Source organism: Pleurodeles waltl, chromosome 6 (genome assembly GCF_031143425.1).
Source record: "Pleurodeles waltl isolate 20211129_DDA chromosome 6, aPleWal1.hap1.20221129, whole genome shotgun sequence".
NCBI classification, from domain to species: Eukaryota; Metazoa; Chordata; class Amphibia; order Caudata; family Salamandridae; genus Pleurodeles; species Pleurodeles waltl.
Genome location: NC_090445.1, coordinates 1,594,430,442 through 1,594,574,620, shown reverse-complemented (window position 1 = coordinate 1,594,574,620; position 144,179 = coordinate 1,594,430,442). Strand labels below are relative to the sequence as shown.

At 45.5% G+C, this 144,179-nt stretch overlaps 1 protein-coding gene across 1 annotated transcript; it reads left to right on the top strand.

Moving 5' to 3' along the window:
* The first annotated feature begins 86,265 nt into the window (after window positions 1-86,265).
* LOC138301191 (lipocalin-like) lies at window positions 86,266-132,746 on the top strand. Its single transcript, XM_069241419.1, has 7 exons — window positions 86,266-86,586; window positions 93,673-93,812; window positions 94,872-94,948; window positions 105,435-105,548; window positions 106,001-106,102; window positions 111,063-111,089; window positions 132,559-132,746. The coding sequence occupies exons 1-6, from the start codon at window positions 86,491-86,493 to the stop codon at window positions 111,083-111,085; spliced, it is 552 nt and encodes a 183-aa protein (XP_069097520.1). The 5' UTR covers window positions 86,266-86,490; the 3' UTR covers window positions 111,086-111,089; window positions 132,559-132,746.
* Window positions 132,747-144,179: the final 11,433 nt, after the last annotated feature.

Sequence of the window (144,179 nt, the reverse complement as noted above, 5' to 3'; positions counted from 1 at the left end):
GACAGAGAAGTAAAGATGTACCAACATATTGGCTAACTTTGTTGACGCAATAGCTAGACTGACTTTAGAATCACTACATGATGCAGAAAATGAGTGCTGCCTTCACGTCAATTGATAATAGCAAAGTGGCTCAGACATATGTCTCATGTGAGTCTGGTGAGTGTGGAAGGAAAGCATTCACGGAAGTACTATGAATGTTTGGGATTATTGTGTTCCTTGATCTTTTTGGATACATGTCAGATATGGATTTGAAAACATTGTGAAAAGGTGTAAGGTGCCCTCAGCTAACATCTTAGAATGTTTGTTGGAGTTAGTTGTGCCACATTCCAAATATGGATGGCAGTCCAAGTGTATGCACATGGCTTCACATCTCCATGGTTGGTGCAAATCACCATAGCTGGGCCACATCAATTGAATCAAATGTAACAACAGGAGGGCTTACAAAGGTCCCTGCCCCTCCCTCTGTACATTGTACCTATGTGTAATAAATGTGTCATGGCCACAAGGCATGTTTGACTGGTAATGCAGTCCTCAAGTAACCAGGCTTTGGATGTCTCTCTTGGATGCACATTATGAGACGATTACACTCCATATTTTTTTTCAGGTCACCAATTACGGGGCATGTTTGCAACCACATGATAATTAGGGCCAATGTATGTGTGCAGATATGTGTGTAACTGTCACAGGAGACCCATGCTATGTACAAGTTGGCCGTGATATATCAGATGCAGTATCATCATGTCTGAATGGCTGCCATTTCCTTATTCAGCCTACACATTGTATATGTTTATGAAATTGTTGCTCTGTGCACAGATTTTGAGCACATTTCTTCCTTCCATGCCTTACAGGTGGACCGGCACCCTACACTGTGGGAGAGGTGGCGACATTTGAGGACCCCGACCACTCCAGTAAGTGTTGATATGTCTGTTATGTGTTGTGTTTGCTGTTTATGGACTCCTGTGTGTTGAACGCATAGCAAGTTGTGATGCGCTGGGCAATCATTTCTCTTGTTCCATGAGTGGGATTTCAGTTTCTCACATGTTTTGAGTTGGCCAAAGCGTATCCAATGGTATTATGTAGGGATTGTAGGCCATTCCTGTAGGCCCCACTGTGAGTACTGGCGTTAGTCATGTGGATGACACTTGTATCAACAAGAGTCGCACTGGAAGTCAGCTCCGATTTAGTCAGCCTGTCAGACCCACATTCTCCAAGATTGGTACAACAAATTGCTTTCCAATAGACTTCTGCTTCCCTATTTACCAACGTAATTATGAAACTGTAGGTAGAACCTCCTAGCAGCATGTTCTTCCACATGTAGTGCTACAAGTATTTGAAACTTGAGTGCAATGGCCTAGGTGTGCATGCAAATCATGATCATGAGTGTTTTTGCAACTCTGTGTCTGATGTAAGTCAGGCCTTACTGGAAGTATATGTTGTGTACCAAGTTCTGCATTTCCTGACATGTGTGGCCCTATGATTGCTCTAGGGTTTGCTGACTCCTAATTGTTGATAGACCTTACCTGTGGTGTGTGTGTAGAGCCAAACATGTGGAGTTTTCTATACACTCCTCTGTGTACATGTTGTTGGAAATTGATAATGGTTATCCACCCCCCCACCCTCAAACACGGGCATGGGTTTGTGAATGGGGTACCTAGTACTGATGCTACCAGTATGTTACACATACATGTGAATAAGTGACTGTTTGGTTGGAACCTAGTATACACACTTGGTACTATACTGGCAAGTCCAGTTACAACTTGCAGACCATGTGGCTTTAGTTTTGCATTCCGTACACTGACATTTGTAGGCCAGGTCTTGGCGGAGCATATGCAGCATGATTTTTAGCTGATAACTGGCAGAACTCAGATGGCAAGTCAAAGCCAGTTGTTACCCATCTTGTAGATTATGGATGTGCTATGTGTGATGTGACCTTTGTAGGCTGGCCTGCCATGTACTTCCTCAGGGACATTCAATGATCTGTATTGTGATATGAGCTGTTACAAGTACTGTAGATGTATTGTCTGATTAACTTCTTGTGCCATTTCACACAATGCAGTTACTAATGTAGAATATTTGCATTTGTCTTCACAGCTGCAAACATGACTCCAGACCAGGTCCGTGAATTCCAGCGCCGGGCCATGAGATACTAGCACATCCTGCTGGTGGAGTCGGGGTTCAGGAGGATGGCCCGGCGTTATCGGCATGAACGGGCCTCCGGGGCATGGAGAGCCTTCCCACAGGGTGGGCCTACTTTGCCCACCACAGCCACCCCCAGCACAACCACCACTTCAAGCCAGGTGGCCCCACCCACAGCTGGGACTGTTGTGCCTACATCTGCTGGACTTCCAGGCCCCAGCATTGCTACAGGTGCAGGACAGCCCACTGGGCCTGGCACCACACACACACAGACCTCCTCCACCTGTACCCAGACTGCCACAGCTCCATCTGCTGACCCTGCAGCCTTCCACAACATGGAACGGAAGATGGACTGTGTGCTGCGCAAGTTAAGTCACCTGAGCCGGGATGTGCGCCACATTAACCGGCGTGTTAAGTCAATCAAGAGGACCCTCCGCAGGGCCAACCTCTAGACTGTAGTTGATATGGACATGATTCCCTCCCCTCCCTCCTCTTTCCTTGTTCTTATAGTTAGTGGGTTTAGGGGTCTTAGTGTTAGGTTAGTATAGGTGTTAGTTTAGTTAGTGTTAGTGGGTGGGGGTGGGGGGGTCCTGATTCTTTCTATTTTTACTTATTAAGTGTGTTGGCTATGTTGGGGTTCTTGTGTGTTTAAAAAAAAAATATATATATATATATATGTTTAGAATAGTATAGTATGTGTTTAGGTTAGTATGTGTTGTCCTCCATGTGTCCCGTCCCATAAGGGGGTGGGGGGTAGATGTTTAGAACGTTTTGTTACATGTGGTAAGTAAGTGTAGCTTAGGTTAGTTAGGGACAGTTGTGGGTAATGAGTAGTCAGGGTAGATTAGGGTAGGTAAGATTTTTCCCTCAGTTTCCTCTTCTGTGATTAGCATTTAATAAATATTTGGTTAACCCTTAACAGTATGTGTTAAATGGTACTTGATCCTGGGTTTGGATTCAGTGTACATAAATTTTGTACTATTACATTTGTGTCCTATGCTACAAACAAATCCCAACTGAGCTGTACAATTGTCAGCTAGCCCAGAGCTACCTTGCAAAGTGTCCACCCTTCGTTGCAACCACCAATCACAGTTAATATGAATGACAATGTGTTTCTGTTGATAAGTGTGTTTTCAAAGTCACAAACAGTGCTTCCAGACTTGGTATTAGGGGAACAGTTTTAGGTCTGACTGCAGTGTGATGATCAAGGACACCCTTATGAGATGAGTTCTCATTGGCACTCTTGTATTCTTGTCTTCATCACTCTCATACGTCATTTGTGACACAGTTCACCATGATTACCTATTTGTATGTAAACTCAGACACCTTCATTTATGCAGTTTTTGTAGTGTTTGCTTAGATTAGTATGCACTGTTATATGTGTTATTATTGCATGTTGACAACATTTTACGGCCACTATTTGATGACTTAGATATCCCTTGAGGAAGCATTATTCTGTCCAACACAGCATGATGGTGTACGGTTTCTCACTTCATCAGATCTTACCCTCAGGAATGGCAGAGTATGATGCAATCATGGGCACTGTGCTGATTTATCTGACTACATAATATCAGGACAGTTGTATTGACAAGCTACGTAATTTGACAGTAGGCACATTTCAGTTATCTATTGCACAGTTGAGATGTCAAATTACCCAGAGACAGATTTGTTGTGTAAGTGCTATTTATTGAAAAGTGCTGTAGTGCTATCTGTACATTGTCCATGATTGTGAGTCCATTATAGTGACATCTTACATTGTGATCCTACACAAGGGTTTACCGAAATGCTTTTGACATGCTGGGGTTGATGTTTCAGACAGTGTAGAGGGACAGAATTTGCCAATGAGTAGGAGAGAGACAATCACTGGGCTGGGTGACAAGATATACAGTGGTTTGCAGAACAGTGCTTGAGTACAGTTGTTGCAAGACTGGCAAGTTACAAAGCGCAGGACCTTGGTAATAGTTGGCCATGTGGCAGGGACTAGTGCTTCCGGGTCATTTTCCTTGTGAATGTGATCTGTTCCATGTCTTCTTCTTCTGATGTGTGTGTTGCCTCCTCTGTCCTTGTTGTTGGTTGTGAAGGGACAACACACACCTCAGTGTTAGAAGACGTGGAGTCAGACATCCCGGTCGCTGCTCCCTGTGAAGGTCTTAAGGGCAGTACTGCAGCAAGGAGTATCTACTGGTTCTTGAGAATAGTAGCCACATCACGATGGTAGGCAGCCAGGTCGGCCCTGAGGGGTTCAATGTTGCATTTGTGCACTCGTTGACAGGATTGTTGTTGTAGGTGTTGGGTCAACTGTATTACAGCTGTGCTGATTTCCTTCTGGGTTTTCTGCAGTTCCTGCTTGCATAGCTGCTGCCTGATCTGCAGATGACATCATGCACGAACGCACCCCCTCTATGCTGGCTGCCATAGTTTGCATCCCCACCCGCACCTCCTTGGCCAGCTCCAGCTGTACTCCAACTACAGTTTTCTCAAAGCTGCTGCCAGTGTCGTCTGAGTCCTCAGCTGTATTGGAGCTGGCAGGTGTTACAATTGGGGTGGTGGGTGGATCCTCTGTGATGGCTGCTTATTCTGTGCTCATCCTTGTGACTGAAGGTGGGGTCTGGAGGGTTTCAAGGACCTTTAGGATAGTCTCCTGGGGAATGTTTATCGGCTCGTCATCCATGTCATCAGGGTAATCTGGGACAGGCAAATCCGCAGGAGATCCATCTTCCTCTGAAATGAAACAGGGTGCAATTAGTGTGTCTGTGTTGTGGCAATTTTGATGTGACATGTCTGCCTTCTGATGAGTTCACTTTGTGATCTTGTTTCGTGTTCATTGCTCCAGTCCTTCAAATGGGCATTCTTCCAGGCCTATGGCCCACCTGCATGTCACATGTATGTTATTGAGTTATTAGACTTGTCAGCATCATCGCCTCTAGGTGTTGGTTTAGGCCAAATAGAGAATTGCCACCTTCTTGTCCTACTCAAGCCTCCGTCTACATCCATTCTCATGGTGAGACCTTTCACTGGCTGTGGGTGTTCTGATGGCCCTGGCAGCACACTTAACAATCTGGACCTGCCCCAATCTCTGATCTTTCACATCCACTTAAATGTATTTGACATGTGGCACATCCTATGCATAGCAATGTTATGACATGATACGGATGTTGGCATTGGTAATGTGTACTGCTGATGTTGGAGAATGTGTGTTACATTGGATTGCCCTGATAATCGTATCAGTGTCCTATTTCCTCCTCTGACTGTGCAGGTGTATTTCAGTGACCAGTTACATGTGTCCCCCCCTCAATGCTGTTGTCTGAGCAGTATGACATTTGGGATGTTGCATTGTTACCCAGGCACAGGATGGACCCTGACATATGCAGCAAGGGTGTGTCCTTAGTGCTGTGTAGCTCCTATTGATGTTTACATTGGCTGATGTTTGCGACAACTATGGGCATTGACATTTGACAGTACTGGGGCCTTTGTCTTGTTTCTGGGGATTGTTGAAATTGTCATCCTCACCCCTGTGTATGATCTATGGGGAGGTTACTGCCTTTGGCTACTTGAGCTGCACACAGAGCGGAGGTGGTAGTGGCAACTGTTGTCGCAGTTACATTCCAGTTGTCGGTATGGCTAGAGGTTGTTAATAGGGCCCTAGTTAATGTAGGGGGTATGGTGGCTGACGTGTGCCGGGATGTAAGTGTGACGTTGTGCCCTTCCCTCCTGGCGTGGCTTTCCCTTTGCTCCATCGTTGGCATGACAGCATGCCCCCATGGGACTGTTGTTGATGTAGTGTAATGGTGTGCCCCAGCTTCTGTTTGTGCAGGCCATGCCCCCATGCCGTGCCCCTTTACCCATGCTACTCCATGTATATGATGACGTCCATGCATTTTGTGGTAGGTATCCCCCCCTGCTCACAGTTGACATTATTGCATTATAATTCCCCATGCGACTTACCCTGCATGTGCGTTGTCTCCTGGTAGTCTGCGCTGTCCTGTCCTTGAATCCCTGTGACGATCTCCTCAGGGATGACGTCTGCGACCATCTCCTCCATATGGTCCCGGGTCTCCTGGTGTGCTGGACTCCCACCTCCAGTCTGCAGTGCTGCCTTCCTGTTCCTGGCCACCTTTTCCTTGGTCCTACGCTTGCTGTAATGCCAGCGTTTCTTGCACTCGATGAATGTTCTGCGTACTTCTGCCACACTATTTATCTTGTCAACAATTTGTTGCCATATAGCCTCTATCCTACTAAATGGCAACTTTGAGGTGACAAACAGTTGGTGCTGGTGTTCCGTCACCTCTTTAACCAGAATTTCCTGCTCCTCTGCACTGAAGCGACACTTTCTTTTCTTCTTATAAGTGTCCTGGTTTTTGTGTGGGTCCTCCTGGCTGGTTCCTGGTCTGTTGTCATCTTCCTGGGGTCTGTAGTGGCATCTGGGATCCACTTTGGCTCTCCTCCGGTGAAATGGCAGTGTTTGCAGGTTTTTTTGACGCTATTGCGCCCAAAAACGGCACATATCCGGTTTGCGGGGTCGTAAATCGACCCACAGTCATTTCCGCCGTGTTAACGTCGTTTTGCTTTACGACTTGACGCTGCGGTGTGCGCTAAAAATAATGACTCCCACCTGTGGTTTGCGCCGCTGTGCGTCAAAGTATAAATTTGACGCCCGCACGGCGCACAAAAATGGCGTTAGCCGGTGGTAATATTTTTGACGCAATACTGCGCCGGCGCAGTTTTGCGTCAAAAAGTATAAATATGGCCCTAAGTTCGTCAGTCATTTGTCACTGTCCACGTCACCCCTAATAGCCTGCCTAACCAAGATTAGCATTAGCTTGGGGGTCTTCATGCGAAAAAAGTTTATGGAAAAACATTAATTTGGAAAAAATCTACCTAAGAGTGAATCTCTGTAAAACAGCTCAGCTGGTACCTAAAAGAAAAGGCACAAAATCGTAAGTCACATTTCATAGCTACCTATCCAGGATGGATCAGCAACAAGTCAGTCTTCATCTTTAGGTCATCAATAGTCAGCTACACATCAGGCTCACAGAGTATGAGTCCAATATCAGCACCTCGGACAGCGTCTCCTGACGTTCTGAATCTTCACCCTTTGTCATGACTTTTTATTAGGGTCTCCCAGTACATCCCACTAATTGCTAATTGGTCAGTCTATCGGTAGTTATGACTCTAACCTATAGTTTTTGTTTACCAAATCTTTAAGTTTGCATATGTCTTGTGTCCCATAAAACTGATTGGTTCTTCTTGTGATGAGAACATCATCCAGCTCTTCAGGTAATTAAATTGTTTCATACAAGTCTTCAGTCAGTGCCTCTATTGTTCAAGTCCTGGGAAAGTACATTTAGCCTACACTACACATAATTGTATCAAATTGTCTTCCTCATCTCCTGTCCGTTGGTACATTTGCAGAATGTTCTAGCTGAGCGGCCTGAATTTCTGACTGGTTCAAGGTTGTAATCCCCGGTTACCAGTCCTTAGCAAGGCATTCAAATTCTCCATGTTCAGAGCAAGCGAGGCCCAGTGAAATCAGGCCCTTAGTCCGGCTAATTTAAGAATATTAATTAACATAAAACATAGGTTATACATTTTGTTATGACATATTAGTGCATTTTTCTTATATGTTTTTCATTATTTTGCATCTTTTAGTTCTTTTAGTACACATCGTGATCACTCTCCAAGGGCACATTTTCAAATGTGCACATTATTTTTCTACAATTAATTTCTCTATGCATTTTTCTCATTAATGAACACACACATAAGTCATTAGAAATTTCTTAATTAACATATCAGCTCCATCAGTCCCTCCTCTGATGACTAAATTTGTCATCACACCTTTCTTTTCAACACTTTACAAATTTGTCTCAGATGTATTTTGCCTTCTTCTTCAATTTTCCCTATAAATTTGTCTCCTAGGTGGTTCTTCCCTCCTCTGATCATTCTTAGATTTCCTTAATTTTATCTTTTGCCATAATTTACATGTACCCCATAATCCTAATATGGAAACAATCACAATTAATATTCCCTGGACGATTTTCCATAATACCCCATTCCAAATTTGACTAAACCAATTTCCCACAGAGGCAAATCCATTTCCAACTTTCTCCCAAACCCCTGGTTCCTTTAAATCCTTCAAATCTTTGCTTGAATTAGTTAAGTTAATAAGTAAGTCTCTTATCTCCTTATCATTCTCTAGAATGTAGGAGCAACAGTGCCTGGCATTAATCACTTTACAGACTCCGCCCTCTTTCGCTAAAATTATGTCTAAAGCAAGCCTATTTTGAAGCATCATAGCTCTATCCACAGCCAATTCAGTATTTAACAGGAGTATTGCCCCTGTAAAGGTTGTCAGCATGTTATCCACAATAGTAGACAACTTTTGTATCTTGATTGCATTCAGAATAACCCCTACAGAAGGAATTATTGCACCAAAAATATCTCCCACAATTGCAGAAGAGGTTTCCCTCCTCTGTCACTCATGATGTAATTCAGTCACTTTTGGAATTTTCTTTAAATCATCTATCTGATAAATCATAGGGAAAACTATCCCTAAATAGCATGTCCCATACCGTCATCTAGGAAGACTGTAATAAGCATTAAGTCCACAAATATAGTAGATCCCAGGAATCACAGGGTCCTGACCATTCAACATAAAAGTCCATTTACTCTGAAACAAAAACACATGCCTACATTCACTCTTTCCCACAAATAAAGTGTCAGTGCGTGATTTTCACCTATTTATACAAAGTTTCCCTACCTGTAATGCATCTAAAGCTAATTTTCCTTGTGTTTTAATAGCAGTGTAAGCATAATCATTCTTTTCTCCAGTTCTTTATCTAACTTCTCCTTCAATGCCTTCCTTCTGTCATCAGTATGCCCTCTAAAGCTCTTTTCTAATGGGGTTAATAAACAAGTTAGGTTGTTACGGTGTGCATAAGCAGTTCCAAATGTTAGTGTTGGTTCAAAGAATCCCCTAACTAATACTATATCATGCTCCTTAGCTACTTTACTGAAATATCTAATAATAGGTACAAAAGAAAACACTAAGGGGGTCACTCTGACCCTGGCGGTCCGAGACTGCCAGGGCCATAATGAGTGAAAGCACCGCCAACAGGCTGGCGGTGCTTTCTCACCCATTCTGACCGCGGCGGTAAAGCCGCGGTCACCCCGCCGGGGCCGGCGGTTTTCCGCCGTTTTTGCCCCGGCTGGGAGAATCCGCCAGGGCAGCGCTGCAAGCAGCGCTGCCCTGGGGATTCTGACCCCCTTACCGCCAGCCTGTTTCTGGCGGCTTTCACCGCCAGGAAGAGGCTGGCGGTAAGGGGTGTCCAGGGGCCCCTGGGGGCCCCTGCATTGCCCATGCCACTGACATGGGCAGTGCAGGGGTCCCCTAACAGGGCCCCGGCCGGCTTTTCACTGTCTGTCTAGCAGACAGTGAAAAGCGCGACGGGTGCAACTGCACCCGTCGCACGGCCGCAACACCGCCGGCTCCATTCAGAGCCGGCTCCTGTGTTGCGGCCTCATTCCCGCTGGGCTGGCGAGCGCTAACTTGGTTAGCGCCCGCCGGCCCAGCGGGAATGTTGGAATGGGGTCCGCCTAAATTCGGCCGAATGGCGGTTTCTGCCTGGCGGGCGGCGGTAGCATCCATTACCTCCACATACTCACTCAACAACCAATAGAACATGTTATAAGAAAGCTCTCCTAGAGCAGTAATGTAGTCATGAAAATATTTTTCATCTAGCTTGAACCTCCCCGAGGCTATTGGTGTAGTAGTCTCAAGAACGGGAGCAATAGCAGCTTCTCACATCTCATGAATAGACATACCCACAATTATTGTTATAAACATTATTCCATACATAATTGCCATTCAAACACTCAAATACCTACAATATCTAATATTTTTAACTCGATTATTTAATTCAGCCACGAGCTGTTAAGAATCAGAAAGTAGAAATAGCTCTTGGTTAAAGTGCAACAAGAAAACATTTTTTTTTTTTTAAATCAAAAATGCTTCTTTTCTCACAATTCAAATTCACACGCAGGAACTCTTTTCTCTCTTGTCAAAAATTGGTTAGCAGCTTGTCACATCCAGGTTTTCAAATGTCATATCAGGTTATCAATGTCTTTTCTGGTATTTATTTCAACAGTCTCTCTTTAGATTTTTCTTCAGATTATTCAACTTAGTCTATTGGTTGCATCAAAGTACTGATTCGGAATGTCTCTGTCAAAGCAAAAGGACATGAACTTGTTTTGCCATTCACTTGTTGCTGCATATGCCCACTCAGGACCTGCGTATCTTCGACTTGCTACTCTCTTTCTTTTCAACCTTCGTTCTCCACCTGATTCTCCTTCACTTAGTTTGTCTTTTCTTGTAGCATCTACTTCTTCCTCTATTGGCTCATTTATGACCAATTCTTTCTTCTTTCCAATTTGCAATTCAGGCCAATTGTCTCCTTTCCTTGATCCCTCTGTCAATATTCTTTTCAAGATTGGACTCTTCTCTTTTCCTCTCTCTATGGTGTTTTCTCTTGATGGACCTGCAATGGGTTGAGGAGGAGTTGGATCACTTAGGCTTTGATCTGTCCCAACTCTTTCCCCCTCTTGATTTGGCACTTGCTCTGGTTGTGCTTTGGCACCGTCTGCTTCCGGGAGAACTCTTCCTGTGCCCGGGTTCTCCTGCTGCCTCTGTTGAGTTAGACTCTCACTCACCCTCCTGTATTTCTGCACTTTCATTTCTTACTGGGGTGATTGACCCGTCTTCCACCAGCTCTGGGTCAATTTCAGCTTCAATCTGTTCTTGGTCCGGTTCAAGTACAGCCACTTCTTTCGCTGCTGTTGGTGCTCTCAACAACACTTCTTCATGCTCTTGCGGACTCACCACTCTCTTTGTGTGGCTTGCGTGTATCCAATTCGGCAGTCCTGCACACTTCACAGCTGTCGTAGTTGTCAGCACCACCTGGTATGGACCTTTCCAATGCGGCTGTAGGCAAGTCTTTTGAACATGCTTTTTGATGACGACCCAATCTCCACCTCTCAAATTGTGACCTGGGTCATGGATGTGTGGCAGGGTAACAGCCTGCACCTGCTGAGAGAAAGATCGAACCATATAAGCCAGACCTTTGCAGTAGTCCTATACCATATCATCTGTAATATTGACAAGAGCATTTGCTGGAATTGCTGGTAACCTCATTGCTCTGCCCATGAGAATCTCATGTTTTTCTGTCAGGTATATTTCTCATTGACATCAACACCAAAGGTAATACATCTGGCCATTTCAGATTTGTTGTGGCACACATTTTGGCAATTCTTGATTTCAGTGCACCATTAATTTGCTCTACAAGTCCTGAAGCTTCAGGGCGGTAACTGCAATGCAACTTCTGCTCAATGTTTAATGCTGCACATAAGAGTTTGATCACTTTGTTATTGAAGTGTGTTCCCCTATCTGATTCTAAAGAGATAGGAAATCCGAACCGTGGTATTAACTCTCTGAGCAACACCTTTGCAACCGTGAGACCATCATTCCCACGTGTGGGGTATGCTTCAATCCAATGACTAAACACACACACAATCACCAGCACCTACTTCAATCCACTACATGCGGGCATTTCAATGAAATCTAACTGCATTCTGCTGAATGGTCCTCCTGCTCTTCCAATTTGGCTCAAATTTACCACTGTCCCTTTCCCGGCATTTAGTTGCTGACAGATTACACATCGATGATACACTGCCTCTGCTGCTTGTCTGAATTTTGGATTAAACCAATCAACCTTGAACAATCTAACCATGGCATCTCTTCCAATATGTGTTTGGCAGTGATAATACCTGGCCATCTGAGTTAACAAACTGTTTGGCAGCACCATCTGACCCTTCTCGGAAACCCAAATCTCATCTGATCTCTGAAAGTATTTAAACTTTACCCAAAGCTTTTTTTTCTTCTTTGTCTGCATTTTCCTGCAATGTTTTCAATTCCTCTAGTGTGTCAATTATTTTCAAAGCAAAACTTGCACAGTTATTTTCTTCTTCAGGCATTAATTCCCATTTGTCTTTGAACAATATACAGATCAATGCGCAAAATTTTGCGACTTGATCCGCATATTCATTTCCCAAAGAAATGTAATCCTGTGTCTTCTGAGGTGCACTACGTTTTACCACAGCAATTTCTACAGGTAACTGAATTGCGTACAACAAATCTTTTATTCGGTCGCCATTTCTCACTGGAGTTCCAGTAGAGGTCATAAAACCTTGTTGCGACTACAACTGGCCAAAATCATGAACAATTCCAAATCCATATTGACTGTCAGTGTAAATTGTGACTTTTAATCTTGCAGAAACATAGCCTGCTCTTGTAAGAGCTACTAATTCTGCTACTTGTGCAGAATATACACCTGGAAGCCATGAAGCTTCTAATGTGCCTGTAATTGTGCACACAGCATATCCTGCTCTCAGTGTGCCTGCTCCATCTCTGAGACACGAATCATCAACAAAGACAATTTGGTCATTTTCTTCTAAAACGGGTCTCTAATATCAGGCCTCGGTTTTGTACACAGCTCAGTCACCTCAAGACAATCATGCTCAATATCGTCCTCTTTTTCAATTTCAGCTGTGTCACTTGGAAGCAAAGTCACTGGATTCAACACTGTACATCTTTTCAATGTTACATTTGGAGCACCCAATATGCTTGTCTCATACCTTGTCAGTCTTGCACACGTCAAATATTGAGTTTTCGTCCTTGTCAGTAATATCCCAACAGAGTGCGGTACAATTACCGTCAAAGGGTATCCCATGACTACCCCCTCACATTGGGAAAGACTTTGACCAACTGCGGCTACTGCGCGCAGACAACCTGGTAAAGCTGCTGCAACTGGGTCCAAGGTAGCTGAAAAACTAGGCTACTGGGCGATAAGCACCTCCATGGTCCTGTGTCAAAACAGACAAAGAACAAGCATCACGTTCCTGACAAAGCAATGTGAAAGGCTTTGTGTGATCAGGCATTCCCAACGCTGGAGCTCTGCACAAACTCGCTCTCAATTCAGTGAATGCCCTCATCTGGTACTCATCTAGGGTAATGGGATCTGTAACTTCCTTGTGTGTCAATTGCTGCAAGGGTTTGGCAATTTCAGCATATTTGGAATCCACTGTCTACAGTACCCTACTATTCCCAGAAACATTCTGACATCTCTCTGTGAAGTCGGGGAGCTCCTTTGCAGAATCATGGTAATTCTTTCTCTGGAGATTCTCCTCAATCCCTTTTCAATCTGATGTCCCTAAAATTTCACTGACCTTAGGCAATACTGTAATTTCACAGGGGAAACCTTATGTCCAAATTCTCCTAAATGATTCAACAGGGCAATCAAGTCATGTTTACACTCGTCCCTTGTTCTGGATGCGATTAGCAAATCATCAATGTATTGCACAAGAGTCGATTGGCATGTAATTCCAATTACTCTACGTGCTTTTTCAAGATCTGATTAAACAGTGATGGTGACTCCGTATACCCTTGTGGAAGCCTGCACCAGCTGTAGAATTTGAAACTAAAAAGAAACTGACTATCCTCATGAAGAGGCACAGAAAAGAAGGCTTGTGACAGATCTACTACTGCGAACCACTCTGCATCACAAGGAATCTGAAACAGTATCACTGCTGGATTGGTCACAACCGGACAACATTTAACCACCATGTCATTCACTTTTCAGACGTCTTGTACTACACGCACTTTCCCACATGCCTTTTTCAAAACCATTATCAGTGAATTACATGGGCTGCTCAGCACTTCTTTCAACACTCCTTGTTTTAAAAAGTCTCCAATTATTTGTGCCACCTTCATTAAAACATCTTGTGCCATGTTATACTGTGGAAGCTGCGGGAACACTGCATTTGACTTCAAAGTAATTTTAATCGGCTCCACTCCCTTATTCAGACCTACTTCCTTCCCTGTCAAATCCCAGACCTCTTCCTTTACTGCCCCAGCAAGTATGCATGCAATTCTTTCACAGTAAACATTGGGAAAATTTCAATGAATGGGTATTCTCCATAGGCATTGTTAGTCATTGTTTCAGTCACTTATTCTTCTTCATCATCACTATTCGTCTGGACCTCTATACCCAGTATCTGAACAATTAAAGGAACATTTTGTCTTACACAGTGAGGGCCATATGTACGAACACATTTTCCCATAGACACAAAATGGGTAAAACCCTTTGCTACATCTGGCCCTACATCTCTTCCCAATATGGATACAGGACTTGAATCGCACACCACAAATCTATGCAATCCTTGATCATTTCCAATTTCAACCTGCACTGGTTCTGTGATTGGATTGGTCAACTGTCTGTTCTCCACACCCACAACTTGAACTGTCTTGCCTGAAAGAAGTAAATTTGGGACTTCTATGCTTCTTACTGTAGAGTGCGTAGCTCCTGTATCGACCAAGAATGAGACCTTGTAACCCATCACTTTCTCCTTCACAAAAGGCCCCCTCTGATCTACTTCTAGGGAAGCGGCAAGCATACAGGCTCCTTCATCTGAACTGTCACTCATCCATTCTTCGTTTATTTCATCCTCACTGTAAAATGGAAACTGATGAACTGTGTTATTACTACTGTCTTGTCTTTGACCTGTGACCTGCTGAGTAAGCATTACCTGTTGCTGCTCCATCGGGGCTTGAGGTATCTGCATTTGCTGTCAAGGTACCATAGGGACCTCCTGCTGCACTGGTTGTAATTGGGTAAATTGTGCGCGTGGCACCTGCATTTGCTGCACCGGTAAGAAATTCTGTCCTTGATTCTGAACATTAGGAATGAATCATTTCATTCTTGGGACTTTCACACTTTGAAATGTACCTACGTCACCTTGCTGAACAACACCATCCTGCGCCATCAACGGACACTCCTGCATCAAGTGTCACACGTTTCCGCACAAATGAGATGGTAACATCTTTTTCATTCTCTGCATGTCATTCTGAACAACCACAGTCCCTAAATCCGGACCATGCATCATGTCAATTCCACCTCCTCTACCTCTCATTTGAGGCTGAAACATAACAGTTCTCTGTTGTGCCGGCATAGGTGGTACTATAGCCCCTTGCACTCCTGGCTGGGCTGCTTTTATTTGCAACACCATTGCTTTTTCCTTCAACTTTTTCTGCTTCAATTCAATCTCATCGCTACAGTATTTTGCATACTGCAACACCTCAGCAATTGGTTTCGCCTGCCAGCAAATCAAATGATTCTTAATCATCTGCCCTACTTCTGGTCTCAAACCTTCGACAAATCTGAACACAAAATGCAACATGTCCTTTGGCTCAATTGCTTCCTTACCACTGTACTCCTTAAATGCTTTCAACAATCTTTCATAGTAGGTATGTATTGACTCTTTAGACTCTTGGACCGTTCTATCAATCTGCTGCCAATCATTGTTTCAGGAGAAATCCTTGTCTTCAGAAACTCAATCACCTTGTAATAATTTTTCATTACCTCAGGTGATGGTGCACCTGTTACTTTATCCCTTAACGGTTCACTTGTCGGCCAGTCTACTGCTCACTTACACTCAACCCACAAGTCAGCTGGCACCACTATCTCCAATAGCGTGTTCAGGTCTTCCCACAAACATTTGGAAAGCTTCACAAATCTCTCTGACGATACTTTTTCAACCCCTTCTTGTGAATCCCATTTTCATTTATCTTTTTTCTTTGTCCAGCTACCTTCCCACTTTTCTAATGCGCCCCAAATCTGTGCACTCTGCAGCAATTCTCTCAAGTGTGCCTTCATTCCGGCGGATCTCATATGTTCGAAATCCTTCGCCTCGAAATCTAGTCTATAGCTGTGTTTCAAATGCTTTGTTTTCTTAATGTTAATGTCATGTTTTTCTGCTAGCTCTGCCAATTTCTGATGTATTTTACTCACTTCTCTCGTAATCTTTGGGCATAAGTACCTCAGCTCTTCTTCTGTGTAGGATTCTAATCTGTTCATGGCCATTGTTCCCTCTAATAATTCGGTGGCTTCTATATTTAACCTTACACGATTTATCTGATCTTCGCCCCTGGATGCATTCAGAGGTGTGTTTAGACTATCTAACCACTCAGTCAATTGCTGAGCTGACAATCCCTGTAATGAAATGTTGCTCGCATTTGGCACCGGTAGCTGTTGCACCACTGCACCTGAAGCTTGTGGGGTCAAAGGTTTCAAACTCTGACTCACATTCTGGCCATTCATTGCATATGGAAGCGCTACAAGTGGAATAAGATCCTTAAAGGTCTAGATCCATTGAAAGTTTGTCCTGCAGACAACATCATCTTCACAGGATCACTCACTCCCCTCCTCACGAGACTCTGTGACAGTTCATTCTATTCCCACGCATCTGATTTCTTCTGCACAAATAAGGGTACCGCTGGACCAACAGTAATTGGTAGCGGTATTGCATCTGGAGCTGCCCTAATACTTGCATCTGGTGGGAATTTTACTCCCATTGCCTGATTCATGACTGGTGTATTATCTGATTGCGTTCCTGTCAGTGGTGTAAACTTCGGCAAACCTTGTTCTTGTGCCGAAGGCAATAACATTGGTGTCGGGTCTGTCTGAACCAGCATTGGCTTCGGAAGCACTTGCTCCCTTGGCACCATTATGCCACTCTAAACTGTCTCAAGAACTGGCACATCTGGATAAATTCTCTGTACGAAAGGTGGATGTATATGCGCTTGAACTACAGTAGTAGTTCCTGCATTAGGTGTACTCTGTACTACCCCTGGTATTTGTCCGCCTTCTGCTTGTACAACTCCCCCAGCTCCCTGGGCTTGTGCCGGAGCAGCTGTAGTGGCAGCAGCACTAGTGCCTGGACACCCGAAATAGTTTGTTAAAGGTGGAGGTCGGTCTCTTAACAGCTGCGTAATGAGATCCTCAACATCAGAATCGTCATCATCCACATAAGACTTTCTCTTTTCCTTCCTTCCTCCACTCTCATCCTCCTTAGCACTATCTTCCTTCTCTGCCTCGTCTCCCTCTGTAATTGCAGGAAACAATTTGACATCCTGTAATGTCACTGCTCTCCATCTCTTTTGTTCCCAATTCCATCTAGCTTCAGCTAATGATTTTTCTACTCGCTTCATCCTCTTTTTGAACTTCATCTCTTGTTGCTGTCTGGCCACTAGTTCCCAAACCGCTACAGCTTCAAACTGTGCTGGTCTCGGTAATGGCTTCATGTCGTACAATGACATTCGCAATTGATACAAAAAATTCTCAAATTAAACGTTCCATTCTCCGGACACGCTAAAGACCCTTGGTTTTTAGTTAACTTACACCATTTCTTCAACCACAAACACAGTGGTACACCTCGCTCCTCCATCACAATGTAAGCCGGAGTATTTTCCGGTGGGGTCGACTTCCCCACTGATGCCTTAATGTAAGTATCACCCTTCATCGCACTCTTAAATGCCTTGAAAAACCTCAATTTTCCTGCTTTGTTTACTTTTGATTTAATAATTAAATGACTTTTACTCCCAAAATGCCCTTCACCCGCTTAATTAACCAATTGCCTCTTACAGACGTCTGCCAATCCACTTGCGGCTCTTCTCACTAACCGACCTATCCCAGCTCGGCACACTCTGATGTCACACTCACACACAGCGGCTGACAAAGTCTTGCGGCATATCCTCCTCAACTCGATTCACACAACTAATGCAAATTATTGTGAACACTTAACAAAAACCAATAGCTTAAACAAACCTGCTGGTTTACTACAGAAAGGGACACAATCGCTTCAGGGACCTTACGGATTTTCACTAATGGCTCTCTTGGCTCATTTAGCTAACCATCTTTCTTAGCCTCCCACATTCGCCAGCAAAATTCAACCCGCAAATTTTTACTCTCAACTAATCAAAGGGTCTGTCCTGGTGCACATAGAATCGCCAAATCTCAGTCGAATTTTTCTTTTACTCAATTCTCACACACACCGATTTGTTGACCACGCCCGATCAACCTACTAAACCAGACAGATTACAACATATAACCAAGTGTCTCCTACACTAGTCAATTTACTCTGGAGTCTTAGACCACGCAGGGTCCGTACATCACCAACAACCACCTGGATAATTTTTTAGCACAAAGCGGCACACATATATATGAAGTTCGACGACTTCTCTACTCTCATACCACAGAGTACGCACACCCCACTAACCTCACCTGGAGCACGCAGACTCCCTACTTACCTCACATACATCACACTTCACCTGCGATTTGCTTAAGCCTGTGTAAGCACAACCTACCACTTTCACACTATCTCAAAACACCGAGAACATACCCAACTTTACTAGTGGGATCCAGGATCTGGGAAAGTCATTTCTGGGCTTAAGAAGACACCATCTTTGCTACAATTGCCATTTCAGAAAAACAAAATTCAAATCTCATAAAAATACGAACAACTAACCTTAACTTAGACTAGTTTCATAACCAGTAATCACCATATAACTAGTTCTCCAAGGAAACTAACCATCAAGCTGCTACCAAAAACTACTAGCGCGCCCGGTCCTTAGTAAGTAAACTTACAAGGGAACGTGTATAGGTCGATGAACCTTTTGAATCGCATGGAGTATCCTAGTCATGCAGTGAACACTGAACCAATAATCAACATCAATCAACAGAAGAAACACTTTATGAAGCCACAATAATAATCATACTAATAAGAAATAACCACTACTCATAAAAGGGTTAACAAGGTTTATTCCCTATTGCTTACAATTCTAAGTCACCTGTTAGTTCAAAGTTTATTCAAATCAACTATTAATTCATCAGTTAAAAGACATTGGCCCTCATTACAACCCTGGCGGTAAATCCCCTTTCGGCCATGCAGGAGACCGCCAACATACCGTTGCAGCAGTGGAATTCCGCTACAGGTATTACAACTCACAGCTCGGAATCCGCCACAATACAGACACCCACACAAGTCCGCCACACCAAAGGTCAGTGATAAACTGGCAATATCAAAACCTACACCGTCACGCCAACAGGAATATGCCCACACTATCATGACCCACGAATCAACGCAGCGGTCTTTCAACCGCAGTATTCTATTGGCAGTACACACCGCCGCGCTCAAAATACACACACATTTACAAAACACAACTACATTGGACAATTCAAAATACACATACCTGATACACATACACACACCACACCTACACACCCAATCCAATATAAAACACACACCCACATCACCCACAAACCTTACAACCAAAATTCAAAAAGAAGGCCAGGGAGAGAGACTACCTAACACAACACCAGTATCCACAAACACACAACACCATCACTCATACAACATCCATGCACCTCAAACAACACACACCAACACATCCCCTCACACATCACAAGAGACACCACCTCACACATCACCCACACCACATCATGGCACCTTAAAGACACCCCAGGTTCTCTGAGGAGGACCTCAGGGTCATGGTGGAGGAAATCGTCTGGGTAGAGCCACAGCTATTCGGATCACAGGTGCAGCAGACATCCATTGCAAGGAAGATTGAGCTATGGAGCAGAATTGTCGTCAGGGTTAACACAGTGGGACAGCATCCAAGAAAACGGGATGACATCAGGAAGAGGTGGAACGAACTACGGAGGAAGGTACGTTCCGTGGTATCCAGACACCAGATTGCTGTACAGAGGACACACCTAACAACATGGGAGGAGCAAGTCTTGGCGATCATGCATCCTGAGGGCCTCGCAGGAGTAGCAGGAGGACTGGACTCTGGTAAGGCAAATCTTTACTACTTTATACCCCCACCTGCATGCCATCACATACTCCCACCCTCACCCTCACACCCATCACCCCAACAACCCACAGATACCCCACTAACACAACCCACATATCCCGAAATCAAGCCCTGCATGTAACACCAATGCATGGACACCCATCACCAAAGCATGTCCAGTAGAGAGACTCACTCATGCTCCAAAATCACCAATCACACAAGGGCCACGGCAATAATGCAAGTACAGGAGTAGAGGTTAACTCACCCATTGCACAAGATGGCACACACAGATACAGCAACTATGCATTTACACCCCACACATTTACATGACAGCAGCTCTGCACGCCTGGATCAAGATGACCAGCCCGGCCCATCAGGGACCTCGGAACAGTTGGTTCCCCTGACACAGTCACAAACCACCACTGAACTTCCCCCCTCAGGAAACACCGCCACAGCACCCACCCAGCGGGCCCATCCCTCTGTCCCTAAGACACGTCAATCAGCAGTGTGTCCACCAAGCCAGGGAACCCAGGCAACCCCACTAACACAGGACGATCAGGGACCTGGGGGCAGTGGCAGTGGGCACACGGTTCAGGGGACAGAGGCACAGGATAACAGGGAAGCTGGGAGGACTGCTGTGCGACGGGGAGGACAGGCCCAGGGAACCCACTCTTCACAAGGCACTCTCCAACATCATGGGAGCTTACCACCCTTCCCAGGAGACCATGGGCACAGTACTGGCCAAGTTTCAGGAGACCCAGCAGCTGCAGGAGGAACACTACCTGGGGATCAGGGAGGACTTGAAAGTCCATCAACACCACCCTGGTCACCATTGCAGGGGTACTGGAAGACCTTCTCAACACCAGGAGGGACACAGTGGCACACCAACGGGCCCCTGACACTAGCCTGGACGATGAACAGCCCTCCACCTCCACCGGCGCTAGTGGACAGGAGGCACCGCCACAGAAACAACAGGCCACCAGCACCCCACCCCCTGCAGATGGAGAACCACCCCGCAAACGGTCCCTGAGATCCAGGAACAAGACAGAGAACATTGCCAAGACTCCCACCATGAAATAAGACCCCCCTGAATGTCACCTTCTGTCCTACTTTGTCACCCTGTCCACCTTAAACTGCCATTGCTCCACTTCCTAAGCCCCATTGCACAATGCACCTGTGAAACAAATAGACTGGACTCTGCCATGAACATTCCTCCACCATCACCCCAGCCCATTTACCTCCACTTCTGTGCACAGAAATAAACACACTTCAATCGCAAAACAATCTGGAGTCTGTCTGTGCTTTCACAAATTTGTAATTGCAAAACCTCCGGAATATAGCAATGTTGATGTACTTGTTCACATACCAATATAACACAGCTGTAGGCCAGCAGTAAACATAGCAGAGGGCACAAAGTGGGACCCAGATCTGTGAAATGGAAAGGCAAAGTAACAAGTCAGGGTCCACACACTGAGTGAAAATGACAGACTTATGCTAGCTCCAACAATAATATGAGATGTGGGAAGCAGTTACATCTTCTTACATGAGTCTCACTGGCAGTATTGCATGATGATGTTGTTTCGGTTGACAAAATCTTCTTCTTCTGCCTCCTCTTCTTCACTGTCCATGGGCTCCACAGCTGCCACAAGACCACCATCTGGCCCATCCTCCTGCACAAAAGGCATCTGGCATCGCAAAGCCAGGTTGTGCAGCATACAGCAGGCCACGATTATCTGGCACACCTTCTTCAGTGAGTAGTATAGGGAGCCACCTGTTAGATGGAGGTACTGGAATCTGGCCTTCAGGAGGCCGAAGGTGCGTTCTAAAATCCTCCTAGTATGCCCATGTGCCTCGTTGTAGCGTTCCTCTGCCCTTGTCCTGGGATTCCTCATTGGGGTCAGTAGCCATGACAGGTTGGGGTAGCCAGAGTCACCTGCAAATGCAGAGGAACAACTGTTAGACACACACTAACCCTTAGGGACAGCCCCATACCCAGACACCTATGTCAACTGTGTTGGGACTTTGGCCTCATCTATTAGCCACACACGGTGCCTCAGGAGTTGCCCCATCACATAAGGGATGCTGCTATTCCTCAAAATGTAAGCGTCATGCACTGAGCCAGGATACTTGGCATTCACATGGGAGATGTACTGGTCTGCCAAACACACCATCTGCACATTCATCGAATGGTAGCTTTTCCAGTTTCTGTACACCTGTTCATTCCTGCGGGGGGGGACAAATGCCACATGTGTATCATCAATGGCACCAATGATGATGGGGATATGTCCAAGGGCATAGAAGTCACCTTTCACTGTGGGCAAATCCTCCACTTGAGGGAAAACGATGTTGCTGCGCATGTGTTTCAGCAGGGCAGATAACACTCTGGACAACACGTTAGAAAACCTTGGCTGGGACATCTCTGATGCCATGGCCACTGTTGTTTAAAAAGACCCACTGGCCAGGAAATGGAGTACCGACAGAACCTGCACTAGAGGGGGGATACTTGTGGGATGGCGGATAGCTGAAATCAGGTCTGGCTCTAACTGGGCACACAGTTCCATGATTGTTGCACGATCAAGTCTGTATGTGATTATGAAGTGTCTCTCTTCCATTGTCGACAGGTCCACCAGGAGTCTGTACACCGGAGGATGCTGCCATCTCATCACCTGCCCCAGCAGACGTGCCCTATGCAGGAGAACAGCGAGCAGAGGGTCATCCAACACTGAGGTATCACAATGTGTTATTTGCTGAAATGTTGGTAAATCGCAATGAGCCGGTATCTGTCTGTATTCCCGGCCTAGATAGATGTGATGCAGTTTTTATCCATCCCATGTGGCCCCCTGAAATGGCGGCTGCCTGACCTGTAAGGTGGGACAAGGGGAAATGAGGTAACTGCGCTGGCGTTGTACACCATCGCGGTGGGCGGTCGAAGACCGCAGCGCAATTCAGCATTGGTTAACATTGGGTCCTATGGGTCCCAGGAGCCATTGATGATGTACGCTGGCGGTGATGGTACGCACCGCCGCGGACATGACCGCCATTTCCCTACTGTTCACTCACTTGATACCTGACCTTCAGCAGGAGAGGACCTACACTGCAAGTGCTGCTGTGACCTGTGTCTGGAAGTGACGATGGCTACAGTGTCTGGGGAAAGGGCACCTGCCTTCACTTCGGAGGAGTTGGATGGGGTCCTTCCCGCGTACATGCAACTGTACGGTCCTCCAGACAAACAGGTGAGTACACTGTGAGCATGCTGCGTGGGCAATGCCTGTTTTGAGTGGTGTGGATGTAAGATACATGTGGGGGGGGCTGACGCCTGCATGTGAGGAAGGTGAGTGTATGTGCGTCAGGGCATGGGTGGGAACTGGTGGGCAATGAGTATGACGGTCTGGACGGGTGATGTAGGAAGTTGGCTCTGTATGCACTTTTTCAAAGTAAGGAATAGTATGCACAGAGTCCAAGGGCTCCCCTTAGAGGTAAGATAGTGGCAAAAAGAGATAATACTAATGCTTTATTTTGTGGTAGTGTGGTCGAGCAGTAGGCTTATCAAAGGAGTAGTGATAAGCATTTGTTGTACATACACAAGCAATAAATGAGGAACACACACTCAAAGACAATTCCAGGCCAATAGGTTTTTGTATAGAAAAATATCTTTTCTTGGTTCAAATTTTACATGTAATACTTTGAATGAAAGGTATTGCAGGTAAGTACTTTAGGAACTTTGAATAATCAAAATAGCATATACAGTCTTCACATAAATCACATATAGCTATTTTAAAACTAGTGCAATTTTCAACAGTTCCTGGGGGAGTAAGAGTTTGTTAGTTTTTGCAGGTAAGTAAACCACCTACGGGGTTCAAGTTTGGGTCCAAGGTAGCCCACCGTTGGGGGTTCAGAGCAACCCCAAAGTTACCACACCAGCAGCTCAGGGTCGGTCAGGTGCAGAGGTCAAAGTGGTGCCCAAAACGCATAGGCTTTAATGGAGAAGGGGGTGCCCTGGTTCCAGTCTGCCAGCAGGTAAGTACCCGCGTCTTCGGAGGGCAGACCAGGGGGGTTTTGTAGGGCACCGGGAGGGACACAAGTCAACACAGAAAGTACACCCTCAGCAGCACAGGGGCGGCCGGGTGCAGTGTGCAAACACGCGTCGGGTTTCCAATAGAAATTATTGGGAGACCAAGGGGTCTCTTCAGCGATGCAGGCAGGCAAGGGGGGGGCTCCTCGGGGTAGCCACCACCTGGGCAAGGGAGAGGGTCTCCTGGGGGTCACTCCTGCACTGGAGTTCCGATCTCTCAGGTCCTGGGGGTTGCGGGTGCAGAGTCTTTACCAGGCGTCGGGATCTGGGAAGCAGGCATTCGCGGTCAGGGGGAGCCTCGGAATTCCCTCTGCAGGAGTCGCTGTGGGGGCTCAGGAGGGGGCAACTCTGGCTACTTACGGTCTCGCAGTCGCCGGGGAGTCCTCCCTGAAGTGTTGTTTCTCCAGAAGTCGAGCCGGGGGCATCGGGTGCAGAGTAGCAAGTCTCACGCTTTCGGCGGGAAACGCAGTTGTTTTAAAGTTGCTCCTTTGAAACAAAGTTGCAGTCTTGGGTGAACAGGGCCGCTGTCCTCTGGAGTTTCTTGGTCCTTCTAGAGCAGGGCAGTCCTCTGAGGATTCAGAGGTCGCTGGTCCTGGGGAAGAAGTCGCTGGAGCAGTGTCTTGTAGAAGTGGGGAGACAGGCCGGTAGAGCTGGGGCCAAAGCAGTTGGTGTCTCCGTCTTCTCTGCAGGGTTTTTCAGCTCAGCAGTCCTCTTCTTCTTAGGTTGCAGGAATCTGAGTTTCTAGGTTCTGGGGAGCCCTTAAATACTATATTTAAGGGCGTGTTTAGGTCCGGGGGTTAGTAGCCAATGGCTACTAGCCCTGAGGGTGGCTACACCCTCTTTGTGCCTCCGCCCTGAGTGGAGGGGGGCACATCCCTAATCCTATTGGGGGAATCCTCCATCTGCAAGATGGAGGATTTCTAAAAGTCAGAGTCACCTCAGCTCAGGACACCTTAGGGGCTGTCCTGACTGGCCAGTGACTCCTCCTTGTTTTTCTCATTATCTCTCATAGACTGGCTGCCAAAAGTGGGGGCTGTGTCCAGGGGGCGGGCATCTCCACTAGCTGGAGTGCCCTGGGGCATTGTAACACGAAGCCTGAGCCTTTGAGGCTCAATGCTAGGTCCACCCAGAGCAGGCTTTGTTTCTGTCCTCAGAGAGCACAAAGGCTCTCACCACATGGGGTCAGAAACTTGTCTCTCAGCAGCAGGCTGGCACAGACCAGTCAGTCCTGCACTGAACAATTGGGTAAAATACAGGGGGCATCTCTAAGATGCCCTCTGTGTGCATTTTTTTATAAATCCAACACTGGCATCAGTGTGGGTTTATTATTCTGAGAAGTTTGGTACCAAACTCCCCAGTATTCAGTGTAGCCATTATGGAGCTGTGGAGTTTGTTTTTGACAGACTCCCAGACCATAAACTCTTATGGCTACCCTGCACTTACAATGTCTAAGGTTTTGCTTAGACACTGTAGGGGCATAGTGCTCATGCACCTATGCCCTCACCTGTGGTATAGTGCACCCTGCCTTAGGGCTGTAAGGCCTGCTAGAGGGGTGACTTACCTATGCCACAGGCAGTGTGAGGTTGGCATGGCACCCTGAGGGGAGTGCCATGTCGACTTAGTCATTTTATCTCCACTAGCACATACAAGCTGGCAAGCAGTGTGTCTGTGCTGAGTGAGGGGTCTCCAGGGTGGCATAAGATATGCTGCAGCCCTTAGAGACCTTCCCTGGCATCAGGGCCCTTGGTACCAGGGGTACCAGTTACAAGGGACTTACCTGGATGCCAGGGTGTGCCAATTGTAGAAACAATGGTACATTTTAGGTGAAAGAACACTGGTGCTGGGGCCTGGTTAGCAGGGTCCCAGCACACTTCTCAGTCAAGTCAGCATCAGTATCAGGCAAAAAGTGGGGGGGGGTAACTGCAACAGGGAGCCATTTCCTTACAGGTGAGTAATCTCCTTTCCTCCTGTACCTTTCCTCTAGGTCAGTGCCCACCAGAAGAAGGGTATTTTGCGTGCCATCGCCAAGGACGTCCGGACCCTGGGGGTCTACCATAGACGGAGCACCCACTGCCGTAAAAGATGGGAGGACCTGTGCCGCTGGAGCAAGAAGACTGCGGAGGCCCAGCTGGGGATTGCCTCCCTACGTGGAAGGGGTGCCCGTCGCACCATGACCCCCCTGATGTACTGGATCGTGGCGGTGGCCTATCCAGAGTTGGATGGGTGCTTGAGGGCATCACAGCAGCCACAAGGGGGTGCGTACACTCTCATTCAGCTGACTCTGCGCGCATTACAAGGTGTCTTGGTGGGGGAGGTGGGCTGTGGGTTCCCCTAGGCCAGGGCGAACTTGGTAGGCAAGGTCCCTTGTTAGGCAGGCTCTGCGGCACCCAACCCCACTAGTGGTAATAGCCATCTACACCTAGTCATGCTCCTGTGACTTCCAGGTGTGCAGCAATTGGGCTTAGGCCTCGTATGGGCATGTGAATTTGCTAGGAACTGTTAGTGCATGGCTTAGTGCAGAGGGCTGCTCCCTGTGTGTTGTGTCCGCCAACGGTAGTGGTGTTGCATGCACTGAACATGTTTTTCTTCTGTCTTTCCCCCCCTTTTTGTTTTGTCTCCCTGTTCTTGTATGCAATAGCATAATCTGGCAAAAGAGCAGTGGCACCGGAGCAGGAGGGAGCTGCAACCCACTTGGCCCTGGAGGGTGAAGCAACGGAGTCTGAAGCCACCAGTGGGACGGAGGGTGAGGGGAGCTCCACGATGGGGACAGGAGCATACACCAGTGACAGCGACTCCTCCTCTGATGGGAGCTCCCTTGCAGTGGCGGGCACCTCTGTGCCCACCGCATCAACAGGTACAGCCGCCACCCTCCCTACCAGCACCGCCCTCCCAGCAGCCCATCAGCGTGTGTCCCGTGCCTGCTCACCCAGGAGGGTGGGCATCTCCTTCGCCCCAGGCACCTCAGCCCCTGCCCCAGTCAGCCCTGCTACCCTCAGTGAGGAGGCTATTGACCTCCTGAGATCACTCACTGTTGGGCAATCTACCATTTTGAATGCCATCCAGGGTTTGAGAGGCATTTGCAATAAACAAATGCATACCTGGAGGGCATTAATTCTGGGCAGGTGGCCCAACAGAGAGCACTTAAGGCTCTGGCCTCAGCACTGATGGCAGCCATTGTCCCTGTGTCCAGCCTCCCCCCTCCAACTTCCTCTACCCAGACCCAATCCCCTGTACCTCAGCCTATCCCAAGCACACCATCAGACCAGAATGCACACTCATCAACACACAAGAGTGGACATGGCAAACATAAGCTCCACACATCCCACAAGCACTCACACAAGCACCATACCCATGCAGACACAGCAACATCCACTGCCTCCACAGTGTCCTCCTCCTCCACGTCCTCCTCCTCCCTCCCTGTCTTGTCTCCACTCACACCTGCATGCACTACATCCTCAGCCACTACCTCCATCACCAGCACGCCCATCACCACACACCGCTCACGTGCAATCACCACCCCCACTACCATGCACACATCCCCAATGTCCTCTCCCAGTGTGTCTGTGAGCCCTCCTCCCAAAGTACACAAACGCAGGCACACACCCACCCAACAGCCATCCACCTCGCAACAGCCTCCGGCCCATGAACCTTCAACCAAATTCAGCAAACGTACACCTCCTACAACCACTACTTCTTCCTCCACTCCCAAACCCCCTCCATCTTCCCGTCCCAGAGTGTCTGAAAAACTTTTCCTGGCAAACTTTGACCTCTTCCTTCCCCTAGGGCCTAGAGATCATCTGTTTGAGTCACTTCTTTCTTGGATATTACATTTTCTTGTGACTCATTGCATCCTTTGGGATCCAGATTTTTGCCCTGGCTGGCTGTTGTTTTCTTGTGATCCTTCCTCTTCTAGTGTGTATATATATATATATATATATATAAGTATATATATATATAGAGAGAGAGAGAGAGAGAGAAAGAGAGAGATAGAGATATATAGACATATATAGATACGGATATAGATATATTTATATAAATATAGATATACTTTGGTGTGGTTTGATTAATCTGCTCCGGGCAGATCGGTCAATCTAGGCCCAAGAAGAAACCGTAATTCACTATTATATTTACCATTGGCTGTTTTGTTGTTTGCCACAGAAAAAACACTTGAAAGGAATTTAGCAAAATTTTGCTTGTAGATAGAAATGTACTTAATCGTGAAGGGATTACATTTTAGAAGAAGATACCTTCTTCTAAAATGTAACCATTTCATGCACTTGAACATTTAAGGAACTGTGGGGCTCTGGGGAGCCAAGAATTCAGAGATCCCATTGGAAGACTGAGCTTTTTCTCCATTGGAAGAAAATGTGTCAACCATTACAGGACATTTGAAAAGAAAAGAGGTAGGATAAGTACTGTGGATTCTCAAATCAAACCGAGGCCCTCCCGTGTGGATTTGAAGACCATCTTCAGATTTAAGGATCAGTCGAGGATTCCTAGAGAATCCTCAAATCTGACACCAGTCAGGGAAACTTTCAAAGGTGCGCGGCACCAGGACTGTGAAGCTTGCCCTGGATCCCGATATCTCATTTTGGATCCACAGATTAAAAAAATGTAGATTCTGCATCCAATGATATTGCACAGGCCGTCCACAGTGGGCTGAGTGCAGGGCCTGGCCAGATGTACGGCACTGTGTCCATTGGCCTTGGTACATTTGTTGTTGTTGAGTATTTCAAGGGGCCCCATGCGTATTTGTTTAAAGAAAAAGTACTTAAATAAAATTAATTGTTTGTATAATAGAGGCTGACATTTATTTACACAAAATATCAGGTTTGTAATATCGGCACACAGAAATATCAGAAACAAATATTGTGACTCAAAAATATTGTGATGCAGAAATTGTTTTGTCAAAATATTATTTTTCAGGTAAGTAATATTATTAAGAATATCACTCTTGTCATTATTGTTTTCAATAATATAGTTGTAAACAATAATGTTTTTTAATTATTTGAATGTTTTTTATTTCATATATTATTTTATGTGTTAGTTAATATTGTTTGTTTAATTGTTATTATTTTTGTAAATATAGTTTGTAATTTTAAGGGCTTTGGAATTTATTAATTCATTAATAATTTTTAAGTAGGTTTTTGATAGATATTTTTTGGGTTGCTATGTTTTGTAGGGACATAGGAGTGCAAGTTAATTAGGTATTAATTCACACTTATTTTTTATTTATTTATTATGAATTATTTGTATGATTATTAATTATTTAAATTATGTAATAATCATTTATCATAGTTGCATTTCAGGTGAGGGTTCTGGGTTTGTGAGGTACAGGGTGGGAAAAGAATTAAGTAATTATTAATTAATACATTATTAATGTATTATTCATTATTGGAGTGATTCTCAATTATGTACATTATGAAATACTAAATTATGTTAGTTATATTTTAGTTGCAGGTTCTTAGGTTTGTACAGATATAGGGTGGGAAGTTAATTAAGTAATATTTAATAAATAATACTTATTGCATAATTAAATATTTAATTGATTAATATTTATGTCAATTGAGTAATAATTATATATATTTGTTATATTTTAGGTTTGGGCTGCTGGGTCTGTAGGGTGGGAACTTAAGTAGTTATTAATTAATAAGTAATTAATCATTGTTAATTCGTTTTTAAATGATTAGCAATTATGTAAAGTGTATTTTACTTAATTATTTGAGTCATTGATTGATGGGGTCATAGGGGTACAGACTGTCTAGTTATTAAATCATAACTAAATTACCATTATGTGTTAATTGAAAATTAATTATTACATTGTTTACAAATTTTGTAAATCTTTTAATTGCTTTTCATTTTTTGTAATACATAAATATTAAGTAATAATGTTTATATTAAGAGTTTTATATTTTTTTCTGAAATAATATGGTTATGCAAATATGTAATGTGTTTGATGTGAAGTAGTTTACCTACTGTTGCTTAGATTAGAGTGGGAATACTAAGGGCATCATTATGGGTTTGGCGGTCCCACCACGGGACTGCCAAACTCACGGGGAGTTTTGGGACTTTGCACAGACATAAAGAATTGACACCAATGTGGCCAACGCCCATCAATACTCACCTTTTCTTTTCATAATCCCATGTTCCACTCACTCTGATTCACTCTTCAGCACCTTGATGCACTGCAGATAGCATGTTTTTGTAAGCCCACATGCTATTCATAATTTTGTGGGCCCATGAAATCAATGTCCTAAAATTGGTCAGCCCAGTCCACCCAGGTGGAGTTTATGGTGTGCAAGGCTTCATGCCTGCACATGGCAATGCAATAGAGTCATAAGTTGGTCCTTAGATCAGACAAGCTACTATAACTAAAAGTGACAATCAACTCACATGTGCCAACACAACCCCCATCCACAGAGGATACCCAAGTCAACACTTGGAGGGGCAACTAAGAGTCTATGAAATAGCTCAAAGGGAAACCAAGGTGTAATCTTTTGCTGAGATCCTCTGTACAAGAATACCCTTTAGGACCCTGGTTGTTGTGCTAAAATTACCCTGAACACTCACAATACCGAATGCAATGAAAACATGACATTGTTACTTAAGTTACCTTTTACATTTTATTGTGGAATTATTGTACTTTACAAAAGAAAATTTAACTGCACCCCATATTCCAAATGGGTTATTCAGATAAGAGTCTGTGTCTTAAAGCCTACCTCGTTCCAGATCATTGGAGTAACATGCGCCCTTTGAACAGGCTTGAGTACTCCAAAGTTGGAAACTCTAAAACCTTATGTGTTCAATGAGCAAAGACCGCCTGGAAAAAAGATATCTGGGGCAGACTGTGTCTGAGAAAATAAGTTCAAACCTTGCCCCAGATTTAAGAGGGCCTAGCGTCTCTTTGCGCCACATTAGCGTTTTTTTTTACACTAATGTGGCCCAACGAGGCCAAAATCGAGCTGCCAGATTTACAAAGTGGCACAATAAATGAATTGCGCCACTTTGCAACGCCTCGCGCCACATTATGCCTGAGAAAAAATCTGAAAGGTTTCTTTGCACTATTTTTTTTTTCATTTTTAACACCTCCTCAGAACAGGCATTAAAATGGGGCACACCATTGGTAATGTTGGGCACCTTTGTGTTAGTTCCAAAATTTTGGCACTAACCCTGAGCAGTACATCAATAACATCAAAAATAATGATGCTATTGCCCACTACCTTGGGCTATGGTGTGCTGTACTTTAGATACAGCGCACACATGGTGGCAGTAGAGGGGAGCTAAGGGGTGCAAGGAAAGTGGTGCTGCACTGGGTGCAGTGCCACTTTTCTTAAATATGCCCCCTAGTGTTTCAAGGCCCAGAAGCAGTAGGGATTGTTAGCCGTCATCAAAGAGAAAGAGAATGTGTGTGTCCAAGACAGAAGCTGGATAGTGAAGAATGGGAAATAGGGGAGTGTGATCCCCACTTTAAGAACCAGACCAAGAATGAATGGACCCTTCCAATGCTCCGCTAGCCTCTGTAAACCTGAGCATCATTTTATGAAAATAGTGCATTTTTCAAGATATGCAAAGTATGCAGTATAACATTCTGAACCAGTAATGACCGGGTTCAACAATGCATATACTCCCTAATTCTGGCATTAAGTAAAACATGGAATCTGGTGGGGAGCTATCCCCACCTTCACCAGAAATCCTGCTTCACTCAATTTGAAATGAGACCCTTAATGGGCAATTATTTGGCCACCACTGACCCATGTGTGCAGCAATACTTTTTTCCTGCACTAGTGTGTTTCTTAGTAGCCTGGACCAGCATCCCTTGCATTCCTGCAGCCATCTGCATATCCATGCACATTGAGTGCTTAAACACAGTTCATGAGGGGCCTGTGACATACATGCTTTTTGGAGCATGTGGGTATTCCAGCTGATAGTCTAAGGCAAAAGAAGACTTGTCAGCTACTCCTTGACAAAAGTTGGTAATGGATTTTCTTGCTCCGGTTGGCATGATACAACATGAGAGGAACAAACTGAATTTTTATAGGTTACTACATTCAACGGGCTCAAATTAGGTTTGTCGGGGAGCCAGGATACATGTTTCAGGTATTTTTTCCCCAGAGATTTTTACCAAATTATCTTCTGGTAACAGGGTTTAATTCTGCGGAAAGAATGTTGTTTGTGGAGTGGATTGTTAAAATGTACCATACCAGTGGTTTTGCAGTCACTTCTGAGGACCTATAGAACAACATCTAACGTCATGAACAGAGAGATGCTTTATGGCTGCTAAGGACAGGCAGGCCTGTGTCATTTTGGGTCCAACATGGATGAAGAGTTAAGTATGTTCTTGTGAAGAATACACGTTGGTTGCAGATATTCTCCCTGGAACACCCATCGCTATACATCTAGATATATCTTACAACTAAGAAAGCTCCGCATGCAATGCATAATTTCAGCCTTTGCAGATGACACCTCTCCATGTGGAATCTTTTACTTTCTCTACTCAGGAGTCACACTTGAGCGTGGAAAGCTTTGTGAATCAGGCACAAAGAACTCAGGGGTCAATTTACCATTGGCCCACAGGTAAACAGGAGTGATGGACAGGGTCATATAAGGGCACAACATAAAAATTATGGAAATCTCTAAATACATAAAGGCACATTTCAAATAACTCAATGTGTAAAAGTATAGTTTCTGACTTTAGTGGTTAGAAGTTCTAGGAAGGACAACAATGATGTTAAGCTCCCCAGGGTAGAAATGGATCCTTGTTGTCCAACCAATGGGTACAATTTGTGAGGTTCCACCTGTGAATTCCAAGCATTGATTACACATGGGATCGTGCCCACCTCTTTATGCATCTGTCATTCATGCATCTGCGAAAGAAAAACAGCAAACATGAATAGTCAGTATGCTTGCTTAACACTGTATGGTTCCATAAAACAGACATGCATGCATTCAATGTTTTTCTAAAGATCTAATGGATAATTCAGACCTCTTAAGTGGAGAATCCATGTTTCATGCTTTCAGCCTCCTAGAGCCATTAGCATTAGGTGTCACTAGTGAAAGGAAGCATGCAGTGAATGATGTATACGGCAGACTCAAATGCCAACCCACCATCATCAGTCATCGAAGGAATACTCTTGAATCAATATTTTTATGCATAACTTCCAGAAGAAGTCATAAATAAGAACACAGTTTAGAACCCTAGTTATTCTCTACTCGGATGTCAGAGCCATGAAGCTCAAGGCCCCAAGGCCCATGCTCTTACTTGGTGTGATCCACTGACTTCCTTGGTTTTCAGATCCATGAAGGGGACGGGAGGATGCAAGTGGCACTCATTTTGTTCATTCATTCATTAACTTTATGTGGTTAGTAAAAAACTAAAAAACAAAATCAAAACTGTGTTTTAAAAAGTAATTAATATTTGGTTACATATGGTGGCCTTATTAAAAAGCTATAACAATTTCATTAGTCACACAGGCATGGCCTGGACAGTTGGACTGAAAGCAATCTATATCAACATAAATTAAAATCATCTACAAACCATAACAAAAAAACCTTGTATCATAAGACTGTGTCTAAGTCGGTAAAAACTGCAGAAGTAAAACCATAGTTACAAACTTGGAATCACAATAAACACTAAACATGGTCCAGTCAATCATGCAGGAATGTAATAATTGCAAGACTGGAGGATAATCATGAAGTCATTTTAGTACCCGTTCCATCACATTCATGCATGTTGTGGATCCTTCATTACATCTTCTAATTCCTTTACTGTTGAACAGTGTGTTGTGGGCATGAGTTTACTATCATGGTCGGCTTAGAGTTCTACGCATAAAGGCATGTGAAGATGGTTCTCGAGGCTACAAGAGTTTTACAGGTTGCAGTTGGACCACAAAATACACCAGACTGGTTGTTAATTTTCTGAAAGATGAATTTGCAAGTGAAGGGATACCTAGGTGTTTGGTAACAGGCAATGGGGTGCAACGTGTGTCCCAAGAAATGCAATGTTTTTTGACGGATGTGGGAATCAGTCACTTGAAAACTGCTTTATATTCAACACAAGCTAATCAGCTTCTAGAAAGGATGAACCGGGTGGTGAACTCCTCTGTTCCAGTGGTGCTGGATTCTAGGTTATCTCTGAAGGATATTCTTAGGGAGACTTGGTGGACATTTTGCACTATTCCTAACTATGTAACATTTAAGTCGCTTTTTAAAATCTTGAAGGGAAGAGTGGCTAAATCGAAGTTCAATCCAGTTTGGTATTTGTTTTGGCAGAAATGTGAATAATGTCACTACAGAGATGAGAAGTTCCCAGCGTATGAGTTATCAATGCATCTATAAAGTAAGTTATGATTGGAAATACTCAGTTGAAAACCAGAAATGGAATGTAGGTGTATAATGTAATGTATGGGTGAAGAAATCAGGTTGGGAAGATAAAGTGCTGACTCAATTTCTGGGTCTCTTTTCCTTTGTGTCCATTCGGCAAAATGTGTCACTGTAGTTCTGGTGACACTTGGAGTATGTCAAGATAGATGAAATGCTTTGACACTAATGTTTCACAAAGTAGAAATGACTCTGTGCTTCAGAAAGAAAAACTAGATGGCATGCTGCAACCGATGAGTGGGTGTGGTATTCCAGTCTGCACAAAGGACATCTCTCATGTGAGAAAAGGACCTGCACATTATGAAGATTATATAATGTATTGATCCCTTTAAGCATAGAGCTCTAAGCTGGCCATCATAGTTAACTCATGTCCACACTCAGAGCTTTCAAGCAACAGTATCTCTGAGACCAGTACTAAAGTAAAACAGACAATGCGTTCAAGCTATTCTAGCTTATATTCACATCATATACAGCTTTGCCTCCCTTCGTTGTCTTTCTTGCTTGCCTGTAATTCTGGTAGGAAGAAGAGCCAAAACATTCAATGTGCAACGCGATGTTTTAAATGATAGGGTAGTTGAAAAAGAAGAAATGGTTGGAACGTAAACTTCGAATAAGTAGCTGCAATCATCTACAAAAATGCTGGTTAACATTGATCTTACGTAAATTGAATTTATGGGAGACAGGTTTAGACTTAGTAGTCACTAACTAATTTAATTTATACAACATACATGATTCTTATTTTAATCAGCAAGTTGGGCGAGGCTTCGCTTAGGTATTAGCTTAGGTATTTAATCTTCGGCTTGCTTGGACACAAGTTCTAATTACAGGTTTTCAATGGTTCTAACCAAATCAATAATGTCAAGGTCCCTGCGAGTAATACTTTAAATTTAAAATGAGTTTTAAGAAAGATAGCTTTATAAGTCTGTACTGTTCTACTCAATTTAAATTCTAATCGAGATGGGCCTGGGCCTGAGATGTGGAATCAGAGAAGCCAAGGAGCAAATGGCTTTTCTGCACCTCCAATCTCAATCTCCCCTGTTAGCAGTGGGTCTCTGCAGACTTGCACTGATAGGGAACTGAAGGGGAAACAGACAAGCTGCGCTCACAGATCCGGTGTTAGGGCTGACCCAGCTTTCTGACCACAATCTGCATATAGAGAGAGCAGCTTCGGGTTAGCAGGGGAGTTGAAATGTGTATTGGGTGGTGCAGGATGGTGGCATAGGACCAATTAGACCTTCAATTTGTTTTTAATATTGAGACTGGGTGGGCAGGAGCTTTGCTGGAGGTGATGGGGGACAATCGCAGACGCTGGGTATTTGTGTTTTTTTGCATAGTAGGGTGGGGGGGTCACAGGAAGGCAGGTATTTTTAACCAAGGGGAGGCCTAGTGCCTCCCCTTTCAGTTTTTTTGCAGTATTTGCTTGGAAAGGTTATAGCCCGAGAACGATGGAGTGAGTGATAGGAGACCAGGCAAGTATTCATTTTAAAGTACTGCTAGGGGAAGGAGGCCTCAGGGATGTGAAGTCATGTGCATGACTACACATGACTGCTCCATACTGCTCCATACTTGTGCCATGGTAGCAAAATGGGAAAGAGGACTTCTTTTGGGCGGGAGACATACTTAGCACAGCAGTGTACATGAGTAGCTGTTGAAAAGGGTAGATTTGTCACCACGGGGGAATTACAAGTTATATCATACAACTTGAGCTTTGCTATTGTTGCCTCCACAATGTCACTTTGGAACCCCTCACTACAAACTACCCTGTTATTGACAGCTGCACATCTATAAATCTACATGTCTTTGGGGACACCAGGTTTCCTACAACATAATTATGGGGTTGCCTTCAAAATGCATATGTCAAATTATTTTAGATCTAAAATATGGTTTTCTTATGTACGACCATCCAGGTCTTCCTTCACAACAACTGAAAGATTCTGCACCTTTAGTGCAAACTGATGGCTATTTTTCATGATACAACTACTTGTGTGGATGGCCCATCACTTTCTTCTTTCCTTCCCACCATCCCCTGCTCCTGCCCAGGAGAAGGAGGTACATTGATACTGGGCAGCAAACTACAAGGTTTGATGAATGTTTAAAACTCTAACAAAAACATGAGTTAACAAATATCCAAATACCTTTGGAAATCGCAATGTCCAACTGTGGTCCCGTACTTTCAATGACAGTGGGTTTCATTTTAATATTTAACAGTTATTTTTTATTTATTTATTAAGAATTATTTTTCTGATTATTAATTACATAAATTATGTCATAATCATTTATTATAGTTACATTTCAGGTGAGGGTTCTGGGTTTGTGGGGTACAGGGTGAGAAAATAATTAACTAATTATAATACATTATTAATGTATTATTCATTATCGTAGTGATTCTTAATTATGTACATTATGAAATACTATATTATATTAGTTATATATTAGTTGCAGGTTCTTAGGTTTGTACAGATATAGGATGGGAAGTTAATTAAGTAATAGTTAGTAAATAATTCTTATTGTATAATTAAATATTTAATTGATTAATAATGATGTAAATCGATTAATAATTAGATATATTTGTTATAATTTAGGTGTGGGCTGCTGGGTTTGTAGGGTGGGAACTTAATTAAGTAGTTATTAATTAATAAGTAATTAATAATTGTTAATTCGTTTTTTAATTGGTTAGCAATTACGTAAAGTGTATTTTACTGAATTATTTTAGTCATGGATTGATGGGGCTATAGGGGTATAGATTGGCTAGTTATTAAATCATAACTAAATAACCATTATTTTTAAATTGAAAATTAATTATTACATTGTTTACGAATTTTCTAAACAATTTTATTGTTTTTTTTAGTTTTTTTAAATATATATATTAAGTAATAATTTTTATATTAAGAGTTTTATATTTTCTCTAAAATATTATGATTATGCAAATATGTAATGTGTTTGATGTGAAGTAGTTTACCTACTGTTGCTTAGATTAGAGTGGGAATACTAAGGGCATCATTATGAGTTTGGCGGTCCCACCATGAGACTGCCAAACTCACGGGGAGGACGCCACCGTCATGGTGGTGACGTTCCTCCCCCAGTGTATTACAATGTTCCTGCCAGGCTGACTAGTGGAAACATTGTAATATACAATGTTGCTGCCTGGCTGCCCAGTGGGAATGGTGTTAGGATATTGGTCTTGAGCTCCTTTTAACACTCCAGTTCCCTCAGAACGAGCACTTTCTGCACAGCAGACAGTGCGCATTCCATAAGTGTTGGGCAGGGGAGCTCCTGTGGCCCCCAGCACTGGCTTTCCACCAGCCTTTTCATGGCGAGTTCCCCGCCATGAAGAGGCTGGCGGAAATAGCGCTTGTAATCAGCCAGGTGCCGCTGAGTTCAGCGCCGCCATGGCTGGTTACAAGCCCAACCACTGTCACTTCATCAGGATCTTTGATCCTGGCATGGGTGGTGGGCTTTAGGCGGGTCTGCAACGAATCTTGTGATGTGGTGGTCGGACCGCCACGGAGGTCTGACTGCCACCACGGGGCTGGTGGCTAGGACCGCCAGCCTCGAAATGTGGTCATTAATCTTACCCATGCAAAGTCCCATACTTTCCCACTTGTTGCTTAGACTGGATTGAGAATAGTAATTTTAACCACTCCAAAGTCCAACACTTTCCCTACTGATGTACAGAATGGAGAGGGACTAGTTACCTGTCCGAAGTCCAATGCTTCCCTCACTGTTGCTCTGATTGGAGTGGAAATAGTATTTTGATCCCCTCTGAAGTCCAATGCTTTCCCTACTGTTGCACAGACTGGCTTGGGAATACTACATTTTACAACTCCAAATTCCAATGCTTCTATACTGTGGCACAAACTGGAGTGGGAATAGTAAATCTTACCCCTCCGAAGTCCACTGCTTTCCCCACTGTTGTTTAGACTGGAGTTGGAATAGTAATTTTAACCCCTCCGAAGTCCAACAGTTTCCCTACTGTTGCACAGACTGGAGTGGGAATAGTAAATAATACCCCTCCAAAAATCAATTCTTTCCCTAATGTTGCACAGATGGGCATGGGAATAGTAGTTTTAACCCCTATGAAAACCTATGCTTTCCCTACTTTTAAATAGACTGGAGTGAGAATTGTAATTTGAACCCCTCCAAAGTTCAATGGTTTCCTCATTGCTGCACAGACTGGAGTGGAATAGTAAATTTTAGTCCCCCCAAGTCCATCGCTTACCCTACTGTTGCACAGAATAATATATTTAACCCCTCTGAAGTTATACACTTTCTCTACTGTTGCATAAACTTAAGTGGGAATAGTGCATGTATTATTCTCATCCTTATACATTTACTGATATTGGCCCTCAATACAACCCTGGCGGTCGGTGATAAAGTGGTGGTAATACTGCCAACAGGCTGGCTGTAACTACCGCCAAATTATGAGCATGGCGGTGAGAAATCAGGTAGACAGCCACTTTACCACACCGACTGCCAGGGCGGAAACAACAGCCTCCACGGCGGTGGCCGCCTGCAGCCGGGCAGAAGTCAATGTTCCGCCCACCATATTAAGACACACAAATCCACCACCTTTTCTGGGGCGGTACCAACAACATCAAAAGCCTGGCGGAAACAGATCTCAGAAGGGAAAGGACTCACCTTTGGAGACACAGGGAAGAACCACGCCGCCATGGAGCCCAAACTTCATATATTCCCTATGATATTCTACGTCCTGCTCCACCCCGAACACCAATGACGGCAAAGACAACCACGGTGAGTACAGCCGCCTAGCACACAGGGGAGGGAGGGAGGAAAAAGAGAGTGACACCCAAACACGCACCACACACCCCCAACACCATACACACAATCAGCTGCAGTAATAAAACATATTTACCCCGTACACCTTATGAATTTTACAAGGACAACAGGAATGTGATAAAGTGAGTGTAATAATATAAATACAGTAGAAATACAAAAATTCAATCTAATGGTATATACACATGTACAGTTCAAGGGACACTGCCCAGTCCTCACTGTGCGTGGGCCACAGGCCAAAGTTCAAGGCTCCACTTGTCACCTGCAGCAACATGGAGCGAACATTACAGGGACATCAGTTGGAAAATAGGCAGGCACCTCAGGGGGACGGGGAACCTCAGCCGGCAGATGGAACAAGACCACTGGTCCTGGAGGGGGCAACATGCCCTGTGCTTGGTCCTGGGGAGTGCAAGGCCACAGTCTCTAGAGCGGGTGACTTGCCCACTGGTTCTGGAGGGGGCAACATGCCCTGTGCTTGGTCCTGGGGAGTGCAAAGCCACAGTCTCTCGAGTGGGTGACTTGCCCACTGGTTCTGGAGGGGGCAACATGCCCATTGCTTTGGGAGTGCAAGGACACAGTCTCTGGAGTAGGTGACTTCCCACTGGTTCTGAAGGGGGCAAATTGTCCACTGCTTTGACCTGGGGAGTGCAAGACCACAGTCTCTCAAGTGGGTGACTTGCCCACTGGTTCTGTTGGGGGCAACATGCCCATTGCTTTGTCCTGGGGAGTGCAAGGCCACAGTCTCTGGAGTGGGTGACTTGCCCACTGGTTCTGGAGGGGGCATCGTGCCCTGTGCTTGGTCCTAGGGAGTGCAAGGCTACAGTCTCTGGAGTGGGTGACTTGCCCACTGGTTCTGGAGGGGGCCACATGCCTTGTGCTTGGTCCTAAGGAGTGCAAGGCCACAGTCTCTGGAGTGGGTGACTTACCCACTGGGTCTGGAGGGGGCAACATGCCCTGTGCTTGGTCCTGGAGAGTACAAGGTCACAGTCTCTCAGGTGGGTGTCATACCCACTGGTGCTGGAGTGGACAGGCCGCACAGCAGACCATGGAGGCAGGATTACACACCATCCGCTGGCGGTGATGGCTGCTCCGTGGAGGTGGTGGTGCTGCTGGTGGGGGGAGGCTCCTGCCCATCCCCTGCAACCTTGGAAGGCTGCTCAGTGGAGGTGATGGTGCTGCTGGGGGGGGGCTCCTGCCCATTTCCTGCAACCTTGGATGGCTGCTCAGTGGAGGTGGTGGTGCTGCTGGGGAGGGGGGAAGGGCTCCTGCCCATCCCCTGCAAACTCGGATGGCTGCACAACCATGGTTGGTGGTGGGGGCTCCGTCACAGTTCCTGCCCCAAGCCCCTTGGTCTTCCTGCCTGCTAGTGCAGGCTCCTTGTTCTTCCTGGCAGCAGAGGGCAGGCTCCTTTCCCTTCTTGTCTGCTGGAGCAGGCTCCTTGGTCTTCCTGGCAGCTGGGGCAGGCTCCTTTGCCTTCTTGCCTGCTGGTGCAGGCTCCTTGGTCTTCCTGGCAGCTGGGGCAGGCTCCTTTCCCTTGAGGTTGCCTGGTGCAGGCTCTTCACCATCAGGACATGTGGCCTGGATCCTTTTCCACCACAACTGGGTGTGGTGACGACTGGGCCCGTGGACTGGGTGGCTGAGGTGCTTGGCTGGGTTCTCCAAACCTGCCCATACATGCAGGACAGGAGGGGGGTAGGGAAGAGGTCAATAGTGGATAGGAACAGTTTTTTAGGTACATTGGGCGGGAAAAGGAAGAAGGAATGGGAGTGGAGGAGAGGGAGTGGTTTTTGGAGGTGTCTGTCTGCTGCTTATGGGTGCAGGTGCATGGGCTGTATGCTGTTGTGAGGTGGATGGCTGTTGGGTGTCTGAGTGCTTGCGTTTGTGTACCTTAGGAGGGAGGGACAGACATAGTGGGAGAGGACACAGGAGACATGTGCATGGCTGTTGTGGAGGTGTCTGCCAGTGAGGTGTGTGTTTTGCTTGGTGTGGTGATGATGCTGGTAGTGGATGATGATATAGTGCATGCAGGTGTGAGTGTAGACGAAACTGGGAGGGAGGTGGAGGAGGAGGAGGGTGAGGCAGTGGAAATAGTGGATGATGGTGTGTCTGCATCTGGATGGTGTTTGTGTGAGTGCCTGTGGGATGAAGTGTGTGCTTGTGCTTGCCTTTACCACTCTTGTGTGTTGTCTTGTGTGCATGCTCGTCTGTCTGTGTGCTTTGGATGGGTTGGGGTTGAGGAGAATGGGACTGAGCAGTGAAAGCTCGAGGGGGGAGGCTGGAAACAGGGACAATGGCTGCCATCAGAGAGGAGGCCAGAGCCTGGATCGATCTCTGTTGGGCCTCCAGTCCAGTGTGAATGCCCTCCAGGAATGCATTAGTCTGTTGCCCCAGGGCTGCCAGCCCCTGGATGACATTCACAGTGGTTGACTGCCCTACAGGGATGTATCTCAGGAGGTCAATAGCCTCCTCTCTCAGGGCAGCAGGGCTCACTGGTGCAGGGCCTGAGGTGCCTGGGACGAAGGAGATGCCCACCCTCCTGGGTGAGCGGGCACAGGCAACTCGCTGAGGGGCTGCTAGGAGGGCAGTGCTGGTATAGGGGTGGCGGCTATACCTGTAGCTGGGGTGGTCACAGAAGTGTCCACCACCACCAGGGAGCTTCCATCGGAGGAGGTATCTGTGTCAGAACTGTCCCCTCTAGTCTCCGCTGTGGTGCTCCCCTCGCCCTCTGTCCCACTGGTGCCCTCACCTTCTGTAGACTCTGTCTCCTGGGTCCTGTGAGATGCAGCTCCCTCCGTCGCCTGTGCTACTGCTCCTCCGCCTGTCGATGCTAATGCACATAAGGACAGGATGACAAAATAAAAAGTGGGGAGGAAAGAAACATAGGATACACTGGATCATTGGCTATACCAACACCACCGTTGAAGTACACAGAACCCTCAAACACTGGGAACAAGCCTTTTCAATATGCCATAGCACTAGCAGAGAAATAGCTTGCCACCAAGGCATGGGGAGGGGAACACACCACCAAATGCTGCACACCTGGGACCCAAGCAGCCCTGACCAGTAGTGGATGCCTACGAGCTAGGTAGCAGGATTATCCTTTCAGAACCCTAGCCACCAGGGTACCTACGCTGCAATGTCAGGAAAATATAATTAGACAAGCAGTCCTGCCTGTTTCACTTATGGCCCACCAGACCCCTTCACATCACCATTTACACAAAAAATATGGCTCAGTACACAACCTATATGCTGCCCAGAGGACATTCACCCACCCCTCTTACATGAGGCACCCACTCCATGCATTCCTGCCACATGCATCGTGCCCACAGTGTACTAACCTGTTGGTCTGGAGGCCCATAGAGCAGTCCCTACTGTGGTAGTATCCCATCCACCAGTTTTTCCAACTCCTCCAAAGTGAAGGCTGGGGCCCTTTCCCCGGTCACATGGGCCATGGTAGGTTCCAGACACAGGTCACAGCAGCACATGCAGTGTAGGTCCTCTCCTATGGAAGGTCAGGTAACAAGTGAGGAATCAGATAGAAAATAGTGGTTACGTCTGCGGCGTAGATCACCATTGGCCGCTGTAACCGATAGAGCCCAACGTTAACCAGTGAGGAGTTGCACAGCGGTTCCCGACCGCCTCCTGCAATGGCGCACAATGTTAGCGGAATTACCTCACTTCCACCTGGCCCTCCACACAGGACAGGCGGATGCCATTTCGGTGGGGGGCAGGCCCTGGAAAATAGCTGCGTCACTGGTAAAATTAGGAGTTAATGGACAAATCATACTGACCCTTTACAAGTTAACAGCATGCAAAGTTCTGTTGTAGCTCCATTGTTCAGTTTGTGACCGGCTCCTCACTCTTTTTCCCCATAGATACCTACCACTGTGGATGAATAGGAGATGGAGACATACCCTCATGTACAGACCCCTGGTGGACACGCTCATAATAGTCACCTATAGACTTGACAGGGCTTCAATCACAGAGCTGTGTGCCCAATTGGAGCCTGACCTGATATCTGCTATCCGTCACCCTACTGGGATCCCCCCTCTTGTGCAAGTTCTATCAGTGCTCCATTTCCTGGCAACTGGTTCTTTCCAAGTGACAGTGGGCTTGGCAGCAGGAATGTCACAGACAATGTTCTCAATAGTGCTGACAAGAGTGTTGTCTGCCCTGATTAAACACATGTGCAGCTACATCATTTTCCCCCAGGTAGAAGATTTGGCCACAGTGAAGGCCGAGTTCTATGCAATGGGACATATCCCCAACATAATTGGGGCGATTGATGGAACACATATTGTATTTGTCCCTCCCACCAGAATGAACAGGTGTTCAGAAATCAGAAGAGTTTCCACTCTATGAATGTACAGATGGTGTGCTTGGCAGACCAGTACATTTCCCACGTCAATGCTAAGTATCCTGGGTTGGTGCATGATGCCTTTGTCCTGAGGAATAGCAGCATCCCAAATGTGATGGGGCAACTACAGAGGCACAGGGTGTGGGTAATAGGTGAGCCCTGATTCCCACCCAGTCCATGTTGGTGTATGGGTAGGGTGTGGACCATATGGGATAGTGTGTGGCTAAATGTTGTTCCTCAGTAATTGCAGGTGACTCTGGTTACCCAAACCTATCATAGCTTCTGACCCCTGTGAGGAATGCCAGGACAAGGGCAGAAGAACGTTATAATGAGGCACATGGGTGAACCAGAAGGATCATTGAGAGAACCGTTGGCCTCCTGAAGGCCAGGTTCCGGTGCCTCCATTTGACAAGTGGATCCATGTGCTACTCACCAAAGAAGGTCTGCCAGATATTGGTGGCATGCTGCATGTTGCATAACCTGGCCCTCAGACGCCATGTCCCCTTCCTGCAGGAGGAGGAGGCTGGAGATGCCCGTGTGCCAGCAGTGGACCCTGTAGACGGTGAGGATGAGGAGGCAGAGGATGAGGACGAGGACAACAGGACATCAGTGATCAGACAATGCTTTCAATGACACACAGGTAGGACAGTGTTACTTCACATTTCAGTGACATTTGTTTGCATTTCTGTGGCACTGGCATGCTGATATTTCCCACTTCTATGCCCACTTACTGTTCGGTCAAGCAATTCATTTTGCAGATGTTGGTGACCTCACATACAGTCCTGGTGTGATCACTGCAGCCAGCTACAGGTCATTAATCTATGCTAATTTTTTGTACAATTGTATTGCAATGTTTGTACCTGTTTCAATGCATACATAATTGAAAAACATCACATACTCCAAACTTCTTTTTTTTCCAAGGGTGTTTATTGAAGTGCTAAAATATTGAGGGGCAAGTGAAAGGGGATGGGGTGATGATGGAGGAAAGTCCAGGGTATTGTTCCAGTCTGTTTGTAGCACAGGTGCGTTGTCCAAGGGGACATAGGAAGGGGAGCAAGGGCAGTTCAAGGTGGACAGGGTGACTGAGTGGGACACAAGGATGACAATCAGGAGAGTCTAATTTCCTGGCGGGAGTCTTGGCAAGTGTCTCGGGCTTCTGTCTGGATCTCAGGGAACGTTTGCAGTGTGGTTCTCCTTCTGCAGGGGGGGTGCTGGTGGCCTGTGAGTCCTGTGGCTGAGCCTCCTGGCCACTAACGGCAGTGGAGGTGGAAGGCTGTTCAGATGCCTAGCTAGTGGCAGGGGCCCGCTGTTGTGTGACTGCCTCCCTCATAATGTTGGCCACGTCTGCCAGCACCCCTGCTATGGAGATCAGGGTGTTGTTGATGGCCTGCAAGTCCTCCCTGATCCCCTGGTACTGTCCCTCCTGCAGCCGCCTGTTCTCCTGCACATTGTCCAGGATCTGGCCCATTGTGTCCTGGGAATGTTGATAGGCTCCCAGGATGTCTGCAAGTGTCTCCTGGAGAGATGGTTCCCTGAGCCTGTCCTCCCCCTGGCGCACAGCAGTCCTCCCAGTTTCCCTGTTGGCCTGTGCCTCTGTCCCCTGAACCGTGTGCCCACTGCCACTGATCCCAGGTCCCTGATTGTCTTGGGTATGAGGTGTGGCCTGGGGTCCCTGTAGAGGTGGACCGACTGCTGATTGACGTGTCCTGGGGATAGAGGTGTGGGTACGGTGAGTGGGTGCTGTGGTGGTGTTTCCTGATGGGGAAGACTCTGTGGTGGTGTGTGACTGGGCAACCGGCTGTCCAAAGGTACCTGATGGGCCAGGTTGGTCATCCAGATCCTGAAGACCAGAGTTGCTGTCATCACTATGGGCCTCGATATTGCTGGCACCTCTTCTCCACTGACATTGCTGGGACACCTGTGGGGATGTAAATGGTGTGTTATGGTTTCTGTTTCTGACATATTGTGCTTCCGTGGCTTGCCCTCTTTGGTTGTATTTTCCCTGGCAGCTTTCACTTGTGTATATTGGTGTATGGTGGGATTGTTAGTTCTCTGTGGTGTGCATACTTTAGTGATGAGTGTCCATGCAGGGCTGTGAGTGGTGTCCTTGCATTGGTTGAGCATGCAAGGCTTAGCATTGGGATAAGTGAGATGTGATGGTGGGGTGTGTGGGAAGATGTGGAGTGATGGAAGTGAGGGTAACCGTGGGGGTATGTGCTGGCTTGCAGGTAGGGGGTTGTTTGAAATAGAGAGTTGACTTACCAGACTACAGTCCTCCTCCTACTCCGGCCAGGCCCTCAGGATTCAGGATTGCCAAGACTTGCTCCTCCCATGCTGTTAGTTGTGGGGGAGGAGGTGGAGGTCCACCACCAGTCCTCTGTACAGCGGGTGTCTTGCTGCTATGGAACATACCTTCCCCCATAGGTCGTTCCACCTCTTCCTGATGTCATCCCTGGTTCTTGGGTGCTGTCCCACAGCATTGACACTGTCCACGATTCTCCGCCAAAGCTCCATCTTCCTAGCTATCGATATCTGCTGCACCTGTGCTCCAAACAGCTGTGGCTCTACCCTGATGATTTCCTCCACCATGACCCTTAACTCCTCTTCTGTGTCTTTGTGGTGCCATGGGTGTTGTGCGAGGTGTGTAAGTGAGGGTGTGTTGGGTAATGTGTTGGGGTGTGTGATGTGGAGTGCGTGAGTGCTGTATAGGTGTGAATAGTGTGTGGCTCTGGTTGTGCCTGTGGTCTTGATGTCTCTCTATTGGCATTGGTTTGGAATGGTAAAGTGCTGTGGGTACTGTGGGTGTGTGTTTTATAGTGGTGTGTGTGTGTGGTGTGTGTATGGGTTTCAGGTGTGTGTTGTTTGAATTGTCCAATGTGGTGTTGTTTTGAATGTGTGTGTCCATTTTGAGCGTGGTGGTATGTACCGCCAATGGTTTACTGCCGTTGAATGTCCGCCGTGGTGATTCATGGGTCATAATGTGGTGGGCGTAGTTCTGTTGGTGTAATGATGTCGGTTTTGATACTGCCAGTTTATCACTGAGCTTTGGTGTGGCGGATTTGTGTGTGTGACTGAATACTGACGGATTGGTGTGTGTGTGTCATAATATGGTGAACGGATATCCGCCGCAGCGGCGGTAAGTTGGCGCCAGTCAGCGTGGTGGTAAGTGGGATTTACGGCCAATGTCATAATGAGGGCCATAATGTTTTGGAAATTAGTTTTTTATATTTTTTATGTTTTATGAAAAAAACAATATATAACTGACATATTTACATTGATAAATGTGCTTTTTATGGTAGTACATTTATAGAATTAAACAAAAAAAGTAATATATGGTAAGTTCTATATTTTTAACAATTTGTGCACTCATTACGGAAGGAGAATGCATCCTTCCTATCAGAAGGGGGTGAGTCAGGAAACACCCTTTTTGATCCTGCTAATTGAGAGCTAATGGAGAATTGATAGAGTAATGGTTTGGGTGCACCAAGATGCAGGTCTATACCTGTGGGTGTTCAGTTCCCACTACAGACTAGGTTCCAGTTTTAGATCAATATGTTTGTGGCATAAGATGTTTTCATCTTTCTATTCTAGATGGTAAAATGTTTGCATATTTTGTTTATAAAGAGGTCGAGATTATGAGAAACACAACCAAATGTTAATGACATTTGTTATAGAGCAAGGCCAAGATTCTGCAAGGTGTCACACAGCGCAGTAGACAAAAATGCTGCACTGTGTGATGAGAGAGCAGGAGAGCTCCATATTCACATAGAAATGGCACTCACCTCACCTATCCTTAGCGCAGGAGCTGTTTTCAGCAGCCGTGAGCCACAAACACACCTTATCGCCTTAGTGCTAGGGTGTGCATGAGTCTAGCATAGGTTTTGTACAAGAGGCATACCTTCCCTTTACAAAATACTTTGTTAGACAAGTGGAATGCTTTTCCTACATGTATGTGTGCTGTACAATTAAGCACACATGCAAAGTCGGAAAAGCCGGGAGAAATAAAAACATTTCTCAGTTTGACGTCTGCTTTTCAGTGGCCTTAATATTTGGTGCTAAACCCTTTCTTCTGATATTTTGGCATAGGGTTTAGCGCCCAAAATCATGGGTGGTAGCATGAGTACACCCACGCCCCTCCCATGTAACGCCCCCCTTGATGCAAAGCAATGCAAAGCTGTGTTTGTGCTGCTTTTGCATTACTTTGCCACACAAACCAGTAGAAATACCAATTTGTGCTCGTTTGTGACTCACAAAAAAGTTTTCGTATCAGTTTAGTGTTACAAAAGTAACGGTAACCTGATGCTAAACCTTTGAGAATCTGGGCCCAAGTGGCAATGTAAATGGGATGGCCATGTTTTGTGGGGGTCTCGAAAGTGACTCCGTTTTGGGGTTTGGGACACCTACTCAGTTTGAATTTGGCCAAATAGGCTCTGAGTGGCGGTTGGGTCTTGGTTAAGACCAGTATTTAAAAGGACGGATGGTGTAGAAATGGTGGTATCTGGTGGTCAGTACGGGAGATTGGCAGCGTAAATAAATATGGCACGTCTGGATCATTAGTAAGGAGTGGGAGATGCTATGTGGAAATGAATTGGTTATATTGTATGTAATTCTTCCTGGTGGTGTATTCATTATAGAATGCGATTTTCATAGATCTTGAAGAACTTACATTAACACTGAAAGTAATTGCCCTTTAATGGAGGGTTAGAGGAAGCAAAGAGTGTCGAACGATAGGTGCAACGACGGAGGAGGGAATGGTATAAGTCTTAAGAGTGGAGATTAGTGCTAATGGTATGGCTGTCAGTAAGACTGAGACATGGGTGGTAGGAGATTAATAGCCCTCATGGAATAGGGGTTTGTCAAATTTTAGATGAATTCTGCTTTTATGGTGAAGATGAAGGTAGGGCGATTGTAGAATTGCGCCTGGCGGGAGACCTTTGTGTATAAAATGTTGCGTTCTTATGGGTGGTGATAGCACTTTGACAAAGGAAGAGCAGATATCCCAGCAGACATTGTGGGGATTCACAAACCAAACTACTTTTCCACAACATTAATTTTAGAAGAGTAGGGTCATCACTGGCAAAGTGGACATTAGAACAACTAGTAGGTTAATTTGGCCCTCCCTGCCCAGTAGCATTGCAATATTCACTGTCGGCTTTGCAGACAGTAAACATTGCGATAGTGCTGGTGCACCCTGCGGCCTACAGCATTGCAGCTGGCTCAATTACGACCTGGTGACAATGCTGTAGCCTCTTTCCCGCTAGGCTGGTGGATGGAAACCGAGGTTTCCGCCCACCAGCCTAGCAGGAAACTCTTAAAGGGGAAGCGGGGAGGTAGCCTGTGTGGGGGCATTTCTGCCTTGGGGATTCCAACCTTGTTCTCCACGTGCCTTTTCATGGAGGTAGCACAGCCATGAGAAGGCTGGCGGAGAACAGGTCCAGGGGGCCCCCCTGCCCTGCACCTTCGCAATGTTGGACATTGAGAGGGTGCTGGTGCACCCTACGGGATACAGCATTGCCGATTATAAGCCGGTGACAATGCTGTAGCCTCTTTCCTGTTAGGATGGCAGCCATAAACCAAGGTTTCTGCTAGCCAACTCAGCGGGAAACTCTTAATGGAGCAGGCGGGGAGGTAGCCTGCATGGCAGCAACCTCCCCGTCGGAAGTTCAGCGCATAGTGAAAACCATCCGTCAAACTCGTAATGACCCCCATAGTAACTCGCTGTCTAGGAACTGGGTGTATGACTTCAACTAATTAGTGGGTCTGAGTAACACCAATGTGGGTATCCTTAGGGAAATAAGAAATGTAACAATGCTTTCTCCTTTGTTATAGGGGGACAGGTTTTGTATTTTTGTATGCATAGATGGATTGACCCTAATATTATTTTTGTTTTTGTAGCCCTGAAGAAGTGGTATCTATTGCCGTAAAACCCAAGTTGGCTGGAATTAATTGATCCATCTAGGAATAAATCTTAAATTATTTATCAAGTGTATGAATTTCCTTATGTTTGGCTTTATGTTTACAAAGTATTAGAGGAACAATTAATCTATTACTGATGTCAGTGCTGAAAAATAAACGGTTATTGGAATACAACACGTTATTGCCCACCTTTGCAATAAATGTGATGAGAAACTAAAGAAACTGTGTTTATGTGCTCCCTAGGAAACATTTAATTGTTTGCATGTATCGACTTGGCTGGGCACCTGTCTAGTAGGTGAGCTTGTGCAGAGCCAGAATTATCTTTGCCCATGATTTGATGTCCACATATATGTCTCATAAATTAAACCTGCCTTGAGATAATTTGCAAAATATTCAGATTATTTGCAGATGCACACCTGAGCAAAATGCTGCATCCTTCAAGTGGGTTCAGTAGTTTATTGTGAGAATTATCCATACTTTGCAAGTAAAAAATATGAAACGTCACACACTTCTAGTGGAAATGTAGAGACAGCAGAGTAGCTGATTGGTTCAAGTGAATACTGGCTTAATCCTTTCCTAGCAAAGTGCATGTTTATATAGAAGAAGAAGGAATTAAATTAGTGTAAGATATTTGTTTTTCTGAGGTAGTTTTATATTGTAAATCTGTTGGAAACTGGGTTATGGGTTGGGGGGCAGGGGGTTGATACCCTTCCCAAGGAGCTAACACAATTTCTGGCAGTGTAAGCACAAGCAAACCCCAAATTAACCTGTGCTTAAACCTCTGGCAGCTTGGCACAAACCAGCCAGGCTTAAGTTAGAGGTAATGTGTAAAGTAGTTATGCAGCATTTCAAACAGTAACAAAGTGAAAACACAACCCAAAATCACACACCAATTTAGAAAAATGGAGTAAAATGTAATAAACAAAAATCTGAACAGTAGAACCGGGGATATACAATTTCAAAGTTTTAAGTAAAAACAGTGCCTAAAAGTCCTAAGTGCCAACTGTGGTTATCTGGTCCGGCCAAACTGGAAGAAAGTGAGAAGTTTAGGCTGGCCACGATTGAGCCTGGGCGAAATACTGGGCCCCAGGTAGGCCTGTTGAACAAGAGTACCTTAAATCCTAGTGGCGGAGCATTGAAAGATCCTGCATCAAGGATGTGCTGTGACGCAGTGGGGATTCAAAGTCCTGGTGTGGAAATGCAACATGGAGTGATGGATCCTGGAAGCTGCAATGCGAGGTCCTGAGTCAACATAGAGGATGCCATCTTTGAGAGGCTTGCGATGCAAAGTCCTATGTTGAAGTTGTGTTGCACACCGGCTGGTTCCAAAGAAGGCTTGCGATATGGAGTCTGGCATCGCTGAGGATGCCATGAATGAGAGTGCTTGTGATGTGAAGGCCTGTGTCGAGGCTGCGTCATGCAGCATCGGTTCTGATGAAGCTGCACATTGTGATGCAAATTCCTGTGTCCAAGATGTATTGGGCAATGATTTCGAACTGGAGTCTTGTGAGTTGATACATCATGCTACTTAGGCTCTGCTGAGACCACAGCTACGCTAGCTGTGCAATTTCAGGCCTACTTCCAAGGGTCCAGGACTGGGGTGGCACCACTTGGGAGGGTAGGACTCACAGTAGACAGAGTTCAGGTTCTGGGTTCAAGGTGGTTGGAGCCTTCTGTCCCTGAGGCTCTGGTGAGGAGGCCTGCCAACTAACCTTTGGAGTCACTATGGTGGTCCTGGATTCAAGCTGGAGGTCCAGTCCTTCACTCAGGCAGCAGGACAGCAGAGCGGCAGAGCAATAGAGTAGAAGTCCTTCAGACAGAGCAGCACAGCAGTCCTTCTGAGTCTTACACAGGTTCAGACTGTACTGAAGAGTTGGGTCTGACAGTCCAATATGTATACCTGGTACTCACTTTGAAGTAAGAGAAGGCTCTGGACGTCTCCACCCCCAGGGCTATTTGGAATTTACTGCCTCCCTGCCCAGGCCCCAGATTGTCTGGGTCACAATAGACAAGTGTAAAACCCTTTGTGATGTGTTAGTATGGTAGGTGACAGCTCCTCCCACCTATTGCTCTTTGTTTCAATGTCTGGGAGCAATACACAAAGACCAGCTGCTAGCTACATCTAGTCATGTGACCCTGGATACCATCTTCAGACATCAAATGGTTGGGACAAGAAAATGCCTACTTTCTAAAAGTGACATTTTCAGTGTTATGACGTAAAACCTGACGTTACCACTAAGGGATGCTTTCAATTACAATATTTTAGATGCCAAATTTGAGATACTTACCTTCTCCCAATTATTAAATGTAATAATTTAGAGCAATGTTATCCTATGGCACAGACAGGCCTTGCAGTAGTGAAAAAGTAATTTAAGAACTTTTCACTACCAGAACATGTAAAAGTTAAAAGCACATGTCCAACCTTAAAAATACACTACACCCTGCCCTCTGGGATGTGTTAGGGGCTATGCTAGAGATGACTTATATGTATTAAAAGGAAGGTTTAGGCCTGGTGAAAGGCTTATTTTGCCAGGTCGAACTGGCAATTTCAACTGCACACATAGGCTGCAATGGCTATTTAAGAAGGTGGCACAATCAGTGCTGCAGGCTCACTAGTAGCATTTAATTGACAGGCCCTTGATACCTGTAGTACCATTTTATTAGGGACTTAGAAGTGCCAATTGGTTGTAAGCAAATTTTAAAGTGTTTAAAGGAGCGAGAAATTGCAATTTAGGGCTGTTTAGCAGTGTTAAGGTGAACAGAGTGCTAAGGCCCACAAAAACAAAATTAGCACAAATAGATGAGGAAGGCAAAACGTTTTGGAGACGACCAGCCGAATTCTGGCAGCCATAACAACATCTTATTGTTAGTGCCAGTATGCTAAGAAAGAGATGATTTATGTACATTTGATGACTGCTAGTTAATATATTGCACAGAGATGGCTACTGACCATAAGTGACTCTGTGGTCAACTACCTTGCACACTTATTTCTACTTCATTTTTCTAATATTGTACATTTATTTGCCCTTTATTTCCCTTGTTAATGAAATGTTAATAAAATGTTATGAGAGAGTATGTTGGTAATGGTTTCTCCTATTTTTTCTATGTATTATAAATGTTTGGGTAAAAATATGTTATAATGTTTGTGTAAGAAATTGGGTTGTTGGTTGACTGGGGTATGATTCCGGGTCAAGCAACAACCACAGTCCTGGTCAGGGAAGAAGCCAACCCTAAATTAACCCATGCTCAATCCTCTGGTAGCTTGGCACAGAGCTGTCATGCATAGCTTAGAGGCAATGTGTAAAATATGTGTGCAACACTTCAAACAGTAGAACAGTGAAGACAACCCTCAAAAAAAGAATCTCACACAAAGTAAGGCCCATAGAGTAAAGTATAATAAATAAAACAAGACCAAAAAGACTAAAATCCAATCAGTAGAACCAGAGATATGCAATTTTAAAGATATTAGTGAAAAAGAGGGCCGAAATGCACAAAGCAGCAACTGTGGCTATCTGGCTGTGCTGGACTAGGTCGAAGTCATACGTTCAGGCCAATTGTGATGGGGACCGGACAGCGTACAGGGTACCCGCTAGGCCCGCTGAACAAAGTACCTTAAAACCTGGTTTGTGGAGCATTACGAGGATACATTGATGGGTCGGTTCTGAGATGAGTGGAGGATGCAATGTGAGGGCCAGCATCATTGTCGGGATTCCGTCGATGGGACTTGCGATGTGAAGTCCAGCATCAGGGATGCTGCACATAGTCAGGGCGATGCATTAGTTCGGAAGAGCTGTTGGGCTGCGATGAGGAGTCCGGCATCATAGAGGCTGTCATCAACAAGTTATGCGAGGGCCTGCGCTGAGGATACCTTGTCAGGGTCACACAACGGTTCCCAAGAGCTGCAATGAAATGTGGGTCTTTGTGATGGGTCCAATCCATGCAGCAGCAGCAATGCGTCGGTTCTGCTCTGGTTTGCATCTCCCAGCAGAGTAGATGTGTCGGTTCTGCTGGATGTTCTGAGGCTGCTAAGCACCTTACGCCCACTTCTAAGAGTCCAGGACTGGGATGGAACCACTTGGCAGAGTAGAATCACAAACAGTAGAGTTCAGGTATGCCTATTAGGTTGTTGGAAGCCTGTTATGTCTCTGAGGGTTCAGATCAAAAGGCCAGCCAACTGACCCCTGGAGTCACTCTGGGTTCTTGGGTTCAAGAGAGGTTCTACTCCTTCTCACCTAGTCAAGATGGCATATTGTCAGCACAGCAGGACAGCAGTTCCTTCAGAGCAGCTCTCCATAAGAGTGGCAGTCCTTGTATCAGCACAGAAGTCTTTCTTCTTGGAAAAGAGTATTCCCATATGTGTACTGAAGTGGTGGTGTCTGAGGTCCAGTATCTATACCCGGTTGTGCCTTTGAAGTGGGACGAAGCTTCTAGAGGCATGCCTTTGAAGTGCACAGGTGCCCCCTGCCTTCCTGGCCCTGGCTCCAGACAAACTATAGGGGGTATGTAGCCCTTTGTGTGGAGCCGGGACACAGCCAATTCAGGTGCAAGTGGGGCTGGGCCCAGCTCTTCCCTCCCATCTTGCCTGTGACACCCTATCCAGTCACACCTAAGCTTGTAATTGTGTGTGGCTGTCTAAGAGGAAGATACAAAGCTGAACTATCAACTACACCCAGTCATGTGACCCAGAGACAGGCTGCAGGCACTAATTGGCTAAATCAAGAAAATTCCAAATTTCTAAATGTGGCATTTTCAGAACTGTAACTTTATATCCAACTTCACCATAAGTTAGGATTTAAATTGTGATTCCAGAAACACCAAACATGAACTGATACCTATTCCTAATTGCAAATGACACTTATTGCATGTAATAAGGTAATTCCACTGTTATCCTATGGAGAGGTAGGTCCTGCAGTAGCGAAAAATTAATTTAAGAGTTTTTCACTACCAGGACATGTAAAACCTAAAAGTACATGTTCATCTTTTAGAATGCAAAGCACCCGCTCCCTGGGCTGTCCAGAGCCCACCCTAGAGATGACGTATATGTATTAAAAAGGGAGGTTTGGGCCTGCCATGAGGTTTATTTTGGCAAGTCGAAATGGCACTTTAAAACTCCACACACAGGCTCTGCAATGGCAGGCCTGAGACATGTTTTACGTACTACAGAAGTGGATGGCAAAAGTAGTGTCTCAGGCCCACTAATACCATTTCATTTACATTTACAGACCCTGGCCACAGGGACTTACAAGTAAATGAAATATGCCAGTTGGGTATAAGTTAATCTAACATTTTTTAAGGAGAGGGCACAAGCACTTTAGCACTGGTTAGCAGTGGTAAAGTTCACAGAGTCCGCAGGCCAACAAAAATTGTTTCAGCAAAAATGGAGGCGTGAAGGCAAAAATATAGGGAACGACCCTGCAGAAAAGGACAAGTCCAACAGTATGTTTAATGGAAACAATAATTAAATATTTTTTGATTGGTTAACATGACAAAGTCAAACAAGAGTATCAGTCTGAATTTTAATGGTATTGTCAGTTTTTAGTTTAGCCTTTGTGTATGGAGTTGAAGGATCTCTAAAAGTGCTTCTTCAAATCATACCATGTGCACTTTAAACACAGCTCCACTGAATACTCAACTATATAAAGACTATGCACAAGAAACTTAACATTGTGCAGGTGCGAGGCAATTTTATGAATTGGTACACATTCTTGAGCAGAGACATACTGGCAGTGCTTAATTTGTGATTGTTGTTTCCGGTGCTGAGCACTGGCACTTATTTTTAAGGGGCGGGGCTTATTTGTCTTCCTCAAGCATTTACTGCCAGCAAAAGACGTATATGGGAAAGAAGGAGGAAGAGAAAAACGAAAAAGCCTCACAATGGGAGAAAGCAGAAAGCTGCAAGAGTGAGCTGAAGGGTCAGGGAGTGGCTGTAAATGGATTGAAGAGGCCGGAGATTACTTCAGGATTACGCTGCCTCAGTATTGAGCGTTTGCACGTTTAATTGCAACAGCCGCATGTTTAAGAGGAGAGCTTTGGACACCTTTTTATTTACAAATTAAGCACTGCATACTGGGTATTGCTCTCCAAGGGATTGTGTTTTGATTTAGTTTTACTTATCAGAGTCTCTCACCTGGAAGTCACTTTACAACATGCTTTGCACAACAGCACCATAGCGTGCCCTAATCATGAACGTAAATGTAAAGGTACTTTTTAAAAATCTCTTCAAGTGTTCACAAACAGTGGGAGTGATTATTTAAGAAAAACAACTCTATTTTTAGCATCAACTTTAAAGTGTTGATACTTTGGATAGACAAAACCATAGAATTGATTGTGAATCCCGTATTTGGGAACATCTATGAGGGGTGTGGGCACCCTGAATATATTTATGCTGATTACACTCTGTAGGTATTGATGTTCTTAACTGTCATGGGTTATTAATGCTCACTACAGCATGGGGTTACTGATGCTCATTAACATCTAGACCCTTTCTTGGTCATTACAGTCTGGGGACACTGGTCTTTGTTATTGCCATTGGTCAATAATGTTCTGTAATGCTGAGGTCAATGATGCTCCTTAATGCTGCTCTCATTAGCACTTGTTACTAGTAGCCAGTGATGCTGCTGCCATTGGCACTCATTTCTTGTAGTCAGTGATGCTTATTACTGATTTAGCCCATTAATATAATGGCTGGGACCATTGGCCCTTATTAATGAGTGGAAAGATATTCATCGCTACGACCCATATTAATGTTTCATGTTGGCACATCCCATGCTTAGGCATTGCTTATGCATGCATGAGCACATTATGGATCATTCCTATGGGGTTGTTAAATTAGCACAGTGGGGTTCTCTTTTTAGGCACAAAAAAACAACACAATTAACTGGAAATTCTTTAGTAAAGGTTAATTTAAGTTTGATAGAAGGTAATTAATGCCTACAGGACATACCCTCAAAATAAAGGTGGTAAATTGACTTTAATCCTCACTAAAGCTGTTAAATCTGAAACATAGAAAGCAAGTGGCAATACATATCTGAGCGGGCATTTAAGTTTTAGAAATTAGCCTGCATATGTACCCGATTGGCAGTGTCTGTGACCGTCAACCCCTATTGAAGGACTTCTTGCTACGTCTAGAGTTCTGTGCATGCCTTGAAGGATTTTCTGTTCTGAAGATTAATTGCAATCCAGGCATGACAGATATGATTCTGGGGTGCTGCCATAATCAGGGCAAATGCTCTAATGCATAAAAGATGGTGACTCTGTGGCAGATGGGTCATCACCTTTGATTGGCAGTGGCTCCAGCAGTAGTCAATCGGTGGTTACCATGCTCTAAAGGAGGGGTGGTTGGGAACCGTGAATTTGATGGGCTGGCAGAGCTGCTGATTTACTCCTGATTTGCTCCTTTAGTAATTGATTCATGAAATTGGTGGAATCACAAATTAACCAAATTGGTAACTACACAGTTGCATGCCTGTGGTGGGTACAAATGTCATTTTCCAAAAATATCTCATATTGACAAAATGATTCACATGTTTCTTGGTTTGCTCTTGAAATCTCATCATTTGTTTTAATTACTTTTTATAGATGTTGGTATGCCTTTATTTTGGGTACTGCAGGCTTGTCTTCAACGTTTTATTAATTTCTGAATGTGATTCTATTTATTTGTGAAGATTAGTTAACATAGTTTATGGGTGTAATAATGTTGGAGAGAATGTAAATGGTATGGCCGGGTTCTGGATGAAAAAGAGAATAAATAGCTGACACAGAAGAACATTCAATCACTACTAAGTTTGAACAAATTAACATAATTGTATCACAACAATTCAACAGCACACTCAATGGGGTAATAATGAAAGTTCAAATATCCGTAGCTTACTTTGACAGAGGTGCTTCTTGCCTGGGTGTAGCTATCATTGTTAAGCAGGTATGGTAGTACAATTGAAACGGCATCACAGCACTCCTGATACTACTTTTGTTGTTGCTTGAGTGTGAAAGACGGAACCCTTTTGGCTCCTGAAGAACTCCATACAGCTGTGAAGTAAGTGTTAGAATGTGATGCAGTGAATGCAGGTTTAGAATGTTGAGTTTGCGGTTACACTTAGAAAAAAACAGAAGTGTAATACATAGCTCTGTGAGTGGCATATTCATTGGTGGCTTTCCAGGCTGGGGAGGATGGTACAACTGGCAATGAGATAGGGGGTAAGTAACCCGAAGTTTGACAGTACTCTCCCAGAGAGTTTGCTGTGGTCCAAGCAAACTGCTTGTGGGTGCCATTTGTACCTCTGTCGAAGTACAGAATCAATGTTTGGGTATGCGAAGTCAAAGCTCAACTCCAGCCGGTGTGGAGTGTTTCAAGATAAAGAAAGCTTCACTGAGAAGTCTATGCATCGGTGACCAAGAACCTATTAGCATGGCTATACAAAGAGGTACAGCACTGCTACACAATATTAAGCTATACAGTGAACAGAGTGATAACTCTAAAGGGGACCACAAACATATACAGAAAATAGTGTTAGCTGACAGAACAGTTGATAACAAAGCATACTGTTGTAACACTTACCAGAGCCTCGAGCAGAAGAGCTCTACGGCCTCAGTGGCGGACAAGGAGACTCAAGAAGAAGCACAAGGCTTGTGCTTACTAAGCTGTTCAATGCCTGAAGCAGCACACCACCAAAGCTGATGGATGGCAGCTCAACACAACTCTAGAAGTCTCCAGAGAGTGAAGAGCTCCAATGGAGACCAAGAAAGAGGTCAGAGTTCCACAGACTGTCCAAGATGACAGAGATGCCAGCACGTCACAAGGCCTCAGAGATGGTGCGCATGAACAACTTCACCAAGACTGCCAAGAGGAGTCAGAGAGAACTCCAATCCTGTGAACAGTTAGGCTGCCGCCACCTTCCTAAAACGACCACCACCATTTGATGCCACCAAAAAGCAAAATATTGGTGCTAGATGGACTGCTTGGATATAGACATTTGACGATTTCATTAAGGTGCTAGAAGAAACAGATAACAAAAAGTATATCAGATACCTGAAGAATCATGCTTGTAATTGTGTAAAAGAAGTCATAATGATAATGTTGTGAGCTAATGGACTTATGTACTGTCAAATTAAAGAAGCCTTGAATTTCAAGTTCAATCCAATGCCGAGTGTGGATTACGAAAGGTAAATTCTTAGTCTAGAATGACAAAGAGTTGCTGGAACCGTAGACGCATTTGTAGAGAGATTAGATATGCTCATCAAACACTGTAAGTTCAATTAATTTAATGATGAGGAAGCAATACGACTCAGAGTTATTGATGGATGTCTGTCGGATTCATTCAGATGACGAATGCTGAGAGAAACTCTTAGTCTGAAGCAAGTTCTGATGGCTGCCAGAGCTGCAGAGTACACGACTCGACAAGCTGCTGACATTGAGGCCGGAGGTGCACAAAGTGAGTCAGTCATCAACATGAAAAGCAAGCAGAAACATAAAGCTGAAAGACACTAGGTGATATCGCCAAGGGAAAAAAAGTCTTGTTTCAGGTGTGGATTGTCATTTCTACATAAAGGTAAATGATCGGCTATTGGACAGATATGCAATGACTGTGGAAAAGAGAACCATTTTGTAAAGGTTTGCAAGGAGAAGGGAAAATTAAGTGCGTCACAACGAGAAAACAAAATTGCCGACCAAATGTTTCAGAAGCAACGTTCAGTGCATGCCCATAAGGCCAGGGGATAACATCAATTTAGACTAATAAACAGCCAACAAAGTTGATCATCATCTAAGTCATCATCTAAAAGTTCACCATTATAAACACCAAGTAAAAGTGAATCAGATGGTTGCAAAATGTTGATGTTTACCCCCAAAAAATGTGTGCATGCAGTACTGGCTGCATGTGAAGAAAAATACCAGTCAAAGAGAAGTTGATATGAAAAAGCACCAAAGTAATTCAAACATTGTCAGAATATTACTCTGAAAATAAACAGCTGTTCAATACCTTTCATTGTCAACAGGTGTGTGCCGATAAATATTATGCCTGAGGAGAAATATAATGAAATATCTCCATTGTCACCTTTGACGCCATCAAAAACTAAAGCGTACATGCTAGAGCGCCTTGCCCTTAGTAAGTAAGCTTACAAGGGGAAGCGTATAGGTCGATTAATCTTTTGGATCGCATAGTGTATCCTAGTCAAGTATAGCGAGTAAAAGAAAACTTAAACAGTTCAATCTAATCAACTTAAAATACCATGAACTAATCTAATCAGAAAAACCACCATGACTCATATGGAAGTTAGTTGTGTTTATTCCTTATTAGTTACAACTCTGATCATGTACATTTATTCAATAATATCATGATTTCTAAATCTTTATTAGCAACATAAGCAATTAATTCTCATCACTTTATTAATATGCAATCAACGTTAAACAAAGCGATAGCAATTCATGAAATATTGTATGATTCAGCAATGTAAGTCACCCTAAGTCACCCTAGTCAGCCTACCTATCTCCAGATTAGCATCAGCATGTGGGTCTCATGCTAAAACAATTTAGACAAAAATCATAATCTTGGAAAATCTATCTAAGAAAGAAAAGAGGAGTTTAAAACAGTGCAGTTGGTACCTAGGAAGAAAAAGCATTCATTAGTCAGTCAGGTTATAGCTACCTATCCAAGATAGATCAGCAACGAGCCAGACTTCATCTCCAGGTCATCAGTCATCAGCAAGGCTCAGACTCACGGAACCAAGCCTAAATTTCAGCTCTTCGGACAGCGTCTCTTGACGTCATCAACTTTCGCCCCTCTGTTCTGGTTTTTCCCTTCATGTCATGACTTTTTATTAGGGTCTCTCAATCCGTCCCACAATTTGCCCATTGCTCAACTTTATCAGGGGTTATGACTCTAACCTATAAATTTTGTTTACCACTTGTCTACGTTATTTTGAGAGTCAAGTTCCATTAACATAATTGGTTCTTCTGTTGATGAGAACATCATCCGGCTCTTCATGTAACGAAATTGTTGCTCACAGCTCTTAGTCTGTAACTCCATTGTTCAAGTCCTGGGAAAGTACATTTAGCCTACTCTACACATAATTGTATCAATTTGTTCTGATCGTCTCCTGTCCGCTAGTGAGTTTGCACTTATCTCTAACAGAGTTCATCGTTGAACTCTGTATAGTTCAAGGTTCTTCTCTCCAGTTTCCTTTCTGCAGCAGCTCATCGCGTCTCCATGTTTAAGCAGGCAAGGCCCAGAGCTGACCAAGCCTCTGGCTAAACTAAGAACATATGGCATTACAAAGCATATATTATATCGGTAATTATGATATATTGATACAAAACTTGTAACCATTTCACAGTATTTAGTACTGTTAGCACAGATGGTGACCACTCCCCGTGGGCACATTCTGCACATTATACGTTGTTTTCATTTATTAATATCGTTCTTCTTATTAGTATGTATACACAAATCATTAGCATATTCTCATATTAGCATATCTGCTGCAACAGTCCCTCTTCTGATGACTAAATGTGTCATCACTCCTTTCTCGTCAAGCATTTACAAGTTACTTTCAGTTTGTCAGAGTCACCAGATCCTCGGGGTCTGCGCACGTTCCCAACACGTCCACCACAAGACAGCTCCAATACTCTGATTAGAATGCCACAGAGTCTAAGAGAGTCCAAGTGGGGAAAAGGGGATTAGGTAGGGAACAGCTGGGAAGGAGACCTGTAGGAAACAAAAGATTAAACAACACAACATCAGAATAAAACCACATTTAGATTCAGAAAAACTCTCTGTTGAATCTAGGGTTAAATGATACTTGGAACATGAAATAACACTCCATTGAGTATAGATTTCTGCGATACTCGGAACATGAAATAACCCTCTGTTGAGTCTAGAGTTCTGTGATACTCAGAACATGAAATAACACTCTGTTGAGTCTAGAGTTCTGTGATACTCGGAACATGAAATAACACTCTGTTGAGTCTAGAGTTCTGTGATACTCGTAACATGAAATATCACTCTATTGAGTCTAGAGTTCTGTGATACTCGGAACATGAAATAACACTTAGATTGAGGAAACATGAATGGCCTAGAACTAGACTCTAATTAGGCCTCAATAAATCTAGGTACCTGGAAAAGAATCAAGAATGGTTAGTACAATGTTTCATATGGACTTTTCATGAATTGTAACATACTGTTCTAGGAATACAAGAACCTTCTAGAACAATGTCCCAGAACAAACACTGCCTCATTATATGAGGATAAAAAGCCATCCAAACATTCCCTGGAAAACAATAGGAATAGTACTAAAGACTTAATATACACATAGAATGTAACATCTTGAATTCTAGCCCTTAGTTTCTTAAAATGCAGAAAACATGATTTGGGCACATTGCAGATTTCAACAAGAATATGTAGATGCCATGAAATGGTTGCACACCATGAACATCATGAGTTAAACACAAGAAATGAATTGCACGTCTTGCCGATTCGAATGCCACCATGTGAATGCCATGAAATGGTAGCGCGCAATGAATAACATGAGTTAAGCACAAGAAATGAATCGTGTGTCTTGCCGATTCGAATGCCACCATGTGAATGCCATGAAATGGTAGCGCACAATTAATAACATGAATTAAGCACAAGAAATGAATAGTGCTTTTTGCCGTTCGAATGCCACCATGTGAATGCCATGAAATGGTAGGGCGCAATGAATAACATGAGTTAAGTACAAGAAATGAATTGCGCATCTTGCCGATTTGAATGCCACCATGTGAATGCCATGAAATGGTAGCGCGCAATGAATAACATGAGTTAAGTAGAAGAAATGAATCGCGCGTCTTGCCGATTCGAATGCCACCATGTGAATGCCATGAAATGGTAGCGCACAATCAATGAATCGCGTGTCTTGCCGATTCGAGTATCAGCATGTAAATGCCATGAAAAACCAAGCGCACATTCACACGCATGAAAGTTACATTATTTATCATGCAAATTAGGCCCAAGAACTCGAAAGTCTTCGAGAACGGGATCGGGGGCCCAGCCCGACATCTGTCTTACCGCCCTGATCAAGGATCACCAACAAAGTGAAAAGGCAAGGCCTGGAAGATCAAAGTAGGCCTCTGGAACAGGAGCTCAGGAAGTTGCTGCTGCTCTGCACCGGGACCTCTGAATAGTGAGCACGTGGAGGTGGGCTGGCTCCCTTTATAGAGTCTTGGCCCAGCCCACAAACCACACCCAGTCATGCTGCAGAGGAAGCTTCTAGAAGGCCCTGGAAAGGGACTACACCCTGACACACTCTGAAGGCCTGCAGCAATACGTTGCAAATCAACAGTATTTATAAGCACCTTGAATATAAGTCTTCAGGACTAAACTCTGCAATGCAAAAGGTTAAACAACAGCACATCAGCATAATGCATGAATTACGTTATCTTGGAAGTGCTGGGTTTTTGCATTCCAGTCGCCCATAGAGCACGCACTGCCCTGATGTTGACACAGTTGCATTTTGATTTCTTCTGTTTCTATCTTTCCTATAGATTCTTCTTCTGGGCTGTCCTTCCCTCCTCTGTTTATTCTCAGCTCTTTTTAATTGAATTTTGTGCCATAAATTGCATGCTCCCCATAATCCTAATATAATAGTGATCACAATTAATATTTCTTGAACGATTTTCCACAATATCCCACCCCAAATTTGACTGAACCAATTTCCTAGGTTTGCAAATCCTTTTCCCACTTGTTCCCAAACTCCTGGTTCTTTCAACACTTTTAAATCCTTACTCGCATTAGTTAAGTTAATAAGCAGTTCCTTTACTTCTTTCTCATTTGCAGGAATATAAGAGCAACAATGTTTCTCGTTAATCATTTTGCAGACTCCTCCATCTTTCGCCAATATTATGTCTAAAGCAAACCTGTTTTGAAGCATCATAGCTCTATCCGCAGCTAATTCAGTGTTTAGGAATAATATAGCTCCTGTCAAGTTAGTTAGCATAATATCTACTACAGTTGACAACTTTCGAATCTTGTTTGTGTTCAATATAACTCCTGCTGAAGGAATTACTGCTCCAAAAAGTATCCCCAACTATTGCAGAGGCTGTTTCTCTTCTTTGTCTCATTCGGTGTAACTCAGTCATTTTCGGTATTTTCTTCAAATCATCTATTTGATAGATTTTAGGGAATACTATCCCCAAATAACGTGTCCCATACCATCCCTTAGGGAGACGGTAATAAGCATTAAGTCCACAAATGTAATAGATCCCCGGAATCACAGGGTCAGCACCATTTAGCATGAACGTCCATTTCCTCTGAAACAAAAACACATGCCTACATTCACTCGTTCTCACAAATAAAGTGTCAATGCATGATTTTGGCCCATATATCAAAGCTTCCCTACGTGTAATGCATCTAAAGCTAGCTTCCCCTGTGTTTTAATAGCAGTGTAAGCATAATCATTTTTTATAAGTCCTTTTCTCTAACCCTTTTTCAAATTTTTCTTTTAATGCTTTTCTCCTATCGTCAGTATGCCCTATAAAGCTCTTTTCCATGCGAGTTAATAAGCAAGTCAAATTATTATGATGCACATAAGCTGTGCCAAATGTTAGTGTAGGCTCGAAGAATCCCCTAACTAGTACTATATCGGGATCCTTAGCTATCTTACTCAGATATCTAATTATAGGAACGAAGGAAAATACTAAATCGTAATTAGAATAAAAGTATTGAATGTACTCCTGATTCTAAAAGCGTGTTAATAACAAACTACAAGCTATACCATAGGTCAAAGGTAGACTATGATAAGTAACCCCTTCTTCTACGTATGAAGGTATTTGTGTACACACAAGACAATCTTTTGCATCCATCGTTTCCACATACTCACTCAAAAGACGATAAAAGACATTAAAAGACAATTCTCCCCTTAGTATAATCATGCAAATATTGCTCATCTAATTTGAACCTTTCTATAGCTGTTAGTGTAATAGTTTCATGCACAGATGTATCTCTCATTTCTTTCATCTCATGAATTGACATACCCACAATCATTATTACAAACAATATTCCACACACAAGCGCCGTACTTACACTCAAATATCTACAATAACTAATATGTCTTGCGTTATTATCTAAATTAGCCATGATCTGTAAAGAATCAGAAAGCAGAGTTTTCAACTCCTAATTAATATGCAACACAAAGATAAAAAATTCCAAAAATAAAAAATATATAATTCTTTCTTCGCACTTCTAACTTCACACGACAAGACCCCTTCTTCCTTTGTCAAAATCGGTTAGCAGCTGGTCAACTCCAGAGTTTTGGTGTCATATCAGGCTATCAATGTCTTTTCCGGTAAGTAATTTCAATCAACACAGTCTATCTTTTCTTTTCCTTCAGGTTGCGTCAAAATACTGATTCGGAACTTCTCTGTCAAAACAAAAGGACATAAACTCGTCTGCCAATCACTTGCTGTGGTGTATGCCCACTCTGGTCCTGTATATTTTCGACTTGCCACTCTCTTTCTTTTCAACATCCTTTCCCCTGTCAATTCTCCATCACTCAGTTCATCTTTCCTTGTGGTGTCTTGTTCTTCCTCTATTGTTTCATTTATCACCAAGTCTTTCTTCTTGCCTATCTGAGATTCAGGCCAATTATCCTCTTTTCTTACCCCTTCTGTCAGCAATCTCTTCAAGATAGGACTTTTCTCCTTCACCTTGTCTGGCGTGCCTTCTCTCGATGGACTGGCAACGGGTTCAGGAGGAGTCAGGTCACCTTTGCTTTGACCTGTCTCAACTCTTTCCTCCTTAGGCTCTGGCACTGAGGTGGTCATTACGACCCTGGCGGATTACTTCCGCCAGGGCCGCGGGACGCGGTGGCACCGCCGACAGGCCGGCGGTGCCCCGCGGGGCATTCTGACCGCGGCGGCTTAGCCGCGGTCAGAGAAGGGAAACCGGCGGTCTCCCGCCGGTTTCCTGCTGCCCCCAAGGAATCCTCCAAGGCTTGGGGATTCCGACTCCCCCTCCCGCCATCCAGTTCCTGGCGGTTCTCCCGCCGGGAACCGGATGGCAGGAGGGGGAGTCGCGGGGCCAACGGCATGGGCACTGCAGGGGCCCCTGTAAGAGGGCCCCAAAATGTATTTCACTGTCTGCCTTGCAGACAGTGAAATACGCGACGGGTGCAACAGCACCCGTCGCACCTTCCCACTCCGCCGGCTCTATTACGAGCCGGCATCCTCGTGGGAAGGGAGTTTTTCCCTGGGCTGGCGGGCGGTCTTTTGGAGACCGCCCGCCAGCCCAGGGAAAAACTCATAATACCCTCCGCGGTCTTCTGACCGCAGAGCGGTATTATGGAGGGCGGAATTCTGGCGGGCGGCCTCCGCCGCCCGCCGGAATCGTAATCAGGCCCTGAGTCTCCTTGCTTTTCGGACCCCCTAGTTTGCATTAGTACATGGATCTTTTAAAGTCTTTTCTGCATTGTCTGTACGTTGTGCTTCTTGATTCTCCACACCCTCATCTCTTACTGGGGTGATTGATCCTTCTTCCGTTAGTTCTGAGTCCACCTCTGGCTCAACTTGTTCTGGCTCTGGTTCAGGCAGAATTATTTGTTTCACTGCTGCTGGTGTTCTCAGCAACACTTCTTCATGATCCTGAGGACTCACGACCTTTTTTGTATGGCTTGCATGTATCCAATTAGGCAACCCTGCACACTTTACAGCTGTGGTAGTCGTCAACACCACTTGGTACGGACCTCTCAAACGAGGTTCTAGGCAGGTTTTTCACACATGCTTTTTTATCACGACCCAGTCTCCGGCTCTCAAGTTGAGGCCTGGATCATGGATAGGTGGCAGAGTAACAGCTTGTACCTGCTGAGAAAAAGATCGAACCACATCAGCTAGACCCTTGCAGTAGTCTAACACCATATCACCTGTGATATTGACAAGAGCATTGGCTGGTATTGCTGGTAGTCTCATTGCTCTTCCCATGCGAATCTCGTGTGGGGATAACCCTGTCTTCCTGTCAGGTACATTTCTCATTGACATCAACCCTAAAGGTAACGCATCTGGCCATTTCAAATTTGTGGCTGCACACATTTTGGCAATTCTTGACTTCAGGGTATCATTCATTTGTTCTACCAATCATGATGCTTCTGGTCGATAGCTGCAATGTAGCTTCTGTTCAATGTTTAGTGCTGCACATAGAAGTTTGATCACTTCATTGTTGAAGTGCGTTCTCCTATCGGATTCTAAAGAGATCGGAAATCCGAACCTTGGTATCAGCTCTCTAAGCAATAACTTTGCAACTGTGAGACTGTCATTTCTGCGTGCGGGGTATGCTTCAATCCAATGAATAAACACACACACAATCACCAAAACATACTTCAACCCACCACATGCAGGCATCTCAATGAAATCCAATTGCATTCTGCTGAATGGTCCTCCTGCTCTTCCAATTTGGCTGAAAGTTACCACTGTCCCTTTTCCCACGTTCAATTGCTGACAGATTACACATCCATGACATTCTGCCTCAGCTGCTTGTCTAAATTTTGGATTGAACTAATCAACTTTGAACAATCTAATCATGGCACCCCTTCCAATGTGTGCCTGCCCGTGGTAGTACCGAGCCATCTGAGATAACAGACAATTCGGTAACACCATCTGGCCCTCCTCAGATACCCAGATTTCATCTGGTCTTTGTACACATTTCAACTTGATCCATATCTTTTTCTCTTCCTTGTCTACATTTTCCTGCAATGTTTTCAATTCCTCTATAGTGTTGATTATTTTTAAAGTAAAATTTGCACAACTGGTCTCTTCTTCTTGCATTAGTTCCCACTTATCCTTGAACGATATACAGTTCAGGGCACAAAATCTTGCTACCTGATAAGCATACCCATTTCCCAAGGAAATGTAGGCTGGTGTTTTCTGATGTGCACTGCATTTTACTACAGCAATTTCTTCAGGTAACTGTATTGCATCCAACAACTCTTTTATCTTGTCACCATTTCGTACTGAGGTTCCAGAGGAGGTCATGAACCCTCTTTGGGACTATAATTGACCAAAATCATGCACAATTCCAAATCCCTATTGGCTATCTGTGTATACTGTCACTTGCAGCCTGGTAGAGACATACCATGCTCCAGTGAGAGACACCAATTCTGCCACTTGTGCTGAATATACACCAGGAAGCCAAGATGCCTCTAGTGTTCCTGTAATTGTACACACAGCATATCCTGCTCTCAATGTGCCTGTCCCATCTCTAAGGCATGAACCATCAACAAAAACAATTTGATCATTTTCTTCCAGTCGAGTGTCTCTAATATCAGGTCTAGGTTTTGTACAGAGGTCTGTAACCTCAAGACAATCATGCTCTATGTCTTCCTCTTTTTCAACTTCAACAGTATCAATTGGTAGTAATGATGCTGGATTTAACACTGAACATATTTTCAAAGTGACATTTGAAGCTCCCAATATGCTTGTATCATACCTTGCCAGTCGTGCCCCCGTCAAATGTTGGGCTTTTGTTCTTGTAAGCAAAATTTCAACGGAATGTGGCACCATTACCGTCACTGGGTATCCCATGATTACCCCTTCACATTAGGAAAGATTTTGACCAACTGCGGCTACTGCTTGCAGACAACCTGGTAAAGCTGCTGCAACTGGGTCCAAGGTATCTGAAAAATAAGCTACTGGGCGATAAGCACCTCCATGGACCTGTGTCAAGACAGACAAAGAACAAGCATCACGTTCATGACAAAACAATGTGAAAGGCTTTGTGTACTCAGGCATTCCCAATGCTGGAGCTCTGCACAGACTCTCTCTCAATTCAGTGAAAGCCCTCATCTGATCTTCATCTAGAGTAATGGGATCTGTAACTCCCTTATGAGTCAACAGTTGCAAGGGCTTGCCAATCTCAGCAAAATTTGGAATCTATTGTCTACAGTATCCTACCATTCCCAAGAACATGCGCACATCTTTCTGGTAAGTCGATGGATTTCTCTGCAGTATCATTGTAATCCTCTCTCTGGAATTTCTCCTCAACCCTTTCTCAATCTGATGACCCAAGTATTTGACAGACTTCTGACAGTATTGCAATTTCTGCAGGTGAGACTTTGTGACCGAAGTCCCCGAGATGATTAAGTAGGACAATCGAATCATGTTTACACTCTTCCCTCGTTCTGGACGCAATCAATAAGTCATCAATGTACTGTACAAGAGTCAATTGGCAAGGTAATTCCAATGACTCCAAATTATTTTTCAAAATCTGGTTAAACAAGGATGGTGACTCCGTATACCCTTGTGGAAGCCTACACCAGCTATAGACTTTATCTAGGAATTTGAAACTGAAAAGAAACTGACTATCCTCGTGAAGTGGTACTGAAAAGAAAGCTTGTGACAGATCGACTACTGTGAACCACTCTGCCTCACATGGAATCTGTAACAGTATCACTGCTGGATTGGGCACAATCGGGCAACATTTAACAACCGTGTTATTCACTTTCCGCAAATCCTGCACAATTCACACTTTTCCACAAGGCTTTTTCAATCCCATTATCGGTGATTTACATGGACTGCTCAACACTTCCTTCAAGACACCCTGCTTCAAGAAATCCCCAATTATTTGTGCCACTTTCATTAACACATCCTGTGGCATACTGTACTGTGGAAGTTTCGGAAACTCAACATTCGGCTTCAGAGTGATTTTAATTGGCTCCACACCTTTGATCAAACCTACTTCTTTTCCCGTCAAATCCCAAACCTTCTCCTTCACTGTTCGCTGTATATCTGCATGCAATTCTTTCAAAGTAAACATTGGGTAAAATCTCAATCAAAGGGTACTCTTCAAATGCGTTATAAAGAACCATAGCTGATGCCTGCTCTTGCTCATCGTCACTATTAGTCTGGACTTCTATTCCTGCATCTGTACAATTTATGGAGCATTTGGTCTTGCACAATAAGTCTCTGCCTAACAAGGATACAGGACTTGAGTCGCATACCACAAATCTATGCAGTCCGGTATAATTTCCAATTTCGATCTGTACTGGTTCTGTGATAGGATTAATTCATTGCCTATTCTCCACTCCCACATCCTGCACTTTCCTTCCAGAAAGAGGTAAATCTGGTACTTCTATACTCCTTACTGTAGAGCGTGTAGCTCCAGTGTCGACCAAGAAAGTCACTTTGGCACTCATTACGACCTCCGCCCGCCAAGATCGGACCGCCGGGCGGCTGCCAATGCAGCCGCACTCCCACAGCGGCCATCAGGAGATCCCCGCTGGGCCGGCGGGCGGAAACCTAGTTTCCACACACTGGCCCAGCAGGGATCTCGGGCGCAACACAGGAGCCAGCTCCAAATGGAGGCGGCGGTGTTGCGGCCGTGCGACGGGTGCAGTTGCACCCATCGCGCTTTTCACCGTCTGCATAGCAGACAGTGAAAAGCTGCACGGGCCATGTCAGGGGGGCCCTGCACTGCCGATGCCAGTGGCATGGGCAGTGCAGGGGCCCCACGACTCCCCGTACCACCAGTAGGGGGACTCGTAATCCCCTGGGCAGCGCTGCAAGCAGCGCTGCCCTGGCGGATTAAAACCGCTGGAGCCATTGTGGCGGGAAACCGCCGGCCCCGGCAGTGGGATGCCCTGTGAAGCACCGCCAGCCTGTTGGAGGTGCTTCCTCCGGAACAGCCCTGGCGGTCTTGGACCGCCAGGGTTGTAATGAGGGCCTTTATGTCCCATTACCTTTCCCTTCAAAAATGGCCCTCTCTGATCTACCTCTAGAGATGCAGCAAGTATGCAGGCTCCTTCATCCGAACTATCACTCATCCATTTATCGTTTATTTCATCTTCACTGTGAAATGGGAATTGGTGTACTGTATTGTTACTGTTATCTGGTTTCTGACCATTGACCTGTTGAGTAAGCATAACCTGTTGCTGCTCCATCGGGGCTTGGGGTACATGCATTTGCTGTCTTGGCACCATAGAAATCTGCTGCTGTACCGGTGCTCGTGGCACCTGTATCTGTTGAACTGGTAAAAAGGTTTGACCTCTGGTTTGAACACTCGGACTTGGCCCCTCACTCTGGGGACTCTCACTGTTTGTACTGTACTAACATCACCTTGCTGAATCATTCCTTCCTGCACCATTAATGGGCACTCCCGCTTCCAGTGTCCCACATTTCCGCACTGGTGACATGGCAACATTTTTTTTATTCCCAGCATGTCATTCTGAACAATCACTGTATTTAGATCCGGACCACGCATCGCATCCATACCACGTCCTCTACCCCTCGCTTGAGGCTGAAACGCGATAGCTCTCTGTTGCGGCGGCATCGCAGCACTAAAGCTCCTTGCACTCCTGATTGTGCTGCCTTAATCTGCATCACCATCACCATTGCCTTTTCCTTCAACTTCTTTTGATTTAGTTAAATTTCATCACTACAGTGGCAAACTGCAACACATCATCAATCAACTTTGCCTGCCAACAAATCAAATGATTCTTAATCATCTGTCCTACTTCAGGTCTCAACGCTTTAACAAATCTAAACACGAAATGAAACATGTCTTTTGGTTCGACTGCTTCCTTACCACTGTACTCCTTGAAAGCCTTTAGCAATCTTTCATAATAGGTATGTATTGACTCTTTAGTTTCCTGAACCGTCCTGTCAATTCTCTGCCAATCAATATTTTTCGGGGAAATCCTAGTTTTGAGAAACTCAATCACCTTGTAATAATTTTTCATTACCTCAGGTGACGGTGCGCCTGTAATCTTATGCCGCTCGGGTTCACTTGTTTGCCAGTCTACTGCTCTTTTACATTTGACCCATAAGTCAGCTGGCACCACTATCTGAAACAAGGTATTCAAGTCTTCCCATAAACATTTGGAAAGTTTCACCAACCTCTCTGTCTGTTGGTACCATTCAACTGGCTTTTCTCTCAATTTAGGGTAATCATTGGTAAAAGACAATATATCACTTTGATGCCAAAGAACATGAACAAATTGCCCTCGTGGAATTTCCCTCATTGATAGCATTTTAACTGCTTCTCCTTTCTCTACTCCTTCTGTTTCCCGTTCTGAGTCTTTTTTCCGTTTATCTTTCCTTTTCGCCCATCTGCCTTCCCATTTCTCTATTGCTCCTCAAATTTGCGCACTTTGCAGTAAGTCTCTTAGATGTGCTTTCATTCCTGCCAATCTCATGTGTTCGAAATCTTTTGCCTCAAAATCTAATCTGTAGCTTCGTCTCAAATTTTTTGTTGCCTTAAGATCAATGTCATGCTTCTCTGCTACTTCCGCTAGTTTCTGGTGCACTTTCCCAACTTCCTTTGTAATCCTCGGACACAAATATCTTAGCTCTTCTTCAGTATAGGATTCTAACCTATTCAATCCCATTGTTCCTTCAACCAATTCATTTGCCTCAATATTTAGTCCTACCCGATTCAGTTGCTCTTTTCTGCTTGAGGCACCTTGAGAAGAATTTAAACTATCCACCCAACTAGTTAACTGCTGTGATGTTAACCCTTGTAATGAAATGTTACTCGCATTAGTCGCTGACAGCTGTTGCATCCCCGTCCCTACAGCTTGTGGTGTCAAAAGTATCATACTCTGATTTGCATCTGGTAGTGCCACAAGAGGGCTAAATCCCACAGGAGATTTAAGCTCTCCTGGACAAGTACTTGATGATGATGTCTACTGTACTAAGTCTCCCGTTCCTCGTCTCACCATACTCTGTTCTCCTATTTCTATTTTCTTCTGAGCATATAAGGGTACCGCTGGACCAACAGTAATCGGCAGCAGTATTGAATCTGGTGCTACACTGGAACCTGCACTTTGTGTAAGTGGTACTCCCATTGCCTGATTCATAACTGGTGCGAAATCCACTGATGTCCCCGTTAAGTGATTAGGTTTCGGCATATTCTGTGTCTGTGCTGACGGCCGTAACATTGGAGTCGAGTCGGTCTGAACTAGCATTGGTTGCGGATGCACCTCCTCCTTGGCACCAAAATATTTGAAACAGTCTCAAGAGTGGGTACATTCGGATAAGTTCCTGGTGCAGAATGTGTAGGCACCTGCACTTGAGCTTCCGCTCTGGTTTCTGCAACTGGTGTACTCTGTACTACCCCGGTATCTGTCCTCCTTCTGTTTGTACGGTACCCGCTGCTCCCTGGGATGTCACAGGAGTAGCAGGAGGGGCTGTAGCAATATTCCCTGGACCCCCAGCATAGGTCGTGATGGGTGGAGGTCTATCTCTCAGCAACTGCGTAATGTAATCTTATTCATCAGAATCGTCATTGTCTACATAAGACTTTTTCCCTTTTCTTTTCTCCTCATTCTTCCTTTCCTTGTTATCGTCTCCCTTGTCTGAATCATCACCCTCCGAAATTGCAGGGAACATCCTAATCTCCTTCATGGTTGCCATTCTCCATATTTTTTGTACCCAATCCCACCTGGCTTCGGCTAGGGATTTCTCTATCTTCTTTATCCTTCTATTGGTCTTTAGCTCATGCTGCTGTCTGGCCACTAGCTCCCAAAATGTTAAAGCCTCGAACTGTGCTGGTTTCGGTAATGGTCTCATGTCATACAATGATAATCGCAACTGGTCTAGAACTCTTAAATTAAACGTTCCATGCTCTGGAAATGCTAAGGTTCCTTGATTCTTAGTCAATGAGCTCCAATGCTTTAACCAAAGACAAGAAGCTATGCCTTTCTCTGTTATTACGAGATGTGCTGGACTATCCTCCGGGGGGTTGGTTCCCCCACTGAAGCCTTAATGTAAGATTCACCCTTCATCACACTCCTAAAAGCCTTGAAAAACTTCATTTTGCTTGTTTTATGTATTACAATTCAATAAGTGAAATGATTTTTACTCCCAAGATTCCCTTCACCCATTTGCTCCACCAATTGCCTCTCGCGGACGGCTGCCAATCCGGTTGCAGCTCTTCTCAGTAACCGACCTATCCCAGCGGGGCACACACTGACGCCACACTAACACACAGCGGCTGACAAAGTCTTGCGGCTTCGCCCTCCTCAACTCAAATTCATTCGACTAATGCAACTATATCGGGAGTGTCTTCATCAAATAATAACTCAAACGAATCTGGTGGTTTACTACAGGAAGGGACACAATCGCTTCCGGTGCCTTACAGATTTTCACTAAAGGCGCACTCTGGGACCTTAGCTATTCCTCTTTCTCAGTCCCCCACGTCAGAAAGTAAAGTTCGACCCACAAACTTTACTCTCAACTGATCTTAGGGTCTTTTCCTGGTGCACATATGATTCGCCAAATCTCAGTCGAAGCTTCTTTTATTCAACGTACATTCATTCAGACTTGTTGACCACGCCCGATCAACCTACTAAACCAGACAGATTACAACGTATACCCAAGTGTCTCCTACACTTGTCAATATACTCCGGAGTCTTAGACCACGCAGGGTCCGTACATCACCAACAACCATGTGGACAATTTGTGAGCACAAAGTGACACACACATATGAAGTTCGACGACTTCCCTACTCGCACACCATTTAGGAGTACGCACACTCCTACTAACTCTAAACTGGAGTACACAAACTCCCTACTGTTTACCTCACATACATCACAATTCACCTGCGCTCTGCTTAAGCTTAGGCAAGCGCAATTCTACCACTCTAATACTATCTCAAATACGCTGGGAACATACCCAACCTTACTCGCGGGATCCAGGATCTGGGAAAGTCATTTCTGGGCTTAAGGGAAATTCATCTTTGCTACCATTGTCAATTCAAAAAAAAATAATCCAAAACTCATGAAATTCAAACAACTATACTCAAATTTAAACTACCACTGTAACCTTTACTCGTTACTTAACTAGTTCCCTAAGGAAACTAACCATCAAGCTGCTACCAAAAACTGCTAGCGCGCCTTGTCCTTAGTAAGTAAACTTACAAGGGGACGCGTATAGGTCGATGAATCTTTTGGATCGCATAGGGTATCCTAGTCAAGTATAGCGAGTAAAAGAAAACTTCAACAGTTCAATCTAATCAACTTAAAATACCATGAACTAATCTAATCAGAAAAACCACCATGACTCATATGGAAGTTAGTTCTGTTTATTCCTTATTAGTTACAACTCTGATCATATACCTTTATTCAATAATCTCATGATTTCCAAATCTTTATTAGCAACATAAGCAATGAATCCTCATCACTTTATTAATATGCAATCAACGTTGAACAAAGAGATAGCAATTCATGAAATATTGTATGATTCAGCAATGTAAGTCAGTCAGTCTAAGTCACCCTATGTCACCCTATTCAGCATACCTATCTCCAGATTAGCATCAGCATGTGGGACTTCATGCTAAAACAATTTAGTCAAAAATCATAATTTTGGAAAATCTATCTAAGAAAGAAAAGAGGAGAAAAAAAACGAGTTAGATCATCATAGGGGAGAGAGACTGCCAATCCAAGGGATTTGGCAGAAACCAGGAATTCTCACACTCTTTTTCTCACCTATAAGAAAAAATGGAAAGGAACACAGACACACATGGAACCCCCAACCCCTCGTCCAAAATGAAACGTTTTTTAGTCACCTACTCCATTATGCCTCTGACTCAAGCACATGGTCTGCAGTGCCTCCTTTTGCTCCAGCTTCCACTGACCATATATCAAGTCCTAAATTCACACACAGCATGACTGACAGAATGGGAACTGCAACACCACCAACCAGCTGTGGGAGTAAAAATGTGAGACCATGCTGCTTGCTTCCTCACTAGCCTACGTGCACCAAGCCAAAGCCAGTCAAGTAGCAAAGGCACCATTTATCATGATAAAAACTCAATCTTCACAAATGGGCCCAGGTTAGCCAGAATAACTGGGACATATGACCCCAAACCACGGATCAGGCAAAAGCAATAGGGTTTCTGCAGGAACAAAGGGAAGCCAGGACGATAGACTTGCCTTTCAACTCACAAACGAATGTCACTCTGCCTGCCACCACACCTCCTTGATATACCTCATGGACCAGGGAAACCATCTTGAATGCCACTCCCAAGAGCCATAGGCCTCTTAGCATCATACACATAGGAAGAGCTTGCATATCATAGTTGCAGACATGTCTATGCAATGGGGAAGTAAGATTTTATGTTACCATAAGTGATTAATATATGCTTACATTGGAAACATTCCCTTAGTAATCCCAAGACAGATGAGTAACATCTCCAGGATACATCAAAACAAATCAATTCATCTTCCTTTGCCTCTGTTCCCTTATCTGCTAATTTGAGAGCACATGGAATCAGGCAGAACACCAGTAATAAGAGCTTTTTAGGTTATATTACCATTGCTCTTTCCTAACCTCTATCCCCTTTCTCCCTGTCTTCCCTCTTCCCTGTCTGCCCTCTTCTCCACTTACCCCTCCCTACCTACTTGTCTGTGTGCCCAGAGGAAACCTCGTCAGTATACAAAACTCTGAGAAAGGCTTTGTATGTGCTTACTTTAACAGTGTGTCAAATTTAACCTTAGTAGTATGGTACAGAAGATCATGGCCTGAACATTATCTGATAAAGATAAGATGTTGCAAATATAATTTAGAAATCTAGGGCCATATGTATCAAGCTTTTTTCCGGGTGCAAATGGAAATAAAGCATTTTTCAATGTATCAGGCCAAAACTGCGAGTCGTTAGCAAACTACAGAATCGCAATTTTAGTTTGCACCCAAATACCGATTCGGTATTTTGAGGGGGCGTCCCTTCCAAATACCGAATCGGAATGCTATGTATTAATGTTTTGTAACCGAATTCCGGTCACAAAACAATATTAATTTAACAACTACAAAAGTGTAGTGGGAATGTAAATACTAATATTTTTTAAGAGCAGGCACTGGACCCACAGACCGCAGCTGTCTACTCTTAAAAAATGAAACTACAAAGTTTATTTTTTCTTTTTAAACTCACAAATCCCTCTTGATCCTGCTCCAATCGGAACAGTCCAACCTGAACTGCCAGGCCATGTCCTCCCTGAACCGGCACACAAGCAACAATAGACTGTATGTACCATGACTGTGGCTCTTCAGTGTAGCTTGGTTGCAGGGGCACAATAAGCATGTCAGCCACCTCTAAGCTTTCATGACGTCATCTATCTTTTGTAATTACTGTGACTAAGGGCCAGATGTATCAAAAGTTTTTGCATTCGCAAACGGTGCGAATCGCAAAAATCGCCCGTTTGCGAGTGCAAAAACGTGGTCTGCGATGCATGAAAGGCATTCGCAGACCAAAAATAAGAAATCGCAAAAATTTAGATTTTTTGCGTTGCGACCTGGTTTTGCGAGTCGCATTTTGCGATTCGGTATTTCCAGTAGGAAATTGCGAGGCGCAAAATGCGATTCGCAAAATCCAAGTCGCAAATAGATGCATCAAAAAATCGCAAATTGAGATTTTTCGCAGAATGGCATTTTGCACATGCAAAATACCACTAAGTGAAACCAGGTGTTAACCAGGTGCACCCTATATAAAGAGACCCAGAATGCCTCAGACACTTTTCCACAATGGCTGCACTCTACGTAATGGCGAGGAGGATGAGGATCTTGGCAGGTTTGAGGAGAGGGAGGAGGAGACAGGAGTGCATTTTCAGAGTGCGCATTACACTTTTTGACCTGACAGAGGAGGAAGTATATGAGAGGTATAGGTTGAACTCAGCCATGATACTTGATCTGATAGCTGAGCTACAACCCATACTGCAGCGCAGAGCACTAAGGACTCACAGGATACCCACCCATGTGCAAGTATTATGCTCCCTACACCTACTCGCCTCAGGGAGCTATCAAGGGGTCATAGCAGCAGCTGGAGGGGTTTCACAGAGTACCCTCTCCAGATTTTTCAATGCATTTATCAACGCCATGCTAAGCAAACTCCAACAGTACATCAGATTCCCCCACGCCCCATAGGAAATACAGCAGACAAAAATAGAGTTTTACCAGATAGCACAGTTCCCCCACGTCCCCCACGTCCTAGGTGCCATAGATGGCACACGTGTGGCAATCTGTCCACCATCAGCCACAGAGTATGTGTACCGAAACCGTAAATACCAACATTCCATGAATATTCAGGTGATATGCAATGCCTCCTATGTCATAACTGATCTCGTGGCCAGGTACCCAGGGAGCACACATGATTCGTACATCATTCGCCACAGCGGCATTCACACAAGACTGCCAGCTGGGGAGTTTGGTGAAGGATATCTACTAGGTATTTTCCCTCTGTACACTGGTGCATTTATGCAGTTGTACCCTCTGTTCCTTCCAGGAGACAGTGCCTACGCATTGCACACCTACATGATGACGCCCTACCTCAATCCCACAACACCAGCAGAACGGAGATACAATGCAGCACACATGGCAACCTGCAAAGTGGTGGAGCGCACATTTGGCCTGCTGAAGAGTCGCTTCCGTTGTCTCCACAAAAGTGGAGGGGCACTACAGTACAGTCCAGAGACCACATGTAGAATAGTGGCTACTTGTGCAATCTTGCACAATATAGCTACAACCAGGGGCATACCTATAGAAATCAGTGACACTGAATCAGATGAGGATGACGATCCCATACCACCTCTACAGCCAGCAGAAAGGACCAGTGCAGCAGAGGGAAGGCAAAGGCGTGCCGACATCACACACAACCATTTCAGACGTGAGTATTAATGACACAAATCCACTGACAACTGTACCTGTAGTGATATAAATTTATTACCTTACGTCAGGTAATGTATGATTGAGAAATAAATGAAACAGGTGATGTCACAAATGGAAAAAAAATAATGACCAGAGTCATGCACTATTCCCTCATAGTGGCAACAGCAGTCTAATGGAGGCAAGAGTTACTTTTTTCTCCCACGCACACCACTCGGGTGCCCAGTTAAGTCACTGGCACCTCTATTGTCACCTTCAGTGGCAGTGCTGTGCCTGGCACTGCGCCATCTGGTGTCTGCTGCCGGTATGGCAACACTGCTGAGGCTTGAACTGTCCTCAGTGTCCCCCAAGGCTACCTCACTTGGAGTGGCAGATCTCTGTCCCATTATGTGTTCTATCACATTTGTGATTTGAACTAGTCCCTGGATAACGTCCCTGCTGCTATGTGCAGCCTCCACTTGCGCCGCCACTACGCGACGGGCGATCAATGCAGTGGAAGTAGCTATCCTGTTGGAGGACCTGCAGTAGCTGCCAAACATTGTCCGGAATCTGTGTTCCTGTCTGCGCTGGCTAACCCTCTCATGGCGTAGCTCATGGCAGAGGTCACGGACAGCACTTGTTAGGTCCCTGGTGTCCTCTGAAGCCTGCACCTGTCCCTCACGCAGCTGTATGATATTGCCATTGAGTGCGTCCAGGTGGCGATGCAGGCCCATCATGTTTCGGTTGTGTACTCGCAGGTTTCTGTCTAAACTGAGGATCCGATTATTTTGCAGACGCTGCTGCTGCAACATAGCAGCTTCAAGGCCCCAGAATAAGGATGGACCCTCACCTGCCTCATTATGTTGTGCCCGGGACTCTGTCGCAATCCTGCGTGGTGCTTGTGTTGGCTAACCCCTGCCCTCCAGACTCTGGCGGTGCCTGTCTGCTGCTGACGGTGTGCTTGGCCCTTCCAAGTGCTCATCAGAGTCGCCGCTGAACTCTGGCAGTGGCAGTGCCCTGGGCCTGCGTCGGACAGTGGACATGTGGAGGGACCCACTGGTGTTTGTATCCGAGGGCTGATGGGTGTCCGTCTCTCCTACACATGTACTTTGTGTGGCTGCTGGGCCTGGCCCACCTGCAACAACAATATGCAGCATGTCAGTTCTGTATGTTACATTATCTGTCAGAAAATGGCAATAAAGCTACAGGTACTGCTCTATACGGTGTTGTGTGTGTTGTGTTACCTTGGGTGTCACTATACTTCATTACATTGTTATGCTAATGTCTGTACTAGTTTGTGGACTGCCACTCCCATAATGCATTGTTGTGCTGCTTCTAAGATGTGGACTGGACTACTTCACACACTGCTTCACATTACATGCTAATTCCTAAGGGGCTTTTGTGCATACACATATGGGGTTCCTATACATTATTGCACTTACCTTGGCTGGTACTCGGTGTGCCAGAGGTGTCGATGTCTGTGACCCCAGTCACAGCTTCAGGGAGGAGTGTAGATTCCACCAGGTCCTCCAATGGTGTTGATGGTGCTTCTGTTGGTGGTCCGCCACCTGTACCCCTGGCCTCCGCAAGTCTCCTTGCCACCCTCTCCTTTGCACGGGAGCGCAGGTCATACCACCTTTTTTTTATTTCTTCGATGGAGCGCTGTGCCACTCCAATGGCACAGATTTTGGATTGTATGTCCAGCCATAATCTTCTCTTTTCACTCTCAGGAACCTGGAGTGAGCTTTTTCCGAGCAGGCGGTCATGGCTCCTCACCACCTCCTCAGTCTGGACCTCAAGCTCCTGTTCACTGAATTTAAGCTTGTGCTTCCTTTCAGCCTTCTCCTGTCCTTGGCCTGGGGTCTCCATCCTGGCTCAGGTGTGCTGGCTCCTTCGGAGTGCTGCTCTGTGTGGCTGGGCTGCTCTCTCTCAGGATGCTGGTTTGGGTGTGGCACCTGAAACTGCCTGGGATGACTCATTTCCTGCTGGTGATATCATCAGGCTCCTCCAGGTGTGCAATCTCAAACTTTCTTGCATTTTGCGATTTTTTTACTGAATCGCAAAAAAATTGCAATTTGCGAGAATGCAAATTGCGATTCGGTAAATGGGCCTCGCAAACCACAAATAGCGATTTTAAAGAAATCGCTAATTCCGAATCGCAATTTTGTTACATGGCCAATTGCGACTCGGAAATAGCGATTTCTTAAAAATCGCTATTTGCGATTCGCAAGCTCATGTTTTCATACATATGGCCCTAAGAGTTCTCTTCTTCCATCACCATTGTTTCATACACCTGATCTTCCCTTTCATAAATATTAGATTTCACTAAACATTCTTAGGTCAGGTCAGGAGACAGCTGTCCTCCTAGCCTCATGTAATAAAGGAAATCATAAATAAGCAAAATATACACACATATGTACAAAGAGGGTCTTTGGCCCGGCCCTTTACTTTGACAATGCTTATTTATTTTCATTCTTTATTTTGTTTTTCACCCTTGTTGATTAAACTATCCCTTCGTGTTACAGTAATCCAACGCCAATAGTGGCTATCCAATAACCACTCACTGTTCCAGAAACCACATAAAATGTCTAAAAGAAATTAAGCTACTATTGCGTTACTGTAGTTGTCAGTAGCCTGTGTTTCTCAAGCAAACCCGAATTAACAGCAATTAGTGATGGATGCAGGGGCCTCCAATCACTTTCATGAACTCATACGAGGCCTGGGACATAAGCTCAGATGGCAGTGACTACATGGCTTTTTGTTATTCACAGGTAGAGCCGTGGGTGGAGTGGCTGGGCAGGCTCTTCACAAGGGGAGCAAAATTGTTTTGTTGCGTGATCTGAAAAAGGTAAAAGTCCATGCACAGCTTTTAATGAGCTTCAAGACAGGTGCCAGAGGTACTAGCAAGGATTGAGGAAAGTAGCCCCATAGTACAGGCATGCAAGGTAGGCACTGGTGTGCCTGGGCTGGTGACCATAAGTAAGGCTGCCCACAGCAGTGCAATGAATGAAGCCCAAGGAGGAGCACTGGAAAGGGAAAAGGACGTGCAGGTGTGATATCAGTGCTGGGAGAAGCAGCCTGAAGCACTGAGGTGCTGTGAGAAGAAAGGGCAGGTTGATAGCCTATGGGGAGCCAGCTTAGGGAGAGGTTTTTACCTCAGCAGTCACACTTCTGGACATCATTTGTAAAACTAAATAACAAACACCCCCATTCATTGGAACAGGCGGGGGACAGATGGCTGCCTCCAATGTGTGGCACTGGATAAAGACAACTGAAAAGAGGAGGCCGGCTAGAGAAGTGAAGACACGATATAGGAGGCCTGGGCACCAGCTTTCCAAAGGCAATGCGTGGTGTTCTTCTGGAGGATTTATACCTGAAAGAAATTGGAATGGACAGTGTTAAGGGTGCATGCCCTCCAAGAATAATAAGATGATGGCTATTGCAATGCCTAGCATAGGGATGCTTGGCAGTCAGCTGGCAGTGACTAGCTGCATCATTGGAGGGGTTTGTGTAGTGTCTGAAGCTGAGGAAGGAATGTTCAAGTGGTATTTGCCCGGAACAAAGGTCTGCAGAAGTCTGGTGGAGTCACAGGCGATAGAGTCCAAGAAATGTAAAAAGACTGGAGGAGGATGCCCTGCTGTTGAAAGCTCGCGAAAGCTAGGAGCATTCTGATATCAAGGGATATAAAGAACAAGATGTGCGTTACAGAGGTCTAAAGGCAAAGGGCTGGGTTTACCAGAAGTAAGTAATCCGTATATCCAGGGTGGTGGTGGGCAGCGAACTGCTTGTGGCCAAATGGGTATGGAGTTTTTATGAAAGAAAGAAGTATGTTCTGCCATGGGCGACTGTCTGGAGCATAAAGGGAGAGCTCCAGGCAGTTGGTAGATGACTGGGCCCTACACTGAATAGCTATGGAAGGTCATGAGTAGTGAAGCATCAGCTGCAAATGCCTAAGGTCTAGGGGGCAGACAAGAAAAGAAGCATACCAGGTGGGACAGATGACAGGTGAGGATTACAAGTGTGTAGATGTAGGGAGTAAGGACAGACTGATCAGATGGCAAACTGGGGGAGTAATCAAAGTTCCAGGACAGGGGGTGTAAGAGATCATAGACCAGATGGCCAGGCACTGGAAAATGTTGCTGGGACACCTGTGGAAAATAGCCAGTAGGGAAATGCTGAGGATGTGCATTTTGATAGCCTTTAGAAGGAAAAGAGAAGCATGCGGGAAGTGGAAAGCGGAGGACTTGGCCATAACTGGCAAGAGGAATGGCTTGGGTTGCATGTGGCATGACCATGGAGCACTGGGGCAGCATGTAGGTGCCAGGCAATGGAAGGCGTGGGAAAGCAACAGGGGTCATAATGAGTGAGATTAAAGTAGGCTATCCTGCAGGGGTTTTATAGAGCTACTGAAAGGTGTGCATTTAGTGCAGGATAACAGAATGAGGCTTAGGTGGACGAATAGGAAGGTATCACATGGTTAAGGAAGCTATGAACTGGATGTGGACAAGAACAAGAATACTGCACAACCGATAAGTGAGTGTTGATCCTTGAAGTAGCCTGAGTGTTGCAGGGGGAGACCACTGTATGACTGTGGTTCTGAGTGATGGTGACTTCAAGAGGGAGCATAGGGGAAAGGGTGTAGCTGCGAATGGTGAAAGGTGCAGGGATAAAGATGGAAGTGATTATTTGGGGTTCACCTGGTGTGATTTTAGGACAGGATGGGAGAATTACTGTGATCCTGACTCTTTAAGGGTATCGTGAGGTTGCATAGATTAGAGGGCAATCATGCAGTTGGAAAGAAGACATGCTCCAGAGTTCTTCAGCAGGATAGTGTTAGAGGGAAATCTGTTAATAAAATAAGACAGATCAATTTGACACAATAATATAGGTTTAAGCGATTTTCAGCTGGGAACAACAGGCAGTCTCAACATAGAGGCCATGACTGAAGTTCAAAGTTCTGGTTCAAACACCAGTAGCATTTATACTGTAAAAAAACACAAAAAACTGTGGTCAAGAGTTCACCATTGACGTATGCAACTACAAGCAGTACAGATAAGATAATGAGGTGCCTATGGAAAGAAGCACGTGCACTTGTTGGCCTCATGGGTGGGTAAGTTACACTGACGTCATTCACCATATCTATCTTTCTGCACAACAAGAGATTATGGGGGTCATTCCGACCCCGGCGGTCAAGGACCGCCGGGGCCGTGGATGCGGGAGCACCGCCAACAGGCTGGCGGTGCCCCGCAGGGCATTCTGACCGCGGCGGTTTGGCCGTGGTCAGACAAGGAAAACCGGCGGTCTCCCGCCGGTTTTCCGCTGCCCTGGGAATCCCCCATGGCGGCGCAACTTGCTGCGCCGCCATGGTGGATTCCAGCCCCCTCACCGCTATCCTGTTCCTGGCGGCTCCGACTGCCAGGAACAGGATGGCGGTGAGGAGTGTCGTGGGGCCCCTGGGGGCCCCTGCAATGCCCATGCCAATGGCATGGGCACTGCAGGGGCCCCCGTAAGAGGGCCCCACTTTGTATTTCAGTGTCTGCCTTGCAGACACTGAAATACGCGACGGGTGCCACTGCACCCGTCGCACCTACCCACTCCGCCGGCTCCATTCGGAGCCGGCTTCCTCGTGGGGAGGGGTTTCCCGCTGGGCTGGCGGGCGGCCTTCTGGCAGTCGCCCGCCAGCCCAGCGGGAAAGCCAGAATGGCCTCCGCGGTCTTTCGACCGCGGAGCGGCCATATGGCGGTTCCCTCCAGGCGGGCAGCTCCCGCCGCCCACCGGGCTCAGAATGAGCCCCTATATGTTGCGTGCTGCTCATGGTAGCCCTGCCTTGCAAATACTTATCTGACCCTTACACAGTTCCCCTTACCACGATATGAATGACTTGTGGTTTTTAGGACCCCTGTGCTAAGGAAGGATACACCCTTTTGTTCCATCCTGTTTGTGCTAAGTGAACATTTTGAAAGCAACAGTTGGTGCAGCTTTAAAGAAAAACTCTCATTCTAATGTGGCTTGGGCCTCTTGTGTGTTTCAGCACAGCTAACTTAACAATGCAGCATGTGTATAAGTTTCCTAAGTAATAAGTATTTGTTTGGCCTTTTCTATTGAACCCAGTCTGACTTTTTTTAACATGTCATGTATTAAGCCTTTCACTACTTACATTGGTTTACAACTATCTCTAGCCTAAAACGTTTGTATTGGGATTTGGGAACTTATGTTTGTTTGTATGTGATGTATTCCTATTCTTCCTACATCAATAGCAATGTTCAGCACTTACCTGGTACGACTGCAAAGAGAAACATGGTTACAGCATGTGCTGCATTACCAAATGTGGGGCTAATTAAGGGGGAGGTGAGGGAGTATGGCACGGGGGTGACTAGTAGTGGTGTTGGGGGAGTTAGCGTAGACATTATTTCTCAGCGTAGAGATGAAGAGTTTGATGTGTTTCATGTCTGAATTTATGAGTGGAACTGTGCAGCAGCAAATTTGCGTTGCAGTGACAAGAAGATATTATGGGTGGTGATGTTGGAGAGGAATGGGGGTTTTAAGGTGTGGCAACGGTCCTGAGACACTTGGACTTTGCTAGCTGGATAGTGGTGTACTTGCGAGTTGTGGGGTCCAGAGGTTGGAGCTTCACTCATTAGCGGTCGTTGGGTACAAGCCAAACTGGGACATAACTATGGGGTGGTCACAATGAATGAGAAGGCTTTTGGAAGGGTCCAGACTGTGAAAGTTGGGAATGACTTACGAGGATGGCTAGGCGGATGCAGCAACAATGTGGCAGACAGATACTGTGGTTGGGTGGCACTTGGATTTCTTTTATGAATGTTTGCTGGGCAGAGGTAGTGTAGTACAGGTATGCAGGGAAGGGTCATAGCAACTGTGGTAACAAAATAATGGGACATTTATGGCTTAGAGGAGGCCAGCTGACTGGCTATGGGCTTCTGTAGGATTCCGGTTGCTGTGATCCATGGAAGCCGAACAAGGAAGTAAAACGGGGCTAGAGTAAAACATGGGGTAATATAAGACCTGGACTAGCGGTACAGAGATATTTTCGTTGTAGGGCTTCCGAGTGCCTTATATGAGTGGCATGGGTTTTGTGAAAGGGAACTAGGGCCTGCTTTGAAATCACTGGGTGTGCTAGGAGGATAACAAATTACATTTCTTAGAAGGGGGGGGCAAGTAGGCATGCCAGTGGATTGAGGAAGGGACCCCGCACAGGGTACACTGGGACAAGAAGGCACACACAGAACGGCAGTGTGCAAAAGGATAATTGATACAGCCTTTCTTTGAGCTGGTAAGGGGTTGGCCATGGCTAAAGCGGGACCCTTAGATTGTTGTTGGTTATTTGACACAGCTACTGGCCGGGGAACTGGCCAGAAGGAAGGCAAGCTTTGAGGATGTGCAGGATGAATTGCTGGGTGCAGGAGGTGATCAGCTGGGTCCTGTGGAGATATATGCGGTGGCTTCAAGTTATGGTGAGATTATTAGAGGTGCGAGGTAGTGATCATCCTGTAGGAAATTTGGGGATAGTGGCAAGAGATGGCTGGGCAGGTTTAAAGCTGGTTTGAGGAGGACACAAAAAACAGCAAAAGGACTCAGTTTGGTAAGCTAGAAAACGATGGTATGATGAAGACGGGGGAGACTGTCAGGCCTGGTCCAACTGCAGGTATGCGCAATTCCAGGGAGAACTGGTGGCGCAGAAGACCACTGGGGGAGCACGCTGGGGAGAAGACAGGGGTACGTTCATTAAGGGATGGTGCAGCAGAAAGACAGGTCGGTTCTGTGAAGTCATGTACAAGACAGGTAGGCCAAGAAAAGTTATAGATGGGAATGGCGGGACCTTTAGAGCCAAAAGAGGCTTCTTTGTTTGGGAGGCGGATGGTGGTGAAGAGGGGAGGGGGTGGCGTTGCAGTGAAAAACAATGTGTTCGTTTGTAGCGAAGGACATTGCTCTTATGTAAGGCGGAAGGGCGAGGATGCGTTCCGCTTTTCCCCATCTTCTAATTAAAAGCAGACTCAAGCGAGTCCGTGTGGCCTGTCTGTACACAAGACGTTAGGAGGTGGGCACGAGGACACCTATTATTTTCTTTCATCTTTTATACAACTGTACAAATATTCTAGAGTTGTCCTGCCAGAGGAATGTTAATTAATCTGCCCTGCAAGCAACTTCCTCTCTCCCCCTCACACCCGCATGGAGCCAAATCACCCTGGGATTTGTGCATTTTAAGCACTGCGGGCCTGGAACTGCCCAGCGGCTTCTGGGGAAGGGGGGAGTAGGGCTGGTTTGCAGCTGGAGCAGGTGTCACGCACCGTGGAGTTTGTTGTGAGCGCTACGCCCATAAATAGGCGCCTGCCACAGACCGACTCAGTCACAGGCAGCCCCCAAGCTCTCTCGGGTCGCGCAGGCTCCGTGTCTCTCTTTGACTGACACATTTCTCCCAGAGGCCGCAGACCTCTCTCCCCAAAGACCCGAACCGCGCCATTTTTCGCAGCATCCGCGCGCCTAACTTAAGAAACATGCAAGTTGCAGCGCTGAGCCTGGGGATGGTCTTTCTCTGCTGCCTGCAGGCCTACGCCGAGGTGCCTGTGCAGCCTGACTTCCAGGATGACAAGGTAATTAATGTTTCCGTTCATTTAGTTCCATTACACCCCTGAGCATTGCCACGTCTTGCTCCCTGTCTTCAGCAGCAATATTTCCCGTCTTGTCTTTCTGTGATATCCTAATGCGTTCTGGGGGTTGGAGTCTTGGAGTAACTTCACTGAATAAACTGGAGTACTTATGTTTGTATCAGAAAAGCAGATATAGGCAATACTGTTGACCAGTGTAAGTTGCAACCTGCAAACACAGTTACGTTTCTTTGAGCTTTCCTTCCTCAACGGTCTATGAATTTTCCAGCCATACCACACGACAAACATTAGGAGGTTGAACTGAGGATTCGAAGTCAAGCTGTCAAGGTTTTTTTCTGTGGAGCTTCGTGGCATAGAAATAATTTTGATGTGAGCTTTAATTGAAAATGTAGCAAAAGAAAAAACAAACGAGCTACAGTGCAGCAAAAATGTGCCTGCTTGTAGATGCAGTCACCTGCCATAACATGCATTTTTTACATTATCTTACATGTGAAAACCAAAATAAATCTTATATCCATGGTGAACCGTCTCGGTGAGTTTGTCCCAAAACACAAAATGAGCATTTTGTAGCGGTTTTCTGCAGTGCTTAATTTGTAAATAAAAAGGTGCCAGTGCCGTAGCGGCTGCAATTAAGTGTGTGAACACGGAATACTGAGGCGGCGTAATCCTGAAGCAAACTCGGGCCTCTTCAATCCATATAAAGCCACTCCCTGCCCCTTCAGGTCACTCTTGCAGCTTTCTACTTTCTCTGTTTCTGACGCCTTTTCGTTTTTCCCTTCACCCGTCTTTCCCATATAAGTGCCGGTGCTCAGCACCGGAACAACAAGCACAAATTAAGCACTGGTTTTCTGTAGTTTGCTGAAGAGAGGGAGATGAAGTCCAGCTGCAGACGCCGCCATTGTAATGGATGCAGTTTGTCATCTCCGTGGTGTTAACCTCTTATCTTAATCTGGCAACCATGAACTGTCTAGAAACTCCCCGGTAGATACAGCAATTCAATCTAAGTTGTTTCGCTTGAAACGGATAAGCTTCCTGGTTTAAACGGTACCCTTTGAGGACATCCATGGACATACATTTGCACAATTATCTGACACAGTGGTTCCCAAACGTTTGACTTCTGTGGACCCCCACTTTATCTTTACTGGAACCCGGTTACCCCCACTAAATCATTATTGGAATCTGAGGACCCCGGCCTAACCATTGTCTATGATTTGAAACGCAAAGCAATACACAAAATATACAGAAACAAGAATTCCTCATACACATATGATAACACATTTTATTTAATTTGCAAACAAATGTAAATAACACAATAATAAATGTAATTTGAATAGGAAGGTTGGAGCTTTTCTAAATTAAATGGAAGCCACACATCCATACTATCATACTATATTATGTATGATGCACCTGCAATGCTCCCATGAATCAATCTGAGGATACTAATTTAACTTTTAGCCTTCAATTTCAAATTCCTTGACGTTTACAGTATGTTAAAAATGTCCAACTGTACATTTAGCCACTTTATTTATGCACTTTATTAATTTGTTAATATTATTTAATTTTTAAGCAGTCACAGACTCCCTGAGGAGGCTTCGCAAACCCCTTGGGTCCCTGGACCCTAGGTTGGGAACTGTTTGTCTGACATTTATGGCAACTCCTGGGTAAGCCAGTATCTATATTTCGGTCTGGCCTAGTTATCTCAGCATCCTCATGGGTTTTTATGTTTTCAAACATTTGGTAATAAAAATGCACATCTATCTATCTATCTAGCTAGCTAGCTATCCATCCACAGACACACACGCACTCCTCAGCCCTCCTCGTTCATTGGTCTTTTCAAGTGTTATTTACATTTTGCTTGCACCCTCCACAACATACAGTATTGGTCAATAGTTAGTCCATTTCAGCTATTGGCTCTCTTCACTGTGAGTGCCGGTACTTTGCACATATGCACAAAAGTAATCCAAATCATTACCCTTAATGGTGAACCAAGGATGACAATTGTTATCATGGTTTAAGCATGTAACAGAGTGGTTCCCAACCTTTTGACTTCTGTGGACCCCCACTTTATCTTTACTGCAACCCGGGCACCTACATTGAATCATTATTGAAATCCACCCCCGAGTCACTACTAAAAGCTGTGGACCTAATCGATTAATATTATTTAATTTACTAAGCAGCAGCAGACCTCATGAGGAGGCTTTCTCAGACCCCTAGGGGTCCCCAGACCACAGGTTGGGAACCACTGATGTATCATGGAAGGATCTGCTGCAGCGAACTATGACGTCAGTTAAGAGGACCAGGTTTGCTTGGACAGGCACAGCCCAGGACTGCCCAGGAGCATCTGGGCAGGTTCAGGAGTACTCTGCATTGCCTAAAGTCACACGCTACTTAATTTGAGCTGGTGGTTTCATGGTGAGGCTCACCAGCATTCATTGTTAGGGACCGTACTTACTTTTCCTCATCAGACTTTGACCCAGAGGATGGGAGAAATCAATGCAGAAGGAGGGAAGGATGAGGACTAGAACGGCTGAAAGACAGTGGCAAAGGGAGAAAGCAGAAATGCAAAAGAACCTGCAAGAGTGAAATAAAAGGGTTAGGGAGTGTCTGGTGGTGAAAGAAACAGTCCTGAGGTTGTATCCAAATTACACAGAGTTGGTGTTCAGAAATCTGACATTCGTCAGTGCTAGCTGGGGACTTCTGACCAAAACTTTGGGCACCGGAACTTACTATTTTCCAAATCAAGCACTGAAGTCATACCATCTCTCTTGCTCTCTTCTGGGGAGAATTCAAGATCAGTCAATCAGAGGTCTGTGGATGTGAAGTATAAGTGCTGCCAGCCTGCCATGCACTGTGTGGTCAAGGATGAAGACAGGGATGATGCTGTACACTGTGGCAGCACATGAGCAGTGCAGCTTTGCTAATGTTGCTGACAGTAATATTTCTTTACTGTATGGCAAGATACAAGTGTGGCAGCCGACAGAGGTTGCTGCTTTTCTTTGGCAAACTGTTACCATCTACTATGTGACGGCAGATAGATAATAATGCTGTACTGTGTAGTAGTGGGTAGCTGACCATGGAGCATGCATGGGATGCTGCAGTACTGTTTGATAGCAGGCAGGTGGTGTCACCTTGCTGCGTGGGTGAGCAGGTGATGTTAGACTCAGAGGAGGGATACAGCTATCTCGTGGAAGTAGACAGAGGATACTGCTTTGCTCTGTGTCCTTTGCCCTAGGACACATCTTACTTTTTATCGGTTAACGGCAAATTGAAAGTCATGCTTTACTGTACGTCTGCAGGCATGTGAAACAGCTTCCTTATGAGAGCCAGTAGGTGACATTCCTTTATAGTGATTGTTAGAATTGGGCTCACTGGTTGGCAGTGATTTGCACCCTGTCTCACTCTAGCCAGGGTAAGGGTGTCACACAGCTAAGATAACCCCTGCTTACCCTCTTAGTAGCTTGGCTCAAGCAGTCAGGCTTATCTCAGAGGCAAACTGTAAAGTATTTGTACACACACACACAGTAAAATAGTGAAAGCACCACAAAAGTACTCCACACTAGTTTAGAAAAATAGCCAATATTTATCTGTGTAAAACAAGACCACAAATGACAAAAATCCAACATTTACAATTAAAAATAGGATTTTTTAAAGATTACATGTAATATGCACTCAGAAACACAATAGCTCCAACTGGGACAATGAAAATGGTTTGCCAGAATATTTTAAGAAACAATATGTAGCCATCTCCTGAATGCAAAGCTGATAGACGTTGTATTAAAAATACAACAATGGACATTATGAGAAAGGACCCTATGTCCATTGTTGGGATTTCACTGTTCAAACTAGTGTAATCTTTGAGTTGTAGTCTTGGTATGCTGAGCTGCTTGGGGGGAATTAATAGATTATAGTTTCGGTGGATAGAAATCCAGTACTGAAAACATGGTATTCACTCAACATGGTGTCATTATCAAAGTAAATAACAACATGGAGGTCACAGCGCAAGACCAAAGACCTCCTTACCTTCAGGAAACTTCTCAAGACCTGGCTGTTCGAGCAGTAGCATCACCTACCCCCCCCCCCCAACTTCTCCCCCTGGTCAGCGCCTTGAGACTCTCACGGGTGAGTAGTGCGCTTTACAACTCTCCTGATTGATTGATTGATGACCCTAATGCATAGCTGCCAGGTCCAGGTGTGACTAATTAGGCCAGTCCAGGTTTTTTCTTACAATTCTGAGACTTGTAGTCTTATTTAATGGAGTATAAAACTAGGGCTATAAGCCCCAGAATTCTACGAAAACACAGGACTGGCCTACCAAGGCACACATGGACCTGAAAAACCTAATGAAGACTTAACGTTTTGAGGGTGTTCAGAGGTGGCCAAATATACGATACAGTGGAGGGCTCACAAGCACATAAGGTGCCCCTAGCAGGATCCAACTGTCTGATCAAGAATCTGTCTAGAAAGGCCAGCTGTCTGCCCTGATTGGTCAGACTTGAATGTTCCTCACTGCCTTTCATGTGAGACTTTCCTAGCTCTTTGTTGTGCAAGTGAAAATGCTGCTTAAGACACTGGCAGAGAGCACAAGACAGTACAAGACGGCTGCACAGAATGTCTCAGGGGAACTTGTTACATCAATGCATAATATTGACTTGCTTACTGGTCAGATTTGTGATTGATTCTGAGGTGAAGTTTTCATTTTTTTCCATGGCAAACTGTTAGAAATGGGGTCTTTGGTTGGCAGTCAGGTTGCCCCTGTCCAAGCAAGGACCCTCACTCTAGTCAGGGTAAAGGAGAATCACACTCAGTTAACCCCCGCTTACAACCTTGGTAGCTTGGCACAAGTTGGCAGGCTTAACTCAGAGACAATGTGTTAAGTATTTGTACCAACACACACAGTAATATAGTGAACCACTTCAAAATGACAACACCGGTTTAGAAAAATAGTAAATATTTATCTAAATAAACAAGGCCAAATACGATAAAAATCCACAATACACCATTAAAAATATGATCTTAGCCCTTAAAAACACAAAAATAGTGCCTAAAGGCACAAATGCTGCAATTTGATGTTAAGGGGCATCGTGATTGAGTCGTTTCCTGCAATGTGACGCCAAGGGCACCATTTACGGAGTCGCATGGATCCCCAGGTACAGTACCTTAGTAAAACAAGTGAAAAACAGGCTGGTGCACAGAGTCTGGGAACGAGGCATCATTGGACCCGATGCAGCGTAAGTTCTGGTGCTACGGGACAGAGGAGCAGAGGCGCGCAAAGAGGCGTAGGGTCCTTACTGAAGAGCGGTGGAGGTGAGGCGGCGTGGTTGCAAGGTGTCCGTCCCTTGGTTCCGGCAGAGACGAAGTCCAGTGAAGTCACAATACTGCAAGGTCATGCTCACATCACGGGTTCACAGGTGCTGTAACGGAGTCGGGTGTCACAAACGTTGGTGCTACGATACTCCAATCTCAGCGAAGTCATGCAGGAACAGCGCCTGCGTGAATGCGAGGTCTGAGGAGTCGTTGAGGTCGTCGTGCTTTTGTGAGGTTCACGGCTTCAGGTGCAGGCGGCGTTGCGGGTTCTGTACAGTGGCATCCTTAGCGAAGTCACACGGCGTCGTCCGGTGTCGTTTCACACAATTTCACCAGAGATTCACTTCCAGGGGCCCAGGAACTGGAATGGCACCCTTTGGCAAGCTAGAGTCCACAGTATGGAGACTCAGAACTGGCTTGTGGAGCCTTTGCTGTCCCTGAGGGTTCAAGACAGGAGGCAAGCTCTACTCCAAGCCCTTGGAGAGATCGCTCAAGCAGGAATGCACAGCAAAGTCCAGTCTTTGTCCCCTTTCACAGGCAGAAGCAGCAACTGCAGGATAGCCCAACAAAGCACAGTCACAAGCAGGGGCAGCACTTCTCAGTTCTTCAGCTCTTCTCCTAGGCAGAGGTTCCTCTTGATTCCAGAAGTGAGCAAAATTCTGAGGTTTTGGGTCCACTACTTATACCCCTTTCTGCCTTTGAAGTTGGCAAACTCAAAAGAAAAGTCTCTGTTGTTCACAAGATCCTGCCTTGCCCAGGCCAGGCCCCAGACACACACCAGGGGGTTGGAGACTGCATTGTGTGAGGGCAGGCACACCCCATTCAGGTGTAAGTGACCACTCCTCCCTCCACTCTAGCTCAGATGGCTCATCAAAATATGCAGGCTACACCCTATCTCCCTTTGTGTCACTGTCTAGAGGATATGCACAAACAGCCCATCTGTCAATCTGACCCAGACAGGGAATCCACAAACAGGCAGTGTCACAGAATGGCTTAAGCAAGAAAATGCCTACTTTCTAAAAGTGGCATTTTCAAACTAACAATCTAAAAACCAACTTCACTAAAATATGTATTTTTAAATTGTGAGGTCAGAGACACCAAACTCCAGATTTCTATCTGCTCTCAAAGTGAATCTAATTTTTTAAGAATATTTAAAGGCAGCTAGGAGAGAGATATGCCCTGCAACAGTGAAAACTGAATTTGGCAGTTTTTCACTGTTAGGACATGTAAAACACATTAGTACATGTCCTACCTTTAGCATACACTGCACCCTGCCCATGGGGCTACCTAGGATCCTAGGATCAACCTTAGGGGTCCCTTACATGTATAAAAAGGGAAGGTTTAGGCCTGACAAGTGGGTCCCCCTGTCAAGTCGAATTGGCAGGTTAAAACTGCACACACAGACGCTGCAGTGGCAGGTCTGGGTCATGTTTACTGGGCTACTAATGTGGGTGACACAACCAGTGCTGCAGGCCCACTGGTAGAATTTGATTTACAAGCCCTGGGCACCTCTAGTGCACTTTACTAGGGACTTGCCAATCATGGAAAGGTCAATTACACATACATTTTACATCTGGAGCATTTGTACTTTAGCACTGGTCAGCAGTGGTAGAGTGTCCAGAGTAACAAAAACAGCAAATTCAGAGTCCAGCACACAGAAAACAAACTGGGAAGTAGAGGCAAAAAGTTAGGGGAGACCACACCAAGGATGCCAGGTCTAATACAAACTATGATGATAACTCTAGTTTTTCTTTTATTTATCCACAGATTGTGGGGCAATGGTTCAGCATAGGCACAGCATCTAATTCTAAATGGTTCCTGGACAAGTCGTTCTCCCTTACAGCGCACACCGCCGTCATCAACCAGAATGCAGATGGCACCCTGGAGGTCAACTCAACCTACCCCAGGTAAACCAAAGCACCTTCTAGTGTCAAGCTATCTAAGACGTCTTAGTGAAAGCAACTCACTGAGCTAATGGACCAGAGTCACAAGCCAGTAATGAGAGGGTTAGCTCTCCCTGCTCCCACAGCAAGAATAATTTAAACAAATCCATCCCTGCATCTTTCCTGTTCCTCTTGTCCCCTTCTTCAAACACTAGGGAGTGATTGACCTGGAGGTTCTGGGAGGCAGAGCTGTCTCTCTGTCTCCTTAAGGTGCTAATCAGACTAAGTCATTTCTTCCTCACTTCTCACCAAACCAGGACAAGAGCAATGAGGCGGAACAGAGCTTCCAGCAAGAAGTGTGTGTGAGAGAGAGGGGAGGTGGAGTTGACTATAAACTAAAATCAGCTCTGATAGATATGTACAAATCAGCCACATTGCGGCCCAAGGCGTGACAAGAATGGGGCCATGTGGGCATTGTTGGATCGTGGCAGCTGATGATTCTCCGAAAGCAGCCAATAGCCTGAAGTCCACCATGAAAATTCAAGAGTGGTAGAATGAATAGTCCAGCCTTTGAAAGGTGTAAAAGAGAGTGAAAGTATGTGTTTGAGTGCTGGCACATGTAATGGGGTTGCCTGACACCTTGTGCGCTGGCTGACAAACCGAGAATAACTATGGCACCTCCTGTATATTGATTTATATTTGGAGGGCTGCCTGCAGCACATCATGGAGTTGACTGGCGTATTGAGTGTTCCTGGAGCTCACCATGGCCTTGACGATCATTTTTGGGATACATGGAGCACACAATGGTGTCTGGAGATTTTGGGTTAAGATTGGGTCAATGTAGATGTTTATAGGACCTTTGAATCCTGATCCTAGTGATGGGGTATAGAAAAAAGTAAGTTAACTTAACAGTGGGGAGGATCAGAGGCAAGATATTAGTTTAGTTCCATGGGAAGATGTAAAGAGAGGATTAGATAGACCTGCCCTCTAGTGACTGGGTAAGCGCAAAGGCAGTCATGTGTATGTGAAAGGCTTCAACCTGCACTGATCTTTTTTTTTCTTGAACTTCCAAATATATTCCAGTGCTGACCAGTGTGAGACCAGAAGCATGACCTTAATCAAGACTGAGCAGCCTGGCCGTTTCCGTGCCACCAGTCCACGTAAGTGCTAACATGTGAATAGAAAGTGCACCACACACCCTACAGAATTAAGTTATGAGTGCACCAGCGGGGTCCAAAATCCTCTATGACTGACCCTCAAATGAGATGCCAACAATATGTTATGAATAAGGCACTAACACTACTTTCTTCATAATGCCCTCAATCTTACATTCATTGTATTCCGGCACAATTTATTGGATTATGCTCAGTGTTAATTGTGATTTTTAACTAAGTAACCATTGTTTTCACTTGTGTAGGTTTCATCGACTTAGACAGAGCCTGAGCTCTAAAACCATGGCTTTCTTGTGTTACTGGAATACCTTCATCACTGGACATGACAACATTTAGAACCATCAAGGAGGGATAACTGCTTAAAAACGTAAAGGAATTTAATTTCCCTGTTAACCTAGATTGGGATGGAGGAAGTCTCCCTCCTAAATCGGAGTTGTTGGAATGTGTGTAGACCCCTCTACTGCAATTGCTGACCTTGCATCTACATGAAGATCTTATAACCCAGGTTTGGGATGGACTCACTCCTGAGGTGCAGAGGGGGTTCTTACTGGCAAAAGTATAGGAGGTCCCTACATCCGAAACACAGTAAAAGTATCCTTTTTAGCACAGGAAGGGCTTACTGCCCCGATTAAAAGAAACATACTAAACAGGTATAATGAGGGATAACTACCCAGATAGAAGAACTGGTTACTGCCCGTTGATGAAACATACCTGTTTCTGTACGTTCGTAAGCTGTTGCTTAGGTACTTAAAGGCCCTACTCTATAGGTAAAAAAGAAGCTCACTGACCACATACTAAAAGTGATCATAGCACACACAGAGGACCATCTTACTACCCATAATTAGGAGCGCATCTCTGAAAATCGTTGCCCACAAACAGCAGGAGACCATAGCCCAGGTGTGGGAGGAGCCACTTCCTAGGTACCGGTAGAGGCTATTGCCAGGGCACATGCTGTGCTTCCTGCCCGGTATAAAGAGTGTAGGATACAAGAGTAGGAGGTCATTGCATATGTGCAGGAAAGCCCTTTCCCCATTACAGGAGGAGCTTTAGCCCAGGCACAGGCAGTGCTCACTCCCCAACTGCAAGGTTGTCTCTTCAAGGGAAGGAGGTGTCAAATACAAATACAAGATATGAGAGGACGTAACCAGGCAAATCCCTGGCCAGGTATTGGAGCTTAGTGCTAAAGTTTCGGAGGTGGCCACTGCCCATGTATAGGAAGCTCTCGATGCTTGGGTACTGGAGGAGTTTACTACCCAGGTTCAGGAGGAGCTTATTGTGTGGGTACATGATGTGCTCCTCTGGCCTGGTATTGGAGAGGTCTAGTGCTCTAGTATGTGAGGGTCACTTTCCAGGTACTAAGGCACAAAGTGCCAGCTGGTGTAGGAGCCCACGTTTAGGCACTGGAGGAGCTCTCTCCCACGTACTGCAGGTGTTCACTGTTATGTAGGTGAGGGAGAACTCTCTGGGTGGGTAAAGGGAACGATCAATCCTTACGCACAAGAGTAACTCACTGCCCTATTAATGTAGAAGCTCATTGCCATAGTAATGCAGGATCTGACCTCCCAGGTACTGGAGTGGACCGCCCAGGTACTTGAGCTCACTGTCCAGGTACAGGAGTTCAGTACCAAGGTAGAGGAGCTCACCGTCCGCATACTGTAGCTCACTGTCTAGGTGCTAGCTCTCACTGTCCAGGTACTGGAGCTCTATGCAAAGGTACAGGAGCTCACCGCAAACTCTCCATGCATTTTCCATAGACTTCTTTAAGACAGGCTACAGAAAAACAGCTGAACGGAATGACACCAAATTCCACAGGAAGCTAGATCTTGGTTCCGCACATTGTGCTTTTTTTTTATTTGGTGTAGATCCATTCATTAGTTATGGGAAAATGAATGGTGAAAAAATTATAACTATTTGGACGGTTGGGCTTGCAAGAGGTTTGAGAGACTCTCGCTGGAGTACCAATTTTTTAAAATGGAGCTTTATGATTGGCCCCGGAAGCTTTATTTCCCCTGGGCCATCTCACTTTTGCAGGAGTCAGAATCACGTGAGCGCTCTGAGTGGCTGCCAGCAACATGAGAAACATGTTGCTGGCATCCATTACAAGTCTCAGGAATGTAGTCCTTTTTTGTGAACTTTAAAAAAAACCAATAATATATGGGGCAGAGTAGGGATACCCTGACCCTCTAGACCCCATTAAGGGGACCCAGGAGGGCACCCTTTGAGGCCAAAATGAAAAACAAAACCCAGCAAAAATGCCACAATCTTGGAAGACTCTCACATGATTGAAAAAATAGATTGTGGGCGGGCTGCATCCATTGTTTTATGTCCCAGGCAGCCTACCCCGTGGCTGTATTTTAAAGGGGAGGGGCATACGTGGCCTGCCTTCCCGAGCTGCAAGAGGCCAAAATTTGCTTATATGGGGGGGGGGGGCTTCATGGCCCCCACACCATGCCTCAAAGGCCACTGGGAGCCCACCTCTGGGGTCAAAATGTCACATAGTAGGGAGAGGAGCTGCACTCCCCACCTCCTTGAGCCTCAAAAGACCCACGGAATCCCACCCTGGTACCAATTACTTGAGTGTAAGAGGGCCTCGTGTACCCCCCCTTCATTAGCCATTAACAGCCCTTGGGACCCCAACTCCCACCCCCAGGACATAGTGGTTTTGGGCAGGGAAACCTGTGTTTTTCTCCCTTGGGAAGAGCATTTTTAAATCACCCGCCAAGCAGGAGCAAACACCAAGTCCGATCTCAGCTGGTGGAAAATGAAAAAATGCTCCTGCTCACTGGGAGTGGACGTTAGATCTGTTTACCGGCCAGCAGGAAGCAGCATTAGGAGCTGCTTCCTGTGGGTGGGAGCCGTGCTGGCCTTCCTGGGACTGCTGGGGCCTCGGGGCTCCCCCACAGCCCCCAAACAGAGCATGGTGGATGCTTGAGTGGGCACCAGGGCACCCACCTTTACCTGTGGTGGGTCCTGGGGATGTGGTCTTCGGGCCAAAAAATGGCCAAGGATTGGGGATGCATGTCCCCATACCCGTACAAATAACGCCAGATGGGGCCCCCGGGGCTGATATCGGCCTGGAGAAAGAGGCCACACACCCCCTCCCCTTAATTATAATGTGCGACCCTGGTTGATGGGATCCCAAGGGCCTATCAAGGCTCAGGGAGGCTCTGAGAGTAGGGCTGTGTGACTCCTCTCCCCCTTAATTTTAGTGAGTGGCCCTGGGGGATGGGGTCCCCAGGGCCAGGTCCAATGGCCAACACCCCTCTCCCCAAACTGCGCTTGGCCAAAGGCTGTGCGCAGCATGGGGGGGGTGATGGCTGCAGCCAAACCACTGCTGCGCACAGCTGATGGCTGAGTGCGGTGGAGTGTTAGACTTACATATAGTAATAAAATATTACCTTGTGTCAAAAACAAAGGTTAAAGTAATGTTATAGTTAGGTGTGTTTTTGTTAAAAATAAAAAACTTTTGTACCAGTGAATCCAAGATGGCGGCCGGATTTCCCGGCTGATCGCCACTACCGCTCTAGCCCATCCTCAGACTGCACGCGGCTTCCACTCACCCACGAAAGCCGCGGATGCCGCGGACGCCGCGCGCCTGCAGCACGGACCGCTGCGGGCGCTTCACGGCTTTCTGGTGGCCCCCGCTAGGATCGGGCCCGCGACGGCAATCACCGGAGGGCCCCGCAAGAAGATGCGGGCGCGGCGCTCGCCCTAGATTCGCGCTCCTGCTCCTCTCGACTGAGCGCGATCCCCGCCGTTTCCTGGCAACATTAGTTGGTGTGTGGGGTGTGTGGAACGCCCGGATGGCGCCGAAGTTAAACAGGACCCCTCGCTCCTTACGGGCACGGCAGAACCAAGATCCTGGAGGAACCAGAAAGGACAAAAAGCTACCGGTCCCCGGATTGAAGGAGCACAGCAATCCTCATGTGAAAGGGGGCCTGCATAAAACTACTGACATGGAAAAAGACGCAAGTTACTCTGTTCCAACAATGTTTACTAGCATGATGCGGCTTAAGCAAAGGTCCACGGAAAAGGCAGCATGTGATTCGCAACCCAACGTGTCAGGAGTCAATGATGAGCAGGTACCTGTTGCATCTACATCTCTTGAAGTACTCACTCCTATATGCGATGCAGGGGGGAGGGAGCCACCCAGTCGAGAGACTGCCAGTACAAGTCCAGGAAACAGCGGGGAGGTGGTGGCCCCCCACAATGGGGTGCGAGAAGCTATCTGAGCAGGAACCCAAAGAGCCAAATCAGGGGCCTCAGGAATCTAATTCAGAGAAATGTGATGTACAACCTCGTTCATCAAGCTGCAAGTTAAATTCGCAACAAGCTGAAGGTATGGCCAAGTCCTCAACAATATATGAGACTATCCCTCCAGCTCCAGTCCAGAGGGGGAAAGAGGCGAAACCAGCAAACATTGATCAGGGGCCATTCGATACAGCAGAAAGCTTTTTTTCTCTCTCCGATCAGTCTAGAGACTCAGATTTAGACGAAGAAATTCCTTTAACAGATTCAGATATTGAGAGTAGCTCTGCAGCAAGTATCTGGGTATCTAACTACTCAACATGCAGAAGAAAATCAGTCGAGAAAACTGATGCTAGGAGTAGTTCAGGGACCAAGCTGAGGAGAGACCTGCTTAAGCCTCAAGAGGAGGATGGTGAAATGCAGTGGGATTATACGGCCACCCAACAGGCCTTTTCGAAAAGTGATTCGGCCTGCAGTACTCTAGTGCCCCCTTCCACGGGTGGCCCTGCAGAGCCTCCCTCGTTGGATCTTATTTACAGGACAATGGTTCAGAATCATGAACAGGCTCAGAGGGAGAGCAGGAAAATGAAAGCAGCAAACAGACAGTTACAAATATCCATTAAAAAAGTGGTCAAATCCTGCCAGGACATTGGTGTACGTATTGCCACCATGGAGACTCGAACTGAGGAGCTGGAAATCGAAGTTAAAGCAGCAACAGCACAGACGACAACACAAGGGTAGCAGATCTCGGATATTCAATGGAAACTGGAAGATGCGGAAAACCGCCAGCGGCGGAATAACTTGAGGATTTTGGGTATAGCAGAGGACCTCAAGGGGCAGGATACTAGGGCCTTCCCAGACCTGATTGGGTGGGATTGGGAAAAGGAGATTCAGAGAGCACACTGTTTTCCGTTAATGAGGAAAAAACAAGCCTTGACTTCTACCGGTAGAGACCAGAGCTATCCACAGGCTATTATGGTGTATTTTGGTAATTTTTTATTGAGACAGGCTGTGTTTGAAAAAGCTCGCCCCAATTCAAAGGTGATGGTGGAAGGTGTATCATTCTTTAGTAGGACAGACTTTGCACATGCCTCTGTAGAGAGACGGTGGGTGAAGACGAGGGGCTGCGGGTAAGGATTGGCAAGCCATAGATGTGTGAAGGTGTTTTACGTATGGGTGGGCTAACGGGATTGGCAAATACCATCTTACAGGCTCAGGAGCCTGGCGATTCCATTTGTAGGGGTAAGGGTTGGGGGGTGGGTTAGAGGAGGGTGGGGGGTCACAGGGACAAAAAGGATAATGGGACACACAGCAGGGGGAGTGGGGATGGCTCTTATCAGTGGAAAAGGGGTCAGGGGGTGAAAGCAGCAAAGTTGAATGGGGCATACAGGGGAGCCAGAAGGACCAACATCCATAAAAATGGGACAGCAAAGTGAAATACGTATTGCCACAGTGAATGTTTGTGGGCTCAATAATAACAAAAAGCGGCAGTTTGTAGGAGAGGTTTTCAAGTCATGGAATGTCGATATTATTTGTATGCAGGAAACACATATTCCAGGTACACAAAAGCAGCTAATGGAGTTTTATGGGTGGAAGCTAGCGGTTTTTACACGACAACACACAACCACTAGAGGGGGTCGTGATATTAACTCGGATCAGTACTTTGGTTATACATAAACAATTTGCTGATAAACTCGGCAGGCTGGTTCTGTTGGAATGTTCGGTTAAGGGGCTAAGGTTCACTCTATGTTCTATTTATGGATCCAACACAGATGATCCAGAGATATTGGATTGGCTTAATTTAGAACTTACGACTTGGGCAACGCCTATCATAATGTGTGGAGATTTCAATATACATTTAGATAATAAAGAACCCATTCAGGAACAAACACTCTACCTGGGTAGAAAGAATAAAGTTTTTAGGGCACTTCAGTTATTGGCCATTAATCATGGCTTGATCGACGTCTGGCAGTTGTGCTGCCCGCAGGATTCAGGGTTCACCTTTTTCTCTGCCCCGCATAAGAAATTAGTCAGGTTAAACTACTTTTTTGTGACAGCCTCTCTACAAAACCAAATAAGGGTCAACAGACTTCCTAGAATCATATCAGACCACAACCCATTGGTTTTGGCTTTGGAGATTGGGAGAAAGGGCCCGCAGCCTAGATCTTGGACATTTGATAGGGCACTATTAGCCGATCCAGGATATATCCAAAAAAGGAAGGAATGGATCCCGGAATTTTTAAAGATAAATCAGGGCTCTGCTTCTTGCCAGACAGTTTGGGATACATTTAAAGCTGCTGTCAGAGGAGAAACCCTGAGTTATGGGTTAAGAAAGGAGAAAATACTCATGGATCAGTTAAAATTAGTTCAGATAAAGCTGGTTAAAGCAGAGCAGCGACTAGGGGAAGTGATCTGCAGTGGAGTAGAGATCTCAGACATTCTGTGTGAGGTGAATATCATTAAGGCAGAAGCCACCAAGATTTTTATGGATAAGGTTGCTGCAAAATTTTTAGTATATCGCCAGAAATGCTATGAGTATAGCGGGAAAGTGGGCCAACAGCTGGCCTTAAGAATAAGACAAAAGCAGGTAATTGGGAGCATTAAAAGCTTAGTGAATGAAGAGGGGCGGATGGTACACAATGGTCCAGAGATTATGAAAGTCTTTAGACGATTCTATCAAAAATTATATACCCAGGAAGAACAGCCCCAAGAAGAGGAAGGGATCGATGCTACGGGCAATGAGATATCAGATCAGTTAAGAGAGGAAGATAAGGCAGCTTTAGAAGCACCTATGACATTGGAAGAATTGGATATAGCAACTCGTGCCTTGGCAAGCGGGAAGGCGGCAGGGGGGGATTTAATTCCACTAGAATTCTATAAAGTTTTTTTTGTGGAGATATGTAAACAGCTACTTAACTTATTTATTGAAGTACAAGCAGGGGCTCCTCAACCGGCCTCCTGGGGGGAGGCTAAGATAGTAGTCTTTCTGAAAAAGGACAAGGAACCCACTCAGCCTGGTTCATATCGCCCAATTTCTCTAATTAATAGCGATGCCAAAATCTATGCTAAAATACTTGCCAGCCGCCTGAGTTTGGTAATCTCAGGTTTAGTATCTCCATGGCAGCATGGCTTCATCCCGGGGAAGAGCACGGCAGATCATATAAGACGAGTCATCACGTTTCTAGATGTTAGTGCAACAGCCAAGCTTCCCATGGCAGTAATCTTGTTAGATGCGGAAAAAGCCTTTAATCGGGTTCACTGGCCCTTTTTATGGTCTGTCCTGCGTAAAAACAACATCGGTCCCGGGTTTGTTAAAGCAATTCAACAGCTTTACCACAAACCAACGGCTACGATACAAGTTGCCGGGCTAAAGTCGACCTCAATCAGTATTCAGAGAGGTATGCGACAAGGGTGCCCGTGTTCACCACTACTTTTTGCACTATATATTGACCCCTTGATCAGGAGAATGATCAGGAATGATCGGATCATTCCAGTCTCATTGAAAGGAGGGTGTACTAAGATTTTAGCATTTGCAGACGATATTGCGGTGGTGACCACGGACCCCAGGGCTGCTGTATTGGAAATAGAGCAGGAAGCCCTGCAGTTTGGGAAAAGATCTGGCTATTTGTTGAACAAAAGTAAATGCCAAATGTTGGTGAACGAATCAGTAGATTTTAAGGATGAGCGGGTGCTGACACCGGTACAATATTTAGGTGTTAAACTCACAGTAAACCTTGACGAAGTGGTGAAAATAAACATGGGCCCGATTTTAACAAAGACTAGGAAAGATCTTGCTCGCATTAACAATCTACACTTGTCACTCATGGGACGCTGCAACGTGATAAAAATGGTGTTTCTACCCAAAGTACTCTATCTCTTTAGAACAATCCCCCTAGAGATTGGTCAAGACTGGTTCAAACTAATAGAGGGATTGGTTAATAGCTTCATTTGGTCCTATACAAAGCCGCGCCGGGCTTTCCACTATAAGACTCTTCCAAGAGAGAAAGGGGGGTGGGCACTTCCCAATTTTAAACTTTATTATCTGGCAGCAGTGCTTCAGTATGCACTGACACTTTATGTTACGGATAGATCCGGGCAAGATGCTCTCCCTTCAATATATACCCTGATTTTGGGCAAAGAAGCAGATGCAGTCTTTCTGCGGATTCTGGAACCCAGCTACTACAAAAAGGTTACATTTAAGGTAATCTATGCTGCATTCAAGGCATGGACTCAGGTTAAGCGCAAGATAGGTATAGGACAAATCTGCTACTACACTCCCCTGTGGATTACTCCCACGCTTCCAGCGATATTTAAAGACCACTATTGTTTGAGGTGGAGTAATCGGGGCATTCATAAAGTCGGGGACCTTTTTCATTCTGGCAGCCACTTCAAATCAGTTGAGGAACTGAGTGTTGAATTTGCGCTGGAAAAAAAATAGACTTTTTTAAATTTTTACAGATTAGAGCCTTTTTACTAACTAGTATGACCCAAGGTTGGCACATAGACAAGATTAAGCTAATGGAAGTTTCACAACACCCCACTAGCTGCGGCATTAAAAACCTGTATCCATTGCTTTTAAATGCTATACAGGATGATCTGGCTTTACTTGTTAAAAAATGGGAAGGACGGGTTGGAGCTAAAGAGACAGAGGTTTGTGAGTCTATGGAAATGGCACGGACTGTTTTATTGTCTGCGGGCCCGCAAGCTCAACATTTTATGGTATTGTATAATTTATATTATACACCCACTAAGATTGCGAGCTGGGGTAAATCGGTGGGAATCATGTGTCCACGATGTGGTTGCCCGAAAGCAGATCTCTGTCATATGTTCTTTCAATGTGTAAAACTGGAAAGTTTGATTAACGGGATATCCGATATATTGAAGAAAATCTTGAAACAGGCTATCTATCTGACACCTCAAATGGTTTTGCTGGGAGTTGATCATTCAGTCTGTAATAGTCGAGATAGATACTTCCTGTTCATAGCAATGTCGGTATTTCGCAGCTGCATAGCATCTCTGTGGCGTGATGTAGACCCCCACGATTTAATCCATGGTTTTCACGACTTTTATCTATGTATCACTTGGAGAATAGCCTGCATGAACTAAAAGGAGCCGCGGCCGGTAAAAGACTCACTAGAGTTTGGGCACCCTTCTCTGCATGGCTCTTGGGCCCCGAGAATATGTTAACTAAATAAGTAATCTTATATGAGATCACTAAAAACAGAAACTATGATTATTATTGATTAGAATGCGTGTTTCACCTGTATGACAACATTGATGTACTCACATTTTTCTTTTTTTTATGTTGCAAACATGTAACCCGCTGTGTGTTCTAATAAAAATATAATAAAAAAAAAAAGAAAAAAAAAACTTAGAATTTCACTGAAAAAAACAAAGGTTAAAGTAATAATATGGTTAGGTGAATTTGTAAGTGACAATATTAAAGTTTTAAATAAAAAAAAAACACAGAAATGTAGCAACTAGCAGCTGTTAGCAGTAATCAATGATGTCACTTGAGACGTTATCAGTGGTTTAATAAATGGTGCCATAGAACATGTCATGAGTGATGTCATATGTGAGATCATAAGCAGTGCATGGCACAAGTTATAGTTAGCACTGCTAATTATAACAGGTGAATTTCTGTTTTTTTTTTGTTGAAAACATTAATGTTGTCACTGACAAATTCACCTAATAATGTTACTTTAACCTTTTGTTTTTTTCCGTGTGTGTATGCGTGTGTGTATGTGTATATATGATACAATAACTTTGAATTTGTAATTGTCCAGCACAAGATGCAGTATGTGAATATGGCATCTTAAAAATGTAGAGCAGATTGATAGTCCCTGTCCTTCACAGAAATGTGTTGTACCTACTTCCACTATGCAAATATTACCCTGCAGTCTCCAAGTCTCCAAAAGGATCTCTGGGGCTCCTGCTAACCCAGACATGCTTGGTTTATTAATAAGGTAAGGCATCACTAGCAGCACAATAAATAATATACTTAGTATAATAACAATGTTTTCTTTTTATATTTAAAATAAGAGAATAATTTGTGAAAAGTGGCACACTCAACATTCTTAGTGGCTTTCCCTGAGTGGGTTAGATCCAGTTTGCCAGATGGATGCCCTATTTGGGTACCATGTACATCGGTATGTTCCTGCTGGTAAGCTTCATGTTTCATTTTCTATTTTCATTTACTCTGTCATTTCCTTTATGCATTATGCAGGCTGGGTGAACGAGCATGATTTTCGCTTTGTTTCTACTAACTATGATGAGTATGCATTGGTGTACGACCGCGAAGCAAAGGCGACAGACTTCTTAACTATGGTGACCCTCTATGGTGCGTACCTAATGAAGGATTAACGTTTCGTGACTGCTTGCCTGGTGGAACCACGCTGATGTGATGTTACATTATGTTAAGTGCATTTGTATAACACCACACACTTTAGGAATCTGGATGCCTTTTATGATTTTATGTCTTTTACGTAGCTTTGATATTCTGCTATGTGTATGTGACTCTGGTAGGGTTACATTATCATGATTAGGAAGGGTGATATAGATCTTGGTGAGAGAATATAGATATGTCAGTATAGCTTGAGTGGATGTCTGTTGAGCTGGCAAAGGTGTGGCCAACTAGATGGCTTGAAGCCATATTGCACATTTGATGGTTTTAGTGGTTTTGGCTAATTTGTATTGCTGTTGTAGTGTGAATGTATCTTTACCAGAATGTGTTGTAGTTGTGTAATTTACCTACACATGATTCTTCTTTTGGTTTTCTATTTCTGATTGTAGGAAGATCAAAGAACCTTAGGCCCGAACTGCAGGAGAAATTCAAAATATTCTCCCTGGACCAGGGACTTCCCCAGAGCAGTATCATCACATTGCCCCAAACTGGTAAGAACATGACCATTTACAGATTTAAGTGTATATGGTCTTCAGATGATTACATCCTCTACAGGGGCACCCTTTAATGCCACAGAAAGCTTCATCAAATGTATGCTTTTTTTATTGTGCTTTGTCAATCAATGTTAATACTTTGATCCTGAAAATGAAATGTGTACTCTCTAATCAATCTTTTATCAGGGTAATTCTTCTGTACTGAGAAAGGCTTCTGAAACCTTGCCTTCTCTGACATTATTCCCCCTACATGGAAATGCTTTGATAGCCATAAAAGCCAACGAAAGAGCTCTGTTTATTGTACTCCGATCCTGTGTCCTCACTGGTTGGGGATGCCCATCATCTCAAGACAATTGCAGTAACCTTGAGTGTCCTGAAGATAGTTGTGTAAGTGTCAACACCTACTGTACTAACCCTTGCCAATGTGCTTTTCAGATTTTCCACTATAAAACATGTCTAAGATTCAGGAGTCTACTGTGGCATGGCTGTTTCAGCAGAAGGACTTATACCTTTGTGTGTAAATTAGGGTTGATGAAAAGAGACCAGTTGTGTTAAATCGAAATAAGGAGAGCTACTGTCTATCTTGTCACCTCCAAGATACTAATGCAAGAAGTAATGCAGGTGTCTCTGCAGATCCTCAGCCATGTTATGGAGGAGAACTTACCTCTGATTCTGTACATGATCTGCTATAGCCTTCTTTACACAGACTGTCAACATGTTTGCCAAAATTCAGCAAGGTGTATATGTTTCTACTTCAACGCTATGCCTTGACTACTAAGTTAAGTTATGAAGTTTATCACCTTTCGACCAGTTGATGAACTAAAGACCTGTTCATAAAAGCTTCTCCAATCTGCTGAGACTCTGATGCCTGTTATCGTAAGAATGACACCCTCCTCAGTCCATAGATTTCTGGCCAATGCGTTTTGGATTGGCATTGATGCCTGGCCTCCAGGCACTGGAGAAAAACCAGTGCTGTGCTCTGAGAGGGATTATACTTATTTGAACAATGCTAATGTTAGTTATGGGCTAACGTCCTTTAAATGTACCAGTGAGTGCTGAACTAAGGTCATGAGGTCCCATTCTTACACTTTTAAAATTCTAAATTTTGGGATTCATTCATCTGATGGAAACCATTAATATTTCTTTATAATTTGTCTATATAGCAGTAACGCAGACCTTACTAAAAGTGGAGCTTGATATGATTATTTTAGGCACTATTTCTGAAAGGTATACTCTTTCCTAAAATGAAACCCACTGTCGTTGAAAGTACGGGACAACATTTGGACAATGTGAATTCCAAAGGTATTTGGATATTTGTTAACTCATTTTTTTTGTTAGCGTTTTAAACATTCATCAAACCTTGTAGTTTGCTGCCCAGTATCAATGTACCTCCTTCTCCTGTGCAGGAGCAGGGGGTGGTGGGAAGGAAAGAAGAAAGTGATGGGCCACCCACACTAGTAGATGTATCATGAAAAATAGCCATCAGTTTGCACTAAAGATGCAGATTCTTTCAGTGGTGTAACGGAAGACCTGGATGGTTGTACATAAGAAAAACAGACTTTAGATCAAAAATAATTTAACATATGCATTTTGAAGGCAACCCCATAATTATGTTGTAGGAAACCTGGTGTCCCCAAAGACATGTAGATTTATAGGTGTGTGGCTGTCAATAACAGGGTCGTTTTTACTGAGGGGTTCCAAAGTGACATTGTGGAGGCAACAATAGCAAGGCTCAAGTTGTATGATGTAACTTGTAATTCCCCCGAGGTGACAAATCTACCCTTTTTAACAGCTACTCATGTACACTGCTGTGCATTTCCCATTTTGCTACCATGGCACAAGTATGGAGCAGTCATGGGTAGTCATGCACATGACTTCACATCTCTGAGGCCTCCTTCCCCTGGCAGTACTTTAAAATGAATACTTGCCTTGTCTCCTACCACTCACTCCATCGTTCTCTGGCCATAACCTTTCCAAGCAAATACTGGAAAAAAACTGAAAGTCTGGCCATCCTCAGTGGGTGGTCAGGTGTTTTTTTTTTTTTAACCTGGGGAGGTTACTAGGCCTCCCATTCGTTAAAAATACCTGCCTTCCTGTGACCCCCCCACCCTACTATGCAAACAAATACAAATACCCAGCGCCTGCGATTGTCCCCCATCTCCTTCAGCGACGCTCCTGCCCACCCAGTCCCAATATTAAAAACAAATTGAAGTTATAATTGGTCTTATACCACTATCCTGCACCACCCAATACACATTTCCATTCCTCTGCTAACCCTAAGCTGCTCTCTCCATATGCAGATTGTGGTCAGAAAGCTGGGTCCGCCCTAACACCGGATCTGTGAGCGCCGCTTGTCTGTTTCCCCTTCAGTTCCCTATCAATGCAAGTCTGCAGAGACCCACTGCTAACAGGGGAGATTGAGATTGGAGGTGCAGAAAAGCCATTTGCTCTTTGGTCTCTCTGATTCCACATCTCAGGCCCAGGCCCATCTCGATTAGAATTTAAATTGAGTAGACCAGTACAGACTTATAAAGCCACCTTTCCTAAAACTCATTTTAAATTTAAAGTAGTACCTGCCGGGACCTTGACATCATTGATTTGGTTAGAACCATTGAAAATCTCTGCTCAGAACCCAAACTTGTGTCCAAGCAAGCCAAAGATTAAATACCTAAGCGAAGCATCGTCCAACTTGCCGATTAAAATAAGAATTATGTATGTTGTATAAATTAAATTAGTTGGTGACTTCTAAGTCTAAACCTGTCTCCCATAAATTCAATTTACATAAGATCAATGTTAACCAGCATTTTTATAGATGATTGCAGCTACTTATTCCAAATTTACGTTTCAACCATTTCTTCTTTTTCAACTATCCTCTCATTTAAAACATCGCTTTGCACATTGAATGTTTTGGGTCTTTCCCCTACAAGAATTTCAGGCAAGCAAGAAAGATAACGAAGGGAGGCAAAGCTGTATATGATGTGAATATAAGCTAGGATTGCTTGAACGCATTGTCTGTTTTACTTTAGTACTGGTCTCAGAGATACTGTTGCTTGAAAGCTCTGTGTGTGGGCATGAGTTAACTATGATGGCCAGCTTAGAGCTCTATGCTTAAATGAATCAATACATTATATAATCTTCATAATGTGCAGGTCCTTTTCTCACATGAGAGAGATCCTTTGTGCAGACTGGAATACCACACACACTCATCGGTTGCAGCATGCCATCTAGTTTTTCTTTCTGAAGCACAGAGTCATTTCTACTTCAAGAAACATTAGTGTAAAGCATTTTATCTATCTTGACACACTCGAAGTGTCACCAGAACCACAGTGACCACATTTTTCTGAATGGACACAAAGGAAAAGAGACCCATAAATTACGTCAACACTTTATTTTCCCAACCTGATTTCTTCACCCATACATTACATTATACACCTACATTCCATTTCTGGTTTTCAACTGAGTATTTCCAATCATAACTTACTTTATAGTTGCATGATAACTCATACGCTGGGAACTTCTCATCTGCGTAGTGACATTATTCACATTTCTGTCCCAAAAAATTCCAAACTGGATTGAATTTCGAGCTAGCCACTCTTCCCTTCAAGATTTTAAAAGGCGACTTAAATGTTAAATAGTTAGGAATAGTGTGCAATGTCCACCAAGTTTCCTTAAGAATATCCTTCAGAGATAACCTAGAATCCAACACCACTGGAACAGAGGAGTTCACCACCCTGTTAATCCTTTCTACAAGCCGATTAGCTTGTTGTGAATATACCGCAGTTTTCAAGTGACTGATTCCCACGTCCATCAAAAAACATTGCATTTCTTGGGACACACATTGCACCCCATTGTCTGTTACCAAACGCCTAGGTATCCCTTCACTTGCAAAGTCATCTTTCAGAAAATTAACAACCAGTCTTGTGCATTTTGTGGTCCAACTGCCATCCGTAAAACTCTTGTAGCCTCTAGAACCACCTTCACATGCCTTTATGCATAGAACTCTAAGCCGACCATGATAGTAAACTCATGCCCACAACACACTGTTCAACAGGAAAGGAATTAGAAGATGTAATGAAGGAGCCACAACATGCATGAATGTGATGGGACGGGTTCTAAAATGGCTTTCATGATAATCCCCCAGTCTTGCAATTATTACATTGCTGCATGATTGACTGGACCATGTTTAGTGTCTATTGTGATTCCAAGTTTGTAACAATGGTTTTACTTGTGCAGTTTTTACTGACTCAGACACAGTCTTATGTTACAACCAGAGCGTTTTTGTTGTTATGGTTTGTAGATTATTTTAATTTATGTTCATATAGATTGCTTTCAGTCCAACTGTCCAGGCCATGCCTGTGTGACTAATGAAATTGTCATAGCTTTTTAATAAGGCCCCCACGTGTGACCAAATATCTATTACTTTTTAAAACACAGTTTTGGTTTTGTTTTTTTGGTTTTTATTAACCACACAAAGTTAATGAATGAATTAACAAAATGAGTGCCACCCGCATCCTCCTGTCTCCTTCATGTATCTGAGAACCAAGAAAATCGGTGGATCACACCAAGTAAGAGCATGGGCCTTGTGGCCTGGAGCATCATGGCTCTGACATCCGACTACACAATAACTAGGGTTCGAAACCGTGTTCTTAATTATGAATTCCTCTGAAGCTATTCATAAAATATTGATTCAAAAGTATTCCTTTGATGACTGATGATGTTCGGTTGGGATTTGATTCCGCCTTATACATCATTCACTACATGCTCCCTTTCACTAGTGACACCTGATCCTAATGCCCCTACTGGGCTTAAAGCATGAGACATGGATTGTCCACATAAGAGCTCTGGTTTATCCACTAGATCTTTAGCAAAACATTGAATGCATGCATGCCTGTTTTATGGAACCATACGTATTAAGCAAGCATATTGACCATTCATGTTTGCTGTTTTTCTTTCACAGATAAATGCATGACAGATGCATAAAGAGGTGAGTACGATCCCATGTGTAATCAATGCTTGGAATTCACAGGTGGAACCTCACAAATTGTACCCATTGGTTGAACAACAAGGATCCATTTCTATCCTGGGGAGCTTAACATCATTGTTGTCCTTCCTAGAACTTCTAACCACTAAAGTCAGAAACTATACTTTTACACACTGAGTTATTTGAAATGTGCCTTTATGTATTTAGAGATTTACATTATTTTTATGTTGTGTCCTTATATGACCCTTTCACTCACTCCTGTTTACCTATGGGCCAATGGTAATTTGACCCCTGAGCTCTTTGTGCCTGATTCACAAAGCTTTCCATGCTCAAGTGTGACTCCTGAGTAGAGAAAGTCAAAGATTCCACATGTAGAGGTGTCATCTGCAAAGGCTGAAGTTATGCAATGTATGCAGAGCTTCCCTAGTTGTAAGATATATCTAGATGTACAGCGATGGGTGTTCCAGGGAGAATATCCGTAACCAATGAGTATTCTTCACAGGAACATACTTAACTCTTTATCCATGCTGGACACAAAATGACACAGGCCTGCCTGTCCCTTAGCAACCATAAAGCATGTCTCTGTTCATGACGTTAGATGTTGTTTTATAGGTCCTCAGCAGTGACTGCAAAACCACTGGTATGGTACATTTTAACAATCCACTCCACAAACAACATTCTTTCCACAGAATTAAACCCTGTTACCAGAAGATAATTTGGTAAAAATCTCTGGTGAAAAAATACATGAAACATGTATCCTGGCTCCCTGACAAACCTGATTTGAGCCAGTTGAATGTAGTAACCTATTAAGAATCCATTACCAATTTTTGGCAAGGACTAGCAGACAAGTCTTCTTTTGCCTTAGATATCAGGTGGAATACCCACATGTTCCAAAAAGCATGCATGTCACACTCTCCTCATGAACTGTGTTTAAGCACTCATTGTGCATCAAAATGCAGATGGCTGCAGGAATGCAAGGGATGCTGGTCCAAGCTACTAAGATACACACTAGTGCAGGAAAAAAGTATTGCTGCACACATGGCTCAGTGGTGGGCAAAGAATTGCCCATTAAGGACCTCATTTCAAATTGGGTGAAGCAGGATTTCTGGTGAAGGTGGGGATAGCTCCCCACAAGATTCCATGTTTTACTGGATGCCAGAATTAGGGAGTATATGCATTATTGAACCCGGCCATTACTGGTTCAGAATGTTATACTGCATTCTTTGCATATCTTGAAAAATGCACTATTTTGATAAAAAGATGGTAGGGTTTAAAGAGGTACCAGAGCATTGGAAGGGTCCATTCATTCTTGATCTGGTTCTTTTGAGTGGGGTTCACACTCCCCTATTTCCCATTTTTCACTACCCAGCTTCTGTCTTGGACACAAACACTCTCTCTCTCTTTGATGACGGTTCACAAGGCCTACAGCTTCTGGGCCTTGAAACACTAGGCTGATTTTGAAAAAGTGGTACTGCACCCAGTGAGGCACCACTTTCCTTGCGCCCCTTAGCACTCCTCTACTGCCACCATGTGTTTGCTGTATTTAAAGTACGCACACAATGGTGCAAGGTAGGGGGCAATAGCATCATTATTTTTTACGCTACTGATGTACTGTTCAGGATTAGCGCCAACCTTTTGGCCCTAACACACAAGGGTCCTTTGTAACCAATAGTGTGCCCCAGCAGGCGTTAAAAATGCCAAAAAAATGGTGCAAAGAAATCTTTTTGATTTCTTTGTGCCATTTTTTCAGCCCCCCCTAATGAGGAAATGCCTCTCCTTGCATACATTATGCCTTGCGGAGGCATAATGTGGTGCAAGGGGTTACAAAGTGGCGCAATGAATGCATTGCTCCACTTTGTAAATCTGGCATGGTGATTTTGGCCTCGTTGGGCACATTAGTGTAAAAAAAATTACGCTAATGTGGCGCAAAGAGGCGCTAGGCCCTCTTAAATCTGGGCCTAGGTTAGTACTCATTTTCTCAGACACAGTCTGCTCCAGATATCGTTTTCCAGGCGGTCTTTGCTTATTAAACACATGAGGTTTTAAAGTTTCAAACTTTGGAGTACTCAAGGCTGTTCAAAGGGCGCATGTTAATGCAATGATCTGGAACGAGATAGGCTCTAAGACACGGACTCAGATATGAATAACCCATATGGAATGTTGGGTGGAGGTCAATTTTCTTTTCTAATGTACAATAATTCCACAATAAAATTTAAAAGGTAACTTAAATAACAATGTCACGTTTTCACTTCATTCGGTATTGTGAGTGTTCAGAGTAAGTAATTTTAGCACAACAACCAGGGTACTGTTGGGTATTCTTGTACAGAGGATCCGAGCAAAAGCTTAAACCATGGTTTCCCTATTTCAGAGAATCTTAGGAGCCCCTCCAAGTGTTGACTTCGGTATCCTCTGCGGGTTGGGGTTGTGTTGGCACATGTGAGTTGATTGTCACTTCTAGTTACAATAGCTTGTCTGATCTAAGGACCAACTTATGACTCTATTGCATTGCCATATGCAGGCATGAAGCCTTGCACACCACAAACTCCATCTGGGTGGACTGGGCTGACCAACTTTAGGTCATTGATTTCATGGGCCCACAAAATTATGAATAACACGTGGGCTTACAAAAACATGATTTCTGTAGTGCATCAAGGTGCTGAAGAGTGGAACATGGGATCATGAAAATAAAAGGTCAGTATTGATGTGCGTTGGCCAGATTGGTTAATTGGTGTAAATTCTTTATGTCTGTGCAAAGTCCCGAAAACGGGTGCATTGTTGCTATGAGATGTATTGAACAGGAAACTAGCCCTGAAGTAACTCAATTGACATTTTCCACTACTTAGCATCAAGGGGCTGTTCCTTGGGTGGTAAATGGGTATAGCCATACATCCACCCCTGGTTTTTAGTGCAAAGCCCTATCTACTAACATTTGTAGACAGGGTTTTGAGGCAGAAATTATGCCACTTTGAGGCAGGTGCAAAGTTGCAGAAATGTTATTTTTTCAAATCTTGTTTAGCGTTACAAGTGCTATACTGTACAGCACACATGCAAATTGAAAAAAAGTTTTGAACTATGTCTGAAGATAGTATTTTGAAATGGAAGGACATCTTTCCCAGTATAAAACCTATGCTAAACACTATGGCGGTCATTACAACATTGGTGGTAAAAGCCGCTTACCGCTGTGCAGAAGACCGCCAACATGCGGCCGTGGAATTCCGCCACAGCTATTATGACCCACATCTCGGAATCCGCTAAAATTCAGACACCCACACAAGTCCGCCACACCAAAGGTCAGTGATAAACTTGCTAAAACAAAACCAACACGGTCACGCCAACAGAAATACGCCCACACTATCACGACACACGAATCCACGCGACGGTCTTTCAACCACGGTATTCCATTGGCGGTACACACGGTCGCGCTCAAAATACACAGACTCTTACAAAACACAGCCACATTGGACAATTCCGAATACACACACCTGATACACATACACACACCACTCCCACACACCCAATACAATATAAAACACACACCCACATCAACCACAAACCCCTACGACCACAATTCACGACCGAAGGCCAGGGAGAGACACCACCATCAACAAAGTAGCCTCCACAGGCACACAACACCATCACCCACACAACTTACACGCACCTCACACAACACACCACTACATATCACCACACTTATCACCACACACACCACCCCACACATCACCTACACCACCCCATGGCACGACAAAGACAGCCCAGGTTCTCGGAGGAGGAGCTCAGGGTCATGGTGGAGGAAATCGTCTGGGTAGAGCCACAGCTATTTGGATCCCAGGTGCAGCACACCGCAATTGCAAGGAAGATGGAGCTATGGCGAAGAATAGTGGACAGGGTCAACGCAGTGGGACAACACCCAAGAAATCGGGAGGACATCAGGAAAAGGTGGAACGACCTACGGGGAAAAGTGCGTTCCGTGGTCTCAAGACACCATCAGGCAGTTCAGCGGACTGGCGGCATACCCCCACCTCCCCACCCACAACTAACAACATTGGGAGGAGCAGGTCTTGGCGATTCTGCATCCTGAGGGCCTTGCAGGAGTCGGTGGAGGAATGGACTCTGGTAAGTCAAATCTTAACTATTACATCCCCCACCCTACCTGCATGCCATCACATACCCCCACCCTCGCCCTCACCCCTATCACTCCAACTCCTCACAAATGTCCCAATATCACAAACCACACATCCTAACACCAAGCCCTGCATGCAACAACCACGCACGGACACCCATCACAAAAGCATGCCCACTGCATATACCCATACACCCCCCTAAACCATCACACAAGCTCACACACAGGAATGCCAGCACTGGGGTACACGGTCACCCACCCATTGCACACCATGACACACACAGATGCAATAATCATGCCTTTATACCCCTGCAGGACCACTACCCAACATCACCAGATAGGAGGGTCCAGACATGTCCACTCCACCCACAGAAGAGGCCCACAGTGATGACAGCACCTCTGTCCACCTCGATCTAGATAACCAGCCCAGACCCTCGGGGGCCTCGGGACAGTCGGTTCCCCTCACACAGGCACAGGCCACCACAGACCTTACCCCTCAGGAAACACAAGCACAGCACCCACCCAGCGGGCCCATACCTCCGTCCCCAGGACACGTCAATCAGCTGTGTGTCCACCACTACAGGGAACCCAGGATAACCCACCACCCCAACAAAAACAGGGACCTGGGGGCAGTAGCAGTGGGCACACGGTCGAGGGGACAGAGGCCCAGGAACACAGGGGATGCCGTGCGACAGGGGGCGGACAGGCCACGGGAACCCACTCTCCACGAGGCCCTCACCTCCATCATGGGAGCATACCACCACTCTCAGGAGACGATGGCAACGGTACTGGCCAGGTTTTAGGAGACCCAGCGCATGCAGGAGGAACAGTATTTGGGCTTCAGGGAGGAACTCAGAGCCGTCAGCCCCACCCTGGGCACCATCGTAGGGGTTCTGAAGGAAGTACTCCACACCAGGAGGGACACTGTGGCACTACAAGGGGCCCCTGACACTAGCATGGATGATGAACTGCCCACCACCTCCGCCGGCGCTAGTGGACAGGAGGCACCGCCACAGGACCACCACACCAGCACCCCACCCCCTGCAGACGGAGAACCACCCCGCAAACGGTCCCTGAGATCCAGGAACAAGACAGAGCACGATGCCAAGACCCCTGCCAAGAAATGAGACCACCCTGATTGTCATCCCACTGTCCCACTTTGTCACCCTGTCCATATTGAAACTGCCCCAGCTCCACTTCCTATGCCCATATGGGCAATGCACCTGTGAGACTAATAGACTGGACTCTGCCATGGACACTCCTCTGCCATCACCCCTCACCATTCAACTTCCCCCTCCAATATTTTGTATTTAAATAAACACACCTAAAGCAACAAAAGATCTGGAGTCTGTCTGTGATTTCGAAATTGTGTATTTGCAATTACAGTGACAAAATGTTCTTGAAATAGTAATGTCAACATACCTATGTCACACAGCTCTAGTCCATGAGGAATTTAAGCAGATGAGACACGTTGGGACCCACACCTGTGAAACCGTAAGGGAAAGCGACAACTTGGTGACCATACACTGGGTGAAAACGACAGACAGGATAGAGGTAGAAGTGTAAAAGTACATGTAGGAGGCAGGATTGTATTCTCACCTGTGTTTCACTGGAAATATTGCTGGATCACTGAGTCCCTGTTCTGCATGTCTTCTTCCTCTGCTTCATCCTCATCACTGTCCACAGGCTCCACAGCTGCCACAACACCGCCATCTGGACCATCCTCCTGCACAAAAGGCACCTGTCGTCGCAAAGCCAAGTTGTGAATCATACAGCAGGCCACGATGATCTGGCATACCTTCTTTGGTGAGTAGAATAGGGATCCACCAGTGATATGCAGACACCTCAATCTGGCCTTCAGGAGGCCGAAGGTCCGCTCTATAATCCTCCGAGATCGCCCATAGGCCTCATTGTAGGGTTCCTCTGCCCTTGTCCTGGGATTCCTCACTGGGGTCAGTAGCCATGACAGGTTGGGGTAACCCGAGTCACCTAATAGCCACACACGGTGCCTGTGGAGTTGACCCATCACATAAGGGATGCTGCTATTCCGCAGGATGTAGGCGTCATGCACTGAGCCAGGGAACATGGCATTCACATGGGAGATGTACTGGTCTGCCAAACATACCATCTGTACATTCATGGAATGATAACTCTTCTGGTTTCTGTACACCTGTTCACTCCTGTGGGGGGGGGACCAAAGCCACATGGGTCCCATCAATGGCACCTATGATGTTGGGGATATGTCCAAGGGCATAGAAGTCACCTTTCACTGTAGGCAAATCCTCCACCTGAGGGAAAACGATGTAGCTCCGCATGTGTTTCAGCAGGGCAGACAACACTCTGGACAATACGTTGGAAAACATAGGCTGGGACATCCCTGATGCCATGGCCACAGTTGTTTGAAAAGACCCACTTGCAAGGAAATGGAGCACTGATAGCACCTGCACTTGAGGGGGGATTCCTGTGGGATGGCGGTTTGCTGACATCAGGTCAGGCTCCAACTGTGAACACAGTTCCTGGACTGTGGCACGGTCAAACCTGTTGGTGATAATCAAATTTCTTTCCTCCATTGTCGACAGGTCCACCAGCGGTCGGTACACCAGAGGATTCTGCCATCTCCTCACATGTCCCAGCGGACGGTGCCTATGAAGGACAACAGCACGCACAGAGTCAAACAACTCAGAGGTATGTACCCACAGTCTACACAGAACACCAATCATACACAAAATTTGGCCTGTATGTGTGTGTTGAGGCTAGGCTAGGTATGTGTGACGCATTTGGAAATTAGGCCATGTGGGCCCCTGAAATTGCGGCTGCCTGATCTCTAAAGTGGGACAATGGGATGTGAGGTAACTGCGCTGGCGTTGTACACCGTCGCGGTAGGCGGTTGAAGACCGCGGCGCAATGCTGCATTGGTTAGCATTGGACCCTATGGGTCCCAGGAGCCAATGACGATGTACGCCGGCGGTGATGGTATGCACCGCCGCGGATGTGACCGCCGCAGACGTGACTGCCATTTTCTATCTGTATAATCACTTGATACCTGATCTTCGACAGGAGAGGACCTACACTGCAAGTGCTGCTGTGACCTCGGTCTGGAAGAGACAATGGCTCGTGCGTCTGGGGAAAGGGCCCCTGCCTTCACATCGGAGGAGTTGGAGAAGTTCGTCGATGGGGGTCCTCCCCCAGTACACGCTACTCTTCGGTCCTCCAGACCAACAGGTAAGTACACAGGGAGCATGTTGTATGGGCTATGCCTGTGTGGAGATGGATGGTTGTAATAAGGAAGGGGGCAGAGTTCTGCGTGCATGAAAGACGGTGGGTGCATGTGCTACATGGCAAGGGTAGGGATGGGAGCCACTCACTTTGACGGCGCAGTTGGTAATGACTTCTCTTCTTCTCCTGTACATTTCATGTAGGTCAGCGCCCACCAGAAGAAGGACATTTGGCATGCCATCGCCAAGGATGTCCGGACCCTGGGGGTCCACCAGAGACGGGGCACCCACTGCCGTAAAAGATGGGAGGACATTCGCCGCTGGAGCAAGAAGACGGTGGAGGCTCAGCTGGGGATGGCCTCCCAACGTGGGAGGGGTGTCCGTCGCACCATGACCCCCCTGATGTTCAGGATCCTGGCGGTGGCCTACCCGGAGTTGGATGGGTGCTTGAGGGCATCACAGCAGACACAAGGGGGTGAGTACACTCTCATTCTGGGGACTTTGCGCACAGTGAAGGTGTCTGGGTGGGGGAGGAGGGATGTGGGTTTCCCTAGGCCAGGGCGACTTACGTAGGCTAGGCCCCTCCGTAATGCAGGCCATGTGTCACTCCACCCCACCTCAGTAGAGGGCCAAGTACAGGTATACATGCCCCTGTGGCATCCATGTGTGTCCTTCTTCTGGTGGGCGCTGACCTACATGAAATGCACAGGGGAAGAAGAAAAGTCATTAGCAACTACACCGTTGATGTGAGTGGCCCCCATCCCTACCCTTGCCATGTGGCACATGCATTCACAGTCCTTCATGTTCCCTGAACTCTGCCCCCTTCCTTCTTACAACCAGCCCTCTCCACCCAGGCATAGCCCATACAACGTGCTCCCTGTGTACTTACCTGTTGGTCTGGAGGACCGTAGAGTAGCGTGTACTGGGGTAGGACCCCGTCCACGAGCTTCTCCAACTCCTGAGCAGTGAAGGCAGGGGCCCTTTCCCCAGACGCACGAGCCATTGTCTCTTCCAGACCGAGGTCACAGCAGCACTTGCAGTGTAGGTCCTCTCCTGTCGAACATCAGGTATCGAGTCATTGAACATATAGAAAATGGTGGTCACGTCCGCGGAGGTGCGTATCATCACCGCCGGCGCACTTCATCATTGGCTCCTGGGACCCATAGGGTCCAATGTTAACCAATGTAGCATTGCGCCGCGGTCTACGACCGCCTACCGCAACGGTGTACAACACCAGCGCAGATGCCTCACATCTCATTGTCCCACTTTATAGGTCAGGCAGCCGCCATTTCAGGGGCCCACATGGCTTCATTTACTACTGCGTCACACATACCTAGGCCTACACTCAACACACATACAGGAAGAGTTTTGTGTTTGGTGTCGTGTTCTGTGTATCTGTGGGTACATGCCTGTAAATTTGTTGACTCTGTGGTCGCTGTTGTCCTTCCTAGGCACCGTCAGCTTGGACATTTGAGAAGATGGCGGAATCCTCCGGTGTACCGACCGCTGGTGGACCTGTTGACAATGGAGGCGCGACATTTAATCATCACCTACAGGTTTGACCGTGCCACTATCCAGGAACTATGTACCCAGTTGGAGTTGGAGCCAGACCTGATGTCACCAATCCGCCATCCCACAGGAATCCCCCCTGACGTGCTACATTTTCCAACGTGTTGTCCAGAGTGTTGTCTGCCCTGCTGAAACACGTAAGGAGCTATATTGTTTTCCCTCAGGTGGAGGATTTGGCTACAGTTATAGGTGACTTCTATGCCCTTGGACATATCCCCAACGTCATAGGTGCTATTGATGGGACCCACGTAGCTCTGGTCTCCCCCCACAGAAGTGAACAGGTGTACAGGAACCGGAAGAGTTATAATTCCATGAATGTACAGATGGTATGTTTGGCAGACCAGTACATCTCCCAGGTAAATGCTATGTTCCCTGGCTCTGTGCATGACGCCTACATCCTGCGGAATAGCAGCATCCCTTATGTGATGGGTCAACTCCAGAGGCACCGTGTGTGGCTACTAGAGGACTCTGGTTACCCAAACCTGTCCTGGCTGTTGACCCAGTGAGGAATCCCAGGACCAGGGCAGAGGAACGCTACAATGAGGCCGATGGGCGGAAGAGGGGGGGAGATCGAACGCACCTTCGGCCTCCTGAAGGCCAGGTTCAGGTGCCTCCATATGACAGGTGGATCCCTATTCTACTCACCGAAGAAGGTGTGCCAGATCATCATCGCCTGCTCGATGCTTTGCGACGGCAGGTGCCTTTTCTGCAGGAGGATGGTCCAGATGGCGGTGTTGTGGCAGCTGTGGAGCCTGTGGACAGTGATGAGGAGGAAGCTGAGGAAGAAGACATAGACAACAGGGAGTCAGTCATAAAACAGTATTTCCAGTGACAGACAGGTGAGAACATTTCTTTTTTACCATTACATTCACTTTCAGACTTCTACCTCTATCATGTCTGTCATTCCATAGCACTGTTTGGTCACTGAGTTGTACCTTTCCATTACGGTTTCACAGGTGTGGTTACCAACATGTGTCATCTGCTTGCATCCTTCATGGACTTGTGATGTGTGACATAGGTAAGTTGGCTTTACAATTGAAAACGCATTTTGATACTGTCATTGATAATACAAATTTACCAAATCACAGACTGACTCAAGATTGTTTTGTGGTTCAAGGGTGTTTATTTAAGTGCTCAAAAATTGAGGGGGGTTGTAAAATTGTGATGGGGGACGGTGGAGGAATGTCCATGGTAGAGTCCAGTCTATTAGTCTCACAGGTGCACTTCCCATCTGGGCATAGGAAGTGGAGCTGGGGCAGTTGAAGTATGGACAGGGTAACAAAGTGGGACAGTGGGAGGGCAATCAGGGTCGTCTCATTTCCTGGCGGTTGTCTTGCCATCTTGCTCTGTCCTGATCCTGGATCTCAGGGACTGCTTGCGGAGTGGTTGTCCATCTGCGGGGGGTGGGGTGCTGGTGTGGTGGTCCTGTGGCGGTGCCTCCTGTCCACTAGCGCTGGCAGAGGTGGTGGGCAGTTCATCGTCCATGCTAGTGTCAGGGGCCCCTTGGAGTGCCACGGTGTCCCTCATGGTCTTTTGTATGTCCTTCAGCACCCCTACGATGGTGCCCAGGGCGTAGCTGATGGTTCTGAGCTCCTCCCTAAGCCCCAAATGCTGCTCCTCCTGCATGCGCTGGGTCTCCTGAAACTTGGCCAGGACCGTCGCCATTGTCTTCTGGGAGTGGTGGTTTGCTCCCATGATGGAGGAGAGGGCCTCGTGGAGAGTGGGTTCCCTTGGCCTGTCCGCCCCCTGTCGCACAGCAGCCCTCCCAGTTCCCCTGTGTTCCTGTGCCTCCGTCCCCTGGACCGTGTGCCCACTACCACTGCCCCCAGGTCCCTGTTGTTGTTGGGGTGGTGGGTTATCCTGGGTTCCCTGTAGTGGTGGACACACAGCTGATTGACGTGTCCTGGGTACGGAGGTATGGGCCCGCTGGGTGGGTGCTGTGCTGGTGTTACCAGAGGGTGGAAGGTCAGTGTTGGGCTGTGCCTGTGCAAGGGGAACCGACTGTCCTGAGGCCCACGATGGTCCGGGCTGGTCATTCGGATCCAGTAGGGCAGAGCTGCTGTCGTCACTGTGGGCCTCTTCTGTGGGTGGAGTGGAGATGTCTGGACCCTCTGGTGTGATGACGTTCCTTAGTGGTCCTGCAGGGATATAAGAGCATGATTATTGCATGTTTGTGTGTAATGGTGTGCAATGGGTGGGTGTGCATGTACCCCAGTGCAAGCATTCCTGTGTGTGGGTTTGTGTGAAGATGGTTATGGGGTTGTCCTGGGTATGTGCAGTGAGCATGCTTTGGTGAGGGGTGACCATGCTTAGTTGTGTCATGCAGGGCTTGGTGTTGGGATGAGTGGTTTGTGTTATTAGTACATTAGTGAGGAGTTGGAGTGATAGGGGAGGGGGTGAGGGTGGGGGTGTGTGATAGCATGCAGGTAGGGTGGGGGATATGATAGTTAAGATTTGATTTACCAGTGTCCATTCCTCCACCGACTCCTCCGAGGCCCTCTGGATGCTTGATGGTCAAGACCTGCTCCTCCCATGTTGTTAGTTGTGGGGGAGGAGTTGGGGGTCCGCCGCCAGTCCGCTGTACCGCAATGTTGTGCCTGGAGACCACAGAACGCACCTTCCCCCGTAGATTGTTCCACCTCTTCCTGATGTCCTCCCGATTTCTTGGATGCTGTCCCACAGCGTTGACCCTGTCCACGATTCTGCGCCATAGCTCCATCTTCCTGGCTATGGAGGTGTGCTGCACCTGTGATCCAAATAGCTGTGGCTCTACCCTTAGGATTTCCTCCACCATGACCCTGAGCTCCTCCTCGGAAAACCGGGGGTGTCTTTGGCGTGACATGGGATGATGTGGGTGATGTGTGGGGTGGTGTAAGTGTTCATGTGTGTGGTGATGTGTAGTGGTGTGTGGTGTTTTGTGCGTGGATGTTGTATGGGTGATGGTGTTGTGTGCCTCTGTGTGGTGGGGTTCTCAATTGCTGTGCTCTCTGTCTCTCTGGCCTTCGTTCATGAATTATGGTTGTAGGGGTTTGTAGGTGTGTGTTTTATATTGTGTTGGGTGTGTGGGAGTGGTGTTTGTATGTGTATCAGGTGTGTGTATTTTGAATTGTCCAATGTGGCGGTGTTTTGGAGATGTGTGTGTATTTTGAGCGCGGCGGTGTGTACCGCCAATGGAATACCATGGTTGAAAGACCGCTGCGTGGATTTGTGGGCCGTGATAGCATGGGCGTGTTTCTGTTGGCGTGACGGTGGAGGAATTGTTTTCGCCAGTTTATCACTGACCTTTGGTGTGGCGGAGTTGTGTGGGTGTCTGAATTTCAGCGGTTTCCAAGATGTGGGTCATAATAGCTGTGGCGGAATTCCACGGCCGTGGCGGTATGTTGGCGGTCTTCTGCACAGCGGTAAGCAGCTTTTACCGCCAGTGTTGTAATGACCCCCAATAATGTCTAATGCAGAAGAGAATGTGATGGAACTCGACCTCACCCCTTACCTCCATCTTAGGATGAGGGAGTTAAGGTCTCTCTGCAAATTAAAAAATATTAAAGCTGGTTTAAACCCTACCAAATTACAGCTCCAGGAGCTTTTGGCAGAGTTTGCTAAAGACAACCCCTCTGAGGATGACCTCCTAGAGGAAGAAACTAGTGATGTGGAGGGAGTCCCACCCCCACTCCTAGTTAGGGAAGTCAGGGCTCCTCAAACCCTGACTCCAAATGTGATAGTCAGAGATGCTGCTTCCCTCACAGGAGGGTCCAGCACCTCTGGAATCACTGAGGATAGCCTCAGTGAAGATGACTTCCTGCTAGCCAGGATGGCCAAAAGATTGGCTTTAGAGAGAAAGCTCCTAGCCATAGAAAGGGAAAGACAAGAGATGGGTTTTGGTCCCATCAATGGTGGCAGCAACATAAATAGGGTCAGAGATTCTCCTGACATGTTGAAAATCCCTAAAGGGATTGTAACTAAATATGAAGATAGTGATGACCTCACCAAATGGTTCACAGCTTTTGAGAGGGCTTGTGTAACCAGAAAAGTAAACAGATCTCACTGGGGTGCTCTCCTTTGGGAAATGTTCACTGGAAAGTGTAGGGATAGACTCCTCACACTCTCTGGAAAAGATGCAGAATCTTATGACCTCATGAAGGCTACCCTGATTGAGGGCTTTGGATTCTCCACAGAGGAGTATAGAATTCGGTTCAGGGGGGCTCAAAAATCCTCGAGCCAGACCTGGGTTGATTTTGTTGACTACTCAGTAAAAACACTGGATGGTTGGATTCAAAGCAGTGGTGTAAATGATTATGATGGACTGTACAATTTATTTGTGAAAGAACACCTGTTAAGTAATTTTTCAAATGATAAACTGCATCAGCATCTGGTAGACCAATTGGGAAAGAAGGCGGACCATTGGGTCAAGACTAGGGTGACCAAGACTTACACAGGGGGTGACCAAAAGAAAGGGGTCACAAAGCCTCCCAGGGGAAGAGTGTTGAGACATCCAAAGGGAAAAATAGTAAAGAGTCTTCTACAGGCCCCCAAAAACCTGCTCAGGAGGGTGGGCCCAGAGCCTCTTCACAATCCAATTTTGGGTACAAGGGTAAAAACTTTGATCCCAAAAAGGCCTGGTGTCGTAGCTGTAATCAGCCTGGACACCAAACTGGAGACAAGGCCTGTCCCAAGAAAGGTTCCACTTCAAACTCTACTCCAGCTAACACTGGAATGGCCAGTCTCCAAGTGGGATCAACAGTGTGCCCAGAGCAAATCAGGTGTCACACTGAAGCTACATTAGTCTCTGAGGGTGGGGTGGATTTAGCCACACTGGGTGCCTGGCCCCCTAACATGCAAAAATACAGACAGCAGCTCTTAATTAATGGGACAAGTGTAGAAGGCCTGAGGGATACAGGTGCCAGTGTCACCATGGTGACAGAGAAATTGGTTTCCCCTGGTCAATACCTGGCTGGACAAACTTATCCAGTCACCAACACTGACAATCAGACTAAAGTACATCCCATGGCTATGGTAACTTTAGAGTGGGGAGGGGTCAATGGCCTGAAACAGGTGGTGGGCTCCTCAAATATCCCTGTAGACTGTTTGCTTGGATATGACCTGGAGTCCTCAGCATGGGCTGAGGTAGAACTGAAAACCCATGCAGCCATGCTGGGTATCCCTGAACTGGTGTGTGTCAAGACAAGGGCACAGTGCAAGGCTCAGGGTGAAAAAGTGGTGTTGGAGCCTGGAAAAAGGGCCCAACCCTCCAAGAGAAAAGGGAAGACAACTGGGGAACCAGTTGCAACACAACAAGAAAAAGAGAAACTCTCTTCTCAGGAAGAAGTTCTGCCCTCTGAGGTAACTGAGCCCTTGGAGTTAGAACCTTATCAGGTCGAGCTCCTAGGCCCAGGGGGACCCTCATGGGAACAGTTGTGTAAGGGACAAGAAACCTGTCGCTCTCTTGAAGGCCTTAGGCAGCAAGCTGCTGAAGAGTCCAATGGAAAAATAACAGGAACACATAGAGTCTATTGGGAAGATGGACTCCTTTACACTGAGGCAAGAGATCCCAAACCTGGTGCCACTAGGAGAGTGGAAGTGCCTCAGGAGTTTAGGGAGTTCATTCTAACCTTAGCTCATGACATTCCTCTTGCTGGGCATTTGGGACAGACCAAGACGTGGGAGAGACTAGTCAACCACTTCTATTGGCCCAACATGTCCCAGAAGGTCAAGGAGTTTTGTGTCTCCTGTGCCACCTGTCAAGCCAGTGGTAAGGCAGGTGGACACCCAAAGGCCCCCCTCATTCCACTTCCAGTGGTGGGGGTCCCCTTTGAAAGAGTGGGTGTGGACATAGTGGGTCCACTTGAACCTCCCACAGCCTCAGGGAACCAATACATACTAGTAGTAGTGGATCATGCTACTAGATACCCTGAAGCAATTCCCCTTAGGTCCACTACTGCCCCTGTAGTAGCCAAAGCACTCAATGGTATTTTTACCAGAGTGGGTTTTCCTAAGGAGGTGGTGTCTGACAGAGGTACCAACTTTATGTCAGCATACCTGAAACACATGTGGAATGAGTGTGGGGTGACTTACAAATTCACCACACCATACCATCCACAAACCAATGGTCTTGTTGAAAGGTTTAACAAGACATTGAAAGGCATGATCATGGGGCTCCCTGAAAAACTCAAAAGGAGATGGGATGTCCTCTTGCCATGTCTGCTTTTCGCTTACAGAGAGGTGCCCCAGAAGGGAGAAGGGTTTTCCCCCTTTGAACTTCTGTTTGGCCATCCTGTAAGGGGACCACTAGCTCTTGTGAAAGAAGGCTGGAAGAGACCTCTTCATGAGCCTAAGCAAGATATAGTGGACTATGTACTACGCCTACGTTCAAGGATGGCAGAGTATATGGAAAAGGCAAGCAAAAACTTGAGGCCAGCCAACAGCTCCAGAAGTTTTGGTATGACCAAAAGGCTGCTATGGTTAAATTTCAGCCAGGGCAGAAAGTCTGGGTTCTGGAGCCTGTGGCTCCCAGGGCACTTCAGGACAGATGGAGTGGCCCTTACTCAGTGCTAGAAAAGAAGAGTCAGGTCACCTACCTGGTAGACCTAGGCACTAGCAGGACCCCCAAAAGGGTTATCCATTTGAACCGCCTCAAACTCTTCCATGACAGGGCAGATGTGAATCTGTTGATGGTAACAGATGAGGACCAGGAAGCTGAGAGTGAACCTCTCCCTGATCTCCTCTCCACAGACCCTAAAGATGGTTCAGTAGATGGAGTGATCTATTCAGACAGCCTCTCTAGCCAACAGCAATCTGACTGTAGGAAGGTCCTGCAACAGTTTGCTGAGCTCTTTTCCCTAACCCCTGGTCAGACACACCTGTGTACCCATGATGTGGACACAGGAGATAGCATGCCTGTCAAAAACAAAATATTTAGACAGTCTGACCAAGTTAAGGAAAGCATCAAGGTGGAAGTCCACAAGATGCTGGAATTGGGAGTCATTGAGCACTCTGACAGTCCCTGGACTAGCCCAGTGGTCTTAGTCCCCAAACCTCACACCAAAGATGGAAAGAGAGAGATGAGGTTTTGTGTGGACTACAGAGGACTTAATTCTGTCACCAAGACAGATGCCCATCCCATTCTACGAGCAGAGGAACTCATTGACAAACTAGGTGCTGCCAAATTCTTAAGTACCTTTGACTTAACAGCAGGGTACTGGCAAATAAAAATGGCACCAGGAGTAAAATAAAAGACCGCATTCTCCACACCTGATGGGCATTACCAGTTTACTGTTATGCCCTTTGGTTTAAAGAATGCCCCTGCAACCTTCCAAAGGTTGGTGAATCAAGTCCTTGCTGGCCTGGAGTCCTTTAATGCAGCTTATCTTGACGATATTGCTGTCTTTAGCTCCACCTGGCAGGATCACCTGGTCCACCTGAAGAAGGTTTTGAAGACTCTGCAATCAGCAGGCCTCTCTATCAAGGTATCCAAATGCCAGATAGGGCAGGGAACTGTGGTTTACTTGGAACACCTTGTAGGTGGAGGCCAAGTTCAGCCACTCCAGCCTAAGATCCAGACTATTCTGGACTGGGCAGCTCCAAAAACCCAGACTTAAGTCAGGGCATTCCTTGGCTTGACTGGGTACTATAGGAGGTTTGTGAAGGGATATGGATCCATAGTGACAGCCCTCACAGAACGTACCTCCAAGAAAATGCCCAAGAAAGTAAACTGGACTGTAGAATGCCAACAGGCCTTTGACACCCTGAAACAAGCAATGTGCACAGCACCAGTTCTAAAAGCTCCAGATTACTCCAAGCAGTTCATTGTGCAGACAGATGCCTCTGAACATGGGATAGGGGCAGTTTTGTCCCAAACAAATGATAATGGCCTTGACCAGCCTGTTGTTTTCATTAGCAGGAGGTTACTCCCCAGGGAGCAGCGTTGGAGTGCCATTGAGAGGGAGGCCTTTGCTGTGGTTTGGTCCCTGAAGAAGCTGAGACCATACCTTTTTGGTACTCACTTTGTAGTTCAGACTACCACAGACCTCTCAGATGGCTGATGCAAATGAAAGGTGAAAATCCAAAACTGTTGAGGTGGTCCATCTCCCTACAGGGAATGGACTTTATAGTGGAACACAGACCTGGGACTGCCCATGCAAATGCAGATGGCCTTTCCAGGTTCTTCCACTTAGAAAATGAAGACTCTCTTGGGAAAGGTTAGTCTCATCCTCTTTCATTTGGGGGGGGGGGGGTTTGTAAGGAAATGCCTCCTTGGCATGGTTACCCCCTGACTTTTTGCCTTTGCTGATGCTAAGTTTTGATTTGAAAGTGTGCTGAGGCCTGCTAATCAGGCCCCAGCACCAGTGTTATTTTCCTAACCTGTACTTTTGTTTTCACAATTGGCACACCCTGGCATCCAGGTAAGTCCCTTTTAACTGGTACCCCTGGTACCAAGGGCCCTGATGCCAGGGAAGGTCTCTAAGGGCTGCAGCATGTCTTATGCCACCCTTGGGAACCCTCACTCAGCACAGACACACTGCTTGCCAGCTTGTGTGTGCTAGTGAGGACAAAACGACAGTCGACATGGCACTCCCGTCAGGGTGCCATGCCAACCTCACACTGCCTATAGGTATAGATAAGTCACCCCTTTAGCAGGCCTTACAGCCCTAAGGCAGGGTGCACTATACCATAGGTGAGGGCATAAGTGCATGAGCACTGTGCCCCTACAGTGTCTAAGCAAAACCTTAGACATTGTAAGTGCTGGGTAGCCATAAGAGTATATGGTCTGGGAGTCTGTCATGCACAAACTCCACAGCACCATAATGGCTACACTGAAAACTGTGAAGTTTGGTATCAAACTTCTCAGCACAATAAATGCACACTGATGCCAGTGTACATTTTATTGTAACATACACCCCAGAGGGCACCTTAGAGGTGCCCCCCTGAAACCTTAACCGACTACCCGTGTAGGCTGACTGGTTTTAGCAGCATGCCACACACCAGACATGTTGCTGGCCACATGGGGAGAGTGCCTTTGTCACTCTGTGGCTATTAACAAAGCCTGTACTGGGTGGAGGTGCTTCACACCTCCCCCTGCAGGTACTGTAACACCTGGCGGTGATCCTCAAAGGCTCACCCCCTTTGTTACAGCACCCCAGGGCACACCAGCTAGTGGAGTTGCCCGCCCCCTACGGCCCCGGCCCCACTTTTGGCGGGAAGGCCGGAGGAGATAATGAGAAAAACAAGGAGGAGTCACTGACCAGTCAGGACAGCCCCTAATGTGTCCTGAGCTGAGGTGACTCTAACCTTTAGAAATTTTCCATCTTGCAGATGGAGGATTCCCCCAATAGGATTAGGGATGTGCCCCCCTCCCCTCAGGGAGGAGGCACAAAGAGGGTGTAGTCACCCTCAGGGCTAGTAGCCATTGGCTACTAACCCCCAGATCTAAACACACCCCTAAATGCAGTATTTAGGGGCTCCCCAGAACCTAGGAACTCAGATTCCTGCAAACTAAGAAGAAGAGGACTGCTAAGCTGAAAAACCCTGCAGAGAAGACGGAGACACCAACTGCTTTGGCCCCAGCTCTACCGGCCTGTCTCCCCACTTCTAAAGACACTGCTCCAGCGACGCTTTCCACAGGGACCAGCGACCTCTGAAGCCTCAGAGGACTGCCCTGAATCTAGAAGGACCAAGAACTCCAGAGGACAGCGGCTCTGTTCACCAAAGACTGCAACTTTGCAACAAAGAAGCAACTTTGCAACAAAGAAGCAACTTTGAAACAACTCGCGTTTCCCGCCGGAAGCGTGAGACTTGACACTCTGCACCCAACGCCCCGGCTCGACTTGTGGAGAACAATCACTTCAGGGAGGACTCCCCGGCGACTACGAGACCGTGAGTAGCCAGAGTTGGCCCCCCTGAGCCCCCACAGCGACGCCTGCAGAGGGAATCCCGAGGCTCCCCCTGACCGCGACTGCCTGCTTTAAAGACCCGACGCCTGGTAAAGACTCTGCACCCGCAGCCCACAGGGCCTGAAGGATCCGACCTCCCATGCAGGAGCGACCCCCAGGTGGCCCTCTCCCTTGCCCAGGTGGTGGCTACCCCGAGGAGCCCCCCCCTTGCCTGCCTGCATCGCTGAAGAGACCCCTTGGTCTCCCATTGCTTTCTATTGAAAACCCGACACTTGTTTGCACACTGTACCCGGCCGCCCCTGTGCAGCTGAGGGTGTACTTTCTGTGTGGACTTGTGTCCCCCCCCGGTGCCCTACAAAACCCCCCTGGTTTGCCCTCCAAAGACGCGGGTACTTATCTGCTGGCAGACTGGACCCGGGCACCCCCTTCTCCATTGAAGCCTATGCGTTTTGGGCACCACTTTGACCTCTGCACCTGACCGGCCCTGAGCTGCTGGTGTGGTAACTTTGGGGTTGCTCTGAACCCCCAACGGTGGGCTACCTTGGACCCAAACTTGGACCCCGTAGGTGGTTAACTTACCTGCAAAACTAACAAACACTTACCTCCCCCAGGAACTGTTGAAAATTGCACTGTCTAGTTTTAAAATAGCTATATGTCATTTATGTGAAAACTGTATATGCTATTTTGCTAATTCAAAGTTCCTAAAGTACCTACCTGCAATACCTTTCATTTGAAGTATTACGTGTAGATCTTGAACCTGTGGTTCTTAAAATAAACTAAGAAAAGATAATTTTCTATACAAAAACCTATTGGCCTGGAATTGTCTCTGAGTGTGTGTTCCTCATTTATTGCCTGTGTGTGTACAACAAATGCTCAACACTACTCCTTTGATAAGCCTACTGCTCGACCACACTACCACAAAATAGAGCATTAGAATTATCTCTTTTTGCCACTATCTTACCTCTAAGGGGAACCCTTGGACTCTGTGCATACTATTCCTTACTTTGAAATAGTGCATACAGAGCCAACTTCCTACACAGTCTTACCGCCGCTTTAACACCGACCGCCAGGGTTGTAATGACCACCTATGATTCAAAAGTGGTAGGCAGCAATAAAGTGTGCCAATGCAGATAATTACACTAACAGAGCCATATCTTGGTAGATACGGTGCTATACTCCTCATTTCCTTTCCTGTAACACTGTGGAACAACTTTGATTTCTGGACTGCATTGCTTGAAAAAGAAATAGTACAATTGGCCCTTCACTTGTAGTATGCGTACACAGAAGAGAATGACTTGTTCCAATGATAGGAGACCCTATGGCATTTAATGCTATTTCATTGGCCTTGGTATGATACAGACACTGCCATTAGTATGACCTCATAGCCCTGTTTTTTTTAGGGGGGGAGTTGCACACACTTTCTGTGAGTGTATGTTTTGGGTATTGTATCCAGGTCGGTTTCTGGTAGTGCCATATTCAATGGGCAGTGTGTGGGTGTGTGATTTTTGGTGTCTGAAAGGTCTGCTGTGGTTCTTTTTTGCATATGCATTTCTTCGCATGCCTATTGCCCCAATTATATGGACAGCTTAGGCATGGCGTTATTGGCTGCAAGACATATGTGACCTGTGCATTGAAGAGTTCTTCCTAACGTGTTCTTATGGATATTTGTATGTATTGTTTTATGGGTGCAAGTGTTTTGCGTTTCTCATATTCAGTTTATCTTTATAATGCAGACTTAGCCAAAAGAAGGGCAGCATAGCACTGTGGGTTTTCACTATACAACATACTCACAGTAGGCTTTCCCCAGTAATGCAGACTTGACCAAAATGTAGGTAGCCCTTCACTTTTTTTTTAGAAGTAGGGAGTAAAAGAGAACATTCTTAATTTAAGATTCGGCATAGTGGTGGATTATTTTTGCATTGTCTTGCATTGCTATCAAAGATTTTTTAAAGGAATATTGTTTTCATATGTATTTCAAAGTATAGAGAAGGAGCTGTTTGAACGTAACAGGCATATATGGGGGCTGGGAGGTGTAAATTATACTGAGTATCCTAATGGAACCCAAAGTCTTCCAAATATGCTTATCATTGTATCACATTAGCCCTGTGCAGCATCCAGTCATTGATATATCCCAGTTTTATCAAACAAGCTGACAGCTAGGCTTTGCAGCCTTCAGCCAGGAATGCCCTATACTTGGATATTGGTGCTTATATTGGTAGGGGAGCGACACTAACTAATGCACAGCACGCATGCATCCCTGAATGCACCTGTGCAAATCATATATCTTAATATGTTGGCTTTCACTTTGTCTAATTCTCTGTATTTGCATCCATGTCAGAGAGAATCATGATCAATATCGAGATCAGAGATTACTTGGCAATAAGGAATGCACCTGCGAGTTATGCGGCCCTTATTCGGTTTGATGTCCAATCCTGGCGGCTAGTCCTCACTGGGAACATCGCTGTTGTCTGTGGGGGTATGATGTTGGACAAACTAGTTGCTATCTCTGGCTACTGCTAAATTAAGTCCTTGGAAAAAGTCCCTTAAAAATACATTAAACATTATGGGTTTCTAGGAGTGATCAACTGAATCTAATGACCAGTTGATGGAAGATGAAGTGCCACACTCGCTAGAGGGATAGGTTAGATGTGTTCATTAACTTTTATTTCCTGTTTCTCTTTTAGGAAAACAAGTAACAACGGATATCTCTATACGAAGAAGTCCAAGCAGGCTCGATTGTAACTAAAGTCGCAACTCCGCTGTGTAGAAACTGTTAGAACTGCAGAAGAGACTTCAGGGTTCCATCAGGAATTCGCAGAAGGATTCGTTTCTTGCATTGCTTTTATTGAATAAAATTGTGAAAAATAAAAAATGCCTATCTATGAGTTTTTGTTATGCTATGAAATGTGCCGAGCAATGTGCGTCTTCTTTGAGTTATGCTTTCAGCGGTGTTAGTAAAGATGGGATACTCTTCTAGGTGGCCTGTGCTCCCCTCTCTAAAATGTAAGGACTAAGCTAGGTCTGTGAATGAATGTTGAGGGTCAGTGGAGAGAGGTTAACCCAGTCTAAGCTGTGCATTTAGACTTCAGACTGAACCATAGTAAGTTGGAGTTAGCCACACAGTCTTATGTTGGTTAGATGTGTCTTCAGCTCAGACACTGGGAGTATAGTAAACTTAAGGTAAGCTGCCTGTCAAGGGCCCAGAGAGACAGACAACCAAACACTGGTAGTCCACTTCATGGGGGTAGTAGAATCCAGTACCACCTATACCAATCCTACTCTGGCCACTGTGGTTTTCGTTTTTTTACTGTTTTATGACATTTTTGTTTTTATGATGTGGTTTATGAGTTAGATTTGCTCGGGTCCTTTGTGCAACCTATTTCATTTTCCTTACCTATCTGATTTAATATACCTATCCATCCCCATTCAAGAGGCCACCTGGAAGGCAGCGGTTACTGGACCACAACTGTGGGGGTTGAGGTCGTTTACCTGTCCTGGACCTGCCCTACTGTAGCTGTGCAAACTGGGCCTACTACAACCCTTTCTACATTTGACTTTCATTGGTAGTGAGGACAAGCAGTCGCAAGCTTCTCAGGGAGGTTAGTTTGGAGATTACTCAGGCTCAAGAATCAATACCACTCCCCCCTCTACACTGACAGTACAATAAGTCAATGTACTTCCTGCCCAGTGTTTCTATTTGTAGACCAGACAAATACTTCATTACACACATAAATATCAAAACCACTACACAGGCAATTATAGTTCAATACCCGATCCTCTGGTGTGGGGCTTGGTGCTCGTAGGGGTCTCTGCTGACCGGCCTGTCTCTGGCTGTAGTGGGTCTTCCCATGTGGTACCAAGTTCACAATGTGTACTTCCCTCTGGGGAGTTGTCTGTCAGTGCTACACCAACTCTTGGGTGCTTTGTTTACCTTCATTCGCTGCATTGCACACACTCATCTGTAGAAGAGACCGTGTCAATGAACAACAAATAGGTCTTGGGCTCCCATCTTTGTAATGTAATGCTTTTGCAAAGGAGGGATGTGTATTCCAGGCCTGCTCCTTGGAACCTGTTTGAATCGGTTCCCCTTTCTTGTGTCCTGCCTAGGTCACGTACCAGGCCTGGCCTCTGTCTGCAAGGTTGTTGTGCTTCATAGAACAGTCTATAGGTGGAGTACCCATAAAAAATTAAGAGGGTTAGGAGAGACTACACCCAGCTACTGATGATCTCTGCTTACAGAAATCAGGAAGACAGCCAAGATATGTGCCCGTTCAAAGGACTCCATTCCCTATAGGTATCACCCTGTACCCCCTACCATTCACCAGATAACAGCTGCAATCAGAGTCCTTTAAAACCCACTGACTCAGGAAGGGCCTTGGAACTTCAAAGAAAAGCCTATCTCCTCTTTTCTCACTCTAGTGCCTGGTGCTTCCGCTTCCATCTAAGGGTTGCCGGCAATACATATATGCTGTTTGGAGTAAAGCAAGCTTTCTCAAAACTTGTTCTCAAGCTCCGTTGGTTGGCTTCCAAAATGAAACCCACAGGCCTGCAACAATCCTGCATGGCTCACTACTGCTCCTAGCATACATGCACAACACGGCATGGCACACGATTGCTTCTAGCAACATGTACATGCACAAACCACAGATATTGTGTTTGGGATTCTGAGTTTATCTTGAGCAGCAGAACTTTGGGTGAATGGGCTGGTAGGTGCACATAGTTCACTTAACTTGGTATGATGCCACCACTGCGATCCATGCATGAATCCTGTGACAGGGACGGTAGTCCACTGTCATTTATGAGGATATGCTTAGTGTGCCCCTCCTGGTTCAGGAATAGGTCCAGAACCTAGCACTGCTGGTCCGAGGTCTATAAGTGCACATGCGATTAGTGTGTGCATGACCCCAAAATAAAAAATAAAAAAAAACAGGAGCACAGAAGGTCGGGTGACACGACTGTACATCATGAAGGGGACATTCTCATCCCAACAGACACTCCTCCCAACTTTGACTTAATCCGATTGTTGGACTGACAAAACAGATGGGAAAGTCCGTCTGCATGCCTGTGGTTTCATCCAACATTGTGCCCAACTGTGAAATGTCTGCCCTTTAATGGGATTGACTATTCCAGCAATTTGGGATCCCCTTCATTGCTATGAACCACTTGTCTGAGCTGTGATCTTTTTGTACCACAAACTTAGTCCCAAACAAATAGAGTAGAATCTTTGCACAGCCCACACTATAGCAAAACACTTTTTTTTCAATGGCTGCCAACTTCTATTTCCTGTGTCTCCACCTCCTGCTAATAAAGGACACTGGATGCTCTCTCAATCTATCATCAAGTTGAGCCAGTACAGCTCCAACTTCAGTACCTGAGGCATCTGTCTGCACTCTAAAGGGCTGACTGTAGTTGGGTGTTTTAAATACAGGCGCATTGCTTAGTGCTCTCTTCAGTTCTACAAATGTCTTCTGTCACATCCTAAACTGGAAAGATCCTTCGGGATTTGAGAATGCTGTACTCTCCTTGGCACTTGGTGCTGAAGCAATCTGCCAGTAACTTCTGGTCAGATCAAAGGTGCTCAAATACTTTGCAGCACCCAGCCAGTCCGCAAACCCATCAGCTCTGAGAACCAGAAGTGCAACCATCCTGATGAAGTCATTGGGGTTTCAGTAGTCAGCTATGCGATTAGTCTTAATTTTGAGAAGAAGACTATCTCTGTGTCTGTCTCATGGACACAGACATGTGTTAACTCTGGAGTCCGTGAGGAGATGTGGGCACATTTTTTTACACCTCCCTCACTCTGCTGATCAGGAATTAACTTGCGGGCCAGGTGTACCCCTCCCATAGTCCTACCCTTCCTGGCACTAAGCTACAAGGCTCAGTTGTCCTCTACTTTCTCTGACATTGCCATGATGTTTAGTGTGTAATCTCTACGGCAGACGTGAGGACTAGGTAGATTCACATGGAACCTGCATTCCCTTGTGGCGCCTGTATCTGTGAAGAAGTTTATCTCTGCACTACTTTGTAGTGCTCTGGGAAAATTGACTTTAGCACTAGCACCTCCTGAGCTTATTGGTACCCAGTCAACATTGCCATCAACACTTGTCTAGCCTGAAGGTTTTTCTTTGACTGACCCATGTACTGCACCATGAACTTCTTGAGGCCAATCACACAGTCAATTACCTACTTCTGTGGTGATTCTTGAGTTTGATCTCACCCATATCTGATCAATGTATACGGTCCCCTTACTGCAGTAAACCATTGGTTTGTAAATGGCATGCCGTGGACAAGTGGTACGTCACATCAGCTTGCTCGCATATCTCATGTGTGAAGAGGCAAGTTAGTTCTTTCGGTCAGACAGTACTGTCTTTGGAAATCCCACCCTAGAAAAGAACCCTAGGGGAGTCCCAGCTACCACCCATGCAGTTGTGGTCCTCAGGGGCACTGCCTCTGGATACCTTGTGGCATGATTCACCACAACTACAATGTACTTGTTGCCTGGTGCCAAGGGTCAGTCAAATAGACTAACAATGTCTATTCCCACCCACTCAACCGAAACACCTACACGTAACAATGCCTTGGTCTTACCCCCTCACCCTAGACTTCCCATTCAACTGGCAAGGGGACCAGTTTCTACACAACTGCTCTCTGTTTCTGGAAGGTAGTAATACCAGTAAGACAAGTCAAAGAGTGTTTAGGTGAAATTGCAAAAACTAGATGTTCCTTTCAACTCGATACCGAAATTTAGGATACCAGGAACTGCAAATGGAAAGGTATTTTATATCAAACCGCTACTCTTTGCTATTCATTTAGCCATCTTGTTGTAGAGTTGGCCTAGGGAAAGACAATTGGAAATGGCTACTAAACTGTGGGCGTAAGCAAAAACGCAGCCACAAAGAAGATATCTGGGATAGAATTCAACACAAGGTCTTACAGTTGGTGTCAGCATTTACCCACAGACCTTAAATTGAGAAGTGAACAGAGAAGGTTCTGGTTGTACAGATGATTGCTTTGTGGAACTTTGGCTGTATCCAACAAATCAGAGTACGCGCTAGAAGAGGAAAATAGAAACATACCATACTCTTGCATAACGTAAAAAACAGAAGTACAAATGGGATAAGGCCCATGCAGGTCTAAGAAGTGCTGAGATCTGAGTACAGTAAAGTAATCTCTGGTAAGGCTAAAAGTGAAATCGTCAATCTAAAGCAAATCATCGTATGCTGCCATCCTTTGCTGCATGACTGATGCTGCATGCCAAGGGATTCAATATATCTGTATGGAAAGCAAGAAATCGACTGTGATCCCACATGATGGTGTAAGCACACCAGTGTGTGCCTAGTGGATCAGGGAAACCTGTCTACCCACCTTAATTTTGTATACATGTGTTCTGGAAAATGACGTCCTGGAGCCCCAGTGTAGGCAGGCAAGCCACATTGGTCAAACAAGGAGTGGGTGAGTGCAAGCCCAAATCACAAAGCAGCTGTACTCTTCTGGTTTAGGCCTCCAGACAGCCCTTCCACACTGATAATAAAACCAGCAGTGAACCAGGCAGTCAAGTAGAACTGTGTGATGACATAGACACTGTTTAGATACTAAGGTATTATAAAATGAAACTTAGAGATGAAAGACTTATATAATCCATCATATGTATCCAGATCTCTAGGTACTATGCACCCTTTTGCATATTTTAGCACTGGGTTCATTTACTACTCTAATTCCAGGCCTGGCAAACTTGGGGTCCAGTGCTTACCAGAGGGTTTAGCCGCATGTCACTGTAAGGGGATATGTATGTAAGGTTGAGATTTTGGGAGTTTACCTCTTGGAGTCTATCTTTTTGCCAGTGCTGTTTCTGCATTCAATGTTTTCACATGCTGCCACCTGCAACAGCCTTAGATGGTCTCTAACAGAAAGACTGCGTGCCTTTCTTAAAGTTTCACAGAGATGGTTACGCTCTCCGGGGCTGAAGACGAGAACGTCATTGTTGCGAGACTGAATCAATCTCTGTGCCCCATAGTGGTGAAGTAAAAGGAAAATGCTGGTAAACAGACGTTCTTTGAGGTGCTCAACATACAATCCTCTCAGGTACCAGTGTTTTCTCTATTCAAGCGATAACAACTCCATACTTTTAATATTTAAAGTATGAATACACCTCGTGCTGCATTTCTTCAACTGTGATTGATAGAACTTTAAAAGTCGGTGCTATTCCACCCAAAATAGGGCTCCTCGTGGTTCTTGGTGTGAATAAAAGGAAGCTGCGAAGCTTCTTTTAAACATATTGATGACTGAGGTGGGACGATTCACTCTTGGGAACAGATATTGGTTCAGAAATCTATACGACCATTATAACTGTTCAACAATGTACCACAGAGCGCTAGCTTCTGTTGGGCCCAGTTCGGCGATATTAGGAGGTGGGGATTTTTTTTCACCTAGAGGTCTGAATCCTGGGACGATTTTTCTGGTTTCACTAGATCCACATCAGTCTGCCATAGCTTAAAAAAATCAAAGTGAATGGCAGGTGAAATGCCGCGTGGGTACATGCAGCTCTCATGTGCAGGACAGCCTTCTCAGAAGCCAGAAAATGTAAATACCTTAACGACAGTGAATCTGAAAGCAACTTCTCCATCAGAGGAGCCAATGTGCGCTGGAATGTGAGGGGAACCGTGTCAATATCCCTGAAAGTTACTGTGGCCAGCGTTGGACATTTTTTTTTGCATCTGAGGCAAACCAGATTTTGATCTGTAGGGGAAACAAGACATAATGTGCCTAGTTTGAAATTCCCTAGAATATTTCTCCCCCCGCAGGGGACAAGTGGTACACGTTTTATCATGACTACTGTCCCCATGATCAGATCATGAACTGGAATTGGAAGCTCACTAATTTACCTGGACATAAATGCGGGAAGTGGCTAATGGCTTTCCATATGTAAAACAGTGCAGCCTGTCACAAGTAGAAAACCAGATACTTCTAAGTGTATGGGAAGCTTATGAATAGTTTTTGGGTACAAGAAGGCAGCATATAAGTTTTGAGGGTTCTCAGTAAAACTTAGCAATGGTTAGAGCTGCTGTCTCCTTTCTGGGACATCCCCCTGTGTGGTATCTCCGCTGCCTTCTACTCTGCATGAAGCCCTGTGAAACCAGGCCCAGAATTACAAAGGTTTTGCATCGAGCTGTGTTACTTTTGTAAAGGAGATCTGACAGAAAAACTTATTTGGAATTTACAAACCAACTCAAATGGCGATTGGTGTTAGTTTGTAACAAAAAAAGTAACTTTTGGGCTTGGCCCTCTCTAAAAAGGTCACCCAAAACTTTTTACATTCACCCTTCTTGTTTTTTTAACCAGTTTTTGTTGGCCTTTAGGACTCTGTGCACTTCACGCTGCTAAACAGTGCTAAAGTGATCTTGTTCTCCCCCTAAAACATGGTGTAATTTGCTTACACCTAATTGGTACATCTAATTTACTTGTAAGTCCCTCACATATGGGACCAGAAGTACCCAGGGCCTATAAATTAAATGCTACACCACTCACTGTGCCAACTAGTATAAGTACTCACTTTTAAAAACATACCGTAGGCCTCCAAATGCAGCCTTTAATGCTGTTTTAAACTGCCCATTCAACAAGGTAAAATAAACCTTTTTCCAGGCCTAAACCTTCCTTTTAATATATGTAATTCACCCATAAAGTATGCCCTACAAAGCCCAAAGGGCAGCCTGCATAATATATAAAAAGTATGACATTTGTTTTTAAGTTTTACATGTCCTGGTAGTGAAAACTCCCTAAATTCGCTTTTCACTAGCGTGAGGCCTGCTTCCTCCATAGGATAATATTGGGAAGGGGAAGGAAGAGGAAAGGAGGACCTTCCCAGAACCATATGTAGGGGTATACTAGAAGTTTTCCCCACTTCAGAGAGTGGCACAGATATAACCATTGTCCCTCCTGAGCCACTGATCAGTACACTCCTGGACATGTGGAAAATTTCTGAAGGGTTGCCTTGTGCTTGAGAGGACTGCTATGCGGCTTGAGGCCTGCCTTGTTTGTGAAACGTCTGCACTGCTGCTTCCAGAGGACTATCTTGCTACTTGAGGTCTACCTTGTTCGTCAGAAACCTGCCATGCTGCTTGAGGCCTGCCTTGCTGGCTGAAGGGGAGAGGACCATCTCTTTGAACGCAGGACTACCAATTATGCTTGTGAGACATTTACCACACAAAATGTGCCAGGCCCATATATATAGCAGCAGCCAACAGAAATCGCAAGGGGAGAGTTGAGCTTGGGAAGGGACAGGGGGGAATAAAAAATAATAAAATTTAAAAAACGTACCTCTTCCAATCGCTGCCGTCTCCTGCAGCCTCGCTCATTGCTCCTCTTCTTCTGGTGTCCCAGCATTCACTGGGACATCAGCACAGGCTCACCAGCAATCCTGACGCTGCTTTTATGCTAAAGCTAGCATGAAAGCAGCATCAGGATTGGTCTGAGTGGTTTGGATTGCCACTCAGACACAATCCTGGGGTCTGTACAGTTTCTCCAGCCCAGCTGTTCAACACAGAGGGACTGGAGAAACCTATGTGCGCATGTGTGTTTGGCCAGCTTGAGATAGCCGGCCAGACAAACATGCACTCTGAGGTGCACTCTTTCCCCCTCCCCTTCCCCTTTCCCATGGCCCAGCTCCGCCATTCACATGCTGCTGACTGAGCCAGCATCTTAAAGATAAACCTATAATTAAATATTGTTTTATCTTTCAGCTCCTGGCTTAGCCAGCGGGGCGATGCTCCTTTGTCATTACAAAGGAGCCACCGCTGCCAATATCATTTATGATGTTTTGTATTTAAAATAAATAAACAAAACACGTCACTTCCAGGTGTGATACAGTGTTCAAAATTCTGAGCTGCTCTGGAAGTCTCAATGAGGGCTCACTTCAAGCTTCAAGTCCAGTCAGGGCTCCAAGAGGTCAAATACATTCACTCCAATGTCACTCAGTGTGCACAGATTGCAAGAATTGCAAGTGAACGTCCTCCATATTAGGAGTGCAAGGGTATCCATCCCTCTCCTCAGATGGTGCCAGGGTCCTGGAAGCCCAATGCAAGTGACCAAATGGCCAGTCCCTGCTCTTGGTGGGGTGGACAGAAGTCCCAGTGCAGCATACCTGTGGTCTGTGTGCTGACCTGCTGTCAAGTTATTCAGTACTATAACACTCAATAGGAAACACTAACCTTGTCTTGTCTTACCCAGTGGAAGCGATGATCTGAAGATTAATCTGCTAATGCCAACGTGCTAACCCTGGCAAGCATTCAAACAACCCACCAAAAGGAAGCATTGAGGGTAGAGGGAGGAAGAAAACAAGTAGGGGAAGAAAAACCACTTGAGAATCAGCTCTGATCTGCCTGTATCCTTTGAATATGTGTATTCTTAGTAAACACAGTGTCGTGCTCAGGTGTGTGGACTGGTACTTTAGAGTCACCGGATTCCTGGAAAAGAGAGTATTTGTTAACCTGATGTAAAAACTAAAAAAACTTTGCACTTGTATAGCACACTACTCATCTCAAGGCGCTGTACACATACTGCTGTGGAACCCCTCCTGGCTTTTCCCTGTGAGGCACCCACTCCCAGACAGCCCCAGGGTGAAATCAGGCATCCAAGTGCTGTGAGGGCCATTGTGGGGATTAAGCAAGCTGTTGCCCAGAGTTACAGAGTGGGACCCATTAATTAGATTAGGCACCAAGGTGAGAATTATCTGGTCAAAGGGAATTGAGCCCAAAACCTGCCTAGGTGGGAACTGAACACTGGTCCCAGGCCAGATCTCTGCATCAGAGGTTGGCTGCTCTAACCATTGTGCCACGTGATGAAGCTGAAATGAAGGTTTTACATTTATTAGCGCATAAACGTAGTGTTGAAATAATCAAGTGTGATTTTAACCGAACTAATAAAGATTGTACGGGGACAAAATGTGCCCTCAGAGTAGTTTGCTAACATTTATAAGCGTGCTTTATATAACGTGATGTATTAGAATTGCACTAATCCGACATAATCATAAACGTGTGCTACGATTTGCTTGTTTGAAATGTTTTAGCTTAGCATAACTTTAGTGGAGGCTTTGGCCTAGTTGCCTGGTCTCACGATTTAGATGCTCGTATTTTTCCAATGTGCTATTAAACGTGTATTTTTGCTTGAAGCTGTACTTTTCCACTGAGATCGTTCACATGCTTATCTTAAGGTTTCGTGCCAGCCTGGCATTTTTCTCTTTGCTCCAAGGTCAATCTGCAGGTGCGGACAATGGAAGCTCTGAAAGTGAGTTAATTGGTATAAAATGTTGCAACTTACGTACCCGTCTCCAAGGATAATGTATGCTTAAGTAAAAGCTTGAGAACTGTTGTTTTTGATTGGACAATTTGAAGCTAACCTATGAACCCTCCAATGGAAGACCCTACTGGATTTGAACTGTTGTCTATTTAAACCAGGTGCACGAGAAGAAAGTAGCCATTACCAGCCCGATACCCGCCATTTTGCAGGACATTGAAGCTATTATGGCCCACCTTGCTGCGACGCCATTTTGAAAGAGACTTTGATGCTTTCTCTAATCGAGAGAAAGAGACTTTAAATGATTCTTACCCTAGAGACTTTAACTTTGATCCCTTTGCATGAAGTAGTAGTTTATCTTGCCGCCGTGAGGCAATTGCCCCGTCCACCCCTGCCCCCTTGCCCCGTCCCATGCTGATCGAGAAACGGTACCTGTGAGACGAAGACTTCCTTGAATGCTGATTGTAATTGGTAAATATGAAAGGAAATTGTACAATTGCATTGTGTTTCTTTTAGGTAACCAACTGCTGATTTTTTTTTTGACAAGAGCCCTAGCTAGGAGTTTTCCAAATTAATGAGGCTAAATTGTTTTTGCATGAAGTCCCACATGCCGATGCTAATTTGAGGTTAGATGAGGATTCCTTTTGTTGCACGATGCAATTTGAGACCTTGTTATGCTGACTAATGTATGCAATTAGCTCATTACAGATTATAGTTTTAGTGATTTGCATTGCTATTATCGAATGCCTTGTTATTCAGATGCTGCATAGATTGCACTTGTTTCGCCGTTATGGACAGCTATTAATGTTCATTTATGTTTATCATTTGGTGTTGAGACACATCTATATTGTGCTAGCTTTGTTAATATAGGGAAATAAATTCACTAACTTTGCATAAACTAGTGTGGTTATTCCTGACTGAAAGGTCAGGGTTCGCCGAAATGTATTCTGGATTAATTGTTAAGTGTTATGTTGATCAGGGTATTGCTTATGTTCGTTATTGATTATTGATTTGATTAAATTGACCGATCTCGGGTGAGGAGAGTCCCACTTAGCCAAAAGATTCATCGGCCTAAAGAGCGTCCAAGTACAGGTAAATTATTAGTACGGAACGCTCTATCAGTAGATGGTAGCAGAGGACGGTTTCGCCTTTTGGGACCCCTCACTCTTAAAATACATGGCGTTGAATTAACGGTTTCGACTTTTGAGATTCCACTCGAGAAGTTGAATTAGATTTTTTCTTGGGTAAAATAGATTGACAGAATGATGATGGGCTAGGTCCACCGCGACTTTCCCGGGATCTCGGAGCTTGCGAATGAACAGAATGGAGGTGTGAGGTCAGCGTTGGCGGTACTAGTGATGGTATGAGTGAAGTTAGGGTTTTTGCGCTTGCACAGCTTATTGCCGCAGATTGTGTGAAAAGGTTGCGAGGAATTTTTTTTTCTCTCGTTTTAGAGGATAGCGGAGGTGCGACTCCGAGTGTAGAAGTAGAGAAGTCGTCGAACTTCATAGAAATAGCGGAGGTGCGACTCCGAGTGTGAGAGTAGGGAAGTCGTCGAACTTCATGTGCATGTGGCGCTTCGTGCATAAAAAGGTCCACGTGGTTGTTGTTGTTGAGACGGGCCCTGCGAGGTCAAGAGACTCCGGAGTATGTTGTTTTATGTTGTGTTCTGGGCGGTTTAGTAGGTTGATCGGGCGTGGTCAACGAGTCGGTACGTGTGTTAAGGGAGTGAGAGAAACTTCGACTTCGGGCTCTGACAAAATTCTAAGTGCACTAGAATAGATCATTGACAAGTTGAGAGCAGTCTGCGGGTCAGATTTGCTTGCGAAAGTGGGGACCGAGAAAGATGGAATAACTGCCGAGGCTAGTGAAAAATCCCTAAGGTCCTGAAGCGATTGTGTTACCCTTCCTGTAGTAAACCGACAGATCTGTTTTATTTTGGTAGCTCGCGATACATGCCAGAAGCTGTTACGAGAGGAGCTGAGTGAAGGAGGACTAGCCGCGAGGCTTTGTCAGC

Excerpts from the sequence above, each read along its gene's own strand:
- LOC138301191 (XM_069241419.1), top strand. The coding sequence starts at position 86,491 with ATGCAAGTTGCAGCGCTGAGCCTGGGGATGGTCTTTCTCTGCTGCCTG. Across the intron at positions 86,587-93,672 it reads CTGACTTCCAGGATGACAAG|ATTGTGGGGCAATGGTTCAG; the intron begins GTAATTAATGTT and ends ATTTATCCACAG. Across the intron at positions 93,813-94,871 it reads GTCAACTCAACCTACCCCAG|TGCTGACCAGTGTGAGACCA; the intron begins GTAAACCAAAGC and ends AATATATTCCAG.